At 37.9% G+C, this 144,179-nt stretch overlaps 6 protein-coding genes and 2 long non-coding RNA genes across 20 annotated transcripts in view; 7 read left to right on the forward strand and 1 right to left on the reverse strand.

Annotated features, from left to right (window-relative positions):
* The first annotated feature begins 558 nt into the window (after positions 1–558).
* On the forward strand, positions 559–12,227 carry LOC127988400 (ribosome-binding protein 1). Of its 2 annotated transcripts, none has more exons than XR_008161632.1 (27): positions 559–675; positions 2,646–3,351; positions 3,463–3,611; positions 3,697–3,819; positions 4,553–4,705; positions 4,801–4,919; positions 5,228–5,381; positions 5,889–6,027; positions 6,199–6,350; positions 6,492–6,517; positions 6,600–6,707; positions 6,844–6,906; positions 6,989–7,049; positions 7,130–7,158; positions 7,255–7,342; positions 8,224–8,316; positions 8,502–8,594; positions 8,674–8,778; positions 8,858–8,947; positions 9,147–9,239; positions 9,327–9,398; positions 9,518–9,610; positions 10,133–10,216; positions 10,289–10,355; positions 10,649–10,732; positions 11,406–11,486; positions 11,571–11,639. XR_008161632.1 is itself a non-coding variant. In XM_052591149.1 (27 exons), the coding sequence occupies exons 2-27, from the start codon at positions 2,679–2,681 to the stop codon at positions 11,862–11,864; spliced, it is 3,105 nt and encodes a 1,034-aa protein (XP_052447109.1). In that variant the 5' UTR covers positions 560–675; positions 2,646–2,678; the 3' UTR covers positions 11,865–12,227. The 2 variants fall into 2 exon arrangements, 1 of the variants encoding a protein (XP_052447109.1); XM_052591149.1 differs by lacking the exon at positions 10,289–10,355 and adding an exon at positions 11,829–12,227 and having other exon boundaries at positions 560–675; positions 11,571–11,714.
* A 799-nt stretch (positions 12,228–13,026) lies between these two features.
* aars2 (alanyl-tRNA synthetase 2, mitochondrial (putative)) lies at positions 13,027–24,327 on the forward strand. Its single transcript, XM_052591150.1, has 22 exons — positions 13,027–13,312; positions 13,954–14,142; positions 14,534–14,679; positions 14,758–14,949; positions 15,769–15,913; positions 16,003–16,148; positions 16,224–16,332; positions 16,415–16,453; positions 17,057–17,171; positions 17,324–17,451; positions 17,573–17,717; positions 19,528–19,697; positions 19,777–19,890; positions 19,977–20,117; positions 20,196–20,333; positions 20,666–20,769; positions 21,082–21,190; positions 21,260–21,385; positions 21,481–21,591; positions 23,513–23,596; positions 23,690–23,803; positions 23,881–24,327. Exons 1-22 carry the CDS (start codon positions 13,055–13,057, stop codon positions 24,061–24,063), a joined length of 3,006 nt encoding a protein of 1,001 aa, XP_052447110.1. The 5' UTR covers positions 13,027–13,054; the 3' UTR covers positions 24,064–24,327.
* Positions 17,708–19,353, reverse strand: LOC127988407 (uncharacterized). 8 transcript variants are annotated; one of them, XR_008161636.1, is made up of 5 exons: positions 18,872–18,988; positions 18,613–18,742; positions 18,311–18,482; positions 18,010–18,267; positions 17,708–17,837 (listed from the first exon to the last, which is right to left on the reverse strand). It is a non-coding gene; the product is annotated as an uncharacterized LOC127988407 (long non-coding RNA). The 8 variants fall into 8 exon arrangements; XR_008161635.1 differs by having other exon boundaries at positions 17,781–17,923; positions 18,053–18,267; positions 18,613–18,698; positions 18,872–18,905; XR_008161634.1 differs by having other exon boundaries at positions 17,817–17,923.
* Positions 24,328–31,053: 6,726 nt separating the features above from the next.
* LOC127988405 (beta-1,3-galactosyltransferase 2) lies at positions 31,054–57,399 on the forward strand. 4 transcript variants are annotated; one of them, XM_052591155.1, is made up of 3 exons: positions 32,415–32,595; positions 34,192–34,597; positions 56,677–57,399. In XM_052591155.1, the coding sequence occupies exons 1-3, from the start codon at positions 32,519–32,521 to the stop codon at positions 57,382–57,384; spliced, it is 1,191 nt and encodes a 396-aa protein (XP_052447115.1). In that variant the 5' UTR covers positions 32,415–32,518; the 3' UTR covers positions 57,385–57,399. The 4 variants fall into 4 exon arrangements, with proteins under 4 accessions (XP_052447116.1, XP_052447115.1, XP_052447114.1 ...); XM_052591156.1 differs by lacking the exons at positions 32,415–32,595; positions 56,677–57,399 and adding an exon at positions 31,054–31,460 and having other exon boundaries at positions 34,192–35,609; XM_052591154.1 differs by lacking the exon at positions 56,677–57,399 and having other exon boundaries at positions 32,439–32,595; positions 34,192–35,609.
* A 3,101-nt stretch (positions 57,400–60,500) lies between these two features.
* On the forward strand, positions 60,501–67,660 carry LOC127988403 (beta-1,3-galactosyltransferase 2-like). Of its 2 annotated transcripts, none has more exons than XM_052591153.1 (3): positions 60,501–60,650; positions 60,941–61,030; positions 66,143–67,660. In XM_052591153.1, exons 2-3 carry the CDS (start codon positions 61,005–61,007, stop codon positions 67,218–67,220), a joined length of 1,104 nt encoding a protein of 367 aa, XP_052447113.1. In that variant the 5' UTR covers positions 60,501–60,650; positions 60,941–61,004; the 3' UTR covers positions 67,221–67,660. The 2 variants fall into 2 exon arrangements, with proteins under 2 accessions (XP_052447113.1, XP_052447112.1); XM_052591152.1 differs by lacking the exon at positions 60,501–60,650 and adding an exon at positions 61,816–62,079 and having other exon boundaries at positions 60,961–61,030.
* Positions 67,661–72,948: 5,288 nt separating this feature from the next.
* On the forward strand, positions 72,949–75,474 carry LOC127988406 (uncharacterized). Its single transcript, XR_008161633.1, has 3 exons — positions 72,949–73,126; positions 73,694–73,751; positions 73,873–75,474. It is a non-coding gene; the product is annotated as an uncharacterized LOC127988406 (long non-coding RNA).
* Positions 75,475–83,370: 7,896 nt separating this feature from the next.
* Positions 83,371–102,256, forward strand: LOC127988402 (vasorin). The gene is made up of 2 exons (XM_052591151.1): positions 83,371–83,596; positions 98,060–102,256. Exon 2 carries the CDS (start codon positions 98,093–98,095, stop codon positions 100,151–100,153), a length of 2,061 nt encoding a protein of 686 aa, XP_052447111.1. The 5' UTR covers positions 83,371–83,596; positions 98,060–98,092; the 3' UTR covers positions 100,154–102,256.
* Positions 102,257–142,366: 40,110 nt separating this feature from the next.
* dnaja3b (DnaJ heat shock protein family (Hsp40) member A3b) overlaps positions 142,367–144,179 on the forward strand; it is a 4,576-nt gene continuing 2,763 nt past the window's right edge. The window contains exons 1-4 of the mRNA XM_052591159.1: positions 142,367–142,611; positions 142,842–142,975; positions 143,069–143,152; positions 143,960–144,163. Coding sequence (XP_052447119.1) covers positions 142,410–142,611; positions 142,842–142,975; positions 143,069–143,152; positions 143,960–144,163 — 624 coding nt within the window. The 5' untranslated portion in view covers positions 142,367–142,409. The remainder of the gene's footprint in view (positions 142,612–142,841; positions 142,976–143,068; positions 143,153–143,959; positions 144,164–144,179) is intronic.

The raw sequence follows: 144,179 nt of genomic DNA on the forward strand, positions 1-144,179 counted from the left end.
GCAACGGCAAGGATTTAATCAACAAACAACCCCTATAACCTTTAGTAACCCTAAGTAATATTTTCGCACCATTCGTGCTACATACATGAATGAAGATGACCATGTGGTTTTGATAGTTGTGCCTATAGTGGAGTATTAAATGGAAGTAAAATCTCAATCTATACCGTATCTGACTATCATTTTGGCAAATACATGACAAAGACATGAATTCTAAAGTGTGGGAAAACACTAGGCAAAATGTCCCAGAAAAAGTTCTCCCATCCCTCAAAAAAGTGTGATAACTAGCTAAGTCTTCTTGAAACATCAAACTACCTTAGCATTACTGATGTGTTTCTGTATGATACCATTCTTTTTAAATGGTAATCTTAGAGAATTTGTGTCTTTAATGTTTAAATAATGCTTTTTTAAGTATTACATGCGATATTTTATCTATATATTTCAAATACTTTCATCATACATCTCAACGAAAACTCACACAGGCTTCAGCGCTTCCCACCGAATGCTTTTGGATACTACGCGTGACGCGATTGGTATAAAGAGCGTTGATTGACAGGCGTTTATCCAATCAGAGGTTAGCATCTCGGCTTCACAGGCGGGCGCTGCGCCAACTCGCCAAAAGTGCCACGACTCCAAAAGTCAGCGGCGATTCTTTTATCACTGTGAGTTTGACCGCAGGTAAGCGCACGCTTTTATCACTCCTGTCTGTTTTTCACCACTTAAAGCACTTGTTATGTTCTCTGGCTAAAATTTGTCAGTCTGACTGGTGATGTTGTTGATATAATCCTTGTTTTAGGTTAGTTGTGTTTGATAATAATTTGCATTCTCAAGTAGTTTGAACTTGATCTGATTCAAAGAGTTTTTCTTCTGCGCGAGAAGCATGCTTTCATTTACTTTATAGAGTCAGACTTTCTTTTTATATGTTTTGCTTTGCTTACTGGCTTTGTACCCTTTTGAGTAGCGGGATTGTTTGCTTTGTGTCTTTTGCATTTGATATTTAAAATATTAAAATGCTTTATATCCTTTTAAGTATGTTTAGACTTTAATCATTTCACACGTAATAATCCAAAATGCATGTTTACTTTCACATTTTACAAAGTGTCCCATTGCCTCTCATTCTATTCTTCATGAAAATCTTCTCCTTTGATTGGTGAGGCTTAAGTGGCAGAGAGGGTTAAAAAATAAAATAAAAAATATAAAACCAAAATAAAATAATTAAAATTAGGGGATATTAGCCCTATTTTGTTTATTGAAAATAGAGCAGAAGAGGTGGAATTCCTTTGGCAGTTATTATGTAACGTCAGCAGTGTTCCCGACAGGGTTAATGTCCGGCATAGGAAAGCAGCCCCCTTCATTCAGATGTGGAGTATGTGTCCTGGATATAGGAACTCTGCATTTCCTGTCTGCCAAGTCCTTTCTCTGCTGGTTGTCACACGTGGATCCAAAATTGTGATATTTTATGGAAACTTTTGTTTTGTAATTGGGGGGTTTATTACACTTTTTCTATAAATATATTTTTTATATCACTGCTAAATCTGAGATGTTCATAATCACATTTCACAAGTTTTCACTAACCATTTTTTTTGAAGTTCCTTATAAATACCATGGCAATTGCCAACACCATCTGATATCAACACTGTGCTACCACAACAGACAACAGGGTCTTTTGTAGGCATTGCTTAAGGCTATTAAAACTAAGAAGTTTATACATTTATAATGCCTATGTTAAGTTATATGCTGTAAGCCCAGTCAGCTTTCCCCCTTACCTGAGTGCCAAAGGCAGACATTTAGAGACCCCCTCTATAGAAATTCCAGGCAAGAGTTGCACTGGCTTATACAAACTTGAGGTTGGGGGAAGGTTATTGTGGTCTGCTGCACACAGACCTGTGTCCTGGAAACTGAATGTATGTCCCTCTGTGTAAGAGAGAGAGTGTTGAGGAGTTTTGTCTCGGTTGCATGTTGCATAATCTGAACTAGTGGGAAAGATTTAATGGAGTTGCTGGCATGGTTGAAAATAACTTTTCTCAAAATTTGCAAGAGGAAGAGATTTTTCGCACCATCTCAAGGGTAAGGCATAATTTTTTACTGCCCTTCACTCAACACTGCGCAACCATGTGGTTTTGGTATAGTTCCTTAATTATTAGTCGTCTTTTTTGCTCTTTCATGTAAGCTCAATACAAGTCCAGCCAAATGAATAATACACAACCAAGCAGAAATTTTGTCTTGTCTTTTTTCTTGTCTTGTTGGGGACAAATATGCTTGTAGGATATGTTTGTCAGTTACTGGAAGTTTTTGCTTATTCTTGATGCTGCATCCACATATAGGTGGCAGTATCAAGTCCAAAAGGCCAATGTAACAAAACTTTAGTGTAACTTTCATGTGAAAATATTCTAAATAATTATTGAATAATATTATGTATTTGTTACAGACATCTACAACTGGACATAAATTCACGATTGGGGCATTTATCTGAGTGCAAATGCTATGATGTAGAAATGCAGGATACATTTTAGCGTTGCTTTTTATGTCTTCCAAAAAACAAGAAGATTGTTTAAAATGGTTCTTGGCACTTGTATAAAATGCTAGGGAGTTGTTGTTAACATTAAACCATCCTTAACATTAAATAGTCCTTATTTACATATTTGTAGGATCAGGATTAGAACGGACAGGACTGAGCAAAGATGGATGTCTACGACCCTCAAACTCTGGGAATTGTGGTATTCGGTGGCTTCATGGTGCTCTCTGCCATTGGCATTACTCTTGTGTCAACTTTTTCAATGAAGGAGACCTCTTATGAGGAAGCCCTGGCCAAACAGCGGCAAGACTCGGGCAAGATCCAACCCCAGCGCTCAGACAAGAAGAAAAAGGTATCTGAAAAGAAAAACAAGGCCAAGAAGAAGGAGGAGAAGCCAAATGGGAACCTTCCAGAATCTGAGCCTGAGCCTTTCCTTGAACCTGTGGTTGAGAACAGTGAGACCAAAGCAGTACCCCAAGTTGAACCACAACCTGAACCTGTGCCGGTTCCTGAGCCTGAACCTGAAGTTAAACCCAAGCCAGTTGTACCTGAACCAGCTCCTAAGATTGTTGAGTGTCCTGTCCCCCCCACTGTAAGTGCTGTGGTGGCTCCACTGGCTCCTTCCCCCAAGGAGAAGAAAAAGAAGAAGGTGGCCAAGGTAGAACCGGCCCCCATCAAACCTGTGGAGGTCCCAGAAGTTGTAGTTAAGGTGGAGCCAGTGGTTGCAGAGGTGGCAGTGAAAGCTGCAGTGGCCCCTGATGTTGCTGCTCCCCCTAAAGCTGAAGAACCCAAAACAGAAGCTCCGACCAAGAAGAAGTCTAAGAAGAAACCTGAGCCAGGTGAGTATCCTTTGGAAATATCCATCTAGGACAGCTGTAATAGTAGATGGTCAAGCTTGCACTCTTTGCAATACCTTCATAACTCCATCCTAATTTTGAATTTCTTTTAAGTGGCTTCTGTGGAAACGGTCAATGTCACCCAGCCATCAGCATATAAAAATCTGGTCTCCAGTCTCAATAGTGCATCGTTCAGTGAGTCAGAGACCCAGAAACTCTTTGAGATCATCAGCAAGAAGGCAGGAAAGGACTCCTGGCAACTGGTAAAAAAATCTACATCTGATCAACCCCTCTTCAAACCCCAATACTTCTAGTTAGCACACATATCTCTTTCTTTCTTATTTGCAGGCATCTCAGAAGGGTGACCCATTGGCGGCATTGAAGAAGCAGCTAGAGGAGAAGGAAAAACAGCTGACCACTGAGCAGGGCAATGTAGCTGTAGCCAAGACCCGTGTCAAAGAGCTTACCAAGGTGACACCTGCAAGTGTGCATAGCCAAAAAAATTATGTTCAAACTAGTTTCTATTCAAGATCAAGCTTTAGAGCAAGGTCTTGAGTGACTGTTGAAGAAATATATATATATTTTGTTGGTCCTGGTGGTGCAAAGTTCTGTGATGGACTGGCTATCCATCCAAGGTGTTAACCTGCCTAGGATGCTTGAGATCGTGAGACAGGCTCTAGCATCCCACAACCCTACAAAGGAATAGCGTTATGGAAATGGATGGATGGAACAATGTTCCTGTCAAACTCTAGTCTTTACAGCAGGGGTCACCTGCTGGAGGGCCGCTGTCCTGAAGAGTTTAGCTCCAACCCCAACTAAACACACCTGAACCAGCTAATCAAGATCTCACTAGCCATACTGACTTTCAAACAGGTGTGTTGGAGCTGGTTGGAGCTAAACTCTGCAGGACAGCGGCCCTCCAGGACCGAGATTGGTGACCACTGCTTTACAGTATCCCTGTACAATAACTATTAACTACTTTAAAACATAGAAGATTGGTTGTGATTACCCTGTCCTCAACTGTAAGGCCTTAATTTTGACCCTATCCCCTCCCTATCTTGAAATTCTGATTGGTTGATAGGGATGTTGTCCTAGGACCAAAAATAACATTGTTCAAAAACATGTCCTATTTGCTAATTTGACATTGACCTTGAGGGTCTGGGTGGTTAACTGTATCTCCAACTCATATTGCTCTGGCTCTTAGGAGCTGAGTTCCGCAAAGAGCAAGATGACATCCGTAGAGACCCGTATGAGCTCTGAGCTGAGCTCCCGTGGCCAGGAGATTGCAGCTCTTCAGGCTCGTATGCAGGCTTCCTACCAGGAGCATGTCAAGGAGACACAACAGCTCAACAGCAAGGTCAGAAGAGGTCACCAGCCTTTTACACTTTCTTTCTCACAATGGTGGGTATGTTGGCAAGCTATTGAATGTTTTGGTTGTGTGGGTGGCCACAGATCCAAAGCCTGCAAGAACAGTTAGAGAATGGACCCAATGCTCAGCTGGCCCGTCTGCAACAGGAGAACTCTATTCTCCGAGATGCCCTCAACCAAGCCACTAGCCAAGCAGAAAGCAGGTACTTCACATGAAGTCCCCTTTATAACATTGCATTGTAACCAATGATGTGTTGAACTTTGGAGGAACTATTTCTACTCCCCTGTGACAGTGACATGAATTATGTATACTAAAAATTGCAACTGGTGGATGTCAAACTGGGTGGGGAACATCCAATAACCTGAACAGAAGGAGCCATATCTAGGGACCAGATACCTTTGAGTTGGACCATCTGTACACCCCAAACTAACATTTAACCTGCCTCTAAGTGTAAAATGTCTTATCTAACCATTTATTTTATGCAAATCGGTGGGTTTTTCACACAAACAGGCAAAATGCAGAGTTGGCAAAGTTGCGTCGGGACTGTGTGCGTCTCATCCGAGAGCTGAAAGAACGCACTGCCGCTCAGCATGCTGAAGAAGAGCGCAGGAAGACTCTAGAAACCAAGATGGTGGCTGCCGAAGAACAGTTAGCACAAACAAAAGTAAGCCCTGCCCCCTGACACTTTACTGTTATCTCATCTTTTTGAGTTGGTGGTGGTCTTTGTACCATGATAATTCTGTGTAGGAATTTCACCATCTACGCATCATTTAAAAGCAATGCCTGTCTGTCTTTCTGATGCCTTGCAATTCTCTCAGGACTTTTGTCTGTATTTGTTTATCTGTGTGTGGGTGGGTATTTTTTTAAGCTTAGCTATGCATGAAATGAAAACCCCTTTGGTTAAAACCTCATGATGAATGTTTAGTAATGATACATTCTTGATATTAAACCGATAGTTTACTAAAATGTAGATTGTATTATCATTTACAGTTTATTGGTCCGAATAAACATGACTTGCTTTATCATACACAATGAAAGTAGATTATGAACAGTGACTGTCAGGTTCCACAAAGGGTGAAAAAACAATACATTCCAAATGAGGTTGTACAATAGCTTTAGATTTAAGTATTGTATGACATCTTTGAGCTGAACTATCTATGCCTGTGTTTAGGCATCCCATATGGAAGCACAGCAGGCTCTGCAGAAGAAGTTGGATCGCATCAGTGAGGAACTCCGTGAAGCTCAGCAAGGCAGCACCATTTTTCAGGCTCAAGTAGATGAAGCAAAAGAGCAAGCCAAGACTCTCACCGGTCAGTACACACAAACACACACATCTTCTTACATTTAATATGAATAAGAGTGTTCCTTTGGCTCAGTCCCCAGTTAGAAACAGTGAGCAGTAGAAGACCTTTAAAGTAGCAATATTCTATTTGTAGCATTTTATGTTTTTGTAATAAGGCGGAAATTACTTCTGTTTACAGAACTCCAGGAGCGAATGCTTGCCACAGAGACAGAGCTTAAAGACAGATGTGAAGAGCTGGAGGTATTGAGAGCACAGCTGTCTCAGACAACAACAGTTACTGAGGTAAAGCCCTCCGTGGAGACACAAGCAACAGCACAGGCTGAGATCCAGGTACAAACAGGCTATTTGACACTCTGATATGGTTACCTTTTGCAATGCACCAACACTAGGTTAATATCAAATACTGTACTGCATGTAATTTTTTGGAATGAAAAATAATACCATTCTCATCTCTGTTTTGATTCTGTACAGAAAGAGAGCGAACAGTTGAGGAACAGGTAATGTAAACTCAGTTTGGATTCATATGATTGAATCACTAAGTTAATGGTAACATGAGTATTTTGATGTATTTGTTTGCAGTCTGAAAGAGAAGGAGGACCAGCTGACATCACTAGAGGTGGAGTTTAAACAGTTGAAGGAGGAGCTTGACACAGTAAAGAGAACGCAGGCTGAGGAAACTCAGAATAGGTATGGTCTTTCATGTTGAATTCAATTTATCTTCAAATTAAGATGGAATCAGTCACATCTGTTGTTACTAGAACTACAAGTATATGTGCATGTGCAGTTTTCTAGTCTGTGATTCAAGCATGGACCTGCTTTTCAGGGTAAATGTGGCCGACACTGAAAGGAGGGAATACACTGCAGAGATTGACCAACTCAAAACTAGGTACACAATACAGTTGATGCTCTCTTTAAATATATTTTGTAGACAATTTTTTATTTATTTATTTTTCCTTTCTATCCCCCAGTCTAAAAGAAAAAGAGGATTTGGTGGCATCCCTACAGGCCCAGTTGGAAAAGATGGAAAGTGTGAGTGGAGCATTTGATAAATGAGTAATATTTGCATGTGTGTAATACATGTTAATTGATTTATAATTTTATATCAACAGACAGTTGAAACAGAGCCACCATTTGAGAAGTAAGCAAAACAATGTTGTCAGTTTCATCCTTTAGATGTTTGCCACTTTTTTTCCATTTATGCTTCTGATAATGACATTTGGTTTTGTGCTGTCAGTCTGGAGAAGGATGCATGCATGATCTCACTGGAGGAGGAACTTCAACAGCTTAAAGAAGAGATGGAGAGAATGAAGGCCAAGAGCAATGTGAGTCCATCTCTACTCTATCCTTCCATACATACTTAACTACCTCGGTCCATATCTAACCAGTCTGTCTGACCAAATCTACCCTACCTGTACATCCATATCTACTTATTCATTTCTCATATACATATTTGATATCCATTTCTACCTACCTACTTGTCCATTTATATGTACCTGCCCATACAATTACTTTGCTGTTTATATCTACCAAAGCTGTCAGTCCTTATCTATCCATCCTGTCTGACCATATCTACCGAATACATCTATATGAACCTACTCATCCATCCACACCTACTTATGTGTCCATACATATCTACCCAAACTGTTTATATAATATATGTATGTGTGTATATATATATATATATATATATATATATATATATATATATATATATATATATATATATATATATATAATCCATCTATAACTACCTCTCCATTCATATCTAACTACCTTATCATTCATATCTACTCAACTTATTGGTCTATCCATATCTACCCATCCTGTTTGACCATATCTACCCAACTAGCTTATATGTACCTAGTTGTTCATCCATATCTACCTACCTATGTGTCCGCCCATTTCTACCCAGCCTGTCCATCTAAATCTACTAAAATATTTTTATTTCCATTTCAACCCATCCTTGTCTCATCTCATTCATCTAAATCTTATGTCAGCCCTATCTAACCACCTGTCTGTCTACATCAACTCAACCCATCTGTATATCCATATCTACTCACTCAATTGTCAAAATCTATCTATGCCCCTCATATCAGCTCTACATATCTAACCGAAATTTAACTTTCTATCCCTTAATCCATCCATCCATCTCTAAATTACACCTCTATCCACATCTAATTGTTGTGTGTCGGTGTGTGTTCAGGAACTGCGTGAGAAGAACTATACCGCGGTGGAGGCTCTGGCTGCCGCTGAGAGGCTGAGCGAAGAAAGACTGAGGCAAGCCAAGGCCGCACAGGTAACCCTGATATACACACACAGTATAAACGCACACTCAATTGTACATCAACCAAATACACAAAAAAACAAGAAGAATGGGGTGTTCATTATCAACAAAATGCTGTAGCTGGCAAAAAACTACCACTTTCTTGTGGCATGATTAAATTTAATTTAGTGATCAAACGTGTGTGTGTGTGTGTGTAGAGTGAAACTGAGCAGCAGCTGAGCTCTTTCCAGACAGACACCAGAAACGCCTTCCAGAAGCTCTTTCCTCACATCAGCATAGAGACACACCAGGTTAGAATTTAAAAAGTAGCATTTTAAATAGTTTTCTAGCAGGTATAGGTTATTTAACTTTAAAATATGTGTTTTGCAGTCGAATTGGCTGGAAGCATTCACGCATGAAGCACAGATGACGCTGACACACAGTCAGCAGAGTCCGGCAGAACAGCAGCACACAGCATCAAGCTCCGAATCGACGGTGAGATATCCTCTCTACGGACACAAACCTGCAACCAATGGTTTTTCCTCTTCTCATGTCTCATGTTCATATGTGTCAGGATCTGCAGCAGAAGCTCGCTCTATCAGAGGAGAGCCAGAAGTCACTACAGGCCGAGTGTGAACAGCACAGATCAACTCTCAGCGAAACGGTACAGTGACACACACCTCATTTGATTTCACAATGAAAGTGATCTAGAATTGTTTTTACTTTTTGTCTATAAAAGCCATGACTGTAGAATAAAACATTCATTATTTATCTGTAGGAAGCAGAATGTAATTGATTGTTAAATTCTATACATGTTACCTTTTATTATAACTTAAAGTCATTAAATGCTGTGTTTTATACAGGAGAGCATGCTTAAAGTTCTGCAGAAGAGTGTGGAGGACGGTGAGCTTGAGTGGAAGTCAAAGATTGCAGATGCTGAGCATCGAAAACAGGCGGTAAGAACATCCTACACTGATTCTGGATTTGTGTGACCTTTTACTACATCCATGCAGTTGTGCTGAAGTTATATGGATCTCCCACAGGCCCTGGATCAGGTGAAGGTCCTAGAGGAAACCATAGAGAAGATGAATGTGGAAAGACAGGACACGGATCAGGTGCATGCCTACATTTAGCACTGTTCTTCAGTTTTGGGGACTTGTTTTCGGGTTTCTGACTTTAAAACCAAATGAGGTCTTCTTTCTAATAACACTTGTGGTTTCTCTGTTCTCTGCAGCTGAAGGGGCAGGTGATGCTTTTGGAAGCACAGCTGGAGAAACAACTGGAGTCCATTACCATCAGTCAAACGTACGCAGAAGAGATGTCTCAGGTAAAACCACTGACTTAATAAAGTTAATTTTTTTTAGGAATATCATTTTATTTACACAATTAAATTTTCATTTCTTGATGTATTTTGAAGAGATTTTATATTAAATAAGCAATTTTATTTCTTTTTCATTTGATTTGTTGATTTCATTTGAAATGAAACAGGTAAAATTAAATTATAATTTTTAAAATACTGTAGTATTTTGATATTTTTGCATTTAATTCCATTTTGGTTGATCTTGGTTCATTTTGAAGGGAATTTAGAAGATTTATATTAAAAATCAGATTTATTTTGGGAGTAATTTGAACTTTTTGTTAAATTTCAAGTTTGTACTTTTTTTTTTTTTTTTTTTTTTAGCTGAATGTAATTTTAGATTTTTTATTTGTATTTTTTTTTTTTCCCTTTTTTTGTTGTTTATTATATTAATGTTACATTTAAAGAAGTATTATTTAAGAAAAGAAGTCTCAGTCTTACTTAAGGTGCTGTTTTTCATGGTTTGGTTATCGTTCTTTATATTCTTCTCAGCTGAAGGCATTGCTATCAGAAACTCAGGTCCAGCTGGTATCAGCCAAAGCGGAGGCTCAGCAACAGAGAGCAGAACTTTCGATGGTAAGTTTAACATCAGTTTGACTCTGGTTGCACACGTGGCTTTCTACTTCGAATGACCACTGTGCATTACAGGTCAGGCAGGAGCTACAGGAAGTGAATCGACAAGTACAGAAACAGGAGAGCGCACAGTCAACTGCTTGTGCGTGTATTAACTGCATCTCTTTTCATTTCTCAGTGTGTGTTTTGTGCATCTCGTGTTCTTTGTCTTTCATAAAAGCCTGTTGGTGAAGGAGGGTGTAGCATGTCTATGTATTATGTGCTGTCTGGCCTGAAGACAGCTCTCTGGCATACTTTTGTTTTTTGTGTGTGTGTGTTTAAGAGTATGCACATGCACACGTGTATATGTGTGTGCTGTTGTGTCCTGCTGTGTGTTTGGGGATTGTAACTGTGATCAAACTTACATCTGATACTCACCGATGTCTAACTTTAAAGGTGAAAACACAGCTGGAGGAGGCAACAAATACACTGCAGACAGAAGAGGATATTCGACAGCAGGTTGCAAGCAACTATGAACAGGTGACACATTTTAGAGGGCGGTTTGGATCTCTTCACACTGGAAGACAATATCAAAGCTAGTCCTTTTAATATTATAAAGGACTCTATTAAACTTAAACAAAAAGCAAATCAATAAAAATGCTAAAAAGACCAAAATAAAATTTTAAATCAAATGATCTGTTTTTGTTTAAGTATTTAGTTTGATCAACTTCATTTTTGGTTTATTTTGATTTGGATTTACTTTATTTTATTTACACCTAATTCTATTTTGGCTGAAACTTGATTTATTTGTCAAAATTTATTTTTTTTATTTTATTTTTATATTTATACAATTTTGGTTAGTATTATGGCCTCTAATACATTTAGATATTGATATTTTTTTTATGAGTTTGAATTAATTTTATTTTAAGTATATATTCCATTTATTAAAGTACTTAATTTAAAATAAAATTAATTCAAACTCATAAAAAAATCAACATCTAAATAAATTAAGCTGACACCGAACTGCATATGTGGTTTATGTTCAGTGGAGTTTTGAGTGTACTACCCCTTTAATTAGATTGACTACTATTTTTTTTTTTTTATATATATATTATTATTTTTCAATGAACTTATTTAGAATACTACCGGTAAGTAGATTTTTTTTTAAATGTATTTATATATCCTTTATTTACAATTGTGTTTCTCCTCTCAGGCTCAGAAGTGCGTCAGGGATCTCGAGGCTCAGTTAGAAGAGTTGAAAGCTGCTGGAGAAGCACCAACTGAAGAGCTAAAGGTTCCCACAACACATCTTCAAGTTCAAACCAGCATATACAGGAGCATGCTCTCTAACAGTGTGCGCTTTGTATGTGTCTACCAGGAGAGACTGGAGAAAGAGAAGAAGCTGACGCGAGACCTCGGCCAGGCAGCCACTAAACTTCAACAGCTGCTGAAGAGCACTCAAGAAGAGCTGGACAGAGAGAAGGAGGCCGTGAAGAACCTAAAGGAATCAGTAGACGGCAAGGTACATTAGAAACACTTTCCAAACAATCACAAATGTTGGGCTGTCAATCTTTGCTAAACATATATTTCGTATGGAATGTATCCGTAATATTTACATTTTTATTTCTGTCAACAGGAAGCCGAAGAGTCGAAAGAAGGGACATCTGTTTGACCGAATAAACCCCACAGCCCAAGTGCCTTAATTGTTTTTATGCATTATTTACTTATGTATTCTCTGCTACTGTAGTGAATATGCTGACTGTTTTTAGCAAGTGAGGATTGTTAAGGGAGGAAGCATAACAATATGTGAGGTGACTGGACACATCTCCTAAAGTTATCACAAAACCGCTCTTAGTGTTAACAGAAAGCAGTGCTTGAGTGAAAGACACTTGGCTCTTTTTAACTTTGTTTGCATGTTCTCATGAGGGTCAAAGGAAGGAACATTTCATAATGCAGAAATGCAACACAAGCTACTACAATTTTGTAGTTGGCTGGTAACAAATGTGATTATATAATAATAAACTACATACTTTGACTTGTGTGTTGGTGTTTTCTTATAAAGTAGTTTATATTTAAACTTGGGTTACTGTTGAAAAGTTTGGGGTCAGTCATTTTTTTTTTATAATTTTTATTTATTTATTTTTAACAAGGATGCATTAAACTGATTACAAGTGACAGAAAATCTATTTAAATTATTATTCTATTATACTGTTCTATTACAAAAAAAAAGTTACAAAAATAGGAATGTGCACAACTGTTGTCAACATAATCATATTAAATGCTTTTTGAGAATCAAATCAGGCTGTTAGAATAAACCACTGAATATGGAAATAATGGCTGCTGAAAGGTCATAAAATGTGAAAATATATTCATATATATATATATATATATATATATATATATATATATAAAACACAGCATTTGATGAAGTAAAATATTTCAAGTAATTTACTGATCTTATTTATTTTTGGTTGATGTGGTTCATTACATATGTTCCTGTTGAGGGACGCAGTGAATATTTTTCAAGATTTCAAATTGGTATGACACCAAGATTTTTAATAACTTGGGTGCTTGAACACTGATACTGTATAAACTTGAGGTCGATTAATTATTTGCTTTAAAAGCTTAAAAAAACTAAAATCTTACTCTATCGCATTTTTATATGCATAACATTTATATAAATTTGAAGTGTTTATATATACATATATATATATATATATATATATATATATATATATATATTAGAAGTCATATATTTGCGTTTTATATTTTTTATTTAGAACATATTCGTCGTCATGTTTAGTTTCAGTTTCGTTCTCGTCGCTGATTGGATGTTGCTGTTTGACGCTGTGACGCAGCAAGATGGCTGCGCGCATAGGGCTGGTGAAACAGCTCTACTGTGCGCTTTTAAATACAAAATTAAGCGTTTTATCTGCGGGTGTGAGACGGTGCTCGGCTCTGTCCTATCCACAATCTCATAAAGAATTCACCTCCAAAAGAGTACGGCGGAAGTTTATCGACTTTTTCAAGGAAGGTTATGAACACCGGGTTGTGTCGTCCTCGCCCGTGCGTCCGAGAGGAGACCCGAGCCTTCTGTTCGTCAATGCAGGGATGAACCAGGTACACACCAACATCACATCACCTGCAGGATAGGGCCAACATAATAACGAACAACCACGTCTAAGTACAACGGTTTTACCGTGTTTCTGGGCTTGTTTCGTGTAGTACTATTATATATGTAGGGAGAAATACCACTAAACCAGTCTTAAGTCGCTGAAGTATATTTTCAGCAGTAGCCAAAAAACAAACAATCAATCAAAAATAATTTTTCTTTAATGCCAAGCAATCATTAAGATATTAACTAAAGTTCATGTAAAGATATTATGTAAATGTCCTACTGTAAATATATCAAACCTTATTTTTTTATTAGTAATATGCATTGCTAAGAATTCATCTGGACAACTTCAAAGGTGATTGTCTCAATGGTTTTGAACTTTTTTTTTTTTTTTTTTTTTGCACCCTCTAATTCTAGATTTTAAAATAGTTGTATCTCGGCCAAATATTGTCCAATCCTAAAACCATACATCAATGGAAAGCTTATTTATTCATTTTTCAGATGATCTATAAATCTCAATTTTGAAAAAACTGACACTTAAGACAAATACATTATAAATTATAAATTATCTTTACCAAAACATCCCATGTCTTCTGTAATAATATTTTCAAGGGTAGGTTCTCACGGTCTGTGTGTTGTCTGTTAGTTCAAACCCATTCTCCTGGGCTGTCCGGACCCCCGCAGTGAGATGGCATCGTACCGGCGGGTGGTGAACAGTCAGAAGTGTGTCCGTGCCGGAGGCAAACACAACGACCTGGAGGATGTGGGGAAAGATGTGTACCATCACACCTTCTTCGAGATGCTGGGGAACTGGTCATTTGGTGATTACTTCAAGGTTTGGCCAGTTATTGAGTTCATTTAATGAGGCACTTGTTTTCTTAATTATTATATCTGGATGCCTCATGCCTAAAACTATTGCGTTCGCCCAGTAAACTTTGCATTCTCTTGCGAAAGAGAAGCCCCCATGAAGCTTCGTCATTCTTTCACAAATCTATTGCATTCCCAAGAGAGACTTTGCATTTCTCGTAAAACTATTTCGTTCCCTCGAGAAACATTTCTCTCGCAAAAAGTATTTTGTTCCCATGAGAAACTTTGAATTCTCACACAAAACATCTGCTCTTTTACAGAACTATTTTGTTCCTCCCAAGAATGCAAGCAAATGTAGTTTTCTGATGGAACTCAATACTTGTGCATTTTTTTTAATTAATTCATAATTCATAATACAGGTGGAAGCCTGTGGAATGGCTTGGCGACTTTTAACGGAAGAGTACGGCATTCCCGCAGATCGCTTGTACGTCTCGTACTTCTCTGGAGATGTGGGGAATGGACTCCCTGCCGATGAGGAGACACGCCAAATCTGGCTCAGCATGGGGTAAGTGCAAAACAAAGTTGACAAACACATTTGTTTTCTTTTGGAGACTCATTGGATTGTTGTGACGTTCACGTGCAGAGTGCGGCCGGATCACGTGTTGCCGTTCGGAATGAAGGATAACTTCTGGGAAATGGGCGAGACGGGTCCGTGTGGCCCCTGCACAGAGATTCACTACGATCACGTTGGGAATCGGAACGCCGCCTCACTGGTCAACGCAGACAGTCCAGATGTAGTGGAAATTTGGAATCTAGTATTCATGCAGTATAACAGGTTAGGGCATTATTTTAGTATTTATTTTAGTTTTTATTCATATTTTGAATTAGGTTTTATTTGTATATTTTAAAATTTATTTAAAATATTCTTTCAGGCTTTACAAACATTAGCTATGGTCTTTTATCGTTCATATATATATATTCTGTGGCGAAGCAATGGTGTTCTGGTTCAGTTCAAAGCAATATTTCTTACCGTCATATAATTAAGGTTTTTCATTTATTATTTATATTAAACTTCATTTTTAGTAATTTTGTCATGTGCTTTTGCCATTTTAGTTTTTTTTTTATAACTTCTTAGGTTTGATATATTTTAATTTCAGGTTTTTATATATATATAAATATATATATATATATATATATATATATATTATTTACATTTTATTTAAAAATTGAGTTCAGTTGTAGTTTCTATTTTGCTTCAAGGCGATATTTCCTGTTCCATTTATTCGCTTTTATTTTTATATTTTCAGTTTTTAGTAATCTTGTTGTGTGCTTATTTCATTCTTATTAGTTTATTTATTATTCATCAGTTCATTCTTTAATCATAAGTTTATGATTAAATTTTATTTTGCTTTAAAAAAAAAAATCAAGACAACATTTACTATTTACTATACTAAGCTTTTATTTTTTACAGGTTTTATTGACATCTTTTGTCATTTTATGTCATTTTTGTTAGTTTTTATTTTATTTATTTTTAATCTTTCATCTAATATTTATATTTTATTTCAACTTTATTTAAATCTACAAAATGTTTTCAAATAGTTGTAGTTTTAGTTAATGATGCACACTAGTGAATATGTCTCTCTCTGTGTTGCAGGGAGGTGGGTGGTAGCCTGCGACCTCTGCCCCAGTGCAGTGTGGATACTGGGATGGGTTTAGAGCGGCTGGTGACCGTCCTGCAGGGGAAACGCTCCAACTATGACACAGATCTTTTCACACCTTTAATGTCCGCCATCCACCAGGTCTCTAACCTTCATTAACCTTTTACAGGAATAATATTGCAGGTTAAATTCAAACTAAACCACATTGCATCTATTGTTGGTGCATGCAGTGCTCTAAGGCTCCTGCATATCAAGGCAGGACTGGAGAGGCTGATGTGGGTCAGGTTGACATGGCCTATCGAGTCGTAGCTGACCACATTCGGACACTCAGCGTGTGCATCGCTGATGGAGTTTACCCAGGCATGACAGGCGCTGAGTAAGTCCGACTTCATCAAAGTACGCAGAGTCATTTAAAGTATAAAATTCAAGCTATATGTGCTCTTTGTCATAGGCTGGTGCTGAGACGTATTTTGAGACGTGCCGTACGGTTTTCTACAGAAGTGCTTCAGGCACCTGAAGGTGCACTGGCAAGCCTGGTGCCTACTGTAGCTCATATACTGGTGAGATGATTACGACCAAGTTATCACTTGTATCACTGCATTGTGTGTATTAACATTGAGTTTCATATTTCCTCTTTCTCAGGGAGATTCTTATCCTGAGCTGCACACAGAGTCTGAGAGGGTATGCATGTTCAAAAAGTACCACAGTTTTACATGTTTTATGATATATTTATTAGTAAATTCTTTAAAAAAGTGAGAGTAAAGAAATGTATGATGTTACAAAAGGTTTCTATTTCAAATAAGTGCTGTTTTTGCCTTTTGAGAAACTTCAAGTGTTTATTAATTTTAAAAGAATAAATGCCAATTTATTAAGCAGCATTGATTTTAACATTGATAATAACAGGAAATGTGTCTTCAGCAGCAAATCGGCATATTTGAATAATTTCTGAAGGATCATGTGGTTCATGTGGTATTGAAGACTTCAGTAATGATGCTGAAAATTCAGCTTTGCGTCACAGGAATAAATTACATTTTAACACAGATTTGTGTTTTTTCAATTCAATTTGTAGAATTATCTTTGATCAAATAAATGTAGCCTTGGTGAGACTTAAAAAAAATATATATATATATATATATATTCAAATCTCAAAATTAAGCTTAAAATTATGACTTATGATATATCAATGTATCATTGCACTTTTTCAGTCTAGGAAAGCTGCTAGTGCAGATACTTCTTTGTGTTTTCTAAACTTTTTTTCTACAAAATGTTGTGCTTCCTCTCTAGATCATGGATCTCATTAATCAGAATGAAGCCCAGTTCCTGTCCTCACTGAAGCAGGGCAGGAGGGTGATTGACAGGACCATCAGCAATATGGACAAAGACTTCGTCATTTTTCCAGGTAAAGCCTGCAAAGCTGTGTAATTCAATTTTCTTATACCTCTTTATTATCTGTGCAGGTTCATATATGCAGATATGCTGATATTTCTCTCTGTGTGTTTTTTTCTATATTTGTTTTACACTCTGTGTCCATTGTGTTGTTGTTTCTATCAGCTGCAGTTGCCTGGTCGCTACATCGTAACCTGGGCTTCCCTCTAGATCTCATTGACCTGATGCTGGAGGAGAAAGGCAAGATGGTTGATAAAAAAGAGATGGCAGTGTTTGAAGAGGAATATGAGAAGGTACTTGGGCTTTTGCTTTCCTTTATGTAATATCTGGTTTGTGGATGAATATGGGCTCATTTATTAATAAACTCTGTTTTTTGGGACATATCTAATTTTGTCGGGGTTTTTTTTTTCTCAGTTGAAATCTCAGTCAGAGGAGGATGATGAAGATAGGGTTGACCAGCTGGATCTTCATAGTCTGGCGGAGCTACAAAATCAAGGAGTTCCTCACACGGACGACTCCCCAAAATACTGTTACAGTATGGGGACTGATGGAAAATATGGTACTGGAGGGTGAAAAGATAATGTCTGGCAGTTAAATATTATAAACTGTGTCTTGTCCAGACGTGAGACTAAATCTTTTTATCTTTAAGCAAATAACAGACTAAAAACACTCGGAAGACCTCAGTAACCACACAACAACACACTAAAAAACACTCTGAGAACCTCAGTAACTGCGCAGCAGCACACAAAAAAACACTCGGGACACCTCAGTAAACGCACAGCAGCACACTAAAAAACACTCTGAGAACCTCAGTAACTGCGCAGCAGCATTTAAAAAAACACTCGGGACACCTCAGTAAACGCACAGCAGCACACTAAAAAACACTCGGGACACCTCCGTTACCGCGCAGCAGCACACTAAAAAACACTCGGAACACCTCAGTAACCGCGCAGCAGCACACTAAAAAACACTCGGAACACCTCAGTAACCGCGCAGCAGCACACTAAAAAACACTCGGAACACCTCAGTAACCGCGCAGCAGCACACTAAAAAACACTCGGAACACCTCAGTTACCGCGCAGCAGCACACTAAAAAACACTCGGAACACCTCAGTAACCGTGCAGCAGCACACTAAAAAACACTCGGAACACCTCAGTAACCGCGCAGCAGCACACTAAAAAACACTCGGAACACCTCAGTAACCGCGCAGCAGCACACTAAAAAACACTCGGAACACCTCAGTAACCGCGCAGCAGCACACTAAAAAACACTCGGAACACGTCAGTAACCGCGCAGCAGCACACTAAAAAACACTCGGAACACCTCTGTAACCGCGCAGCAGCACACTAAAAAAACACTCGGAACACCTCAGTAACCGCGCAGCAGCACACTAAAAAACACTCGGAACGCCTCAGTATCCGCGCAGCAGCACACTAAAAAACACTCGGAACACCTCAGTAACCGCGCAGCAGCACACTAAAAAACACTCGGAACACGTCAGTAACCGCGCAGCAGCACACTAAAAAACACTCGGAACACCTCTGTAACCGCGCAGCAGCACACTAAAAAAACACTCGGAACACCTCAGTAACCGCGCAGCAGCACACTAAAAAACACTCGGAACGCCTCAGTATCCGCGCAGCAGCACACTAAAAAACACTCGGAACGCCTCAGTTACCGTGCAGCAGCACACTAAAAAACACTCGGAACACCTCAGTAACCGCGCAGCAGCACACTAAAAAACACTCGGAACACCTCAGTAACCGCACAGCAGCACACTAAAAAAACACTAAGAACACCTCATTTACCACACAGCAGCACACTAAAATACACTCGGAAAACCTCAGTTACCGCACGCTAGCAAATTAGAATTCACTTGTAAGACCTCAGAAATTACATAGAAGTAAGCTAAGAAACACCATGCACACTTTCACTCAGAACACCATAGCAACTGCAACCTCTTCACTAAATTAAAGAATCAGTCAAAACACCTGAGCAATCAAATAGCAATGTTACAAAACAATAACTGTATAACAACATGCTAAATCACTTAGCATAGCAACACCCTGGCAGCATCTATTGGCACTTTTCCACTGTGTGGTATGGCACGGTACAGTTAACTTTTGGGTGGTTTTACCCTGGGTACAGTACCAAATTGAGCTGAGCTGTGCCAAGCCATACCACGCAGTGATAAAGCGCAATATGTAGCTAGGTGGAGCAGGATTTGGACCAGTGAACTAGCATTTCAGGTGATTAGAACAAAAACTATCATTGATATTAATTTATTGCTTGTCACTTAATGGCATTTCACCTGGTTTGGGCACCGTGTAAGACTGAATGAGGATCCTGACCCATTTTTCTCTGTCAGTGTTTCAGCCTTGCAGAGCGTCAGTCCTGGCACTCTACTGTGATGGGTCTCTGGTTTCAGAGGTGAATGTGGGTCAGCACTGTGGTGTGATTCTGGACCAGACCAGCTTTTATGCAGAGCAGGGTGGACAGGCACACGATCAGGGCTACTTCACCAAGGATGGACTGCAGGTTACTGATCACATTCCATCTGAGAGGTCTTATTTTTATGTATGAGCACAAGATTCACCATTGTGGTTATTCTTTGAAGGATGTGCTGTTCCCTGTAAAGTCTGTCCGTCTGGCTGGGGGTTATGTGGTACATCAGGTAACAGCAGCAGAGACTTTGAGAACTGGAGACCAAGTGCAACTTCATTTGGATGAGGTGGGAGTAGTAGGGGCAAAAGTACCTACACCATGGTAATACATTATGCAGATAGCTTCCACTAAGTTTTGCATTTCCAACTCTAGGCTAACCGAATGGGCTGCATGGTCAAGCACACAGCCACACACTTGCTAAACTTTGCTCTGCGAGAGTTGCTAGGTCCTTCTGTTAGCCAGCAAGGGTCTCACTGCACCGCCAACCGGCTCCGCTTCGACTTCAGCGTGAAGGTACAATGGCTAAGTGGCTACCTTGGTGATTTAATGATTTCCTAAATATTTAATACATGTGTATTTACTTGTTTAAAGGGCTCCCTGAGCGTGTCTGAGCTACAGCAAGTTGAGGAGTTGGTCCAGAACATCATTCGTCAAAATGCAGAGGTGTATGTAGAGGAGATCCCCCTGTCCAAAGCTAAACAGATTACGGGTCTGAGAACAATAGATGAGGTAAATGGGGATGACTCAATACCACTTTCTTATTTCCAATACTGCAAATACAAAACCAATTCAACCAAAAATCCTATCCATATCAGACCAATATTGAATATTGGATTGTTGTATCCCTAGAGGTATATATTTTCAGGGTATAAAATGGGGAGTCCAGTCCTGTTCCTGGAGACCTAACATCTAGGGATGTCCCGATCAAGTTCATTGTGTCCCTGATCTGATCCAAGTCATTTAATAATGACTCTCTGCCAATACTGGATCCTGATTTAATTATTAGTACCTTCCTAGTGCTAGGTGCACACTTTAAAGTTTTGATCTGTTGTTTGTTTTAGGTGTATCCAGACCCAGTGCGAGTAGTGTCCGTAGCCATGCCTGTTTCAGATCTGCTTAACTCAAACAGCACTGAACAAGCTTCAGTGGAGCTTTGCTGTGGCACGTAAGGTTCTTCCAAAACTGCTGGAACCCTTTGGAAACAAGGGTAGCCAGCCCTATTCCTGGAGAGCTTCTTCCTGCATTTCCAACTTTGCTCCAACAAACCTGCCTGTAGTTTTAAAAATAAAGCAATAAAGTCCAGATCATTTTTGTTTAGCTGGTTCAGGTGTGCTTGCCTTAGGTTAGTAATTAAACTCTGCAGGATGGTAGCCCTCCAGTAACAGGGTTGGTAACCTGTCCTTTGGGCAAACCACAAAAACATTTGGCTATTTCCAAGCTGAAGCCAAATTCACCAATATATTGTTGTTTTTATCAGGCATTTATTGAGGACGGGAGCAATTAAGGACTTTGTTATTGTGTCTGAGCGACAGATGGTGAAAGGCATTAGCCGTATCCTTGCTGTTACTGGAGATGAAGCAAAAAAGGTTTGAAAATCAAAATCTGCTTTCCGTACCAGTTTGATTTCTGGGATACTAACAGTTTCTGTGATCCAGGCTCGGGAGACGGCCCAAGACATGCAAGAAGAGTTGGAGTCTCTGGCGGTCCAGGTAGGAGCTGCAAGCTCCCTGTCTATACCAGCAGCACAGAGGCTCTCTAAAGAAGTTGGCCTCCTGATGAATGTATGTAGCTCTCCATAACTTATCGTCTTCATTGCAGGTTCAGTTTGTGATGTATGAATTTCTTTGGTCTGTATCCTATGTGTGATACATTATAGGTAGTTGATATCACAGCTATCCCACAATGGCAAAGGCGAGAGCTGCAGACTCGACTGAAAGCAATGCAGAAGACTAGCAACAACACCATCAGAAAATTGGAGATCAAAGAGGTGGATATATCTATAGGGTAAAAATTCAGTCTATATCCCTGTTCGGATGGGACTAGTTTTCTAAACTATGTTTGAGTTTTGATTCTTATCACCTGACGTCTGTCATTTTCATGTACTAATTTGGACAGGGCTAACATCTCCATGCTCCATGATTATTATGGAGGTGTAAGGGTCTGTTTTGTAAATCTGGGCATTGTAGAGATCACACAGGCGTGTTCCCATTACCCTAGCCCATTTGTAAATATGTCTTATGTAAATTTTGCAAAAATGCCCATATAGAGGCAAAAGGTTACGTTATAGTCACATAACATTGGTTAATGGAAACTGCGTCATTTCATAATACTTTTTTATAAACCACAGGTTTACTATAACTAGCCAGCTATGGTGAAGCTTAGGCTAGTATAGAAAACCATAGTTAATCTGTGGTTACTGTAGTTTAACTATTTTATATTTTTATGTATTTGTAGGAAAGCTATGTTTAAATTTTTGTACATATGTAATTAAAACTATGTAAATGAGTGCAGGAATAAGGGGGTGTAATCTTACCTGACGCTGATATTACAGTAGCCATTACAGTAGCCAGTCTTAACGGTTAAAGTTACGTGATTTGTCTCTTTGATTTGATTATTATTATTTTTTATTTCTTTGCTTGGCAAACATATAAAAAATGTGCATTGTAAGAGCATCTACGGTATTTCATGTTTGCCAAAATACACAAGGAAACACATTGTGAAAAAAAAATATTATCTGTAATCACCTGGATTAAAGTTTTTGATCACTGAGTTTGCTGAAGAACAGTGGGTAATTTGCTCTCTAATTATTCCAGAGGTTGTATGAGGAAAAAACACAGACATGGCAGATTCAGACAGGATTAAAATAGCTAAATATGACAAATTTCTTCAACGATCCACTGTAAAACTAGTCCTGTCTGAATAGGGTTTATGATACCCAGAGTTGTGTATAACATGTTACATGTATACGTTACTATATTTAAATTACTTTTTGATAATGCTTTAATGTAATTCATTACATTTTAGGTTTTTGTAATTTGATTAAATTTACTAATGTAAATAAAATTGTTATACAAAAGCATTGTTAAAGGGATACTCCGCCCCAAAATGAAAATTTTGTCATCAATCACTTACCCCCGTGCAAAACCCGTAAAAGCTTAGTTCATCTTCGGATGAAAACTGGGAGGCTTTTGACTGTCCCATAGACTGCCAAGTAAATAAAGTGAAAGTGAAAGTGACGTGAAAGTGAAGTGACATTCAGCCAAGTATGGTGACCCATACTCAGAATTTGTGCTCTGCATTTAACCCATCCGAAATGCACACACACAGAGCAGTGAACACACACACACACACTGTGAGCACACACCCGGAGCAGTGGGCAGCCATTTATGCTGCGGCGCCCGGGGAGCAGTTGGGGGTTCGATGCCTTGCTCAAGGGCACCTAAGTCGTGGTATTGAAGGTGGAGAGAGAGCTGTTCATGCACTACCCCCACCCACAATTCCGTCCGGCCCGAGACTAGAACCCACAACCCTTCGATTGGGAGTCCAACCCTCTAACCATTAGGCCATGACTTCCCCCTAGATTGAATAATATTGAACCACTGATGGCAGATGGACTATTCTAACGATGCTTTTCATACTTTTCTGGACTTTGACAGTGTAACTTACTTGGCAGTCTATGGGACAGTTACAAGCCTCCCGGTTTTAATCCAAAATATCTTAAATTGTGTTCTGAAGACAAACAACGCTTTTACAGTTTTGGAACGACATGGGGGGAAAGTGATTAATGACAAAATTTTCATTTTGGGGTGGAGTATCCCTTCAAGAAAAAGAGATGCTGGGTAGTCATTCCCGTCACGCCTGCTTTGTGAGGTTTTGTTGACGTTATTTGTTTTTATTTTCTGCTCCAGGCTGCCATGAAAGCCAAAGAGCTGCTGGTCAAACACTCTAATAAACCTGTGGTGGTGGACTTGATCCATACGGACTCAATATCGGTAATTACCGATATGTAAATAGTTTTGTGGTGATGTTTGATGAATGAATTTGTGTCAAATGTAAACAGTTTGTATACATGCAATCTCGTTTAGGTGCTGATGAAGACTGTGCTCCAGATGAGCAAAAGTACTCCAGACTCCATGGTTATGTTGTTGTCCCACCTGCAGTTGTCAGGGAAGGTGCTTTGTGCCTGCCAAGTACCCAAGGTACAGCACACACAAAATCTCACAACTATGATATAATCATCCACAGGTATGTGATTGTCTTCATACTCTCTTTCTAGGGCTCTGCCAGTGGCTCGGCCCTTAAATGGGCTCATTCTGTGTGTGCACGCTTGGGAGGAAATGCAGACGGCTCAACCGATGTGGCTAAAGGTGTAGGAAAAGCAGCCAAACTCACAGATGTTACAGACATTTTGCACTGGGCTGAAGAGTTTGCTCAAAACAAAATCCGAAAGGCATCCTGAACAAACTAATCTTGGATACCACAATGGATGCGTTTCATCAAAATGGTTAAATCAATCAAAAATTATACTTCCTGTTCCTTTGCTTTAAAAGGTTGGGGTTGTGAAATGTTGATATTAAACATTGCTATTATGTAATTTATTGCTCTGTTTTGGGTACACTGTATAATAGTTGGTTTGGTTCAAGAAAATGTACTTAAATTCGAGGAATGGCATTGCTCTGTTAAGAATTTATAATTGTTAATACACGATTGATATAATTTCTAATCTGTCTGATTGTGTCAGTTAAATGTTACAGTCATGGTCTTTGAAATACTGTAGAAGCATAGTTCAGTGTGTCAGAGCGCCACCCTGCTCACTAGAGAGTCACCTTCATTGGTGTCCAGCCACCAGAGGGTGACAAAAGAGCTCTTGTTTAGTTTAGTTTATTTTGCACAATAAAATAAATACAATAAAAAATAAGACAATCCATATACTATGCAGGGACAGGCAGAAAAGCCAAATGCTTATTTAGAGAGACTTACAAATGAGGACAATGGAAGCAATCAAATTCAATAAAAGAGCAATGATATGCAAGTGCTATAACAAGTCTCCATTCGCTTAACGTAGTTCACATAGCAAGGTTTATTATTATTACATAATAAATAAAAAGAAAAAAGAATAGAGCAAGCAAGTGTTAGAGGCCTTTTTTGCTTTTGTTAATTGTATAATAAATACAATTATTTAATATAATTGTATATAAATTATATATAATGTATATAATATATCAATTATATATTATCATATATCTCATATATTCATAGAGTTGATTATCACAACCAGAGAATGAGTGATAGAAATAGAAAGATGGAAAGAGAAATTAGAATTGTGACAAATGCTCTCTAAAAGTGCATGCATATATTCTGTTTATACATAGTAGTAATGCTGACTCAACCCACTGTCAGTATGTAGATGTGAATCACTTCTCTGGAGAGCAGCAGCAGCTGAGAAAAGGGAAACGCACTGCGAGGACTCATGGTGACACAGTTCATTAATAATTGAATTGTGAGAACCTTTTATCTTATTTCTAATCTTGTCTAAAAATGTCTTCGATCCCAGACAGAATCACACGTGAATCACTTGCTCATTTTAAAAGAAGGTTTAGATGGAAAACTAGAATTATTTTTTTGTGCACTTCTATCAAACTATATCTACACATCAGATTTTATTTTCTTTCACTGTGCAATACCCACTAGAGGCAGAGTTTAGCTCCAACCTGCTCCAACTCACACCTGCTAGGAAGTTTCTAGTAATCCTGAAGTCATCAAGCAGGTGATCAGGTCAGTGAGACTGAGACTAGTTACTTTTAAGTTTTTTTATTTATTTTTTTACCACTAGAAATAATTACAAAAAATCATAATGGTCCAGGTATGGACCCCTGAGGAACCCCACAGAGTAGACTTGCTTTGCTAGAGTAGCAACCCTTAAAACATACAAACTTGTCTTCTTTTTCCAATCATTTAAATGTAAAATCATGAAAATCGAATTTATATGACTTTTCCAATAAAATATAATGATTAACTATAAAGTCTCACACCAACAAACAGATGCTGAACTTACTTCAAATGATCAAACACGAAGAGTCTGGAATGCACCTATAAAGAGGGAAAGCTTGATCATCTGTCCATTTCTCAAAGTCCCACCCACAGTGTTATCTTTACGACATCAGGACATACAGTAAATACTTATTCCCTGGTTATCCCCGTGTTGAAACAGCAATGAAGACTCAGCAATGAAAATTGTGTTAGCTCAAGCAGCCTACTTATGTTAACAAACTTAACTTTTGAAAGTTGATATACATAGTTTCATTTAATTCAGAGAAAGTGGTTTCAGAGAAACTTGTGAAAAACTGTTTATGATTATAGTAAATTTGCCATTTTATATTAGGTAACAGTTTATCTCAAAATGTAAATAATATTAATAATAATAAATACATGAATTTTATTTACAAAAGTATTTAAATGTATAAATAAAAGTAATTTGTGGATAGTTATTCTTATAATTGTATTGGAAAATGTTTAAGCCCCACCCGCAGTTCATAGAAGGAATGCACAACTCTGCTTCTTGAGGAAAAAATAGCATGCATCTTTCAGTGGTTCTTTTATATGAGCATATATCATTCTGGCGTGCACGCGTCTGCCGGATTGATTGATTCTGATTGGCTGTCAGTATTTTTGTACCAATAGAGACAATAAATAAATACAATTAGGCCACTCTATTTTTATCGCTACTGTAGATAACGTTTATATTCAAACTAAACATTTACCCTAGTACTTCGGTGATTATTTGCAAGTTTGTAACAGAAATAACGACATAAAAGACTTTGTAAAGACGTTTCATATATAGCGGATGCAGTGCGAATGCAGGTTTGAATTATTTTTTTTGGATGGTACTCAAGCAGTCATTTAGGAATAAGACCATTTGGGTGATTGAATCATGTTCGTTAAATATCCATATCTTAAAACGAGGGCTTCAAAGCTGCGTTTAGTTAAGGTATGCGGTAATCTGCCACAGCAAGATTAAATAAGCAATGATAAGACATATTTTATTTGTGAGGTGAATGGTCCCCGTCCCCAAGCCCCCTCTCGCAACGTCACTGTAGCAATATGTATCGTCTCGTATCATATTTTAAAAGGGTCATTTGATTTTCTTTTTTTAAAGATCATTATTTGGTGTAAGAAAATATGTTGACATGCTTTAATGTTTAAAAAACACTTTTTAAATACTGTACATTATTGTAGGTCCTCTATGTGTCGTTTTCTACAAAGTCCCTCCTTCTGACAAGTGCAGTCTGTTCTGATTGGCCAACTGACCCAGTGCATTGTGATTGGACAAACACAACAGCAAGAACACCTTTTCCATAATCGTGAGCTTCTTATTTCAAAATAAATGTAAAGACAGTTAATAATGTCCTCAGTTTTACTATCAGTTCAAGACCGAAAGGGGAACAGAGCCGTGTGACAGACAGTGTTAAACCTCATTTGTTTGCAAAAGATAAGGCAAGGGCAGTTAAGTGCAAGGACTCTCTCTCTCTCTCTCTCACACACACACACACAGACATATATAACGCAAAACTCCGCATTTGAATAGTCAATAGCAAATACTTAAACTAATAAAAAACATACTTCCAGTAGCTGATTTAGAAGTGCCAGATTGTCATAGCAAAGTCAGAATGACCTCCTCTCCTAGGTTCACGAAACAGTCATCCATAAAATGTGTTGCTGTTTTATGGGAAATAATCTTAAAGATTCCAAAATGCATCTACTTTCAAAAGGACAAATAAAGTGATTTTGCTTTCTCCTAGATACAGCATCTCCCTGACATGACTGCTTCAACTCGAACTGTGTTACTGAAACCAGTCCTTTCTTTGCATGAATATTTGGGCGGCTTTACTGTGTGGGGTGATGAATGAATTTAGAAAAGTGAAAGATTATGAATGTTGCATGTAATTTGTAAATTACATTTCGATGAGCAACTACAGCTTTAAATTTCATGGCATGTACACAAAATTGTACACACACAAAAAAAGGTGTTCGGTTGCAGAGCAGGCCTTTGAGAATAAATGAGTGACTGTGACTTTGGTTTCTGTTATCTTTATCTAACAGTGTAGATATTACAGTACAGAGGTGGGAATCCAACTAGAAATATTAGTTTGTCAACATTTGAATGCATTAATGCATCAACTGAATAATTATAATTAAAAAAAAGTATTTTAAACAATTATTACAAATTACAACAGTTGTTGTCCATGAATCCATATATAAAAGTAGCTAAATATTAAATTATAGCTGTAAATGCTATAAAACATCATGACACAACAACACACTCCATATTCAATGTATTATTTAGTATATGGCTTATTCCTAGCCCTATTTCAGACATGAGTGCTCCATTTTTAATTTATGGATCCATAAATTTTATTTATGTGACAATGTAGTTGAATGAGGATAACAAAGTCCACCAAAGGAGGTAGAGCGTTTTTACATTTAGCTCTGGAATAGCATTCCTGACCCAGTTCAGGGCTCACACACACTCCAGTTATATCAGATCAGTGATGTGTTTGAAATGTTATGAACAGGGATGGACTGGGACAAAAAATTGGCCCTGGCATTTTGGCCCAGACCGATCCACCACCACATAAGATCACAAATACCACCCGTCCTTATGCTCCCCTGCCCTGAATATGTCTACCAACTCCTACTCTTTAAAACTACAAAGAATCAGTGAGAGTGGACACATTAAATACTGTACTTCAAAAAAGTGGTGTTGAATAAATTCTAGGTGAACTCCTTGTACTTTACAAGATTATATATATATATATATATATATATATATATATATATATATATATATATATATATATATATATATATATATATATATAATTTCATGACTTTATAGTTCTATATTAATAGTTACTCTCACAGTGAGAAGTATATATATAGTATATATATATATATATATATATATAGAAGATGTAAAAAAACTAGCTTAAAGGTCAACTGATGTCACTGACGTTATGGTTTTCTACAGCCACACACTTAGCCAGACTGCAAGCATTCAGTATACTGCCTGATTGTTTTATTGTTGTAGTGTTATCATCAAGAGTTTGTCCACCACTTGTTTTTGACTCATTTTTTATCATGGCTTACCGCAGGTTCTACCCTCACTCCCTCATCTCTGTCGCCTCTCCTCTTGAGTCTCCTCCTCACTAACACTGTTAATGCCACTGTTGCCCGACACCACCACCACCACCACTTTCATCAGCCACAGGAGCTGCTTCTGCCTAAAACATTTGTGTCAATTTGACACATTTGGCACCGCCTGGCTGAAGAGCCTGTTTTTTTTTTTTGTTTTTTTTCACACAGCTTCTCTGCACCTCCTTTGTATTTCTTCTCTATGATCACACTGAAACTGTGTGCAGGCAGAAATCCCATAGATGGTGCTGTTCAAAGATATTGGGCCAGTCCAGTGTCAATCAAGAAAACAACCAATGGGCCGCTGAGCTACGTGTTTCATGGGCCTCGTCTGTCAGAAGGAAAAAAAACACTAGCCTATGTGATATTTTTGACTAAAGTGTTTTGGGCGTGGTAGAGTCTTATCTTTAATAAACAATATCTCTTTGGGTTTGAGACTTTAGTCTTTGCAACTTTAAAGTGAAAGACATGACATTTGACTAGTATTGTAGCCCATACTCAGAATTGGTTTTCTGCATTTAACCATCCAAGTACACACACACACACAGCAGCAAGAAGTGAACACACCCCTGGAGCAGTATATCCAGCTCCCGGGGAGCATCTGGGTCTCAGTGCCTTGCTCAAGGACACTTCAGCCATGGGTATTGACGGTGGAAGAGAGCACTGTTCATTCACTCCCTCCACCTACAACTCCTGCCAGCACCGAGACTCAAACCGACGACCTTCAGATAACTAGTCCAATACTCTAACCATTAGGCCACGGCTGCCCCAATCTTACAGATCTTCTTCATGCACCAAGACCTTGTATAACTCCAAAGAGAAAGAAAAAAATTTCAATCACATCATATGACCCCTGTAAGCGAACAGGCTGAAGAGTGAAACTGACAAAGGGGAGGGAAACTAGTACTGTGTAGGGTGACGGATGAATTTAGAAAAGTGCAAGATTATGAATGTAGCGTGTAATTTGTAAATTACATTTAGATGAGCCACTACAGCTTTAAATTTCATGGCATTAATTCAAAATCAGCCTTTAATTATTAAAAGTGTTTTAGATAGTTCTTTTTTTTTTTTTTAACTATATCTATTATTTAATTTATCAGCGACCCCACTGGTGTTCTGTTGCAGAGCAGGCCTTTGAGAATAAATGTGTGACTTATCTTTATCTAACAGTGTAGATCACAAGATATCACAGTACAGAGGTGTCAATCCAACTAAAATATTATTTTGTCAACATCTGAATGCATTAATGCATCAACTGAATAATAATAATAATAATAAAATATTTTAAACAATATACACTCCAGTTATATTTTATTATAATAATACAATATTTTAAACAATATACACTCCAGTTATAACAGATTAGTGATGTGTTTTTGAAATGTTATGAACAGCAGTTAATGATTCTCTTTGTTCTGTGCTTCATCTCTGGTCTGAAGAGCCTCAATTGTGTGCTTAATAGTTCTTTAATACATGAATGCCAGCTGTAATTAAAACTTCTCTGTGTGTTTAATTACATTTTATTTATTTATTTATTTGTATTTTTTGAGCATATGGATTTAGGATATTTTTAGTATTTCGTGTAAAAAAAAAAATCTAATGCAAATGCGATGTCCTGCAATTCCCAAAAGCATCGGAAGCCAGGTTAATTGTAGCTCCATTGGTTTCAGTGGGTCTTCGATGTATACTTAGGTTAGGGTTAGGTTAGGGTTATGATACAAAAGCTTATGATGCTTTTGGGAAACGCAGCCCTAAACTTTCAGTCCAGCCTTCCCTAAGATTTGTTTCATTATTCAGTTTCCCAAAGAGTAAATAAACCTGAAAGTACATGAATGTTTGCATTCATATTTGCCTAAACACAGCTATTAAATGTAATATTTCGGCTACAAATGAAACAGAATCTTGGAAAATCAACAGTTTTCTAGGTTTTAGCCTAAAATGTGACAATATGTCTTTGTTCGGTTATCTAGTTTTTTATGCCGACTTGGTGGCTGCTTCTGGGTTTTGTTCACCTCAGCTGACTTTAAGGAAGTGAAACCATAGAAATTTGGAGATAAGTCAAATGAATACATTCGGATTTCCATATCTATTAAAAAGCTACTCTTTCAAACATATCACTTCTTTCGACATCTGAAAGATCCTGAACACATATTTTAAGGTCGTCAGAAAATGTATTGGAAAGGAAATGCGGTCAGAAACAACTGTGAACAGGAAGTGTGCTTACTTTGCTCAACACATCTCAGACATTTTGACATTTACGATGGTTGTCAGCTCACCTATAGGCAGCTCATAGAAAGGAACTTATCTTGGCATTGTGCAATATCCTACACAAAGTACTAGGTTTCTCAGAAAACCTCAGCCGTGGCTACTGCCATGATCAGACATATTCTTATATTTAATATCATCTTTTAATTTTCTATCAGCTGCCAATAGATATTTAAGATTTATTTATACAAAGGCCAAGTAGAGCTACCTCCTCTTGCGGATCTTTCTTTTCCTTTTCTGAGTTTTTTGTCACCCTTTGGCCCCACCCGGTTAAATGATTAAGAGAAGTAACAAAGAAACTCAGGTAATGTAGGGGAAAACAGCCGACTCATTTGCCATTGGTTCCTTCAGATAAGAAGTCAAACACACAGTAATGGCGATCGAGTGCATACGGAAGAGGTACGTTCACTCCTGATCTTTTTAAAATATGCGGTTTAAAACTGTGATTTTTATACAAAGACTCGTTCAGTAGAGGAAGTGTTCTCATATGCTATTTTAAGGCAATTTTATAGTGTTAGACTGTGTTGATATCTTACTGTCCGAAGACGTTAGATCAAGTGATCATGTCGTAAATGGTAAATCCAATACCTTTCAGATCACATTTTGCCTGGTACAAAAAAACTGGGTAACACCAAGTACTTTTTAAAACCCAATTTATATAAAAAATCTTTTAATCAGCCTTCTGTGATTGTTCTGTGATGTTAGAAACCTTTAAATAAGGATAGTCACCTTCTCTGGTAATGGTGAAGACAAATATCCCCTGGAACCACACAATCATAAGTGCAAGAAAGCAAGAGCAAAGAAAGAAAATACATAAAATAATTAGCAGCATGATAAAAATGAAAATATTTATTATGTGGTTAAATGCTAAATGGTATAAATTAATAAAACAAAAATGTATATGATAAAAGTTTTGATGTTAGGTGTTATGCAGTTCCTTTTTCTTTCTTTAGAAGACAGTTTAGCAATATCAGTTAAGCAATATTACCAAATAAAAATCAGTCACTCAGAGTCTACACAAAATCAGTATGCATCTGGCCAAATTGAGTGAAAGTAAAAAAAAAAAAAGATGCTGCTTCATAAACTTAACAAATAGAAGATGATAGTAACCCATTTAACCCCTTTAAATGTCTTCTTATATATATAAAAATGCAAAAATACAATAGTCTTAGTGGAATGTCCACTTCTGAAGCCAGACAACTTGCTTTCAAGGAGGTGGTTCTGTGTGAGAAAGGCAGAAACTTTGTTGAACACAACACCGGTCTGTAGTTCTCTAAAAGACTTGGGTTGAGGGTGTGCTTCTTAAGTAGTGGGATCATACGAGGCTTTTTAAATGCTGAGGGGAAAACTCCAGTGTGAAGGGATGTGTTAATGATGTGAGTGACTGCAGGTACAGTTGCAATAGAAATGGCTTGAAGGAGATGAGATGAAATAGGATCAAGCCGACAAGTAGTAGGATGATCGGAAAGGATGAGTTTGGAGACTTCTGCCTTAAGAATTGGAGAGAAGGACGTGAACATGTGTATGTTTGCTGGTAAGATGTTCTTAAAAATTTGTGGTGTGGAGAATTGTACACTAAGGGTTGTAATTTCATTAAAGAAGGACGTGGCACAGTCGTCAGCGGTTAGAGTTGATGAAAGAGTGGGAGGAGAAGATAAAAAGGAGGGAGAGCATGCAAGAGTTGTGACATGTGATAGTATGTACGTTTAGCAGTGGAGACATTATCAGTTAAGGGAGAGAGAAGTGACTGATACATCTTAAGGTCTGTATGATTTTTTGATTTGTGCCATACCATTTTAGAAACCCTGAGCTTAGAACGATGTTCACGGAGAACATCAGGATATCAGGCTGGCCTGGAAGACAAGGGGCAAACAGTGTCTAAACAAGGTGTACTGTAAGAGTGGAGTAGAAAGTATTAGTAGCACTGTTAACATCAAGAGATGATAACCATTGAAGGGGGAGGAAGCGAAGATGAAAGATGATGTGTAGGGGTATGTGATGTGTCAGGAGGTTTATGAGGTTAAGCGTGAGGAGGAAGTGATCTAAAGTGTGCAGCTGGAGTAACTAGCACATGATCAGTGGAGCAGTTTTATGTGTCAACAAGGCCCAGCTTGTTACATTTTTCCTTCAGAAATGTAATATATCAGTTTTATTTTTCAGTTTATCATATTTAAATTTAAATATTTCTGAATTCATGTTTAGATTTTTCAGTTTTAATATTAATTTGATATCCATTTTAACATTAAGTCATTGAACTCAAGAAACTTCTACAATGTAACAGCAATTTATTAAATGTTTAACAAAAATAAAATATGATTTTTCTAATGTAGTTTTGTTTTGAACAATTTGTAAAGTAAATGTTTTTGCCATTAATTTTTTGGATTCCATTTGAATGGTTTCATAAAATTTTACTAATCAAAAGCATTGATTCAAAAACAAAATGTACTTTATTTCTTGTAAATTATTTATGTAAAAATAATTTATGCTAAATAATATTTAAAGAATAATGTTTTAATAATTTTATTAGTAGTAGTAGTATTAGCACTACATTGAACACCTCATTAAATCAGAATTTACTCTACTTTGTTGCACTATCTACACAGTGACCTACTGTACTTTTGATTTATTCATCCAAAGTTTTGCAAATTCTGTGACATTCCGCATTATAGAGTAAATTCCATTTACGTGACTGGATTCCATGATTCTGTACATATTTACCGCATAAAGTAGTAATATAAAGCACTAATATATAAAGGTATAAAATGCACCCTTTAGGAGTAAATAATATACAAAGGTGTACCTCTTGAAAAATGGTACCCCAGTGACAGATTTTGTAAAAAATAAAAAAAAATAAAAAAATCTGAGTGCATTTGTATTTATTAATTCAATGTATTTTTCCAATTAATTTAAATGTATTTACTTACAAACTACACTTCATTTGTTTATTGTCTCTTTAACCTGCACCAGTTTTCATTTCATTTGTTTCATTTTATGTGCTTTTGTCATTATTATTATTATTATTTCTTTTTAAATTGTAATATTTTTTTTTTTCAGTTAATTCAGGCTAAATCTAGTCCAGGTCAGATTATTTTGTGTTTTAACCTTTCTGTTTGTCTTTCTTTTCCCTCAGGTGCTGCTTGACTCAAGGGAAGGTTTTTATGTGTCATATCAAACCAGGCTTTGTTGCGCTGGTCACAGTGACATTACTTTTGTCTATTATTGCTTATACTTACAATTTCTCTCTCAGACCAGTCACTTTCCCTCTCTCCTGGTTTAACTATGCAAACCAAACTAAATTCTATAATGTGGTGTCTGAGGGCTTGTCTGGCAAAAGAAATGTCTGGAATTTTTTTACTAAAAAAAGGAATGAAACGTCTAACACAGAGACAAAACCCACTGCGTCCATTAAAACAGAAGACAATTCAATCGACAAATATGTAGCACATCCACGCAACTATCATTTCATCCTGGATGAACCTGATAAATGTAAGCAGGATCCGTTCCTGGTCTTGATGGTCCCTGTGGCCCCCCATGAGGTCAATGCTCGTAACGCCATCCGCAGCACATGGGGGACTGAGAGCTCAGTGCAGGGAAAAGCAGTGCTGACTCTGTTCTTGGTGGGTTTGACTGGAGGATCTGAAGCTCAACAGCAGCTGGAGGAAGAGAGTCGACAACACAGAGATTTAGTGCAGAGCAACTTTGTGGACTCCTACTTCAATCTGACCATAAAGACCATGGTGATCATGGACTGGCTGGCCACTCGTTGCTCTCAAGCAACTTATGCTATGAAGGTTGATTCTGATATGTACATAAACATGGAGAACCTGATGACCCTGCTGTTGTCACCCAACACGCCCAGACAGAACTACATCACAGGGTATTTGATGTGGAACCAGCCTGTTATCAGAGACAAAAACTCGAAATGGTATGTTCCACAGGAGCTGTACCCCGAATCGAGATACCCCACGTATGTGCTTGGAATGGGATATGTTTTCTCCAATGATCTTCCTCCTAAAATAGTGGAGGCTTCAGAAGCCATAAAGGCCTTTAACATAGAAGACGCGTATGTGGGCGCTTGTCTGAAACGGTTGGTCATAAATCCCTCTGGTGCTCCAGATCCTTCTCAGTTTCGGACCTATGTGAATGATCCTAAAAGTACGGACCTTTCCAAACTCATTACAGCAATCGCAGGTTCACCGGAGAAGGTAATAGAGTTCTGGCAAAATGTGAAGGGACACAAATGAACAGATAAACCAGCACACTAGGAAAAGGATTGAGCAAAATGAAGACACGATACGTCTTTAATAAATGAATGGCTACGATCCATTTGAAAGGTTGTGGTATCACGAAAAGATTCAATATCAAATCGATTGCTGTGGAATACAAGAGAGGGATAGTATTTTGTTTGTATGAAATATAATGAACATTATAATACATTATAATGGGACAAGGACATATGAAAGTGTCTGCAAAGACACATGCACTTTTAACTGTGAACACATGTATTGTATGTTTTAAATATATTTAAATAAAATAAAAATAAACAGATTTATTGTAAATTATTACTATTATTTGTACATGACACAGTCATGTAAGTTTTTTCTGCATCACTTAAAATGAAAATACATGGCAATTGTAATGTATGTATTATTTTATTGGTATGTATTGGTAGCCTAATGTAACATACAGTATTGTTCAAAATAATAGCAGTACAATGTGACTAACCAGAATAATCAAGGTTTTTAGTATATTTTTTATTGCTACGTGGCAAACAAGTTACCAGTAGGTTCAGTAGATTGTCAGAAAACAAACAAGACCCAGCATTCATGATATGCACGCTCTTAAGGCTGTGCAATTGGGCAATTAGTTGAAAGGGGTGTGTTCAAAAAAATAGCAGTGTCTACCTTTGACTGTACAAACTCAAAACTATTTTGTACAAACATTTTTTTTTTCTGGGATTTAGCAATCCTGTGAATCACTAAACTAATATTTAGTTGTATGACCACAGTTTTTTAAAACTGCTTGACATCTGTGTGGCATGGAGTCAACCAACTTGTGGCACCTCTCAGCTGTTATTCCACTCCATGATTCTTTAACAACATTCCACAATTCATTCACATTTCTTGGTTTTGCTTCAGAAACAGCATTTTTGATATCACCCCACAAGTTCTCAATTGGATTAAGGTCTGGAGATTGGGCTGGCCACTCCATAACATTAATTTTGTTGGTTTGGAACCAAGACTTTGCCCGTTTACTAGTGTGTTTTGGGTCATTGTCTTGTTGAAACAACCATTTCAAGGGCATGTCCTCTTCAGCATAGGGCAACATGACCTCTTCAAGTATTTTAACATATGCAAACTGATCCATGATCCCTGGTATGTGATAAATAGGCCCAACACCATAGTAGGAGAAACATGCCCATATCATGATGCTTGCACCTCCATGCTTCACTGTCTTCACTGTGTACTGTGGCTTGAATTCAGAGTTTGGGGGTCGTCTCACAAACTGCCTGTGGCCCTTTGACCCAAAAAGAACAATTTTACTCTCATCAGTCCACAAAATGTTCCTCCATTTCTCTTTAGGCCAGTTGATGTGTTCTTTGGCAAATTGTAACCTCTTCTGCACATGCCTTTTTTTTAACAGAGGGACTTTGCGGGGGATTCTTGAAAATAGATTAGCTTCACACAGACGTCTTCTAACTGTCACAGTACTTACAGGTAACTCCAGACTGTCTTTGATCATCCTGGAGGTGATCATTGGCTGAGCCTTTGCCATTCTGGTTATTCTTCTATCCATTTTGATGGTTGTCTTCCGTTTTCTTCCACGTCTCTCTGGTTTTGCTCTCCATTTTAAGGCATTGGAGATCATTTTAGCTGAACAGCTAATCATTTTTTGCACCTCTTTATAGCTTTTCCCCTCTCTAATCAACTTTTTAATCAAAGTACGCTGTTCTTCTGAACAATGTCCTCAGCTTTCAAATGCATGTTCAACAAGTGTTGGCTTCATCCTTAAATAGGGGCCACCTGATTCACACCTGTTTCTTCACAAAATTGATGACCTCAGTGATTGAATGCCACACTGCTATTTTTTTGAACACACCCCTTTCAACTAATTCAACTAATTGCCCAATTGCACAGCCTTAAGAGCGTGCATATCATGAATGCTGGGTCTCATTTGTTTTCTGAGAATCTACTGAACCTACTGGTAACTTGTTTGCCACGTAGCAATAAAAAAATACACGAAAAACCTTGATTATTCTGGTTAGTCACATTGTACTGCTATTATTTTGAACAATACTGTACATCAAGCATTTTAAGTTACCTTTATTTGGGGGCGTTTCGCAGTAACTACATCCATCACTACTGCCATTACGCTAAAGCAGACGGATTGAGAATGGTAGTCGTTATTACTGTAATCAGTGTTGGGGAAAGTTACTTTTAAAAGTAGTGCATTACAATATTGCATTACTCCCTAAAAAAGTAACTAATAAACTTAAGTGCGTTAATTAATTACTTTTATGGATTTTTATTTTACTTTTGAGTTACTTTTTAAATCTGGGCATGACTTGCTTGTTCATTTTTAATACAAATAAATTTATTTTACAAATGTAAAAGCCCCATCATACGTGAACACAGCTCAGGGTGAAATATACAGTAGAGGGCGCTGCTCAAACTAATTGCATAAATAATATGACACAGGAGAATGAAGTTCAACACCATTGTAACAAAAATGAAACACAAATGTGTCCTTTTTGCTTAGTATGGTTGAAGTGGATCATTGAATGTCAGTGGCAAAAACTTAATGGTTAATAAAATGGGATTAAATACTTAAATTATATTTGTCTTTAAGTAACCTTACACTTATTTGAAAAAGTAACTCAGATATTTCCTACTAAATTTAAGAGTAATGCGTTACTTTACAAGACAGATTATGTAACTCGCGTTACTTGTAATGTGTTACCACAAACCCTAACTGTAATGTTTTGTCCTTCTACTATATTGTTTCTCCACTGGTGAATGAGTCATCAGGTAATCTGACAGCTTTGCATTCAATCCTCCACCAACACGGTCTCTCATTGTGTTGCTGGTTAGCCTCTGGTCTACCTGTTCACATGTTCATGTGTTTTGGAGGAGGCAGGCTTTGAGAAGTGATTTACTGGGAGGATGGGATATGCTTTCAAAGTTAGCTTGCTTCTCTGAAATCACCAACCTTTACTCTTAAAAAGGCTATTAAAATTCTACATGAACATGCAACATACACATTTAAATATAAATGTTGTATATGATGTTTAAAATGATGTGTATTTGGATATTGTTACGTTTTGTTGCATTGCATATTATTAACTTGATATTTTATTAACATTAAATTGTAAGCATTTTTTTTTTCATTTTACAATTTTAAATATAGGCTGTGCCTCCGTTGCCTCCCCTGATGAGCAGTTAGGGAGTTTGTTATAATTTGTTCAGTAACAAGAGCTGAGGAGATTTGAGGGTTAATATTTTTCATTCTTTCTTATTATTTTCATGTCTTGAATGTGCATTTCTTTATTGTAATTTAAACACTGCAAACCATAAAATATTACAATAAAATAAAAATAAATAAATAAACTTCAGGCCACTACAATTTATTGAGTGCCGCCACTACTACCAGTTGCTTCAATAATAGTACAATTCATGCTATAGATTGTGTCTCTCTCTCTCTCTCTCTCTCTATATATATATATACATATACTGGACAACAAGATCTTCCACAGGTAATGCTTTTTGGAGTTAGAATGAAAAACCAACTGGTGGGCTGTACGTATATAGCATGGTATGCAGAAGAATGAAAATGTGCTGTGATTTATTTTATTTAGGTTCTGTATTTTTGTACACTTGTGGATTTGAAATATGACCAACACATCAGTCACTGTCACTGTATATCGACATGACAAGAAATACATCCTCCTAGGTGTCACAGATTGGTCAGGCTCACCAATCAGCCAATACCAATGCACTCCCTCACCTGAGTTCTAATCACCGGCACCTGTACACCATTCCCTCCTCAGCTCACCTCCACATAAAAGCACACACCTCTGTCACACTCACCATCCGATCTTGTAGCTGCATAACGAAACCCAGTTGTAAAGCTACTTGCACCGACTCTATACAAACCTTGCTACTTACCTGTCAATGATTCCTCTCCTAGGTCCCAGTGTCTCTCCAGTGTTTCTCCAGCATCTCTCCCGTGCGTCTCCAGCACTCCATCCTCCAAGTTTCCCCTCCTGTCTGAACCCTGAGGTGTGTGCAACGTGTCTGTTCCCCCTGGTCACCACACCAACGGCTCTGGATTCCCCCATCACGTTTGTCCAACGGAACCTGCTTTACCAGTTCACCTCAGTCTCTGCATTTCTCCCGTACTCTCCATTTCTACATCAAATAAACTAACCTGCTCTTACCTTCTTGTCCCAGTGTCCGTTTGTTACACTAGGCAGTTATATCCCAAAAATACCATCTGAACAGGTGAGTAACATATGTGCAGCTTTTGTTCTGATTAAATAAATACATAAATGTTAAAGGTGCAATGTGTAATATTTACAATGATCTATTTACAGAAATGCAATATATATATATATATATATATATATATATATATATATATATATATATGTTTTCAGAGGTGTATAAAGAACTTACATAATGAGCCGCTATGTTTTTATTACCTTAGATTGAGCTATTTACATTTATATTTTACATTTATTCATTTAGCTGACGCTTTTATCCAAAGCAACTTACAACTGCTACATATGTCAGAGGTCGCACACCTCTTGAGCAACTAGGGGATAAGTGTCTTGCTCAGGGACACATTGGTGTCTCACAGTGGATTCAAACCCAGGTCTCTCACACCAAAGGCATGTGTCTTGTCCACTGCGCCAACATCACCCCCATTTATATCTACATACACCGCAGGTCCTCTACATGGAAGTCGCCACCGTTTCTACAGTAGCCCTAAATGAACAAACTGCTCTATAGACTTTGTTGTTCTTGTGAATAAAACAATGATATAATGATGAACAAGTACATTAACATTCACAATAATATAGATTTATTGAATAAAGTAAATATAATTCCTTAATATAACTTTGTAAACAATCTCATTGCTCTCAGCTGTCTTTACAGATGACATCTTTACCTGTGTTGGCCACATATCTTCTTCAGTCTTCATAGGCTACTTAATCACGTAAGATCTTGGAGTTGTCACCCAATTTTGACTGATGTTGTGTGCAGTTCGACGCTGCAATGCTTACCCAGTCGATGCCGTGTGCTCCCATCGAATGTCAGGGAGAGCCCTCCCAGTTAATCAACCTCAACTTTCCCCTTTTATGGCCAACGTGACTTACCCATCTGATGTCGCGAGTATTGAGCTCCCACCAGATCCCGGCAAAAGCCTCCCGTCTAGAGAACTTTACCCATTTTATTCTACGGCCAGCGAGGCTTACCCGTTCGATGCCATGAACTGTGAATAGGGAGCTCCCATCGGATGTCGGCGATAGCCTCCCAGCTAGACAACCTTACCTTTTCCATCCTTTGGCCAGTAAGGCTTACCCGTTAGATGCTTGTGATCCAATTAGGACATCGGTGAGAACCTCCTGGTCAGACAACCTTTACCTTTCCTTTTTACAGTTGCCAAGCTGACCTATCCAATATTCGAGTATCAAGCTCCCATGGGAGGCCGGCGAGAGCTGTGAGATGCTGTGAGAGCCCTCCCAGTTGGGTTTTCCTATTCTCCCTCCCTGTCCGGTGAGGCTTACCTGTCTGATGCGTGTGCTCCCATCAGACGTCGGCGAGAGTTCTCCCAGTCAGGTTCCTATACTTGCTGCTCGCAAGCGAGTCTCATCCATCCAATGCCGTGAGTATCAATCTCCTTGTCGGTCTGCCCAAAGCCTTTTTATCTGCCAAACTGAGAGGACCCACATGTCCGTTGTCCTGAGAAAAAAATGAGAAGTAGTTATATCCTTTGTGAACAAAGTCACTAAGTTTCATTCCAATTCGAAAAACAAGGGTTAAAAATATCTTAATTTGTGTTCCAAGAGATGAACGTAGGCCTTACAGGTTCAGAACAACATGAGGGTAAGTGATTAATGACAGAATTTACATTTTTAGGTGAACTATCCTTTAAGAATCAGGCCGGAAGTAGTAGTAGTTTTTGCCTAAACTTTTATAAGTACTGTGAATTTGGACATACTTTTGTCACACACTCTTTTTAGTATAGTTTGTGATTTCAAATGCAGCAAAAGTCTGTTTACCTCAGAGGTCCTAAGTGATGTGCTTCCCATGGCCACACAGAGTGGTAAAAATAATAGTTAATTAATGATAATACTAATTTGAATTGGCATATTATAACGGAAAATAATTTACAGAGTGAAAAAATGCAGGTGTTTGCGATGAGATCATTTTACAGTCCAAATTCATGGTTTGGAAGTGTTTTATAATGGATGCTGACTGAAGAAGTGTGGATGAAGGGAGTCTGAAAGTCTGAAACTCCGCAAAATCCACTTTCCTGCAGTGTTTAGCTGTAACCCTAATCAAACACACCTGAGTTTGCTAATCAGTGTCTTTGCTCCCTTTCCCACTCCCATCTTTCTTCCGTAGTTTCCTTTCCTCACCTAAATATTTCTCATCTCTGGATGTAAATGCAGCAATGGATACTTTATGCTCTACTCTAACCTCTTGTCTAGGCTATATTTGTCCTCTCTCCTCCAGGCCAGCACGGGCTTCCCCTTCTAACCCCTGGTTATGCGATGTACTTCGTGAGCATCGGACAAAGCTCATGGCAGCCGAGAGAAAATGGTGCAATTCAAAAGATCCATCAGACCTGAGGATGTATCAGTCTTTGCTTACATCTTTCTCCAATGAAGTCCATACCGCCAAATTGTCATACTTCCACAACAAGATCAACAGTGCTCCAGACACACGTAATCTCTTCAAAACATGAAATTCTCTTATCTGTCCTCCTCCACCACCTCTCACCACTTCTATAACAGCTGATGATTTCTACATTCTTCACAGACAAAACCAGAATGATCAGTAGTCAGTTCACAGCCCCCCACACACAGGACTTCAAACCAACCACACCCACAGCTAAAACTCCCATCTTCTCCTTCTGTCCCCTCACTGAGGCAGACGTATCAAAACTTCTCTCCAGCCATCCTACAACATGCCCTCTAGACCCAATCCCCTCACACCTCCTCAAAGCAATCTCTCCAACCCTTTTTCCAGCACTCACATACATCATCAACACATCTCTCCACACTGGCACATTCCCCACTTACAAAAACTGATTTCAAATCATCAGTTCTAATTCTTTATTATTCTTCTGGATCTATCTGCCGCTTTTGATATTGTCAATCATCAGATACTTATGTCTGCCCTCTCATCAATGGGCATCACAGGAATTCCACTTCACTTGTTTGTATCCTATCTCACTGATAGGTCTTTCATGGTGGCTTGGGGAAGGGAGGTATGCAAAACCCAAAAAACTTATCACTGGGGTTCCTCAAGGATCAGTTTTTGGACCCCTCCTCTTCTTCATATGAATGACATCACTGGGTACCATCATACAGGCACATGGATTCTACTACCCTTTCTATGCTGATGACACACAACTCTATCTTTCATCTCAACCAGATGAGCCAACGTCTTGTCTTCCCTGTCACTCCAACTCTACAGTATGATTTCTCAGCTAGACTCTTCTACAATTTCCCCATCAACTTCTGTCAGAAATCTTGGTGGAACCTCTGATGACCAGCTGACCTTCAAAGACCACATTGCAAAGACTGCTCGATCTTGCAGGTTTGTATTGCACAACATCAGAAAGAACAGGCCCTTTCTAACTACTGTATAATCAAACCTCTACATATGATTCAGAATGCAGTGTCATGACTGGTCTTCAATGATCCCAAAAGCGCCCATGTTTCACATCTCTTTATATTCCTTGCATATTGAACAGCCACAGACTCAGCACCCCTGTACTTTCACTCACTATTACAAATCTACATCCCCTCCAGAAATCTGAGATCCACTAGTGAGCGATGCTTCATGGCACCATCACAGAGAGGCTCAAATTCATTTTCCAGAACATTCTCGATCACAATTCCTGGCTGATGGAATGATTTTCCCACCCCTATCTGGAATGCTGAATCTCTGGCATGTTCAAGTCACAGCTGAAAACTCATCTCTTTCTAAACTAGGCTTCAATGTAAAAACAAGAACAACAAGAACAACAAAAAACTATTTTATTTGTTCCTTCTCTTTTGTACTTATTTGAACAATGTCTAAAACTTGGTATTACAAGCACTTCCTGTGTCTGTTTGCCTCTTTAAGAAGAATCACTTTATGTATCCCGACAATTGTAAGTTGGTTTGGATAAAAGCATCTGCAATATTACTAAATGTAAATGTTATAGTTAGAGATAACTACAGTAACTACTTCTGTAACTACAGAATTCAAATAGAAATGCTTGTCATTTTTTAACGAGATGCTAACGGTCTAATCAGATTCAATGATCTATACTTAGCTACAGCTAAAGTGCTACCACCAGACCAAGAGATCAGCTGAATGATTTCGAAAATGATAAAACTGAACTGTTTAACTCTAGGGGAGTTGGAAAATGAGCAAATTAAAAAAAAAAATAGTGGAGTGTTCTTTTAAGCCTCACAAATGCAGTCAACGTGCAGTCTTTGTAAAAACAGAAAATGGAATGGAATGAGATTATTTATTATTATTACTTATTTATTCTGCCTTCAAACTCATTCTGCTAAATAGATTTCTTTACAGATTAAAACTGCTGCTGTAACTAGCCGGAAAAAGAAACCATCTCATTTTAAAGTCAAATGACATTTGCAACCCACCTTACTTTGTAATGTGAAACACTTCTGATATAACAAGGCTTGTGACTAGTCAGCAGCAAAATTAACTACCAATGCTACTACCAAAACTATTTTATGAAAGGTTGACAGGTATCTAGAATAAAATAACCATGGTGAGTACACGAGTAAGGAGTAGGTGAGCACATTTCTGTTGCCATTTTTAATGCTTCTTACTGTTTTTCATGCATAAAAATGAACTTATTCTTGATAATTGAATGCAGAATATTTATTCTCACATGAAACATTAGAAATGCCGCAAGAAATGTATTTAGCATTGGTGCAACTCAACTAAATGTTGAACTTTTTAATACATTTATGACTTAAGATTTAAAAAAAATGAAGCTGTATTTTTAAAAACTAGATATTTGCAGTCTAAAAAATTGCTGATTGAAAAATCATGTCTATAAACCTTTTTTTTTTTTTCTGTTGAATTTCAAATGTGTCATATTCAGGTAAAAAACAATCTAATTCAGAAGTATGTTAAATGCTACATAATACTCAGTTTTGTTAAATGACAATAATTCAAATTTACACAATACAAATTCAATTTGTTTTGTCACATTATAAGCTCCATATTATTGTCATATTATAAGCTCCAACCAGCAGAAACTAAAACAGTTGCCGTTTTCAATTGAATAAAGAATTAAAAACCAATACTTGAGGAATATGTTAACATCCTGCAATCTATGCTGCAGCAAATAGACAAGGCAAGACTCAAACTGAACACAGCAAAGTGTCACTTAGATAACCAGAACTGTAATTCCTGGATCACAAACTGAAGAAGAGATCACAGCCTGATACATCTCTAGTCACTGCAGCGGCCAGTGCACCACCTCCTGCTTAGGTTAGACTCTTTTCATTCCTGTGTCTTGGATCATGGGGCCAAATTTACTAACAGCTTGCACCTGCGCTAAATAGTTTTGAATTAAATGTTTTGCACTAATTTTTTTCATTAAAAATACTGTCAAGATTTACTAAAGATGTACAATGAAGAATTAGCATTGAAAAGGTGTGGACAGTTATTTTTTGCCTGACCTTATTGAATATGCATTTGTAGAAGCTTCTTTTTCAGATGCAAAATTTATTGGAGGAGAGTATTTATAAATCAAACTAACGTTTGCACTCATCAAATTACAAATGTATTTGTGCCATTATTTAACACACAAAAAAGCTTATCTAAAAGCATATGCTTTAATTTGTGCTGCTCTTAGTAGATTGCACTGGTCGTTACAAAGATTATCTGGCTAAGTCTTTGTTCTTTAATGTGCACATTATCAGTAAATCACACGCATAATTTTCCCTTCCCAGCGGCGTTGCACATTTGAATCTGCGACATACAGTATGGTGTGTTTGGTTTAGATGTGCCCCTGCATTAATTTGAAATGTGATTCTATCCATTATCAAGTAGATCTTATGTGTGTTTGCTGTATGAGGGTGAAAACATTTGCTGCTGTTCTGTGAAAATTTTATTTGAGTATTGTTATATGACGTGTATAACTATAAGAGCTTTTGTTCAACAATGTTTTGCTTGTAAATTATAATGTTGGAAGTACTATTACTGGAAGACTAAAAGATATGTTTAAAAAAGTAAAAAGGTGGAAAAAATGGAAAGTGAGCAAGATTAAGTTAAGTTATGGATTTTTAAGTTGGCTTGAAAAAGCCAACTTACTGATCTACTATTTAATTAGTGGTGCTTGCCGGAGGCAAGGCATCACTATTATTATCTCACATACTTATTAGTGGTGCTTGCCGGAGGCAAGGCACTACTATTATTATCTCACATACTTATTATTAGTGGTGCTTGCCGGAGGCAAGGCACTACTATTATTATCTCACATACTTATTAGTGGTGCTTGCCGGAGGCAAGGCATCACTATTATTATCTCACATACTTATTATTCTTCTTCTTCTTCCGTACAAAATTTCGGCGCGTAACTAGTCCCGCAGTTTTTGTCACAGACCAACGAAACAGGCGTCAAATCGTGCGGCCTAATCGGGAATGGTGTGCTATGACTTTTATAAGCGATCGGGTGTACGATGTTCGTACAGCGGGCGAAAAAACGGCCGAAAAACGTCCCATAGGAATGCATTACAAAAAAATTTGACGGAGCATAGCTCTGAGAGAGAATTTCGCAGAAACATGTGAATCACCACATTTGGAGAGGCTATAAGGCTGTGCAAGAACATACCTCGCAGAGGGGTACAAGTTGTACCCCTGGGGCGCTAGAGACCCCGAAAGTTTCCCCATAGACTTACAATGGTGCGGGATAGCCCATGAAACACTGTGTTTTTCCTGAAATGGGAAATTACATAGGAATATTGTATTGAACATAACTCAGGATGACAGTGTCATAGAGACAAGGGGGTGGGCTCATTTGAATCAGGCAACCAATCAGAATCTCAGGATCACTGTGAATCTATCAAGCCACGCCCTAGCAACCATAGAGAGCGCCATAGCAACAAGCTCCATAGACTTCCATTGAGAAAGATAAAATGAATAACTTTGGATAGAAGTGTCATAGAAACATGAGGGTGGGCTCGTTTGACTCGGGGCAGCAAATGGCCAATCACGAATCACCTTCAACACTTCATAGCCACGCCCTAGCAACCATTAAGAGCTACCTAGCAACCTAAATCAAAAGATAGATATCTTAACATCTGAAAGACATAGAAGCATGGGGGTTGGTTTATATTGACAAGCAGCCTTTGGAGTATCATTATTGGAAGCTGCCAAGCCACTCCATAGCAACCAAATGGAGTACCCTAGCAACCGTTTTGCACGACCTATATCTCTGCATCAGAACATCGTACAGACATGGCGGTTGGATTTTTTGACTCATGCTTGCACACTGGACTTCCAACATGCTAGTCATGCTAGCAGTGATTAGCTACATGCTAATAGTGATTAGCTAAGTGCTCAAATGGGCTAAGAACTCTATAATAACTACATAGTGACCATCTGTGACAACTACCAACCACCTAGTAACATCATAGCAACCACCCAGGAGACCATAGCAACTGCCTAGCAACCAGCCAAAACACCCTAGCAACCGCCTAGCAACACCTTAGCAACCACCCCAAGTACCATAGCAACTGCCTAGCAACCACCCAGGTTACCATAGCAACCGCCCTAGCAACCACCCCGATTACCCTAGCAACCACCCTGGGTACCCTAGCAACGGCCCTAGCAACCATCATGGGGACCCTAGCAACCGCCCTAGCAACCACCCCGGGTACCCTAGCAACCACATAGCAACACCCTAGCAACCGCCCCGATTACCCTAGCAACCACCCCGGGTACCCTAGCAACGGCCCTAGCAACCATCATGGGGACCCTAGCAACCGCCCTAGCAACCACCCCGGGTACCCTAGCAACCACATAGCAACACCCTAGCAACCGCCCCGATTACCCTAGCAACCACCCTGAGTACCCTAGCAACGGCCCTAGCAACCATCATGGGGACCCTAGCAACCGCCCTAGCAACCACCCCGGGTACCCTAGCAACCACATAGCAACACCCTAGCAACCACCCCAATTACCCTAGCAACCAACCTGGGTACCCTAGCAACGGCCCTAGCAACCACCCTAGCAACCACCCCGGGTACCCTAGCAACCACACCTTAGCAACAGAGGGGCGAGTTTTGCCACTGCAAGCACCACTCACATTTTCTTCAGGAAATGTACCTTCTAGTTATTATTATTCTTCCGTACAAATTTCGGCGCGTAACTAGTCCCGCAGTTTTAGTCACAGACCAACGAAACAGGCGTCAAATCGTGCGGCCTAATCGGGAATGGTGTGCTATGACTTTTATAAGCGATCGGGCGTACGATGTTCGTACACCGGGCGAAATAACGGCCGAAAAATCGCATAGACAATGCATTACGGCCAACTTTGACGGATCGTAGCTCCGAGCAAGAATTTCGCAGAAACATGTGAATCACCACATTTGGAGAGGCTATCAGGCTGTGCGAGAACATACCTCGCAGAGGGGTACAAGTTGTACCCCTGGGGCGCTAGAGACCCCCAAATTTGCCCCATAGACATACAATGGTGAGGGATCGCCCATTAAACAGTGTTTTTCCTACTGTTTGAAATTACATAGGGATTTTGTATTGTGCATAACTCAGGATCACAGTGTCATAGAGACAAGGGGGTGGGCTCATTTGAATCAGGCAACCAATCAGTCTCTCAGGATCACTGTGAATCTATCAAGCCACGCCCTAGCAACCATATAGAGCACCATAGCAACAAGCCCCATAGACTTCCATTGAAAAAGATAAAATGAATAACTTTGGATAGAAGTGTCATAGAAACATGAGGGTGGGCTCGTTTGACTTGGGCAGCAAACGGCCAATCATGTATCTCCTTCAAGACAACCTAGCCACGCCCTAGCAACCATTAAGAGCTACCTAGCAACCCAAAGTATAGAGAGATATCTTAACATCTGAAAGACATAGAAGCATGGGGGTTGGTTTATATTAGCAAGCAACCATTGGAGTAACATCATTGGCAGCTGCCAGGCCACTCCCTAGCAACCAAACACAGTACCCTAGCAACCGTTTTGCAAGATCTATATCTCTGCATCAGATCATCGTAGCGGCATGGGGGTTGGTTTATATTGGCGAGCAGCCTTTGGAGTATCACCATTGGCAGCTGCAAAGCCACTCCATAGCAACCAAATGGAGTACCCTAGCAACCGTTTTGCACGACCTATATCTCTGCATCAGAACATCGCACAGACATGGTGGTTGGATTTTTTGACTCATGCTAGCACACTGGACTTCCAACATGCTAGTCATGCTAGCAGTGATTAGCTACATGCTAATAGTGATTAGCTAAGTGCTCAAATGGGCTAAGAACTCTATAATAACTACATAGTGACCATCTGTGACAACTACCAACCACCTAGTAACACCATAGCAACCACCCAGGAGACCATAGCAACAGCCTAGCAACCAGCCAAAACACCCTAGCAACCGCCTAGCAACACCTTAGCAACCACCCCAAGTACCGTAGCAACTGCCTAGCAACCACCCAGGAGACCATAGCAACCGCCCTAGCAACCACCCCGGGTACCCTAGCAACCACATAGCAACACCCTAGCAACCACCCCGATTACCCTAGCAACCACCCTGGGTACCCTAGCAACGGCCCTAGCAACCATCATGGGGACCCTAGCAACCGCCCTAGCAACCACCCCGGGTACCCTAGCAACCACATAGCAACACCCTAGCAACTGCCCCGATTACCCTAGCAACCACCCTTGGTACCTTAGCAACGGCCCTAGCAACCATCACGGAGACCCTAGCAACCGCCCTAGCAACCACCCAGGGTACCCTAGCAACCACATAGCAACACCCTAGCAACCACCCCGATTACCCTAGCAACCACCATGGGTACCTTAGCAACGGCCCTAGCAACCATCATGGGGACCCTAGCAACCACCCAGGGTACCCTAGCAACCACATAGCAACACCCTAGCAACCGCCCCAATTACCCTAGCAACCACCATGGGTACCTTAGCAACGGCCCTAGCAACCATCGTGGGGACCCTAGCAACCGCCCTAGCAACCACCCCGGGTACCCTAGCAACCACATAGCAACACCCTAGCAACCGCCCCGATTACCCTAGCAACCACCATGGGTACCTTAGCAACGGCCCTAGCAACCATCATGGGGACCCTAGCAACCGCCCTAGCAACCATCCCATGTACTGTAGCAACCAACCCGGGTACCCTAGCAACCACCCTAGCAACCTCATTACAACACCCTATGGCAACAGAGGGCGAGTTTTGCCACTGCAAGCACCACTCACATTTTCTTCAGGAAATGTACCTTCTAGTTAGTGGTGCTTGCCGGAGGCAAGGCATCACTATTATTATCTCACATACTTATTATTAGTGGTGCTTGCCGGAGGCAAGGCACTACTATTATTATCTCACATACTTATTATTCTTCTTCTTCTAGATCCGTACAAATTTCGGCGCGTAACTAGTCCCGCAGTTTTCATCACAGACCAACGAAACAGGCGTCAAATCGTGCGGCCTAATCGGGAATGGTGTGCTATGACTTTTATAAGCGATCGGGCGTACGATGTTCGTACACCGGGCGAAAAAACGGGCGAAAAATCCCATAGAGAATGCATTGCGGCCAACTTTGACGGATCATAGCTCCGAGAGGGAATTTCGCAGAAACACGTGAATCTCCACATTTGGAGAGGCTATCAGGCTGTGCGAGAACATACCCCGCAGTGGGGTATAAGTTGTACCCCTGGGGCGCGAGAGCCCCCCAAAAATGGCCCTAATACAAAGTATAGGGAGGACTTTTCCTGCTATGGGACATTACATAGGGATTTTGTATTGAACATAACTCTGGATCACAGTGTCATAGAGACAAGGGGGTGGGCTCATTTGAATCAGGCAACCAATCAGACTCTCAGGATCACTGTGAATCTATCAAGCCACGCCCTAGCAACCATATAGAGCGCCATAGCAACAAGCCCCATAGACTTCCATTGAAAAAGATCAAATGAATAACTTTGGATAGAAGTGTCATAGAAACGTGAGGGTGGGCTCGTTTGACTCGGGACATTAAACGGCCAATCATGTATCTCCTTCAAGACAACCTAGCCACGCCCTAGCAACCATTAAGAGCTACCTAGCAACCCAAAGTATAGAGAGATATCTTAACATCTGAAAGACATAGAAGCATGGGGGTTGGTTTATATTAGCAAGCAACCATTGGAGTATCATCATTGGCAGCTGCCAGGCCACTCCCTAGCAACCAAACACAGTACCCTAGCAACCGTTTTGCAAGATCTATATCTCTGCATCAGTACATCGTAGAGGCATGGGGGTTGGTTTATATTGGCGAGCAGCCTTTGGAGTATCACCAATGGCAGCTGCCAAGCCACTCCCTAGCAACCAAACGGAGTACCCTAGCAACCGTTCTGCACGACCTATATCTCTGCATCAGAACATCGTACAGACATGGCGGTTGGATTTTTTGACTCATGCTAGCACACTGGACTTCCAACATGCTAGTCATGCTAGCAGTGATTAGCTACATGCTAATAGTGATTAGCTAGGTGCTCAAATGGGCTAAGAACTCTATAATAACTACATAGTGACCATCTGTGACAACTACCAACCAGCTAGTAACATCATAGCAACCACCCAGGAGACCATAGCAACTGCCTAGCAACCACCCCGGGTACCCTAGCAACCACATAGCAACACCCTAGCAACCGCCCCGATTACCCTAGCAACCACCCTGGGTACCTTAGCAACGGACCTAGCAACCATCATGGGGACCCTAGCAACCACCCTAGCAACCACCCCGGGTACCCTAGCAACCACATAGCAACACCCTAGCAACCGCCCCAATTACCCTAGCAACCACCCTGGGTACCTTAGCAACGGCCCTAGCAACCATCATGGGGACCCTAGCAACCACCCTAGCAACCACCCCGGGTACCCTAGCAACCACACAGCAACACCCTAGCAACCGCCCCGATTACCCTAGCAACCACCCTGGGTACCCTAGCAACGGCCCTAGCAACCATCATGGGGACCCTAGCAACCGCCCTAGAAACCACCCCGGGTACCCTAGCAACCAAATAGCAACACCCTAGCAACCACCCCGATTACCCTAGCAACCACCCTGGGTACCCTAGCAACGGCCCTAGCAACCATCATAGGGACCCTAGCAACCACCCTAGCAACCACACCTTAGCAACAGAGGGGCGAGTTTTGCCACTGCAAGCACCACTCACATTTTCTTCAGGAAATGTACCTTCTAGTCTTATTATTATTATTCTTCTGAGCCAAATTTTAAACACTATCTCCTCCTAGAGCTTTCAAGCTAGAACCACCAAACTCGGGTCAGACCTTCAGACTGGTCTGACTCGGGTTGCTATATCTTTTCTAACTGATTCTGCTTATGGTTTTCGTAAACCAGACTACCAAAACCACCTTAAATCCCATAGACTTTCATTGCGGGGGTACAAACTTTTGAAAAATAAGGCTTATAATATATTTAAGCTGTCTACTACCAGGGCAAACCTTAAAAACTCTCTACTGAGAATACAGCTAAAACCAGCCTAAGCTGATCAGTTGTTTTGGCTAGTCTCCCAAACTGGTTTTTAAGTGGTTTTGACCACTCTCACGCTGGTCTTAGCTGGGTTTTAGCTGGTTTTTACTGAATCCACTGTTTTTAGCTGGTTTTTGCCAGATTCTTATAGAAACATGCTAACAACATGCTAGTTACTCACTAATCAGACTAGAAACATACTTCTAACAAGTTTTAAAGTGGTTTTGGCCACTGTCACGCTGGCCTTAGCTGGTCTTAGCTGGTTTTAGGTGGTTTTCTTTACTGAATCAACTGGTTTTAGCTAGATTATCATAGAAACATGTTAATACCATGTTAGTAACTTGCTAATCAGACTAGAAACATACTTCTAACATGGTTTAAAGTGGTTTTGGCCACTGTCAAGCTGGCTTTAGCTGGTCTTAGCTGGTTTAAGGTGGTTTTCTTTAATGAATCAACTGGTTTTAGCTAGATTATCATAAAAACATATTAACAACATGTTAGTAATTTGCTAATCAGTCTAGTAACATACTTCTAACAAGGTTTAAAGTGGTTTTGGCCACTGTCAAGCTGGCTTTAGCTGGTCTTAGCTGGTTTTAGGTGGTTTTCTTTACTGAATCAACTGGTTTTAGCTAGATTATCATAGAAACATGTTAACAACATGTTAGTAACTTGATAATCAGACTAGAAACATACTTCTAACATGGTTTAAAGTGGTTTTGGCCACTGTCAAGCTGGCTTTAGCTGGTCTTAGCTGGTTTTAGGTGGTTTTCTTTACTGAATCAACTGGTTTTAACTAGATTATCATAGAAACATGTTAATAACATGCTAGTAACTTGCTAATCAGACTAGAAACATACTTCTAACATGGTTTAAAGTGGTTTTGGCCACTGTCAAGCTGGTCTTAGCTGGTTTCTAACTGAATCAACTGGTTTTAGCTCGATTATCATAGAAACATGTTAACAACATGTTAGTAACTTGATAATCATGTCAAAAACATGCTTTTAACATGGTTTTAAAGTAGTTTTGGCCACTGTCACGCTGGTCTTAGCTGGTTTCTAACTTGATCAACTGGTTTTACCTGGATTAGCATAGAAACATGTTAGTCACTTGCTAGCCATGCTAGCCACATGCTAGTCACATTTTAATCATGCTAGCAACATGCTAGTTGTATACTAATCATTCTAAAAACATGCTAGAGACATACTAGCAACATGCTAATCATGCTACAAACATGCTAACGACATGCTAGTCACTTGCTAATCATGTTAATAAAATGCTAGCAACATGAAAATCATGCTAGAGACATGCTAGCCACATGCTAATCATGCTACTAAAATGTTAACAACATGCTAATCATGCTACAAACATGCTAGCAACATGCTAATCATGCTAGCAAAATGTTAGCGACATGCTAGCAACATGCTAATCATGCTAGAAACATACTAACAACATGCTAGAGACATGCTAGCCACATGCTAATCATGCTAGAAACATGTTAGCAACATGGTAATCATGCTACAAACATGCTAGCAAAATGCTAATCATGCTAGCAAAATGTTAGCGACATGCTAGCAACATGCTAATCATGCTAGAAACATGCTAACAACATGCTAGAGACATGCTAGCCACATGCTAATCATGCTAGAAACATGTTAGCAACATGCTAATCATGCTACAAACATGCTAGCAACATGCTAATCATGCTAGCAAAATGTTAGCGACGTGCTAGCAACATGCTAATCATGCTAGAAACATGCTAACAACATGCTAGCCACATGCTAATCATGCTAGAAACATGCTAGCAACATGCTAATCATGTTAGAAACATGCTAGCAAAATGCTAATCATGCTAGCAAAATGTTAGTTACATGCTAGCAACATGCTAATCATAATAGAAACATGTTAGCAAAATGCTAATAATGCTACAAACATGCTAGCGACATGCTAGCAACATGCTAATCATGCTACAAACATATTAGCAACATGCTAATCATGCTAACAAAATGCTAGCGAAATGTTAACAACATGCTAATCATTCTACAAACATGCTAGTGGAATGCTAGCAACATGCTAATCATGCTAGCAAAATGCTAGCAAAATGCTAATCATGCTACAAACATGCTAACGACATGCTAGTCACTTGCTAATCATGTTAATAAAATGCTAGCAACATGAAAATCATGCTAGAGACATGCTAGCCACATGCTAATCATGCTACCAAAATGTTAACAACATGCTAATCATGCTACAAACATGCTAGCAACATGCTAATCATGCTAGCAAAATTTTAGCGACATACTAGCAACATGCTAATCATGCTCGAAACATGCTAACAACATGCTAGCCACATGCTAATCATGCTAGAAACATGTTAGCAACATGCTAATCATGCTACAAACATGCTAGCAACATGCTAATCATGCTAGCAAAATGTTAGCGACATGCTAGCAACATGCTAATCATGCTAGAAACATGCTAGTCACATGCTAGAAACATGCTAGCAAAATGCTAATCATGCTAAAATCATGCTCTCAACATGCTAGAAACATGTTAACAACTTTGCTAATCATGCTAACGACATGGTAGTCACTTGCTTATAATGCTAGTAATATGTTAATCACTTTCTTTTTTAAACTTCTTAACTTTTCAAACTTTTACATTTTTAAAACTTTTTAAGCTTTTCAAACTTTCTACATTTTTCTAACTTTCTGGCCAGGCTTTTTCAAGCCAACTTAAAGTTTGAAAACAAACTTTACTATCTAGTTAAAGTATACTGTTTAAATGGCAAGTCTTATCTGATTCGCATTTTGCAAACACTTTGAAACACTGTGCCATTGTAAAAACTGTCATCTGCAGTACAGTAATAAACGTGAAGGGTATTGCTAATGTGAACTTTTCTGTTTAAGAATTTGCAGGAAGAATCAAGACCAGGAATATATGTTGGTAAATCTATAAGCAAATCTTGATGTTAAATTTGCAGCACAGATGCAAATTTTTGGTTCAGTAGAAAACCGAGGAACAGTAAAAGGTATCAAGTGAAGGGTTGTCAGGTATGTGGTATAAAATAACCATGCTGACCACAATGAAAAGGTGAGTGCCTGGATTTTGTGCATTAAAGTAACATATCCAGTTCAATTTAATGCAGAATATTTTTCTGACACGAAATGGCTTCAGAATGCCTCTAGAAATGGATTTTGCATTGGTGCAACTAAAAAGTTAGAATGTTGAACAATCACATTCATGAAACATTCTTGAGAATAAACCAATGATCTATATATATATAACTGGATCGCTCATCGCGTTCTAAACTGCCAACAGACGGTGAAGCCACCGGAAGTGTTCGATCCGCCATCTTACTAATCCCTACCAGCAGAGAACATCATTGAGTTACATTCAAACCGCTGTCCTAAACTAACTGATTTTGAAGCAAATCAGTCAAATGGGATTTGTTTTTATGTTATGTGTATGTAAATTCATTTTTGGGGCAGTATAAGCGATATATTCAAATCGTTTAGGTGGGTGTGTCTGCTGCGCACTGACGACACAGGTAAATGATCCCACACAAAATATAGCCTGTTTCTTTATGAACATAATTTTCCAGGAAGTGTTGAACATGAACGTATTAGTATCGGAAATGGATTTGAATATATTACAATGGATATTATGCAATTATGCTGTCAATATTGCTCTATAAATGAAAAGCTTAACTTAATATCTGGGAAATAAAGCTTTATGTCTTTAAATCCATGCTGTATATAGTCAGTTATTTCTTTGAATAAATTCAGATTTCAGAATGAGCAGTTTCTAGTTTGATATATATGTTGAGGTAGTGTCCGTCTGATGTTCATCGTGTTCATGATGCTCACTACTGTAACGAACGTAGCTTTTTAATAAGTAGGGGAAATTCGCGACCTTTAAAAAAATAACCGTTTACATGCCTATGGTGTTTGCATTGTAATAATGTACAGAAATACTTTAGATTTATAAACGCTGACTTGTTAGGTGATGTTTTCTCATTAAAATCATACAATTTCCTATCAATTCAATAGAACGTTTACGGACACTAGGGATTACCAATATGGCGGCGCGGTGGCTTCACTTTAATGACGTCATGAGCAATCCAGTTCTATATTATAGATCAGTGGAATAAACTCAATTTTCTAAAGTTTTGAAAGTTAAAGTTAAAAAAGTTTTGAATTCCAAAAAAGAATGTTCTCCTCTATTTTCCTAAGAGTGTTATGCTTGCTACTAGGTTAACAAGTAAACAACTATAATTATGATTTCTTATGTAGAACATCTTTTGTTTTCTTTCTTTATCTTTTTTTACAGACACATAAAGGGTCTCATCTTGCTTACATTGACTTTCTCCTTGTGTGTCATCTTTTACAATTTTGAACTCTGTGTCAGGTCTGCTAAGCCCCCTGAAACCTTAAATAATGCTGTAACTCAAAAAAGGTCCTATTATAAGACTGCACCCCCCACTGTGACCAAACACATTGGACTGCATTATCATGTGGCTCATCCACTCAATTACCATTTCATCCTGAATGAACCTGATAAATGTAGTCAGTGGAATCCTTTCCTGGTCTTAATGGTCCCTGTGGCCCCCCATGAGGTCAATGCTCGTAACGCCATCCGCAGCACATGGGGGACTGAGAGCTCAGTGCAGGGAAAAGCAGTGCTGACTCTGTTCTTGGTGGGTTTGACTGGAGGATCTGAAGCTCAACAGAAGCTGGAGGAAGAGAGTCGACAACACAGAGATTTAGTGCAGAGCAACTTTGTGGACTCCTACTTCAATCTGACCATAAAGACCATGGTGATCATGGACTGGCTGGCCACTCGTTGTCCTCAAGCTACTTATGCTATGAAGGCTGATTCTGATATATACATTAACCTGGAGAACCTGATGAGTCTCTTATTGTCACCCAACACACCCAGACAGAACTACATCACAGGGTATTTGATGTTGGACCGGCCTGTCGTCAGAGACAAAAAATCTAAATGGTACGTCTCAGAGAAGCTATACCCTGAACCAATGTACCCCACATATGCGCAGGGATCAGGATATGTTTTCTCCAATGACCTGCCAGAAAAAATAGTGGAAATTTCCAAGGAAGTAATGGGATTTAATATAGAAGACGCATATGTGGGTGTTTGTCTGAAACGATTGGGCTTTGCACTCTCATCTCCCCCAGACCCTTCTCAATTTAGGCTCCATATGGGACAATATAAGCGAGAGGATTTTCTCAAGATCATTTCAGTGAGAGTGGGATCTCCACAGCAGATACTGAATATTTGGAAGGATGTAAAGAGACCCAAATAAAAGAATGTGACCAGAAACAAACAAGAATTAAAAATACAAAATTTCAGTTAAAAAAACAAATAATGTTTTGCTGCATCAAAACAATGCCGCGGGACCAGTGAAGCCTGATACCTTAAATGGATTAAGTTTATGAGCCAATTCTGTTCAAAAACACACAGCATTGTTCTTCTAATTAAATGGACGGTTACAGTTCAAAAGACTATTTTCTGGTCCTCAAATCTGATTGGCTGAGATGAGTGTGGTATTCAATTGATACCGGGGCCCTGACCATTTCACTGTTTGCATCACTTTGTCTGCAGTATTTTCCACAGCGAGCATCACGATGGAAGCCCAAACCCGCTATCATTTTAAAAGTAATACTGTAATCATATTACAGAATGTAGCTTTAGGAGTTTTTCAGTGAGAATGTACTTGTTTAGACTTCAAATATGTGGTTTGTTAATAATTCTGAAGTCAAGTCAAGTCACCTTTATTTATAAAGCGCTTTATACAAAATGCATTGCATCAAAGCAACTGAACAACATTTATTCCTAGAATTAAATACAAACATACCAAAAAGCAGGAACTTCTGCCGATAGTTCTAGGAAACCTTCCTCCGGTGTGAATGCACCTAATTTCAGGTATATTTTTATGGATCCAAAAACACTAATGGCTAATATTATATTACCCATCCATTGCACAAAAACTAAGACTTAATACATTCATTACAAAACGAGGGCCTTATTTTGTTTAGATTTGTGAAGTATGGATCCACATACTCTAATGGCTATATTACCCATCCACTGCGCTTTGGCAAAGGATTTGGTTCAAAACTACAAACACGTTAAAAAACTACAAACACAGAAACATAATAACATCATATTACAGAGTGTAAATTATAATTTTAATCGAAATTATTAAATGAATGCCACCATATTGGGACAATAAAGCCCTCCCTTCACGTACCCTAACCCTACTCAATACTTTATTTTCAAATTTTTTATTATTTCCTACATTTTTATTGAAAATAGACTCCTTTCCGATGCGATATGAAGATTTGAAAAGGGAAAAAAAAAAAGTTCTGCACAAGGTGGGTTTGAACTCGGGTCGATCGCGTCAAAAAGCAATCACCTTACCACCTAAGCCACCGAAACTGATTAGCTTGATAAGTGTCTGTTTTCAGTTTTCAGACTGTCCCAATCACACATTGGTGGGTTGAGTTATTCAAATACGGAGTGTCTATTTACACTAAATGCAAATAGCCTGCCTTGTTGGCTGAGTCTACACTATTTACACTCCATATTTGTATCCACTGCAGAAAGAAGTTCTACACAAAAGAGGGTTTTAAAAGACACTGCTGTTGTTTCTCATGCATTTACACACACCTGCAATCTAGCTGTTATATAAATGCAATATAACACTTGAAGCTATACTCATGTTGTGATTACCTACTGCCTTCTACCACCTGTGTGATATTGCTCTTTTATAAAAAGGACATTACACGTGAAATAGGCAACATGTTAAGGGTTACTTGCATGTATTGTAATTACCAAAGTCCTTTTAGGCAAGTCGTGCTACTCGGCCGCCATCTTGGCAACGCCTCCAGGCAGCTATTTCAGAATAACAAGACCAGGCTCCTATCTAAATGGATGGGCATAGAGTCAGAACTGTATTTTCACTTGTCACCGGGACAAAAAAACTGCATGTATAGAAACAGCAGTAAAATATGATAAAAATCGCTGCAATTTTTTGATGACTTTGCCCCAAAAATAAGGTTTAAAATGCATTTTTGCCCACAGGTTATACTTTTACTACGCATGCGCAAGGGTTCCTCAACTGAGCGCATACGTCAGTGGAACCAGACCATAGGCTTAAATGTTTCCCGGCTTGGCTGTTTAAAGCAGATGACTGGTTTTCCAGCGGGAGGGGCGGGACATGTGCACACAACCGCCATTCTTTGCCATTACGGGTTTTCCTCATATAGTTGTACTGAGGATTGAGGAAGTGGCATGTCTCTTATAAATTGCCTCTGGCATAACTTACATGTAATATGTGTAACAAGGACACATTAAAATGAAGTGTTACTTAAAAATATATATATTAAAACAAGGAGCAAGCATAATTTGTCAAGAATAAGAACAGTTTGAAATTGTGGTTCTTTATTTTTTTAGACTGAAAGAAGGGTTCATTCCTTTTTATGAATGCAAATAGTCATATGTTGGTCATATCATATCTTAAAGCAACATAGACTTTGAGCACCATGTTTGGTAGTGCATAATTAGAACTCTTTACATGCTCTTCATGCGTCATTAATGTGCAGTCTATTTGTGAACTTAAAACCCATTAGTAGGACTATATTTGTTTTTCCAGAAATTAAACCGTCACGTCTGGTTATTCCTATTTGTTTTATTTTGCTTGCATTTCACATATCCATTATATGAAGAACTTTCATCGCCTGTTTGGAGTTGGTCGGTAAAATCACAATACTATGACTAGCAGTTATTAGGCCTGTTTTTCCTGTTTTTTTATGTTTGCATTATCTGCTGCAGTATGGTATTAAATTACAGATATATTTAGTATGTTTACATATTAAACAAATAACTGACTCCTAAAACAAGCAACTTATAATTTAAAAAATTGTTCATCCGAAAATGTTTGTTGTTTTCAACCTGTGTGACCTTCTGTGGAATGAATATCAGGTTAACTGAATTATGGAATGGAAAAATGATTTTTTTAATACAGCACCAAAGAGTGTAAGCAAAAGTGACCAAGTGACTAAACAAGGAGCAAAACTTGGTGAGCAAAAAAACTAAACAAGAACTTACTGTCACAACTTCAATGTTTTCAGTCCACTTAAGTATGTAAAATAATTTGATATTAACTTGGGTTGGGACTACATGAATCCTTTTGTAACATTAACTGAAACTGCATGGGTGGATTCTGCACAGCTATGGCAACAACACTATAAAAAGGATATTGTGTATTGCGAACAAAACATTTAATGTATCAACTGTTTGGGCTATTGGCTCATACAAAGCTGAAAACAACCAGAAATACTGGTTTCACAACCATGCTTCTGCTTTTGCACATCAGCTTGTGCTAACCCTACGTGAACAAAAGCTAAAGTATCCAGTGAAACTCCAGACATCAGTCTAAACAAACTAAAAAGAAATATGGCAGGTTTCCTGGAGATGAGCGAGCATCACTGTTCAAGTACATTTGGCAAGGAAACATTATTCCATTGAATATATGGACCTTCAAGGATTACGTGTTTCACCTCATTGCCTGTAAGACTCAAATTCATTCTGACAATTAAAGGGCTCTTGCAAAATGTGTAGCTATTATGTTACTCACAGCAACAAAACAAATCCCACATAATGAGGACAATACCCTAGAGAGGATGTTCCCATAGGTTCCTGATGTGTGTGTGTAGTTTTATGCTGTCTATCTATCTATCTACATACAAAATGAGTATCAATAAAGAATGGTATGTCTTGGTTTTGGGTTTGTTCACCTGTACATCACAGGTGCAAAAACAATTGCTTTTTAACTCCACCCCTACCTAAACTATTGCTAGGTACGAAACCAGTATTTCAGCAGGGGATATGTAAAGCAGTAAGATCATAGCCGAACTCCCCAGAATGGCTACTAAAAGCATTTGGCAAAGGTAAGTGATTATGCTTCATGTTATTTGTGTTATTTACGTACAAAGTCTTTTTGCGATCTAAGAAACTCGATGTGCTTTGAAATGAATCGGACTGAAGTCAGATTAGAATGATTAGCTGTGGTAAAACTGAACATATCTGCATTAATTAGAAGGTGACCAGATCTAAACATATATTTTTATGTATACTTCACTTTGTTTTTGTTCAGTGTCTTTAAGTTTGTAATGGAAAAGGGAAACTGAAAGACAAATGTAAGATGATACAGAGGAAGAAGAAATGTTTTATTGAAGCAGGGAACAAAGTAAAATGTTAGGACTTGAGATTTCATAACAAAACTGCCATTACTGGCAAACTATAACTACTTTTACTTTTACATGATGTACATTTACGTGATTACATTCATGTGATTTATATATATATATATATATATATATATATATATATATATATATATATATATATATATATATATTCAGAAACGTACATAGAATAGTGTATGCTGTAAAGTACACGTTTTATCAGTGTAAGAATTACTTTTTAATTGTATCTTAAATATATGTCAAGTTGGCTGGTTTACCAGGAAATTAAACACCAGTGCAAATAACCTGCAGGCATAGGCTAGATAACATATTGATTCAAGTATCCCTGTTAAATATTGATCCTCTGGAACACATTTACACAAAAATAGCATTTGCAAGTGTTTGAAATGCCTTACTGTCAAAATAAGTACTGCATTTGATGAAGAACTTGTTTCCTTACCGTAATTCATGTATGTAATGTATTTCAGAAATGTCATTTTGATCCACCTACAGCAAAACGCTTTCTCCCACTATTCATGAATATGATGACTAGCCTAGCATCAACTACCCACATAGCAAACGGACTTGGCTCAAATGTGGCCTCAAGCTGGCATTGCTGGCCTAATGTCGGCAATGGGATGTACCCTTTCAGCCAGAGCTGGGCAATGTGTGGCAATGACGGCACAGCGGGGATCCGGCAAACAATATCCGGGCCGATTGTTGATGGGAGGAGTGTGGCCAAGATCAGTCAGGTGATATGTGGCCCATGAAAAACAAGATAAATACAATATTGCATGCTAATGGTTAAATGATCACAGACATTTTAATGTACATTGTAGTATTGTTAAAATGAAGTCTTTGAAATGGCAAGTCAAAACAGAATGAAAAATTATCATTTCAAAATTAAGCAAATCAGTCAAGTGCATTAAACTGCACTTAATTATAATTTTATTAAATTTTATATTTTTATTCTTGGTACAAATAATCTTAGAATCCTTACATGAAGAGAGAGAGAGAGAGAGAGAGAGAGAGAGAGAGAGAGAGAGAGAGAGAGAGATCATTTCACCATTATCATGTAATATTTATTTGATTTACTATGAGGCACACACTGATCTATAATAGAGAGTGGGTGCACATCATTTTTATTAGTATGCTGTCATGCACAAGCATTAGATAAAATGATCACAAAAGTATTTTATTTGTATTTAAATCCTGTATCCATTTGATACTAGGTGTGAGGGACAAATCCAAATTGGATCTCCTTCCTCTGTAGCTATAGTAACTATTTAAAAATGTGCCATTAAGAAGTTTTACAACATGTTTTACGGCAGAGATATCAAACGCTCATTGGCTCTCACCGGTTTCGTCATAGATTGCGACATGCCGTTTTTCCGGTGATGCCTGTTTTGAACGCAAAACCAGGGGGGCAGGGTTTCATATTTTTTTGAAGCACCCCTGGGCACCGCCATTGTCTAGCAGACCCCCGCCTGCTGTTAGCGTTCCATTGACTCCCATTCATTTTGGCGTCACTTTGACAGCGAATAACTGTACATCTGAAGCGTTTAAAGACTCCATTTGTCCATTCATTATTTCTAAAGAAACACGAAAATGTATAAAAGGCTCCATTACCTTGTATCTTCTCTACTGTGCGACTCTCTGTCGCACAGTAGAGAAATTACCGTATGGACAGGAGGAGAAGCTCGCAGGCAATCTTTTACTGTCTATGAGGTAATCGGGGGGACGTGGAGGCATAAAGTCAAGGGAGATAATTAATTAGAATACTTACCAAAATTTGCTCCTGTTCACGCTCGCCTTCTCTGGAAGATTTGGTGGGTGATTTAGATTTCTCTTGGCACAACGGTTAGAAGACTTACAGGTTGCTCACGTAACATCTACGTCATCAAGCTCAGTTTGAGTCTGCGCAGTACGCTTGACCCCCAGGAAATAAGTGCTTCTAATTGACTTCACTTGTCTCCGTTGAATCCAATGGGGTCGCTGTGTCCATTTCTTATACTGTCTATGTGAGAAACGCGTGCCTTGACAAAGAGGATCGGATAGTATTTTCAGCGTTTAACAGTTAAAATTATTCCCTGCTCCTCACAAGTCTATTATATTCTGCCGGAGAGGACTGCAACTGCAATGCATCGTCATTTGAATTACTGTGGTTCTGCTCTTTGAAGCATCTGCAATAAATTATTATGATTAAGTTACATGTGTCTATCTGTTACGTTTCTCTTAGACGGTATACTTTATACACTCACTCTTTATTGGTTGATTTGTTCTTTATAAAAATAAATAGAAAAACCAATGCAATACGGTTTTTTTTATTGCACAGTTACATGATGTGTGGGTTATAGTGTTGGCCCAGATCCGGCCCACATCTGGCCCAAGTGAAATCCATGGGGGCCAGATGTGGGCCGGATCTGGGCTGAAACTGCTTGCTGTCTGGGTTGGGCCTGTGCTATATAATTCTCAGGTGTGGCTCAGATTGGGAGATTCTGGTTTAATTAAGAGTTAGAATTGGTACCGATAATAAAACCTCTTTTGGCCCAGTTAAGGGCCAGTTAAAACCCCTTTACGTGCAAACATCGCCGACGGCCCCAGTTTATTATTGTTTCACTTTCACAGCACATTAAACATCACTGTCTTACTTCATCTGGACAAACTGTGCATCAATTGAAAGTTTAAAGACTCTAGCTTCGATATTTGACCAATATTTTGATAAAACATTGTTGCAGTGACAGATATTTAGTGATTTTTGTCAGAAGTGCAAAATAATAAATCCGTTTTATGCCATATGTTTTATTTGTGGTTTATTTGTGTTCACATAGACTCACTGAACAGCGTCAATAAGGATTTATAGACAAAAGATGCATATCTGCGGAGATATATGGATATATTTACTGATGTTTACTTCATATTTCTTCAGACAGAATCGTCATTTCTATTCATTTTCCACGGATTTACGCGATCTGATGATAAACAGCCTCTCCCAGCGATCTGTGTGTGTGCGCAGTGGTCACAGCTCGTGCTGTGTGTGGCTCAGACTCTGATTGGGCCTTGCCAGTGTCAATCTTAGAGTGTCATATATGGACACCGCCACATCGTGTCACATTCTTCCTGCACACTTCCTGGTAGTTATCTGGCCAAAACAACACTGAAACACCTCTGTACACACGAAATATCCGAATAATAAACCCGCGATTACGATAGTAAAGCTTGGTATGAGATTTTCTTGAGATCTGGGGCGTTTTTATAAAAAAAATCTAAAATGTACATCGGAAATGCTAACTTGTGCAGCGATGAAAAAGGCTACAAATAACATATTTTTACAACAGTAAACGACCAAATTCCACTCCTGATCGCTAAAGGAAGTTATTATAAACACTCGATCAGCGTTTAAAGTGAGTTTTGAGTAAAAGTGTACTAATAATTTTATAAATTGTCTGATGTAGCTTGATGCTAACGTTAGCTCCGATGCTACTAATAGCAGGTGCTTTTCTTCTTCATAATGCATTTTTGTCACAATAATTCACGTAAGGTCATAGGAAAATGTTTTGTTGTATTTTTATAGTAAGACTTTTGATAAATAAGGGCTAAATGCAAAGAGAGACTGAAGTGAGATCGCTGCTTTGTTGCTTTGTAAAGCCTGAAAAACCACAATCAAGGCTAATAAAGGTGGAATAAAAACAAAAGAATAATGATAAAAGAATAATGTAGATAATGTGTCATACCTGGCGGAGGTGTGAAAGACTCGTTTGGTGAGAACAATGGAATAATGAATCGGGCAGTTTTCACAGCCAAACACACACAAAATACACAGGAGAGTTTACATGTGAGATCTTACAGAGATGACAAGAGCCATAAATCAATCTGATTTGCCTTCTCTAAAAAACACACATGACATGGCCTTAGAAAATATTTCATAAAATTCGCAGTTTTACAGATTAGATTATGAAATTTCTAATGAAGTTTTGAAAGACTTGTGGCTTTAGCTGCACTCTATTTCTAAACTCATATCTTACATCAACAAATTTTTAAATACATTTAAAAAATATGTTTTTAATATTTTTATTTTTGTTTTTATGTTTGAGCTTATATATCTCTATTATCATAACAGTCTGAGTGATTCTGATTCCTGAACAGTAAACTTTAAAGTGTCAGCTTTGTGAACATATGTTGAATATGTATCTAGTCAGAAAGAATCATGAGCAGAAACCTTTTTATTTTGGGTATGTCATTTCTGTCTCTATGCCAAAAAAGGAGGTGCCTAGAAAGGGGTTAAAGGTGATTAACTGGCTGAGATTCGGGCCAGTTACGGCCCATGTGCGGCCCTAGTCTTTAATCCAGTTCTGGGCCACTTCAGGGCCATCATTCTTTGTGGTACTTGGGTCGAGGGAAAAGTGATTGTGTGGCCCGGATCTGGGCCAGGAGAAATTTGCTATGTGGGTAATAGGCTAGCATGTTTATCAGATGCCTGCTTCAGAAACGTTGGCAAAACAGAAGGTCGTATGGGAATCTGTAGAATAAAACTACTTTTAAAATAGACCTTTCTGTCCTCCAGCCTGCGATTAAGAAATCTATACTTTGATGATTCAGCTCACTGAATCGGTCAAATCACATACATCTGATGAACTGAGCTACAAGCCATCTTTAACTGAAAAAAAATATGAAGCACATGTAGGCCTACCTAAATTTCATAAAACCTAAATAGATTAGGGTAAAGATTTGAGTTGGTAATAAATTACAGGCGTATTCGAAAAGCACATTTCAACTATGGTCTCACTATTTCTGTTTCTCTTTTTTCCTCTGCAGCTTGGCTCAGGATAGTGGCTCGTTTATGCGTCACATTAAAAAGACATTTATTCTGCTGCTCACATTAGCATTTTTACTGTCTGCTGTTGCTTATGTCTCAGATTTCTCTTTTGAGACAATTGCATACTCTCAAACCTGGTTGACTAAAATCAGGAATTGGACTCATGCTGAGGTAATTAATAGCAATTGGGCTGATCGTTCTCAAAATGATTTATTAGCACCTTTGCCAAATCAACAAATCCAACCAAGAGGTACAACTATCTATCATCATGTGGCTCATCCAAGCAACTATAATTTCATGCTGGATGAACCTGATAAATGTAAGCAGGATCCGTTCTTGGTCTTGATGGTCCCTGTGGCCCCCCATCAGCTGGAGGCTCGTAACGCCATCCGCAGCACATGGGGGAATGAGAGCTCAGTGCAGGGAAAAGCAGTGCTGACTCTGTTCTTGGTGGGTTTGACTGGAGGAGCTGAAGCTCAACAGAAGCTGGAGGAAGAGAGTCGACAACACAGAGATTTACTGCAGAGCAACTTTGTGGACTCCTACTTCAATCTGACCATAAAGACCATGGTGATCATGGACTGGCTGGCCACTCGTTGCCCTCAAGCAGCGTATGCTATGAAGGTTGATTCTGATATGTACATAGGCCTGGAGAACCTGATGACCCTGCTGTTGTCACCCAACACACCCAGACAGAACTACATCACAGGGTATTTGATGTGGAACCGGCCTGTTGTCAGAAACAAAAACTCTAAATGGTACGTCTCAGAGGAATTGTACCCTGAACCGACATACCCCACGTACCTGCTGGGAATGGCATATCTTTTCTCCAATGACCTGCCAGAAAAAATAGTTGAGGCTTCCAAGGAAATAAAGCCCTTTAACATAGAAGATGCATATGTGGGTGCTTGTCTGAAACAGTTGGGCATTGTACCCTCATCTCCCCCAGACCCTTCACAGTTTAGAGCCTATCTGGGACAATATAATCGAGAAGATTTTTTTAGAGTTATTACGACAATCCTGGGATCCCCACAGCAGCTAATAGACATCTGGAAGGACGTAAAGAGGCCCTCATAAAACATTTCAATAAAGTTTCATGGGCTCTATTACAACTTTAAAGTTGAAATTTATAGTTTTATGAAATTAACTCAAAACTACATAAACAAACATAAATAACAATTTTAACTGAAAGGTTGAACTGGGTTTGCAAAGCAAATGTGTTTTTCCATAAATCTCTGTTGGGGCAGGTTGTCATCTGGTGTCATAATTATCTTGTATACTGAAACTGTAAGTTAATTTAGCATTTCTGTTGGCCAGAACAAAGGTTTGATTTATGTGCATTATGTTTTTCATTTTTATTTTTTTCATGAGTTATTATTACAACTGATTTACTCTTTGAAGTATTAATGAAATGTTTTTCTCGGTCAATGTTCAGTGAAAATTTTTAACTCAAATGTACTTCCGTGGTCTAAAAAGAGTATTCAGTGAAACTACAAATTTGTAAATAAATGTATATAAATCTATTTTTGTTTGTGAATTGTTTTATTTTACAGTCATTACTATAACCTCTAAGGTTTTCATTTTACATTTAAGGTTCATATTCTTAAACAATCTCGGCCTTGCATTTCTTTTTGTTTTGGATAGAACTGTGCTAGATTTTTATAAGGACATTTTGTGATGCACTATTCTGAATTGTAGCCTCTCACACAGGATATTATGCAAATCAGGATAGAGCCGGTTTTGACTATGCTAAAATTAATATGAATTAGATTACTTTTACCAGGTTCACTGCCGGTAATATGAACAAGTAGTTCTACATCCTTCCAACTTCCTGTTTGAGTGGGCGGCAGGCCAACTCATCACCCTTGTTCTCTTCACAAAAAGTAAAAGTATTTCTCCATTGGGTTTGGAATTACTCCAGGAAATAAACTCTGTGACCAACAAAAGTTTATGATTCTTAGACATTTTATCAATGTAATCAACAAGCTTTATGAATTTTGAAGCCTAAAATGCAATCACTAGCCACTAGCACCTGAAGACTAGACAGCAAGCTTTCTCAGTAATGATCTGAAGATTTCTTAAGATACTGTATATGGCTCCATGAAGTGGTCACACAGTAACACAACATCATGTTTGCCTCTTTTATGACACACCAGCATAAATTATTTCCGTGATTTACATAGGAATGTGACCTGCATACTCATGAAATGTATGAAAAAATGTTGATATCCTACAAGGAAACGACCAATGATGGTTAGTTTTACTTTTTCGTTTGGTCAGGATAAGCAATGTCTTTAGACATTCCTGTTAAATGCTGCACCCTGCTGGTGACTCTTATTAATTACTGTTCAGTCAGTGAATTAGGGCAAGCTGTTTACATAAGTTAAATTATGAGCCACAATAAAGCACTGATTACTTGAAAATTTGAATGGGTTTAACTGAACCCAGATTGCTCACGTACATCTGCAAGATGTTGGTTAAAGATAACTTGATCTGGAAAGCTTCTGCTGTGTACAAGCATCTGGCAGATGTCTGTAAGATGTCAGTTTTGCATACATTCTAAAACATAAACAACTTAAAGACATCTAAACGTCTATTTACATATAGGTGTATTGCAGATGAGCACACCTTAATCCTTTTGCCATGATCAATCGAGGTAATTTTGATCAAAATCTAAGAAACTATTATTATTATTACTTATAATAGATTGCAATTACGAGCTCCGTTTTTTAAGATTTAAATGAATTTAAGATTTAAATTACCAATAAAATCTGATAACATGGTATCACACATTTGGATTATACTGTATGCAAAATTGAGAGACGTCAGTCAGAAGAAAGAACGATGTCAAATGTGACCCTGGACCAGTCAGGTAGTCATCAAAAAATCTAAATTATGTAATTAAAAACTCACCAATTACCTAATGTAAATATATCAACAATTATTTTTTTTAATTAGTAATATGCATGGCTAAGAACTTCATTAGTCTTGTGAAAAGGGTCCATTGCTTTTGTAAATGAGTGGTCCATTTACTCCCTTCAGCTGTCTCAGGACGGAATGAACCCTTGCTGCATAAGATCAACTTTAAAATAGAAATCAGTCTTGGAAAATACTGTTCTCAATTCAACTAGTGAGGAAAATCTAGTCCTCTAGTAGAATTGAAAACTATAATTTAAATTTCTTCACACTAGGACAGTGTGTAAATAGTGTCTGTGTTTTATGTTTGGACCTTTGAAATTTCTGGTGTCACTTTACATTTGACATCTGGCAAAAGCTTCACAATATATGTTTTCATAAACAACCAGCGCCTCTGTTGTGACTCTTGGTAAACTTTTTTCCCCATCACAAACAAGCATCAGAAGCAAAAACTCAGTGTTGTTTTTGAATCACACCCAAGACTTCAAAGCTTTAAGCTTTAAAAAAATAACCCAAAGGTCTTCATTCATTTCTTTAATTAAGCCAGTATGTCAACACACAGACTTCAAAGAAGGTGTGAAAAGTTCAAGTGCTAAAACATCTACAAGCTGTTTCATATAAATCATGCTTGTTTAGCCTACTGAGACCTGAGTTGTGTTTTAGCTATTAAGCATTTTTTTGCCAGATCTAGGAGTAAGGTACATTATGCATATCTGTGTGTACTCCCTGTTGAAAACACAGCATATTCTGGTTAGGTATGTTTGAAGCGTTGCTGCTGGTTTAAACTGGTTTAAGCTGGTCCTTAATTGGACATGAGCTGGTTGGTTCTTAGCTGGTCCTAAACAACTAGCTCCTGCTCAGGACCATCTTAAACCAGCTCATGACCAGTGCTTCAAATCACACCTAAACAGCATATGCTGGATTTTTCAACAGGGCTTGTGCATTTATTAATTGAATTTTTGCAGTCCAATCCAAACCACAAACATTAAGAGAACATTCCACTCACGCACACACAGGCAAACAGATATGTGCTTATATATATCAGAAATCAAAGTAGACCCATTAGAGAACCAAACTGATCTCAGACCTGAAGATAAAATATTTACTCAAGGTCTTTTCACTCTTCGCTACTGGCAGAGGGGTTAGAGATTTCTATAAAGCCTGTGGGTTCCCATGCATGACAAGCGACGAGGACATGTACATTGGATCTGTGGGAACGAAGGTAACCCTGAGGTCACAGGCTGGGGTGGGGGGTGGGGTTGTGGCTATGTCATCATCACCATCAGCTGTGTGCTCATGGACAGTGCGTACAGTCAGGGGCAAACTGGGGCTAAAATGTGGCCATGGACTTTTTTGGCACAGAGTGGCCCACCAAACCATAATCCCACCACAGCTCATTAGAGACATTTTTAACACCACTTACTAACATACAAATATAAACACAATATGGACATTTATTATTATTAATAAATGATATATTTAATTAAACAGTAAACTGTAATATGTGAAATATATAGAGTTATAATTTAGAATAGCTGTAAACAATAATTATTTCTGTGATCAAAGTGGAATTTTCTGCATAATTACTCTGATTCTAACATGCTTATTTGCTCGAATAAATTTTTTTCTGATTAGTATCACTGTTGAAAACAGTTGTGCTGCTTGATATTTTTGTGGAAAATGTGAAACATCAACATCCGGTCAATACTTTTATTCAACAAGGTTGTTTCAAGGATCATGTGACACTGAAGACTGGAGTAAAGATTCTGAAAATTCAGCTTTGATCAGAAAAAAAAAAAAACATTTAAACATTAAACCATTTACATGAAAATATCTTTAATATAAAAATATAACTTTTCTAATTACGGTACTCGAAAGCAAAAGTCTTCAGATTTCCATATGTTCTAGAGCAGTGGTTCCCAACCTTTTTCAGCTCGCGGCCCACACAACCACACACATATGTTTGCGTGGCCCACTTCAAAAACTGACCCCGCTATTGTTGGGTTAATAACTTAGTACTCAGAAGCTAGATTGTTAACTGTATTTATTGAATGAACTAGGGCTGTGCGATATGGACAAATTTTATTTTTGTGATTTCTTTTTGCAATTGTGACACACACCGATATGCTTTTACAGTCTTTTGAAACATTTTCCAAAAGAAAACCAATTAGAGTTTATCAAAAAATTGTAACGTCTCTAGAACAGACATAAGTCAAAATTATCACTATTTTAAAGATGTATAGACTTATGGCAAAAAATTAAAAATAAAAAAATCCCGTGTACAGGGACTTCTTTTTTTCTTTTTTGCCATGCATTGTTCATAGAGTAGTGCCTCAGGTGTTTGCAGTGTGTATACAGTATGTGTATGCGGTCAGCAGCAAGAGCGCATAAATATAACGCGAAAGCACATTAAAATAATGCACGAATGCGAATCTCTCTGTTCGCACGCAGATTTCCTTTGCTCTATACACGCTGCTCTGCGCGGAGAGAGTGCAAGCACTTAAAACGTGTCTTCTCTCACTTAAACTGCGTCCTGTGCACTCACAATTCTCTCTATGCTCATGTGTTAGATATTAATTATTTTCGCATGTTTTTATTTCTAGCCTTTTACCGCGTGCAGTGTGAACGCTCTGATCCATTAACATGGGCTCAGAAAAAAGGCGCATCACAGAAAGTGTGTGAACCTGGAGTCTGTTCTGTTCTCGTGCTAGGCGCGCTGCATTCTGATTGGATCGGATAGCATACGGGAGGTCAGGGCTGTGGAAAATCATGCTATAAAGCGATTTAGAAATCGCGCGCGCTCAAATTGTGATTTTATGACTATTTATTTTAATCGCACAGCCCTAGAATGGACTGGAAATGAACAGAAAATAATTGGCAGCCCACCTGCAATACAGTGGGTCGCGGACCATAGGTTGAAAACCACTGTTCTAGAGTAAGTTTGAGAAATATAGTTTTACTGTTTTTTCCTTTTTTTTTTTTTTTTTTTTACATTTTCTTAAACCCGTGAAACTTTTTAAGAAATATAATGATACAAATGTCTGCTGTGGCAAACAATGTAAATGGCATTAAAATCTGAGAAATTCAAAAAGGCCAGTCGGCCTATAGTTTGCATGCCTGAAAACTATTGCTGAATTGTCTTATTATGTTTAGCTGTTGACATCTTACCTCAGTTCGCATTCAGCTCAGCTTCTGTGAACAGTAAATCCCGCCTTTTTCAATTTGATTGGTTAAAAAAAATGACATTGACGAGTGCTTTTGAGCCGCTGTGGCTGCACTGACTGAGTTAGAAAACTCCCGGTGCTCCAGATGGCCAGTCCGCCACTGCATACAATCATTTAGCAGAATCACACACACACATACAGAATGCTGTATTGATAATCAGACGTACCGCTCTCGCGTGCTCTGAAAGAGTGTGAACACAACTGTGCTCTGACGCCTCAGTAAAGTGCTGCTGCCACACACACAACACACACACCTGCTGCAAACTCTTTACTGGGAAACTCAAATCAGTGTTAATTTCGTTGACTAAATATTTTCGTCATTATTTTCGTCACGAATATATTTTTGCCGACGAAAACGAAACGAAAACTAAAATAGAAGGCACTGATGGAGACTAAAACTATGACTAAATTGACTGACATTATCGTCAACGAATAAAGGACGAGACGAAAATAGATTGTGACGAAAATCAAATCAGCAGACGGGAGAGATGCGAGGAATGAGCAAAAGAACCGGCAAAACAGAACAGACTGCATGAGAGAAGAGAACCAATCAGAGCCTGACTTATTGAGACGTGAAGCGAAGGTTTTCAGTTTTTATGAGCTCCCGGGAAGTCGGCATTCGAAGAGGTGATAGGGACTTTAAGCAACAGCCTCTGGTGGAACGGCAACGCCAGAGCCATATAGAGTGAGAGTTGCGACAACTCCATTGACTCCAATGGAACGCTTTTTTTACAGCAATGGCGGCTCGTGGAGCCTCTCAATAGTTCCCGGAAGTAGCGGCAAACCGATGCCGCGCCGTAGAAGATGCAGCAGAACAAACCGTTTGCGACGCACTTTTAACAGGTAAGACGTTTAAATAATAAGATTGAATATTATCAGTACATCTTAATAACAATAAATTGCAAATTAAAACCTTCTAGTAGATAATCACTCATTAAATGAGTAGATTTAAGGTTTGTTATCAGATAACTAACAGATTAGGCTAGGATTGGAGATGCATAAAGTTAGTAACGAACACCCTAATAATTGTAAAATCTGTTCTCATAATTCAGTTTCATCCATCGTGTTTGCAATTAGAAAAAAAGGAGTATAAACATATTTTTTTGCAGGGTGGGGAAAGTTAGCTAACGTTACATAGCCTATTACGTTAGTTCAATATAACGTGTGACAGCGGTGAGTGGAAGTGGTAAAAATGAGGTTATAAAGTTTGTTCCTTATTACACGTATTCAATTACTTAATAATAAAATGCACCCTATTGATATACATTTAGAGTGAATTGAGTTTGCAAAAACATGGGTGGAGTGTTTTTAGTCATTACCTGTCTTTATTATATAATAATACTGTATTATATACTTAGACTTGTTAGTGTATAAAAGTAACATACTGTAATATTCTGTGGGTTCTGGTAGGTGGAGGATTAGTGGTGCCACTGAAGTGTTCTGTGATGGAGCATCAGTGAGGATGCAGGTCAGGAGAGCTGAGGGGACCTTTTTTTTTTGATAGCTGAATTTTCATTATTTTTCTTAGTGCTGCCTTTGCATTGCTTGATCTTTATTTTTTTTTCTTGTCTCTTAAATTTTTTTAATAGACCCTGGTAACTGGCTGATGGTTCACAGGAATGATGACTGGCTGCTGACTGACTTGCTGCTGGTTGACTGGGCAGTGTCACCTGTCCCTGTCTCTCCTCTCTAGCCATGTCCTTTTTCTTCACTCTCACTTTCCTTTCTCTGAGTGTCCTCGTTCTTTTTTCCTCAACCTTTGAAACTGATAGAGATAGAATACATGGTTTTGCTAATTTTAAATATTGAAAATATCACATCACTTTACTTCAACTAGTACGAGTTTGTACTTATTATATATGAATCACCTGAAATAACATAGCTGTAATCAGCAGCCATTTCTTGTATGTTCACAGGTCTAGGGGTGCATCGTGGAGCAGGGCCCTCCTCTTTTTGACCACAGGACGGTGTACAAAGATTGTGGGAATAGCATCTGGTCTCAGCCTACTCTTGAATTTTTTGGTCATGACAAATTGCATTGCTGCAATTTGTCTGCATACTGACTTCAGTTTAGTTTCCACACACACCTTTTTTTTTGTCTACCCACTTACAGTACATATCACATGGTGGTTAAATGCACAGTTATAGGTAACACTGATGACTCCCTGCAATGTCTCACCATGAGTCTCAGCTCCCTGGGTTTTGCAAGGCTTTGCTTGTTCCTTATTTCTAGTAAAACATTGTCAATGTAAAAAGTGCAAATAAATGTAAGTATAATTACCTAACAATTTTTTGTTGTTGTAATTTTTATTTGTATTTAGATTGCTCCTGCTGACTTGAGCCAACCATTATTTTCTCCTCTCTATGTCAGCGGGGAAGCCATACATTCGCACACCTTTCTCTGACTGAGTGGAGCATCCCCATGCAGCCCAGTAAACCATGGTGGAGACTATGCAAGGACAACATGAAAGAAAGGACACATACAAAATGCTTGTCATGCTATTAAATTTATTAGAAATGTATTCATGAATTGCTGTAAATAGTTAATTGTATAATTACAATTTAAAATAACTGTTTTCTATTTTAAAATGGAATATACTCCTGTGATGCCAACCTGAATTTTCAGCATCATTTTGAATGGCAGTGTACATGTTTATATACGAGCATGCTTAAGTTGTTTTAAACCTGAATATATTGTGTACATGAATAAGTATTGTAAGAATTATACTAGATATAGTAGGTATATTATTTATAATACATAATTATATTACTATATGTAATTGTAAGAATTATAAACAGTAAGCTTCATTTTACATTTATTTAACATGCTAATTACTGCTGGTAACAGTTAATTGACCCATAGTGCGGTGCGAGCTGAAAATCACCTGTTACCAGCCTGTCTCTGTACTACCTGAAAGTCATCGATATGACATGAGTTAACATTAGATCAGTGAAAAAATGGACAATATGTAACGTAAAAAGGCAACAGCAACCCGTGTTTATAAAACTTAACGTTAGCCTGAAATATGTTTTTAAAATAACGGTAATTGAACACTAATCCTCAAATATTACCCGATTTGATATTTTAAAAACAACATCGCTGTAACTACATACTCATGCTACATACATATGTCAGTGTGTTGTATAAACATATAAAATAAATGCATTTATTGACTCCTTATTACCAGAAATCGCAGTTCTGTCACTCTACTCTATCAGTTTGAATGGACGCCAATGCACTTCCTGGAACTATTTGAAGTCTACACGAATCACGTGACAACCAAACATTTCGAACTTCCGTTGTCGCAACTCTCTCTCTATATGGCTCTGGGCAACGCCATTCTGGCGTTGTATTGCGCCTGCGCGAATTTAACTGCTACTTTCTGACGTTCTAATTTAACGGTCTACTACGGGAGAACAGCTGATTTGCCGGAGTCGCTACAACGTGAGAGGTTAGGTAAATAAATGTTATGTTTTTAGACTTATTTACATCATACAATATTAAAAACTCCTCTTCTGACAAAAGATTGTCATTTAACGCCAAAAGCAATCCTTCTCTTGCTTTTTTAAATTATATATTTTTTTGGATCTCAATAAATGAATTAATGCTGCGTTGCGCTGTTCTGTTTTACCGTTGCTTAGTGACTTTTACGTTCTTGGCTACAGCGGTGTGACGGCGAACTTTGCGGCTGCTGTGGAACTTCAGTTGATTTAATGAATATAGAGGGGGCGGAGTTATCAGCTTACTGACAGCTTGAGGATCGAATAAGATTTACAAAAGTCACGTTCCATTCGCAGCTGTTGCTTAAAGTCCCTACTGTCTAAAAGAGCGACAAAATGTCCACAGCTCACTTCACGTTTGACGACGAACAAAACAAAACAAAGTGTAAAGCACGCAGAGCGCTCATTCGTGGCAAGAACACAACCAATTTGAAAAGACATTTACAGACGAGCCACCCGGACATTTTCTCAAATGTAATTTTACAACGACAGGCACGTGCACAGGTAGGGCTCAACCTGTGCAGAGCACATGCCCTTTTTGCCCTTACACTCCGAAGTGCCCTTTTTTTTTGGTGGTGTTTTTTATTAAATTATTTTTATTTTATTTTATCAATGCTACTGGTCACCCTTTACGTCTGTCTGTCTGTTTTACAAATATTTAGCAAATTAAAGTTCTTAAAACGAGCTTGTGTAAATCTTATTCGATCCTCAAGCTGTCAGTAAGCTGATAACTCCGCCCCCTCTATATTCATTAAATCAACTGAAGTTCCACAGCAGCCGCACAGTAGACAACAGCTGAGCTGAACAGTTTTGCGAAGGGTAAATACATATCTTGTTGTTTTAATAAGTACTACTAAACACTATGTCTATAAAGGCTCATATTTTATTTATTTGATGTCTGACTGACTCACTGACTGAGACATGCGGGACGTCGCCTGAGAGAGAGAGAGATAGAGAGAGAGAGAGAGAGAGAGAGATAGAGGGCTAGCATTTGCCATCTAGTCATAGCCAACACTTAAATAGCCTGTGCATACAGTTGCATTTCATCTTTTATAAAATGCTATTTTGGCCAAATGCATTTTACCACAGGAAAAACTGAGCGCTCAGTCTATATAGCTACAAAAACTAGTTTGTAACCTGTAACAGTAGATGAAAATGTAATGTGATGCCGGCAGGGGCAGGCGCCGTCGCCGTTTTATTGACGAAAAAAAAGAAAAAAAAAGAATCACATTTGCTGGCCAAAAACAATATATTGATTAGCAATACAACAACATATAATTTGTTTTTACCATCGGAAAATCATAACAGGTGCGCCCCCGCGCTGTTTCGTACTGGAACTTACACAAAGCGACGAGTGATCCTCGTCACCTACATAACTATATTTCTAATAAATTTCTTCTATGATTTATGATTGCTGATACACTTAATTTATTAACATTTAGGCTAATCACGTGATGGTATACTCTCCGCTCGTCCTCACATGTATAAAACGTTGTAAAACATGGTTTTACTACAGTAATGTAGTAAGTTAGTAACAAAAAAAAAATTACAGAAGATCACTGTGAAATCGTTATATTTTATCATGCAGAATGTAATTCATGATTCATTCCAAGCGTTCATTTATTTGATCCAAAATACAGCAAAATCAGTAATATTGTGTAATATTTGTACAATTTTAAATAACTGTTTTCTATTTGAATATATTTTAAAATGTGATTTTTTATTTTTGTGATCAAAGCTGAATTTTCAGCATCTTTACTCCAGTTCAGTTCTCTTCAGTGCCACGTGATCCTTCAGAAATGCTTTTCACTGCAACTGTAGTTTTCACACTTTTTATTTATTTTTTTATTGCTGGCTTATTTTAGGGAAAGTGTAGTGAATTAGAGACCTTCAAGAGACCAACATCCCTGGTCCACCACAGTGTCAAATTTTGCCAGGTACATGGCTCACAGAAGGTTGATGTTGTAATTAGGGTTAAAGAAGCCCTTAAAACCCTGTTTATCTATATTATCTAATTATCTAATATTATTATTATGGTTGTTATTAATCGTGAATAAATCTAAAGCTTTTGAGACTATTATTTTGTGTTACTGAATTTGTCATGAAGATGTGACCACTTCTTCCTTTTATGCAGGCTTACTAAATAATCTTGATATAAAAAAGGGAGGGGGGTGCCCTTTTTCAGTTTCAGCACATGCCCCTCAAAAGGTCTGTGCACGGCCCTGTACAACGATGTTCTTTTGTTTATTGAGCTAAGCAAAATTGGAACAGTGCAGTGCGTAGATGTTGTAGCATTAAATATTACGAAGTGAAAAGTACTGTAAAATAGCCCCTTCTTCAAATTAGATGCGAGCACAATACTAATACGTAATATCATGATAAATACATTTGATTAATACTAATGTTTAGTATATTTTATAATGTTCTACTTGTTGACAATATCACAAATATTTCTATATTAGTCATGTGAAACATGAATGTTCACATCCTATCATTATACATACAAATCTAGCAATATTGTAGTATTTAAAACATACAATATTGCTAGACAAATGAATACTACACTTTACTTTTTTTATCCACCTAGCTGCCAACTTATTAAATATTTACTTTAAATGTATGCACTTATTGTTCAGCTCAGCTGTAAGCTTTAAGGTCCTGGACCTAACGTTATTTTTCTTTTATTGATGGTCAATTGGCAGCTAGTTATTGTTTACATTATCATGACAGTGTTTGTTGCTGCATAAAAGCTTTTGAATCGAAATAAAGACACAGTTGTGTTGAAATAAAGTTGAATTTGTGTTTTATATATTTTGGTTAAGTTTGTTTCCTATACCAGCTGTAAAAAATTGTCTAGTAAATCTGTTATTGATTTTAGTCTTATTTTAGTCGACTAAAATACCAAGCAATTTTAGTCGACTAAAATACCAAGCAATTTTAGTCGACTAAAATAAGACTAAAATTAAAACAAATCAGATGACTAAAACTTGACTAAAACTAAAAAGAATTATAGTCAAAAGACTAAGACTAAAACTAAATTAAAATTTCGTGTCAAAATTAACACTGGTTTGCGCAGATAAGGCAATGAGAAGTATGTGAAAAGCATGTGTGTGTGTGTGTGAGAGAGAGAGAGAGAGTATGTGAATGTGTTAGATCCGTTTGCTGTGTTTTAGCCAGGTGGTTCTATCATTACACATGCTCTTCTATTAATACAGCAGAGGGGAGACGTTTACAGTAAAGATAGTTACACCCAGACAGATGGGCAAAAAGAGAGAGGGAGAGACGGATTCACAAACAGAAAAAAAAACGAATTGATGTCTTAACATCAAGCATGGGTTGAATTAAAGCTGCGGTAGGGAACTTTTGACGCTCTAGCGGTTAATAAACAGAACTGCTTGCGTCTTTCGAAAGAACATCGTAGCCGGAACTACTTCTCTCTGTTTATGTCTATGAAGAATCACTAAAGTACTGGGTTACTCCGCCGCGGTATCCCCGAAGCAATCTAAAATAGTCTGAATATAAACACTTATTATAGGTGTACCCTAGTGATTCAGGACAAGCTAAAAACACGGTTTGGAAAATGGATTCATGGTGTACTCGCTTATTATATAATTTTTTCTACATTTTGAACACAAACAAAGTTACGGACCGCAGCTCTGATTGGTTGTTTTTTACCGGGAGCGGTCAGTAACTGTAAATGGCAATAGGACCACTGGGAGGAGCCAGAGGAGCTTGATTTTTTTTCACAGATTATCTGCCTCATATTCTACTGTCAGGACATAATGACAGGTTTAACAAATATGTAAAAAATATATATTTACAAAAGTTACCTACTGCAGCTTTAATGCTTTTTTTGTTGGTGTTCAAATAGGTGTATTCTATTTATTTATTAAATTGTTTGGGCGGTTGGTTGGTTTAGCCTCGTTTGCCCTCTTCCCAGCATGCACCGGTGTATAAAAAATTAATCCAGCGGTTTTTTTTTTGACTGTTTTGTTCACTCATTATTTCATCACGTTGAGTCTGTTCCTCTATTTTGGTCAGATTTAAGAAAATGAAATGGACTTATTAAGATTATTATTAAAATGTTTTTGAAAGACGAGCAATGCTGCATTTATTTGATTGAACACAGTAAAACCAGTAGTAGTGTGAAATATTATGACAATTTAAATAAACCGTTTTCTATTGTAATATTACAAAATGCAATATATTCTTATGATTGCAAAGCTGAATTACTCCAGTCTTCGGTGTATTCACAGAATCCATCAGAAATCATTCTAATATGCTGAAATGCTAATATACAGATATCTAACATTGCTACTTTATTTTATCCTTTATTAAAAACACATTTATTATAGAATAGCATGTATTCAAATATCTTCTAATGTATGTTATCAAAAACTTTTTACAGTGTAACTAGTGCAACATGGAAGTGCGTGATAAATAAAGCATCATCACTCTTAGAGAAAGTGTGTCTGTGTGTGTCTGAGAGAGAGTGTGTTACCTCAGCGTTCTGGCTGCCTGACCTTCTCTATCTGATAAGTGAGTAAAGTAAACACATAAAGGAGAAGAATCGTAGGGGAGGAATGAAAGCTAATAATGAGAAGGCAGAAAAGAGAAGGCAAAGAAAATCTGGTTGAATGAGATAGGTATAAACCAGAGAGAGAGAGAGAGAGAGAGAGGAAGTGTGTGAGGCTGTGGTTTCTAACAGGCGGTATTTGGCGAAGGACCAAAGCTGTTTAACAGGCTCCCCTGAGGAACATGAACCAATACACACAAACAGAGCTGCATGCTGCAGGCCAGATTCCATTCAGCAATTTCACCTTTTTCCATGAGAGAGAGAGAAAACAAAATATATATATATTTTTAATACATAAATTTAACACTAAACTAAAGCTTTTGATGTGAAATGAGTTTAAGAGAAACTTCCACTGTAGAAATACAGTGAGACCAGAAAACTCAAACATTTCAAACTAGCATTAGCAAACAGCTATTTATTAAAGTGGCTAGAATATGAATAAGAACCAAACAGGCCCAAACTCATGTAGCTTATTACGAAGTAAACTATTAAAACATGCTACGTTTCAAATTACAGAGTGCTAATCTGTCATTTTTGAAATATGTTTGCATCAGTTCAGCTACAGCCGAGAGGTAAAATAGGTTGACTGAGGATCTGAGGTAAGGAGAGAAGGAGGACAGAGCGAGGGATTACACAGAGTCAAGTCATTTCCGCTACGCTGAGGGGTCTGGCAGAGGTCAAAGACATCAACAGTGTTCCTGGAACGTTTAATATAAAGAGTTACACTACAGAGAGTCAGACAGAGACATATTGTGTGTCCAAACAAGTGGCCACACTTTGAGTTTGAACCCGTGTTTCAGATATTTTGCACAGTTTATATCATATCTGATCAGGTGATGGCGCTAAATACCATTTTTGAATGACTGCATCTTCTGTGTCGATATACAGATATTAGCCTCTATTTTTCTGTATATTATATTCAAAATTTGTACATTGGAAATGATAAATCACAAAGGACATTGAATTGGTCAAAATGGTCACCATAGACATTTATAAGGTTAGTAAAGATTTTAAATAGCTAAACATTTTATGAACGTTCTAATAATCAAAGAATACTGGAAAAAGAAATACTAAGCAGTACAATTGTTTTAAACATTGATAATAATAAGACATTGGCTCAGTCATAATGCAGCCTTGGTGAGGCTAAGAAATTTCAATTGAAGAAAAATAAAAAAAATGACCCAAACTTTTTAACCATAGTGTATATTTATAGATATATTTATTAACAATATACACATAATTCTTACTCTTCACTTAAATTTTACTTAATATTAGAATGTTTAGATATTTTTACTAGAAAATAAGAAATATACTGGTTAAGAAACCTTAAAATTCATATGACAAGTGTTTAATTTAGTACCAGAAATTATTGTTAAAATGTGTTGTTTTATTAAAAAATACTTGATTATTATTAAGTATTGTTTAGTAGTGCCTGTTTTGAATGTTACAAATCAATGAAATATAAGACTTTAATCATTGTGTAATTTAGTATTTTTTATATCATATTAAGGTTTTGATGGCCTTTCTTTGTTCTTTGGCTCAGTCATAAATAACAGCTGCTTGCAGTACTGTACCTCTTGGAAAAGCAATCCATTCCTCCTCTGTCACAACTAACTAAAATCAAAATAACTGGCTAGGCCTATAGGATTTGGATAAGTTGGATGGAGTACGTGAGTGCTGCATACTTGCATGTGAGTGGGTTCATCATGACATGCATGCATAAACTGAGGAAAATGTATAATCACTGTACGCTTTTGCCAAAGGCTAGTTGAAAAGTTCAGCACACTTATTCATTAAGTTACACGAAGCAGAGCTGCTTTAATACATAACAATACACTCATGCTTAGGCTTAAGAGCTGAGTTTCATGTTTGGCCGACATTGTCAAAGTCATCTCATAAATATCCCAGTGGTACAAACAGAGAGCAAAACTGTTGACTCACAGGGCTAAAGCCAAAATCCCCTTTAAGAATTTAATGGACTAAGTCTATAACTCAAAAACCCAAAGTGTACACATCAATTTAGTGCTTAAAAAACTTTCAAGGGGATGAGTGAACTTCATCTCTTGTAAACAACTCGAAACTGCTATGCATTCCAATAGTTACATCTCACATATAATATTACATTCAGCACCATTCGAACTTGAAGTGTTTCTTACATCACTGTTTGTTAAATACAGCATGTTGCATTAAAAAAGGAAAAAAAATTGACAAGTTCGAGTCCTGGTTTGGCACTGGTGTCTCAGTGCGGGTGCATATCGGAAGTGGTGACACCATTGATGATTTCCCAAGAATCAAGCTATAAATAACGTTCACACTAATACAACTAAGTGACAGATCCTCCAGCTTAACACGACAAGTAAACCTCCAAGTAAACAAAATGCTACTCAAAAATAATAAAAAAAAAAAAAAAAAAAAAAAAACGGACCAGCAAAAGTTCCATGAAGTCTAAACAATTTCCTATGATACTGCTATTATTGTAACTGTTGTAAAACACTAAAGCGCAAATTACCAAATTTTTACTGTAAAAAAAAAATCTGCACTAAAGGATCTGTTAATTTAATCGTTGTTCGGTTAATTTCGCGGGTGAAATTTCAACGTGAATTCTGCGCGAGGGCGAAAGATTTCCTCACAGATTTTGCCGCGTTCAACAGAAGCTGCTCCTTCCAGAAAAAAAACGGTAGATAGCCCAATTGATATACCACATTCATATGTGTTTTGTGAGATAGGCTATTGTGTGAGCTGTGCTTCATACGTTTAGGCTACTTACTGAAAGTAAACAATGACAAGTTGTGCCCGCGAAATAATGTAACAGCAACTTAAACAAACTCCCTACGTAACCTACTGCTTAAGCACATGCAGGCTACACTACATATTTCTAACATTTTATTATTGGGCACATACCCCTTGTCACCACAGCCCGGCGACGGAGAGTTGTGTCAAGCCTGAAGAGTGTTGCTCCTCCTTCCTGAAACTCTGGAGGTGTTGCGCTCCGTTCTCAGTAAAAACACCACTGTGTTCATAAAGTTCAGACGTCTGGTTGGACGCAACCTGTACGGAACGGGGAGGCTCCGTTTGTGCGCTGTATGGTGATGTGTGTCAGAGCTTCCCTTCAGGAGAAATTATTCCTGCCTAATGAATGACCGTGCAAGAGTCTTCAGAGTCATTTGTTTTATTACGCTACGTGGTCTCTTGTGGATAAAACAACGCACGCTTGCTTCCCCTTTCGCAATTTAGAGGTAAGCACTGCAACGAATTATTTATAGATGCTCGCCGAGTATGACAGAATGTAAACATAAGAAAATATTACATCTAATAAACCCATATCTTCATGGGTTCTTTAATAGATCTATATGGGTTGCACAAAACATTTCAGTGTGTTACATATCCATATTAATAATATGGAATTAATTTTTAATTTTGAAACTTTTGTTTAGGAAAACAAATGTTGACAATGAATGGCTGTGTTAAAAGTTTCTACCTGGTCTCGTGAGCTTTTAGAGTGGCTTCACTAAAGCACGTCAGTTTTAAAATTATGCGCTTCGTACCAGGTAACCCAATTCAATATATCATGTTGTGCAAGAACTTCTTGGTCGGTAATAAATCATGGTTGAGAATTAAAGTACGTTCCTCTATCTCATTATCCCTCATTATAAAAACAAGCACAATTAAACATAACAAATGCATGCTAGTTAGAAGCGACAAATCATAATAGTGAGCCAGGAAGTTATAACAATGTGAATAAAGGAGCTACAACAACACGTTTATGTTAGGTTATATTATATTACATACACTACATTACATATTGATTACATTATGTTATACGTGCAAATATGGTGGTGTGTTTTGGGGCTGACATCCCTATTATGGTTTGCTTGGTTTTACCTATGTGCATGTGTGAACAGATTGCAAAAACACCAATTTGTGCTTGTAACCACAAAGTTAGATTAGACGTTAGTCGCGTTCTCCTGAGGAGATAACCACAACAGTTCTGGTTATTATCGGTTGGTACATCTACGAAACAAAGTGCTTTGAATCTACATCACTTTTAGACAGCACAAATAGACTATACACATAAACAGTGTTGGGACGCTACAAGACTGCATTGCGCAAGACCATCAGCAGCATCATAGCAAAGTATCATAACATCTTTTTTTTTGTTATTAATTTCAGTTATGTAAAAGGGTTAAACAGTGCATGGGGCGTAAAGTAGATTATGCTCAGTCATTCTGGCTTTTAAACCCATTATCTGTGTCGCTTCAAAGACACCCCAGCAGTTGAGAAGAAAAGTTTTGTGGAGGACTCTATTAAGAAGTACTTTACAGCAAGGGTTGAGTGACATGCTGAGATTTTGGCCATTCATTTTACTGATTCTGAATAGTTCTGGTAATCCTCCTCAGCTGTATGCCACTTTTCATTGCTCTGTGGTTGGTTAAAAGTCTTAAGGAGATGCTCAAATGGTCATAACCTTTAAATACCCAGTAGATCATCACAACACATGAAGATTTTTTTTGTTTTTTTTTTGGTTTCCCAAAGAAACTCCCAGTGAACAGTTCTTAAAATTACCACTTTTCTTAGAGTGAAGAAGATCTTTTGTGCAGTGGAGAGATTGCACGCCCTATCAAGAGGACTTTAGCTTTTTAATCTTTAGCATGTCCCTTATAAAACCATATTTTGCTGCCAGGAACTCAGAAACCAATATGCTGGTCTAAAGATCTCATATAATGTAACAAACTATTTTAGTCATCAACCATCAGAACCACATAAGCATCTCAAAAACTTAATATACTCTTCTGGAAGATGTAAGAACGCTTTTAAGAACCTTTAATTTTTGGCTGCATGCAGATTGCATAAGCACACATTTATACTGCACTCTACTGACTCTTTGAGCAGAAAATCCGAGATATTATTTGCTTGTTTAGTGAGATATTGTTTATGAATGACGTCAAAGCAGACCAGGAACCCAGCTGCGAGTTAAATCTGATCCCTCATTAGTAATCTGGGCTGCATTCCTCATGTAATGTGCGATAATGACTGTAGTAAGCATGTTCACACGTTCTTCTCATTTTTGTTTGGTCAGACTTCGAGATCAGCTGGCGGGCTGCCAGTCATCGTTTGGGAGAGGCAAACACGAAGGGGGCACTTAGACTACGAAGGAGGGATGAGCGTATGAGAAAAGCAAAGACAGATATATAGAAGGAGAGCAAGCAAAAAGCACAGGCAAACATTCCTGACGCGGTGTCTCAGCAATTTAATTAAAGGGACTAGTGGGATGTTATATCGGGCATTTGGAGGTGAAGGCTTAACCCCCCCCCTGGCCAGGCTTGGACTAATCCCAAGGGTCAGCTAATAAGTGCTTGGGTCATGCCACCATGACAACTAAATAGGGGAGTATCTCAAAAGGAGCTTCCCAGTCATAGTTAATAACTGCATGATGGACGTTAAGACACAGTGAGCAGGAATAAGTGTGTGCAGATGCTAAGTTAGGAATGGCCTTAATTAGTCCACGGTAGAATCAAGTGTCTGACATCTGAAGGTTAATTAGCTAGAAACACTTTGATTGTAAAAATTGGGCTTTGAGTGCGACTCTGTCTGTTGTTAAAGGTCAGATGGAAACTCTAGAGACACGCCGCTTCTTGTTTGGATTATACTGATCACTCAAAATCACAAAAATCTGTTGCAGTAGAGAGTGCCAAAGCACGAGCCCTCCTACTAAGACTGGGATTTGATTTTCCTTTGGTTTCTTCCTCCTTGAAGTGTCGGGTAAACAAAGAGTTGCAATACAGGAGCATTAAGCACGAAACAATGGGACAACATTCAACCTTAATTGTGTCAGAGAGCTCAGAACAAGTTCAGTGTATTTCCTGGCCCTTGGATGTTCTTTTTCATTATTATTAGTTCTTCCATTATACATTTAGTTACCGTTTAACACATTTTACTTCAAATTGTAGCGCAAAAATCAGCTTAAAAAGTTCAAAACACAAACTAAGCATCAAAAATAATATATAATGAATATAAAATAAACATTCAGGTCAAGATTGTCCATACTGGAGTGAATATCCATGTCCTCGATGAGTTTGAAGCTTTCTTCAGTAACTAAACTTGGTCTTAACTTAGTTTTTGTAATAACGTTTGGACCAGGAGTGTTGGAAATAAATAACTAAAAGGAACAACTAAGTGTAGCGATTGTACTAAATTTTCAGGATTTTCACAGGCTGATCATTATAATGTTTTTGTGTTTTTTCATTGTATTTAATATATCTTAAATGTAAGGAAATGTAGTTGAGTTTAATATAAATCCATCTTAAACGTAAGCTTCCCCACCACTGCTGACAAGAGATAAGCAAGAGTGGTGAAGAAAAGCCCAAGTACTTTATTATCTCATGATGTGGCTTTTAGGATTTATTTTATGTATGTTCTGCCATGGTGTCCACTTGTAAAAACAGACTTTCGATTGTAGCCCTGCTGTGTGTGTGATCATGAGCAGAGTGAAGGCAAGAGCCGATGCCAAGAGAAACAAAGAAAAATAAACACACACATACAGCATAACAGAGGTCAGAACAATGTTAGAAATAAGCATGGACAAGACTGAATGCTATGCTAAAATACTTTCTTAATTTGCAAAGACAGATTTACAAAAGCCATATGTTGATTGAATCCCCTGAGAACTCCCGACCAACAGCACATAGCAACACCAGCTCAACCAATAGTGTGAGTTTGGGGCGGAGCTATCTGTTTATTCAACCAATAGAAGAGAAAAGCAGAAACCTGTTTGAAAACAATCATTGTTTTGCCGTATTTTCTGAGGAGGAAATTACGCAATTTACCTTTAAGGATACTCTGCAAGCAAAACATCTCCCAGGTGCACTGAGAACATCTTCCACTCTTTTTAAAATCTTTTTTTCTCTTTCTGAATGTGAACTGTAACATCTTGTTATTCGCTCGAGGACAGAGTTATGGCCTTTGGCTGCGTCTGTTGGGCGGTGTTCAGGTTTTCACAAGTTAAGAACAGCAAACATCCGTCTGCCGTCCTTCAAACGCAGTTACTCAGGAGAATGCTGTTTGATCAAAGGGATCTGCTTCTGTGATTACATTGGCTGCTGCATGATTTATAGTAACGATGCAACAGTGTATTATATTAAAAACATAATAAACATGCACATGACTGCTATAAAAAAAGATGCTCAAAAATATGTACTGCTTTTCTTGCGTTAAATTGATCAAAGGTGACTAACTAAATGTTTTTAAAACATTTCTACTTCAAATAAATGCTTTTCTCTTTTTCTACTTATCAAAGATTCCCGAATAAATGTATCACAGTGACGATGAATTCTAAAGTAATGGGTGCAGGAAATTTAGCTTTGGATCACGGGAATAAATTGCATGTTAAATATAGATTAAAATAGAAAAGAGTCATTTTTAATTGTAAATATATTTTTCACAATATGACTCAAATAAATGCAGCATAACAGACTTTTCCAAAAAAAACGTATAACCTCAATAACTTTCATGGATAATTCAATGTCAATTCTATCACAAAATAAGATCTTTAAATCTTCTTTTGTGTCCAATGTTGACCAAACAACATTGGACCACACCGACTTTCATGGTATGAATGAAAAAGCTCATTTCGTGTTTCACAGAAGAACGACAGTGACATTACGAGTACATGATGACAGAATTATCCTTTTGAGATGTAAGGGACATCTATTATGAACGGCTAATCCCTCAGCATGTTCAAACGACAAAGTCACTAAACTAACTTGAGAATACTGATGGAGTCACACTGAGGTCACTTGTACACTTTAATCGATCAGTGCCACAACTGAATGGTCCCAAAACTAATTCATCAGCAGACTGCCAGGACAGGATCAGATAAGTCTTCAAACACACACACACACGCATTGTATTGGACTGTCTTTCATTGCTTTTCAGTGAGCTGCAACAGCACACAAACAGATCAGTGTGCTGGAGAGTGACGGAGAACTTCCCTGTAGTATTAAGTTACTTTAGCCACACTTACTCCATGTCTACACATCACAAGCAACAGCTACATCATTCAGAGGAGGTAAATGTTCTCCCAGGGAGCCCTAATGTCACCATGCATGGTACAAACAGGTCGAGACAGGCAGAGAAATTGATTTGGTCTTGTTCCAACATACCTCATCATCACTGGAGTTGAACTGAGTCTGGTATCACATTCGTTTATTTGTTTTAATGGGCTGTCGGGTGTAAATAGATCTGCTATGTAATTCAGCACTGAGGTGTTGAGCTCTAAACAGTGCCTCTGTGTTGACTTTGTAGTATTTCGGTATTTGGTTTGGTTTGCGGCTTTGTTTTAAAGGCATTTGAGTTCTGTGTAAAGAGCATCTTTTTAATTAATTCAGGGCAAGCGAGAACATCTGACCTTTTCAACAAAGGAGATCATATGCACAGTATCACAAATGCGATTATTTGATTACATATCAGATTTGAGATCTGTCTTTAGAGTATTTAGAGCCCCTGACACAGAAAACGCTCAAGCTGACACAGCTGGTCAGAAGACAGGACACCCCCTGTGGAGCGAGAAGGGGGCGGTGGGGCGATTTGTTCCAGCACGTCCCAGCCGTGAGTTCTTTCCCTTTTGCACTCTGTTCAATTAAATTTCTTTCAACTACAGGCACACTAAATTCATATTCAAATTCACATTATAGATTACAGCTCACCTAAAAATGCTGAAAATGTATCCAAGATGAAGAAGAGTTTGTTTCTTCATTAGAACGGTTGTGGAGAAATTTAGCATTACATTACTTGTAATTAACCCCTATTGTCCTCTCATATTAAAATGCATCAACTGTTTTCTTTGTAAACAGTGCTTGATCTGTGCATACTTCTCTCCTGATTCAGACAGACTGATGGTTTCAGTAGATACTGTACATCAATGTTATGGATAGAGGACTGTCTGTTTTTGCTGGGAGCAACAGTTTAAAGTTAAAAACATCTTAATGATGAATTAATTTTTTTACAAACATGGAGCTTTTTATGCTCAAAAAGATATTAATTTATGGATTACTTGTGGATTATTGTGCTGTTTTTATCAGCTGTTTGGACTCCCATTCTGACGGCACCTATTCAATGCCTTGGATCCCAGCTTCAGGTTCACATTTAACTCATATTCAAATTAATTCCTTGTACATAACTAGCTTGACATTCCATGCAATATATATATATATATATATATATATATATATATATATATATATATATATGAGATATGCTTTTGTTCAAGGAAAATATTTAATTTCCTTTTTAACAATATTTTTTCAGTTAATTCGGGCTAATTCACTTCTCGTTCACATTCATCAGTTTCGCATTCAAATTCAAATGAATGTTTTCCATGCAATCATTTTCATGGTTAACTCTGATTTCATTGTTTTTCTCGTTATCTAGCTCAGTTCAATCAATGTTCAACTTTAGGTTCACATTCAATTCATCTTCAAATTTAAACTTATTTGGTATAGCCTAAAAACAGATCCTTTCCATGGAATAGTTGGTTTGCTTTTGGTTTAGTTTATAGTTTCTTTCTCTGGCATGGATGCTTTCCACACCTGTGCAGTGCGAGTAAACATCTGCTGGACTCTTGGACTGCAGATCAATTTTAAACATAATTTAACTCTAAAGGCTTTGACTGGTGACTGACACTAGCGCCTGAAATCTGTGCACTTGCATATGAGTCATGGCATTAAGATCTATGGCGTCATGCCAGCAGTGTTTTGACACCTATTATGTGTTATGTACGTAGTACACGGAATAACAATAAAGGATGTGTTAACTTGAATAACTTGCTGCTGAATGTGTTTAGCAGGTGTACAAGTGTCACCTCAGTCAAATAAATATTCTTGTATGGTGTGTGTTTGTTTTGAGAGACGTCGAGGTGAAGCTGTTATGTTTAATTCTATTACACATAGATTTAGTCTGACAGTAAGCCAGAAGAACAGCTTAAAAACTACACGGAACCTGTCCTGAACCCACACACACACACACACACACACAGAAAGAGAGCAAGAGAGAAAGAGACATGTATAGACAAGTACAAACAGCTCTCGCTCACTCTTCATTTGTCACAACACAATTCAAGTGCAGTTTGCCCTTTGTAAACAAATCAATGATTGATTGCACATTTTATTGGTACAGTTTTATATATATACATCATTTTGATGAAAAAAAAATTATTATGTTAATGAAGAATTTAAATGTGTATTAGGAAGAGTGTTTAAAGGGGGGGTGAAATGCTATTTCATGCATACTGAGTTTTTTTACACTGTTAAAGAGTTGGATTCCCATGCTAAACATGGACAAAGTTTCAAAAATTAAGTTTGAAGGAGTATTTTTGTTCCAAAAAGATGACATAAAGTGGAACTTAGTCATTTTCCAAAACCGCTAAGTGTATCGGAGGCCAGCGAGTAGTGCTGTGCAGGTAAACCTCCCCGATCTCAAGAGACACACTAGCAACAGACGCTAGTGGCTGTAGCCATTTAGCCTCCTTGTTAGAGGAGACCCGGGTTCAAGCCCTGCTCGGAGCGAGTGCGAGGAGCGTCAGACGCTGTTGTAGTCGTTGCTGCTGCTGCTCTCGTTCAGTTTCAGCCTCAGGATCTGATTCTGGATCATAAATATACAGCTGAACCTGACTGTTAGCCATGGTTTGTTTTGGATGATGTTTTTTTTTTTCCTCAGGGTAATGTCACAGTTTCCAAACGCTCTCAACGCAAAAGCCTACTCGCGCTCGTGATTCTTTAGCTCCGCCCACACGTCACGCCTCCAGCTGCTCGTGTTTTTCCGAAAAAAATCGGCACAGACTATTTTTCTCTTATAAATTTAATAAAACTAAAGACTTTTTGGAGTTATGAAGGATGCAGTACTACTCTATAGGTACTCAAGATTAACAGGAGATTGAGTGAAAATTAGCATTTCACCCCCACTTTAATATTTGAAGCCTATTTTCCATGCTATTTTGCATGTAGTTATAATAAATAGGCTTTCAAGCTTTAAAAGAGATATATAGCATCATAAAAAGGTGCTTTGTTCTATTAATAAAAAAAAAAAAAACATAATTTAACTACTCCATAGCAAACTACTTCTTTGCCCAATGGAGTATAGAAATAAACTCTTAACAAGTATTAACATCTGTACGCAAATGTGTTTCTGACCTACATTAACCTTGTTTTTAGGGTTGAGTATGAAAACAAACTGTTCATTTTTGTAGTGCGTATTCATAAAGAGAGAGGCACACAGCAAATCTGAATCATGCACACACAATGCCAAGCGTCAGATTATGCCACCTAACAGCATGCTAGTCATAGCAGCGACATATTACAGGCAACCAAGTAGCAAACGCGCTGACCTTTCGAATGCAGCCCTTCAGAAAGAAATGTGCAACACAAAAGGATGCTTAGAACACCAAATGACATCTTTCATAAACACACCCATCTGAAAATGCTTCGCGTGCCAGACATGCTACAGTTTCCAAGCACAGTTTTTACCACAGTAGGTAGGTAGGTGGATATCGAAACTGTAGATAGATAGATAGATAGATAGATAGATAGATAGATAGATAGATAGATAGATAGATAGATAGATAGATAGATAGATAGATAGATAGATAGATAGATAGATCTACCAGTGCCTTTGTAACAGTATATGACAGGCTGGCGTGTGTCAGCGGCATGTGGAAGTTGGTCTTCTTTGGTCTTTTGTCTTGTTAAGTTTCTCACGTTTCTCACAGAAATGCGGTGTCTCCGCCGATATGCATGGCTAGCAGGTGTGCACATGCACATGGAGTAGATTGTAACTTGAACTGCCTACAGGCCCTGGGCAAAGTTGGGGGAGGACGGTCTACCTTTATTGCATTTAGTCTGGTTTAAGCAACTCTCCGCCTTTTTAGCGTCTTTTGTGTGTATTTGAGAGAGTGTTTGTCCGGAGGGCTTGGAGTGTGTGTGTGTGTGTGTGTGTGTGTGTGTTAATGTTTTGGGTGAAACTACTTGTTTAAGTGGACCTAATTATGGTTGTTTCATAAGATTCGAAGAAATCGGAAACTAAAATTTGAGGTCTTGACATTGTAACATTAATAAATTACATTTGCACCTTTAAATTGATGCTATGCAAATAGAGGGGAAAAAAGGTAGGAAAATGTAAACGCTCATAATGCACTGGGCTCAATACTGTAGTAAATGTGTAGTAAACATGTTTTTTGGCATATTGATTACCATTTTTTGCCATATTATTAGGTGATTATTAGTGAGACAGAGAGAGGGGGCACAGGATCAGGAAAGGACGACGAGCAGCATTTAAGTGTCCTGAGCATAAAGTAAGCTTTGTCAGAACCATAGGCTTGTAGGCAGCAGATCAAACATGAAGGCACAACTGCACTTGCACAGACAGCATGAGATTGAGTCCCAGCTAAAGGTACTTTCCTACCTCTGATCTCTTCTCACCTCTCCCACTGTTTCCTGTCTTTCTTCCTGCTGTCCTGTCTATTAAAGGTGAAAAAGATTTTATAATAGTGTCTTATATATATATTGTATTGATTTTTTATTAATTATATATTTGTAATATAAAATAAAGTAAATATTACAATAGTCATATTACTATGACTTCACATCTTAAACGACTTTCCTGCTTTGCTGAGGTCATCAAGACCGTGCATGTTATGCGGTAATATAAAAGAGCCAAAATGCTTATGGTACTACTATATATTGCCACTTTTCATGATCCAATCAATTCCCAATGGTTTAAATCCATCAAAAAAAGATTTACAAAGGGTTGTAAATGCATAAAAATGTTGACATACAGTAAGCTAGCGCTATAACATTAATGTAGATAGCAGAGCTCAGATTATTTGGTTTCGGATTTGTAGTCTCTGTTTGCTTTGCATTTAGTCTCATTGATGTCTACGGGAGAAAGAGTTAAGATACTAAAACAATCTTATTTGTGATTTTAATGCTAGTCGAGGATAGCAAAGACTTGGCTCTGGCTCCGCTTTAGAAGCTTCTGTTGTGGTTGAAGTGAAGCATGAGGAAAATCACAGTTGCCCTGATGAATCTGTTTTATATTTTAAATCAGCCACATGTTCTTGAGCTTGATTCAAGCATGCGTAAACACAAACAGCTGCTTACAAGCATGCGCACACTCACACAGAATCAACATTTAACTGCACAAGTCTGTTTCTCCTTTGGCTTCCCTCCCTTAAATCCTCCCCCTACCCTAATCACAAAACAGTTACTTAATGGGAGTGCGCTGTCACCCGGAGAGACTGTCCCAATGCATTCTGGGTAACACAATGCAGCTGTGCTAAGGAGCTGCTGACGGAAATGTATATTTATCTGTGCGGCAATATGTGTGTGTGTGTGGCTGACTAATCTCAGGAAAGTAGCATTACAAGTATGTTATTTATAGAAATACAAATTCACACCTCTATCCACTAGTACACGAGTGAGTGAAACTTTTGTGTGTGTGTGTCCCACATTTTAACAACAGGTCAATTGCCAAGCTACTATTTAGAAAAAAATAATTACTCTACTACTTAGATTACTAAAAATAAGTTGTAGCATTACGCAGTTAGCTACACTACTACCAAAAATATTTAGCTATACTACAAGCTACTAATAAATTTGTAACTAAATATAGCAAGCAACACTGCAAGCTGCTAACTAGCAGTTAGCTAAACTACAAGCTACTGTTTAGCTAAAGGCTACAACAAGCTAATTGCAAAATATTTGTGTTAATTTGTTGTGATATAGATGTCTAGCAATCATAAATACTTAGCTATATCGCAATACCAGCATTAAGTAGCTAACTGCATTAAGCTAACTACTAAAGGGGATATTTTATTCAATATCTCTGAAATCAAATAACAGGTTATATCATATACAGATATACATAGAGTATTTAACTTTAACTGGACTAGGCTAACTAACAACTAACTACCCCTATGATTTTGGTTAAAAATATTCATTAACAGCAGTATTTAACTTGATACTTAAAATTTAGATAAAAAGCTGAACAGGGCCACCTGGACAAAGTTTAAACTGAATCAGACAATTATAAATTTCATATATTTCATTAAAATGAATCAGTTACCAGTGTTGAAGTAAGTCCATATCTTTTGTTTGAAAAAGTAAACAACTTAACTTATTATATAATGTTAAGTTAGTCATTTTTAGTTTAGTTCAATCCCCCAAAAACTGTTCTGCTGTTTGTGGACTCTTCAGGATGATCAAATTCACAAAATACACAAATACTTTCTTAGCCTCTTTGCAGGATTTAGGTTAAGCTTTCAGTTTCGGCTATATTTATTTAGAACTCCGCCATTCAAAATCAGTTTTTAAAAGGAAGGATAAAGGATGAAAAGGAAAGAGTGAAAAACAAAACCCGCACAAATACTCTGTAAACAGGGTCATTCGAGGTAACTCATTTTGTCTTTCCAGTTTCTAAATCTTGTTTTATCCCCTTTCCATGTCCTCTCTCTCATCACTCACTAATTAAAAAACATTCTTGTCAGAAGTAATGAGAAGTCTAATAAGAATAAGTATACAAACAGATGTTTTATTATTATTATTATTATTATTATTATTTCTCATTCAGCTAGGCATTCATTCATCATTCATGGCTTATAAATAAAACAATGCTGAGCCAAACCCAGAGGGAGTGTGTGTGTGTGTGTGTGTTGGAGTGATACCTGTGTGATGATTTTTGGGTGTGTGTAAGCATGCTGGTGTTCAAATGTTTGACGAGAGGCTAAAAGGGTGCCGTAAATCATCAGACTTACTTAAAAGGATAGTTCATGCAATAATTCAAATTAACCCCTAATTTACTCACCCTTAAGCCATCCTTGGTGTATATGACTTTTTTCTTTCAGACGAATACAATTGGAGTTATATTAAAAAAATGCCCTGGCTCTTCCATTATATAATGGCAGTGAATGGGGTTTAAGATTTTGAAGTCAAATATAAGTGCATAAAAAAGTGTGTTTTTTTTAAGAAGAATATTAAGATTTAAAACTTTATAAACCGTAATCTCTAGCTTCTGCTAACTGTGGTATTCTGGTGACTTAGAACATTAGAACATTTAAAATAAAAAAAATAGAATTTTGTCGGTACAATAAAAATTCAACGGGATCCAAAACAACTTTGTGTCTTTAATTGTATGAAAAAAAAAAAAAAAAAATATATATATATATATATATATATATATATATATATATATATATATATATATATATACTTTCTTTTGTGACTATAATAGTAGCATTCTAATTACATTTTCATTTTTTGGGGGTGAACTGTCTCCAACAATTCCTTTAGAAACAGCATTCTGTAGCATTCTGCATTTTTTATTAAATCAGTGACTAAGACTAAGATCACTCTGATGTGACCTACAAAGAAAACAGAAGTCTTGATGACATTCAGCTCTCCTTCACCTGTGACCTCCTTCTTCACCTCATGCCATCCCGTCAAACCTGTTTTCATGCAATCAGTTCTGACAGAAGATTGCCAAACCAGTACATGAACCCTGAAACAAATAAAGAATGAGTGAGAGAGAGAGATGTCAAACCCTTAGGAGGCCCCATGCCTTCCTGTGATGAAGATGGATTTTTAGGGTTATTGCAAAATTCCTGCCGTGCCGGTGGGATTGTGCATATGCCGGAGAAGAAAGGGAGAATGGAAGGAGGGCGAGAGAAGACAGGAGAGAAAAGATTGGGAGGTAGCGACTCCCTTTTATGAAAGCTCCAGATTCTGTTCAAAAGTCAAGCAACCTGCAGAGATTCCAAACACATTACATAGCAAGAAGGAAGATGGAATGGAAAGCCAAAACATACAAAAGACGTTTAAAACTGCAGCTGAAAGTACAGTGCCTAAAGTATCAAAGACAAAATATATATCAAATAAGCTGGAGAGGGAAACCAAATGATGAATTATATGACCAAGATGAAACAGTAGAATAATTACAGTTTCAATAATTGGACCAAACTGAATGTCAGTTCATCTAAACAAATGGCAAACTCATACATATTCATTCTCCTTACCATCCCTGCAGGAAAGTCAAGCGTAACATGTTTACATTTGGAACATGGTACCAGCTGGCAATTAGCTGGTAGAACTAAACTAGCTGGTCAAGCTGATTTTTGGAAAGTGATGCCTGGTCGACCAGCCAATGTCTAGCTTGGACCAGCTAATAAGTAGATATATTCCAAAACAAAGGAACATAACACAGTCAAACAGGCTTTTCCTATCAGATCAGATTAAAAATAAAACCGAGTTAGAAACTATAATCACAAGTTTTCCTAATAACCGAGCCATTGTCCTTCAACAGGAGGAGGTAACGAAGGGGCAGAGAAAAAAGATAAATGGTTGATGTGAGAAAAAGAGGTTCACAAAAGAAAACTCGGACAGAAAACAAGGATGAAAAGATTGAGTGTACCTGCCAAACGAATGGTTGTTCATCTCCCTCAATAGACTGGCCCTTTAGCAGCCAGGACTCTTGTTGGAACACTTAATTATTCTTTGTACTCACAAACATACACATTGTTATATCAGCGGTGCAGAAGATAGCAAAGGCTTGGCCTAGGCCTTTGTTCACTAGAAAATCAAAGAGACTGTTGAACAAAAACCATAAAGGAACACACACAAAATAACACAAGGACTTTCATTGAAAATTAAGGGGCACCACTTAAGCTAGCAATTCTTTATTTTTTGCATGTTTAGAAAGCTACTTATGTTTAGACAATGTAAGTTTAGTCATTGAAGTATCTCCAGGTTTGTGTGTGCTGGGCTTTGAAACGCTGGGTGGGCTGCACTAAGGACATATTTTGGGATGAGGTCTAAACTCTGAGATGAACTCATTAAGCAAACAGTGGAAAGAGTGAAACTGAGTGCAAGGCAGGTCAACAGAAATTCGGTCTGCTGAGCCACGGACCACATACATTGTTGGATGGTCTTAGAAAATGGTGAAGGAAAATAATGACAAAAAGTTTTTTAGCCACACAGTGAAACAACCTTCAATTATAGTGCAGAGATTCATTTAATCATCTTAACTAAAGAGGAATCAGTAAAATATCAAAGACTTCAAAAACACTTACAAACTTTCTGCCACGGTATAAATATGTTACATTTGGCATAAAAATGCTGGTCATCACAAATGGAGGACTGCCCTTCAAGATAGGATGGTTGTTGTTTTCTCTGTGTAAGGATGAAGTTTCAAAGCCTCGACAAAAGCTTCATGTGTGCCATTTTCTGTTTGTAAGGAATTGTTCAAAAATGGTTTTGGTTCAGGACCCAGATTTTACATTTTGCATGGTTCAAAAAGAATACCAAAATGGTTTAGCAAGGAGAACCATCTTAATATCAAACACTGAAATGTTTATTATTACTATTACCATGATCTGCATAGGACAGGGGTGTGCAGCCTTGCTCCTGGAGGGCCCCAATCTGCTCCATTATTGAAAGCTTATAGTAGATGCCCCGAAAGCAAAACTTTGAATTGCTATTTCATGTGTGTTTAATTAGGGCTGAAGTTAAACTCTGCAGGACTGGACATGACAGTAGTCTTCCAGGAGTAGGACTGGACAAAAATGTCAAAGGCCTAATAATGTGCAAAATCATATATACAATACAAGACAATCTATAAAGTTTTAACATTGGGCATCTGTTTTTTTTTCTCTGTTGCAGGATTAAGTCACAAAGGCTAGGCAGTGATCAATCATGCGGCCATTATCTCCACTGTCTCATCTCATTTTGTTTCACTTACTGTGTGGATCTCTGAGCAGCAGATGTCCTCAAGAGTGCATGTGCAACTCCAATGGTTTCAACTTCTGTGTCCAGCGGAACTTGAGCAACATGCCTCGTGGCCTGCCCTCGTCCACAAAGAACCTCTACATCTTTCAGAACAACATCAATACTTTGCAGCAGCAGGACTTTACAGAGCTTGGCGAGCTTAGAATGCTTGACTTGAGTCAGAATGCCCTCAGTGAAATCCCTGATGCGGTGTTCAGTCCACTCTCCTCTCTACACAACCTGGATCTCTCTTCAAACCAAATCACCCACATTTCCAAAGACAGCTTTGCTGGACTGGTCAACCTGGAAAGGCTCTATCTCTACAGTAACCACATTCAGAGCATTCACCCAGCTGCATTTGAGGGACTAGAGAACCTACTGGAACTGAAGCTACAGGGGAATCAGATTAGTGTATTGCCAGCTTTGCAACTGCCCAAGCTGCTCCACTTGGACCTTAGTTATAATAGTATCCCACCTATTGGACCTAAAGATTTACAGACACCACATCTTGAGTCTCTTAAAATAGCTGGACTGCGTCTGACCAGTCTGAATGAGGAGCTGCTAAGCAGCCTGATGAACCTACATGTTCTGGATGTTTCCCAGAACCTGCTTGTAGAGATTCAACCTACACTGAAGGCAATGGGGGGCCTACGGACCCTCAATTTAACTGGGAATCCCTTGAGATCCATAAAACCAGAAGACTTCCAAAATTTGGTTAATTTGCTAGAGCTTGACTTGAGCAACCTTAATTTGCAAGGCTTCCCCGAGGGCTTCTTCAACCTTTTCCCCAAACTTGAGAAGCTCACTGCAGCAGAAAACCCATTTAACTGCCTCTGCCCCCTGGCCTGGTTTCCAGCATGGGTAAAGGATGCTCAAATAGAACTGCTGAGAATGGAGGAGACTCGTTGCCACTTTCCACCAATAAACTCAGGAAAGTTTTTGGCAAGGTTGGAGCATAAAGATTTTGGCTGTCCCACTACGACCATTGAGTTGACAAGTGCAGGGACAAGCAGTACTACAAGCAAGCCCACAAACTCCACCACACCATCAGGCACCACGCACGTCATTCCCCCGGCGCCACCAAGTGAGATGCCCTCGGCAGACACAGACAGCTTCCCTCTTTCCCAGACCACTGCCTTCTCCAGAGAAATCATAGAAGGTTCTGAAGAAGAGGACATTATATGCCCCTCCAATATTTGTCTAAATGGGGGAACGTGTATATTTGACTCAAATGGGGTGGTTGTTTGCCTGTGTCCACCTCCAATGTCAGGACCCTACTGTGAGATTCAAAATCCAAGCTTCTTCCCTCCACCTTCACCTAGAGTTTCTATCGAGACCATTGCTACAGTCCAGCCCAGCACAATCAGCTCCCTTCATATAACCAGCACTTCCATTTCATTAGACCTTCACCGTTACATCCACACACGACCACACATCCGAGGAATCCGTCTGACATACCGAAACTTGTCAGGCCCCGACCGACGGCCACTACAGCTGAATGTACCTCCAACTTACCCTGAATACACACTTAGAGGGCTACAGCCAAATAGCACCTATTCTGTATGTGCTAGTCCTCTGGGAGAGCCTGTCCATGTCTCAGTTAGTGCCTGCATGGAGGCTCGCACAACAGGAATTCCACACTCCTCCCCCGTGCCAAGTTTTAACAGGACTGAACAGTCTTCCTCTCTCACACCCATCGTGGCAGCTGTGGCAGTGGTGATGGTAGTGGCCATCGTAGCTACTGTGGTGGTTATCCGGCGCAGAAGGAGATTGAAGGCTCCAGTAGATACGGACTTACATGAGACATCTCCTCTGGAGCTAGAGGGAGTAAAAACCAGTCCAGAGAATGGTCTGACACATCCGAAATCAAACGACATTACCCCTTGCCCATCTTTAGTGCAAAATACCTTGGAATACGAGACACCTTTAATACAAGGACAGTGTCCAGCCAACAATAATGTAGCTTGTACAAAACCTTTGTATGTGTAAAAACCATATTGCGCTATTCATACCTCCAGCCCACAGAGGGCAATGTGCTCCATGACTCCTGCAGGCGGGTGCGATGCAGACACTAGATAAACTCTGGTGGGTTGGTGAAAATTTTAACGCATCCTAGCCAAACACTTAAACTGACTGCCAGTATTTAAACCAGGTGCATTTGCCATCAACAATTTTCACAGATGCCTTAAAGTGCTTTTTATAACCATAAGTATCAGACTCTTATCAAGAATTTCTCTCTGAGAAGTGGTCAGACATTAATGAACACCGTGTTGATAGGCTGGAAAACAGGTTTCTTTAAAGGTAGCTCATTAATTGTGTAGCTGGATCTGGAAGTGGTAGACAGGAGTCAAACGGAGACTGGACGCCTGGACTTTTTTTTTGTCCAGAAACAAATTGCACTGATCAGAGACATTGGGACTGTGCCTAAGAGGTGCCTAGAGAAGCTGAAAGTGATCAGCCTCTTAAAAGATGCTTCAAACAGGTTTTAAACATCCCTCTGTTCCTCTACCCCATCTATCCTGCACAGGAGATTATTTGCTGTGAGATTAAGAAAAAACAAACAAAAAACATGAAGAGACTTTTCTTAAGCTGTCTAGTTTACGCCGTTATGTTAAATCTATGTCATTATGTTTTTTGTATTTTTAAAGGAACAGTTCACCAAAAATAAATTCTGGTATTGACACCATCATGTCTTTCCAAAACTAAATTATTGTCTTTCATGGATTAAAAAAACAACTAAATGTGGTAGAAAGAAAAACACATGAGTTTGGATAGAGTTTATGAGGGTAAAAGAAACCAAAAATTTAATTTTTGGGTGAACTTTTTCTTTAAGTGCCATTTCTGTGTCCATTCTTGTGTTTAGTTGTTGTGTTTGTTTTGACTTGTAAACATGAGATTGTAGCAAACATTCTTTCTTCTTTCACTTGAGTGCAACAAGTTAAAATGCCTTTACTTCTAAATGAAAACGAACTCACTTTACATGAGCGAAGTCTTCATCCTGCATCTGACAAAGACACACTTTGCAAGACTATAAACACCCGGAGTCATTTTTGACCTCAAACAAATTCCACTTATTAACAAACACACTACTATATAAGGAAATGGATAACAAATACTTTTAACAAAGCTGTTTTTTTTTTGTTTTTTTTTCGTGCCCGCTTTCTAAAAATGTCCTGTACTCATGCTTCACAGGCCCCGAACACAAACTAGGGAAAGTCTTAAAAGCCAGGTTTTTTTTAATTCGTTGCCAAGCTGAATGCAGATGGCTTTGCTCATTTGTTTCAACCAGACTATGAAAATTAACAAAAGCATACTATGGTACAGTGATGGTATCAGGTGCTAATACCATGGTACTTTCTTATATACCAGGGTACTGAATGATTAAAAAATACTATGCCAAAAAACACGTTTACTTCAGAAAAGAATATAACAAGACCCAATGAGACTGATAGTTTTTCTCTGTGAAAGTGCGAATGTGTTTAAGCCAAAAGTGTCAATGTGGAATTGCAAGTTTATGAGCATTATCAGTGCAGTAAAGTTGTGTTAAGAGAAATGGAGCCAGTAATCTAATCCAAAGTGAGGAAAGGTCAACTGTCAAATTCTCCCTACTCTCAGCAGCCCCTTTTTTAGCCCTGCACCACATATTTTTGACCGTATACAGTATGTGCGTTGAAGATGTCAGTGTCTAGCACATCGAAACGTTTGAACTGGAAAGAGCAACTGCTTTACACAGCATGAGGGGCTTTTAAATATTTGAAACATTTTCAAAACCGCTTTCAAGTCCCATGCTTGCTTTGGGATGCTTGTTGTTTCTCTCTTTTGTTGTGCACATAGCCAAGTCTCCTTTTCTCTTTTTTTGGATGTAAAATGTGTAGTCTTTGGAAGAAAAATGTGACATCTGTTGAGAAAATAAAATGGAAAACCACTCTTCTGTGACTGTTATTAGTCCCATGCTTGCTTTGGGATGCTTGTTGTTTCTCTCTTTTGTTGTGCACATAGCCAAGTCTCCTTTTCTCTTTTTTTGGATGTAAAATGTGTAGTCTTTGGAAGAAAAATGTGACATCTGTTGAGAAAATAAAATGGAAAACCACTCTTCTGTGACTGTTATTCCCTACCAAAATGTTATGCTTGTACTCTGTAATTAAAACAGCATGTCCACAGAGATTGAATTTAATCAAATTTTTCTGATCTGTTCTGGATTTTGAGGTTTAATCCTATATTTTGAGACTTTAGTTTAAATCAGCACCAACAATTTAAGTTCCTTTCAGGATTTATCTAAATATTTTTTTGCGTAATTCATCTTCAACATTCAATATTTTCTAATATAGTGTTGTATGTTTCTTCATTACATGGCACTTTAGAATAAATGATTTTGAGTCTACATTTACAAATATTACAAATATCAACAATCAAACAAACACAAATAGCAATCAATATATTGACATTAATTAATCATCAACAATATAATTAATTAATTGAATTTAATACAATTAAAATATTTTAAAATAAACATAATATTTACAAATACTGTAAAAATGTGAGGTTAATAAATTAGTTCATGATAGATTTATTAACTAATCTTAATAAATTGAACTTTATAGCAAACAAATTTCAGCTCAACATGATTTTTAATCGCGATTAATTGCATTCAAAATAAAAAATTTCCTAATATTTTCAAAATATGTAAAGTATGTGTGTGCATTTTTATATAAATAATAAATAAACACAGTACACATACACATTATGTAAACAAAAAAATATATATATTGCATGTGATTAATTGCGATTAATCGTTTGACAGCACTACTATTTTCTTTTTGTTTATTTGGTAAATGGACGTAAAAAGTGTGATTATATACAACCAAGAGGGTTTAAATGGCAAAAAAAAAACTTCCCCTCTTCGCTTCACTACACTCCTTTACATTGAGGTCCTAATCACCCTGTCAGGGTTTGTTTTGTCATAATGACCAGCAAAAAAAAAAAGCAACAAGAGGAAAAACACAGCTAATGGGCTCCATGTCGTTTTGCTCATGCCTAAAAATGAAGGAATGAAGTAATTAAACAGGCAGGCATTGAAATGCTCCTTCCAGAAACGCAGTGTATTGTGTGTTATGGCAGAATTACAATGTTTCAATAAGATTTTAGCAAGAGTTTAAACATCAGAGAAGAAGCTGAATCCAAGACCAAGAGTCTGAGATGAAATAAAGACAAAGACAATAATGTTTCTGGAGCAGAACATGCGGTTCATTCGTAGACACTTGTGTGGATGGATGTCACAGCACACTGCGAAACTGTCCCAACGGACGCTATTCAACATGAGCCTTAAATCACTTAAAAAAACTAAACGCAGCAGCGCGTATAATGTGGTTCCCATTATACAGCGCTCAGTTGGGGAAACGGGAAAAGATGGAGGAATTTTATTTATTTGAAAAAGCTGGCACTGATAATTCAGGGTCAGGGTTGCAGGGGGTCACGATGTGGAGGAAGGTAGAAAAGAGGAGGTGCGTGGAGTGTAAAGAGGTATGGGGAGCTGGGGGATGGATGAAATTTGAGTTGAGACTGATGGCTGGGTCTGATAATGGCTGAAACGGGCCCCTCGTTCAGCGGCCCCCTCCTGCACTCATATACAGGTCAGCGCTGACAGATATACAGCATCAAACTCTTCACTTCTCAGAGTCAATCTGAGGTTGGAGGGGGAAAGAGAGCGAGGAAGATGAAAACGGTGAATGAATCAGGCTGCGTGGACCATTAACTGTAAAGACAGATAAGATAAAACGGACTTAAATGCTAAATTGCCGGTGACTATCAAAGACACAACAACAGTATATGAAAAACAGCTTTAGCAAAGCTTGATGGAGCTAAAGACGGACGGAGCAATATTCCTGTGAGCTTCAGATGACCTGAGTTTGAGTCCCAATTTTAGGTCCTTTGCCTGTCATTTTCAAATTTCTTCTCCCTGGTGTTTCATTTCTCACCTACACTGTCCAATCTTAATAAATGTGTAATAAATATCCATCCCATAACACTAAATCGGACATTTCTGTGAATAGTGTGATTTTTAGTAAAATGCGCTCATGAATCAGGGTTATTATTGTTAACTAAAACCATAAACTGAAAGATATATATATATATATATATATATATATATATATATATATATAATTACTGAATACACCAAGAATAATAACTATTCTGATAACTTTATTAGTGTCCACACCAATGCATGTTAACTTTGTTTATTATCCTGTTTATTATAAGTGTATGCTGAAATTTTGTCTGCCACTTTAAATGGTCAAGATCTTTAAAATCATGTGTATTCTGATTATTATTTTTTTTTTTCAATATAATTTTAGCATTCATCAGCAGGGAAATTTGATCTGAAAGTGATTCTATAAATATATTTCCTCCGTGTTGTTTTTGTGGGTCAGACAGAAATGACGCCGCAGGCATGCTTTTTTTTTTTTTTTTTTTACAATGAGCTTGGGTTGGTTGGGAACAGTTGTTATGGTAGAGATGGTCAAGTAATGGTCAGTTTTCAAGGAATTGCTTACCAATATGTATGATAAAGTTTACATGGAAATGACCCCTGAGAACTCCACCCAGGGGTTTGATTCCTCCACCTAAAAAAGCAGTCAAACCTCTAAAGGTAGATGAAGATGAACTGTTTTAACTAGCAGGGCTATGTACATCTGTTATGATAATGTATTAAGATAAGAAAGGATAAGAGTGCTTAGTCCAGCAGCACTCCTATAACTGATGACAGCTCTGAACAGGCCAAGATTGCAACACACAAAGATGCTTACAGTAAAGACAGAACTACACAGTGCAAAAAATAAGAATAATAATAAGAGTTTGCAAAACAACTAAAAGCCCAACAAAAATAAATGAAAACGAAAAAACATTTGAACAAACTTTAAAGTAAATTTCTGAATATGGGATGGCATGGGATACATTAGCATTGAAGTTCTGTAATTGCTGCAAAAGGTGCACAACAAATATTAAAGTTAAAAGTGGATAAAAACAGTACGACTCTGATATTTGTTGTGCTCAGAATAACCATCCGCATGTTTTTAAATTGCAAAATCCAAAATGCAAAACTAATTAGGAACAAGCTATGTATGTATCAAATTAATAATATATAATAAAAACTATATATGCATACCCAGTGTTGGGGGAAACGCAATATACAGTACAGTACGTAATCAGTAACTAGTAAAGTAACTCCTTACTATTTAAATTGAGTTACTTTTTCAAATAAGTAACATGTTACGCATTCATCCACTGATAGCTCTTCTGCCTCCATATTGAGAGAAATTGGGAGAGGCCCTTCTTTCAGGTTGAGGCTTATTCATTTCACTTTTGGTGTGAATGGTCTTTACAGTTGGCAAAACTACAACTTTTGGGATTTTTGTTATTAAATACAAATAACCTAGCCCAGTTCAGGTTGTAAAAAGTATGCAAAAGTAACCTAATGCATTACTTTCCATAAAAAGCAACTGACACAATAAATTACTTTTTTTTCATGGAGTAACACAATAATGTAATGCAATACTTTTAAATGTAGCATTCCTCAAGAAGATATTTTAATAGGAATAAAAAAAACAAATATATATATATATATATATATATATATATATATATATATATATATATATATATATATATATATATATATATATATATATATATATATATATGTTTATTTATTTATTTATTTTTACAGTACAAATATTTACACATTATTAAATTAAGTTATATTGAGAAGAAAAATGACTTTAGATCTTTAGTCTTGTTTTCTAAAATGTAAATATGTATCAAAATTAAATGACTTTGTGCTTAAAACAAGAAATCTGTCAGTCAGCTAAAGGAAAATATCAAAAACTACATTTATAAAGAAAACAAGTTTTTTTCTTCCAACCCACTTACAAATATATTGCTTGTTTTAAGCACAAACTTGCTTAATTATGATATATGTTTTAGAAAACAAGAATTGGTATGGTTCAAAGTATGTTTCACCTAAAAATTACAAATCTCTTATTACTCACCCCAAATGTTGTTCCAAACCTGTATGAGTGTCTTTCTTCTGCTGAGCACAAATATTTGGAATAATGTTGGCAGCCACTTGATGGTAGCCATTGACTTCCATAGTACTTTCTTCCATACTATGTAAGTCAGTGGCTATGTAGTACATAGTTTGATAATTATAATCGATATAATTGATAATCGGTTTGAACCAACTTACGGGAAAGAAAATCATTCATTTTTGGGTGAAAATTACCTTTAAAATCTTTCAAAACTTTACTTATCAAGTAAATGTACCTTGATTGAAGAATGTTCAGATATTTGTACTGGAAAACAAGACAAAATACTGAGTAAGTAAATCCTATTTTGTGGTGCAGTGATATTCATTATAAATGATATTTATTAATATACACACCACTGCGCACACCTTCATTTCTCCCTGACCAGGATGGACAAAGACTCTGTAACACACATTACTGCCTCAGGGCGTATACCCCCGCCTTCGCTGCCCACATCTGACCTTTAACCTCCTGGAATAAGGTGCGCTGCTGAGGCACGTCCGGGATATTCTCATGCACACATGCCAGGGAATGCCGTGGTTTTTAGGCACAAGTTTACTTGTTCCTGCAACCGCAACACTTTCCATCTCTATCGTAGCTGCTCCAGGCCTCTGGGCTTCTTTATATGAGGTTCCATTTAGCTACAAAATGGCCACCCACAAAATAAACCCTCTTTTATGGGCGCTAGTCAAGAGCAATATAACGCAGGTTAAGACATGCTCGGGGGAGGGGGGGGGGCGTGCAGTGTCGTTACTGTCACGGTCGGTATGCCAATGACAAACACTCTCTGACAAGCAGATGGGTGCCACATGATGTAAACAGCTACCTAACACAAAACAGACCGGAGATTTTCTCAGATTTGCAAAAATTATAGTCTTGGAAGCTCTAAGCACGACAGACCATTCAGTCATGTTTTGCGTCCGTTTTTAATTTTTATTTTCTTCTCTTAAGAAAAAAGCAGTGTTCAGATGTTGACTTCTGTATATATCTCGAATATTGTTCAATATAAAATAATTATACGTGTTTTATTTATTTTCACGCAAGTTTAAAAATAGATCGCAGGTAAATGTAAATTGATCATTCATTAGGGTGAGGCCGGTAAAAATGTTAGCAGAGCAACATTCTGAAATATCTGAAATACCGGAGTCCTGTGTCAAGAGTCAAAATAATCAGGGTCAGTCAAATTCCCACATACTCCGTCCTCTTGATCAGTGCAGGTGCTGGGAAGCCCAACTTCAAGGTGCATAACATAAAAACAGTTCAAACACTCGTCCTTGGAAGTGCCCATATCTCTTTGTATCACAGGACGGGCCTGATAGCCTCACAATTACCCATCTGTCCACAGTGCTCTCTGCTGAACACACAGACCCTTTCCCTCAGAGACAGAGGAAAATGTGCTTGACTGTATGCTAGCTTCCTCTGGTACAAGATTGAATGTGCACCGGGGAAAGGATTGATGAAACAAGCCATAGTATATGGGGAAACAATGGTGTTTACATCTTAAAATGTATATTTATAATCTGTTTCAAACAGGCAGAGATTTTAGGCATTATATGCACTTTCATAATGTAAAGACAATGTCCAATCAGTATTTTTATGCTACATTACAATATCAGTTTGCAATAAATAAACAAATAAAAAAGAGATCATATAAAATTTCACCAAATATTCTTCTGTTTTGTCTTTTTGAGATTATCCGAATGGCTAGTGAGCCATTAGCTTAGTAACATGCTAACACAGTTGTAGCAGTTTGGAGATTAAGGATGCTTTTACACCGTTTACTACTAAAAATGGAAAACATTTTATTTATTTTGGCTGTTCATCTACACACAAAAGTGTTTGGGGGCCTGAAGACTCAAACTTTGAAAACGGGTTTCAAATGACAGATTTTTAGAAAATGATATATCATCATCTTTCGGTAAACTACAAAAGCCTAAAGTTGTTAAAACTGTAAATGAAGTGTATGCGCATAATATGTGCAAGTCCTTGTAAAGATAATACAGCATTTTAAACCATTTTGTTAACACTTTGCCAAAGTTTTTGTCCGTACAAAAAAATTTTCAGAAACTTTTCTGTTTTTAGTTTAATTGTCCTAAATGTCTGCTTAGCGGTGCTAAAAGTTTAATGCTCTATCGTGTTTGAAAAAAATAAATGTACCACCAGCACTAAACTTTATACCCTAGTTGATAGTAACAAAGGCAAAAACTAAATAAAAACTAAGGATGAACGTTATTATCGGAACGTTACCAGAATCAGCCGATAATGACAAAAAATGTATACATCTGCATCAGCCGAAAATTATGCTAATATGCCTTATCGGTAAGATGAATAACTTGCATGCTCTGTGTGTTAGCAAAAAGTTTATCTCAGCAGTGTGGTCTTGAAATGAACTTTTCCTTAATGATGATTACCCAACACCCCCCAAAAAAACATGCAGTGATTTATTTTTTTAATTAGTTAAAAACTAAACACAATTAAAAACAATTTGTTTATAAGCGACTTGGTGACGTTTCCAAACAGAAGTGGATTTATCGGTATCGACATCATCTATCAGCCAAAATGAATAGAAAAAAATATCAGCATACTGGATATTGGCACAAAATTATGTATCCCTAATAAAAATACATTTGCTGTAGCGACCATGCTATTTCAACAAGCCTTTATCATTTTTATTCTGTCACAGGTGTAATGCTATATCAGGTGAGCTATCAAGCAAGAAAAGAGCCATATGGTGATAATTATTAGACTCAAACATATTAGTTTACAAATTATGTGCTCTGGTGAAAGCATTTTGAGGTCATGGTATTATGGTGCAAGAAATCCTGCAAAAATAAGTAAATTTAATTCATTATAATCTGCCCGTGTTATCCTAATTAGTGTGAAAAGGAATACAAACTGTTAGTCTTTTACTGCTTTTAGTGTTCATTTCAGTTGGAAACTGTAATGATTTGTATTTTAAATTGTAGGTAGAGGCACGTATTTCCAGTAAGCCTAGGTTGGCTAATTGTATCCCAACGACAATGAATTAAATGCTCTTTTTTGAGCATTTAGAGCGAGTAGCCTTAGCACACTTTAAAGTTCTCACTTTGTGAAATACGAATTTAAAAGTTCTGGTCGAACAATCACTGAGATCTCTGTGAGAAGCAGGCAGAAAGATGCTTGGCATATCATGCAGTCCTCAACCTTTCCTGACCATTTCGTTTTCTCTCTGGGGAAAAGCTCAAGTACATGCGGAGGGAGCTGCCAAACTTACAAAATCTTCACGAGCGCCTCACACCACACGGCCCATAATGAAAACCATCCGTATGACTTTAGCAGCCGCTGCTGAAAACAAGAACAGAATGACTTTACACAAAAGCTCTTTATCTGTCAAAGTTCAATGAGTTTCTGCGGCGTGAACTCAGACTCCAGATATAATCAGTGCCTCACATCCTTGTATCAATCTTCATCACAACATCCACCCAAGAGACAGATGAGAATCAGTCACTGGGCGTAAAACAGATGTTTGCTGAACCTCACAGATTGGTAAAGTACTTCCGTTGGACGGGGTGATGATTGTGAAAAAGGTTTAAGCGAGTAGACTAAGATTAGCCCAGCTTCAGGATCACATATCTTGAGTAAACATAAATGTGATCGAGATCCTGGATTGGTGTCCATGTTCATGTATCCAGAGTCTCTGTCAGTGAACTGAATAAAGTAACCTGAGGCATTTTAGATGCAACAAATTCACATATTAAGTTTCCAGGCACCATGGAGTCACAGGATACAGTCCATTTTCTCTGGACTGTATTAAGATTAAACTTCACACTGTTGATTTTATGATAAAAACATGTAAAAGCCAAATGGTTACAGATCACTTTGAAACAAACTGCTGGTGAAATCATTGTTGTCCCTTCTAAGTGGGAAGTTCTTGGTCAGGATTAGCTGCAAAGCAAACTAGATTTTTGTGGTACTTAAAAAAGTGGTTGTCCACATGAAGTACGACCCAGTTACAACATCACAACTCGACTCATTTGATGCTTCCAGCATGCAAGATGTTTCATCGGACACTCTGGAATGAAGAGGATGAGGATAGCAGCCAGGGTTTTTCCAGAGTGGGTGGCTGTGAGCAACAGAGTGTTTTGCCTAGATGTAGCCATCCTTTTGCCCACTTTCTCTCTCTCACACACTCGTCCAGTGAGATCTATAAATCATGTCACGGTTGCGCCGCAGATGGACTGTTTTATTAGAGGCTAACTAAATCCAGGGATCAAATCAGTCACGGGGCATGGAAGCAAAAGATGTGCCAAAGTGGGTTGTTTTTAACCTAGCGTTTTTTGTGTTCACCCAAAAAATTATATTCTGCCTATGAAAATTCTGTCATCGATTACTCAGCCTCGTGTCGTTCCAAACCTGTAAAACCATTGTTCATCTTCAGAACACAAATGAAGATATTTTTGATAAAATCTGAGAGCTCTCTGACCCTCCGTAGACAGCAATGCAACTGCAATGTTTCCAGGTCCAGAAACGTAAGGACATCGTTAAAATAGATATCAATGGATCAACCGTAATTTTACGAAGCTACGAGAATAATCTTTGTGGATTTAATGTAGCAACCCTAAACCTACTCAGTTAATACATTCATACATTAATACAATATGCATCATATGCTACATCCATGTGCATTATTCTATGACCTACGCCACTACACTGTTCAATGAGATTAATTGAACCTGACTGAAGTGTGTTTATTTTCTGCATTTAAGTTCAACTTTTTTTCGCAAAATTATAATTAGTTTTTTTTTTTCTTTAAACTTCGTACTACTTTTTTCTCGTCTAGTTTTTTCTTTACATTTTTAAACTTTTTTCCTCATGAGTTTTTTTCCTCAACATTCTCTTTTGATTTTTTTTTCTCAAAATTTAACAACTTTAATCTCGAGATGGTTTTCTTTTTTAATTATTGCTTGGCCCTAAATCCTTTTTCGCACTGTACGTTCTGATCACACTGCAGTACGTGCTGTTCTTTATCAATGTTTTGGTCTACTTGAAAATGAAAATGACTAAAGAATGAGAAATCTTGATTCATGAGAAACTGATCAAAAAGATGTGACTAGAAAAAACAGCAAATATCTGCTAAAGGGTTCCGAAAAATCTACTTCAAAAGGAAAACAAGTTTTCATATCCAGTTGGCACAAAGTTGTTCTTGTTTTAAGCATAAAGCTATTACATTTCTCAGAAAACGAGAATTCACATGCAAAATTTGCATCTCAAGTCTTATTTTAAGGAAGTCAAGATATTTGTTATTAGAACAAAACTACGGAATTTTTTTTTGCAGTGCATGCAACATTTAATGCCATTACTTCATACATTTCAGATGTTCTGCTTTGATGTAAGACTATTTTAAGCCCTTAATTTGTTGAATGGAGAATTAAGACTTCAAGGCCTCCACAGAAACCCTTGAAACGCATTTAATTGTCACTGCAACAAATGACTTCATTTTCTTCAAGCAAAATTCAATTACTTTGATGTTTTAATAGTGTAATATGACTCGGGCATGTTTTCAACACGTTTCGTGAGTTTCGGCCATTGTCAAAAGTTCAGATTGTGTATCTCCAAACTACACGCAGTTGACCTAAAACTGCACTTTGATTCTCCCCCACATGCCAAACATAAACTTTTCTCCTGTAGAGCTTCCCATCTGTCTTTCATAGCAAAATCTCACTGGAGCCCTCAATGCGAGAGATGGACGGGTGATAAATAAGGGCTAGGGAGAGAAAAGAAAACAGAATGGGAGGGTTGGCACTATGTATGTGTCACTCACAGTGCCAGAGCTTATTAGTGAGGAACTCCAGACATCAGCGTTTGATTGCAGTCTGTAAGAAATGAGGATCAATTACACCTGAATGAGACATATATACACACACACTTGGAGGTCAGAGAACAGATGCCTCAAAACCTTTGACCCTAAACCAAACAAGCGTTGTGAATGACAGGCGTTGATGCCTGCAGCCCACCTACACTTCACACACGCTGGAACCGTGTTACACATCGCAGTGACTGCTCGCAATGGCGGAGGGAGCATAATTAGGATGACGAAATTCAAAACGGCTGCTGGGACTGGAGACATGCTTCGTCTACGGTGGAGAATGTTCTGGCGATGTGTGTAACAGTGTTGCTGCAAAACACAGTCTTATGCCTGTGTAAAAGTGGTACACTCTAAAAAAACTAAGGTTGCGAAAGGGACTTTTTGTAGTGATGAAATGAAAGAAACATTTTTGGTTCCTCAAGGAACCTTTCAGTGAGCAGTTCTGAAAAGTTTGACTGCTTACTTAAAGTAAAAAACTATTTAATAATCTAAAGGACCTTTATATATTGTAAAGAAGAGAAAGATTCCATGGGTGTTAAAGGTTCGTCATCAACTTTTAAGAACATAGTTCGCCCAGAATGAAAATCATGTTATTACTTATTCACCCTCATCTCATTCCAGACCTGATTGACTTTTTTATCTTCTGTTGAAGAGAAATTAATATATTTTTAAAGTGCTTTTTTGTCCATTGAATAAAAGTCAATAATTTCGGACCCCATTCACTTCCACTGTATGGACAAAATATTCTTATGATGTATGTTATTTTGTGTCCCACAAAAAAGAAGGTGAAGCAGGTTTGGAACAACATGAGGATGTATAAATAATGACAAAATTGTAATTTTTTTAATAATTGGGATATATGTAATTTTTTTTTTAAATATATGTGTAACCCCTTTCTCCACCGCTCCTCACACTCGCTCCGAGCGGGGCTCAAACCTGGGTCTCCAGCATGGGAGTTGGACGCACTAACAAGGAGGCAAAATGGCTATAGCCACTAGCGTCACTCACTAGTGCGTGGGAGTGCAGGGAGTGAGGTTTACCTGCACAGCACTACTCGCTGGCCTCCGTTACACTTACCCCCCTAAACCTCACTCCCATCCGGGTCACGGCACCACTGCAACCCCGCTCTCCCGGGTCCTCTCCGCCACTCCTCGCACTCCGGGCTTGGACCCGGGTCTCCGGCATGGGAGGCGGACGCACTAACAATGAGGCTAAATGAGGCGTCAGTCTCTAATGCGTCTCTTGGGATCGGGGAGTGAGGTTTACCTGCACAGCACTACTCGCTGGCCTCCGTTACATATGAATATCAATTATGCCATGTAATGAACATTTCAATGCATTGTATTATTGTAATCACAGTTATAAAACATTATAATACTTTATTCATTGTCACCTTTAGAAAACATTATGTATTAAGAGATATATTTCAATATCTGCAAATATTATAATGTGCTCTTACTTTGTTTGCAATTATTTATGAAAAGATGTAACTGACAGCAATGTTAATTATGAATACATTTGTAATGCATTATACACAAAGGCTTTAAAGGGATAGTTCACCCAAAAATGAAAATTAGGCTGTGCTTTACTCACCCTTGAGGCATCCTAGGTGTATATGACTTTCTTCAATTGTCTTTGATCTTTCAAGCTCTGTCATTGCACTCACTGGTCCTTGCATTGCTTCAGTACAAAAGACCTGAAATTAAAAGCTGTCTCACACGGCTCCAGGGAGTGAACAAAGGCATTCTGTAGTGAATCGATGCATTTTGTAAAAAAAAGCAAAGCTAGATCTGGGTCTGGCTCCTCCAGGGGCAGCACTTGCATGCACACCACTTGATCCCTGAAGGGAGTAGTGGGAACCTTGGGCACATAGACGGGATTAGGGTTACTTAGGAGTCGGCCGGCCCTAACTTTAGGCACGAATTGTCGACTGAAAATACATGTAGGTCCCCTGCCCTCTTGATGGAGGCTAATGCAAGCAGAAGCAGAGTTTTCATAGAAAAGGCTCAAATGGGCCCTGCTGTAGTGCTTTGATGTGCTTTCATCTTGAGTCGCCCGTATCAGGGCCTCTTGCTCTTGTGCTTACCGCAAGGTTTGGCAGTGGCCTGGAAGGGCAGACCGGCTACACAGCACTGCTTTACTGGAAGCTGCTGCATTTGCTGCACTGGAGTGGGGGTGGTGGCAGTGGAATGCCATTTCGGATGACGAGCAGGCAGAGGCAGTGCCGCAAGCAGCGCTTCAGTGCCTTGACCTGATGAACCTGCAACAATGCCATGGTGTGTACAGCTGAGGCAGCCTCTCCCTGGAGCACGTTCAACTTGTCACATGACTGGTTTGGAGCAGAACAATGTTGCTGCTCAGATGCAATAATCACATTAACAGCTGGATGCAATAATAACATGCCAATTTGCATTGGCACATTTAGTTTGCACTCGAAAGTAGATTGGTCTCTCTAAGCGACATCCCAATTCGTTGGTCATCCTACGTGACGTCGAGAATGACCGACTGCAACGTCTGATCTTATATGTAATGCTCCAGGAAGTGCTTCTGTGTACAACTGTTGGCGCAAGCTAGAGTGATTATTATATTATATAGGGGTGGTGATGGCGCAGTGAATAAGACTAATGCACTTGGTGTGAGAGACCCGGGTTCGTCCTGGGTTCGAATGTGTCCCTGAGCAAGACACTTAACCCCTAGTTGCTCCAGAGGCGTGTGACCTCTGACATATATAGCAAATGTGGATAAAAGCGTCAGCTGAATGTGAATATTATATTATTAAAGTGATTTTTGCATTTAGAATATGGATATTTTTCTAACAAAAATGCATTGATTCGCTACAGAAGGACACTTTAAAAAAAATAAAACATTTATGGAAGGTTAATTATATTTCACGTATTTTGGACTGAAGCAATGCAACACCCACTGACTGAAATGACAGAGCTTGGAAGATCAAAACCAATTTTTAATATAACTCCGATTAGATTCGTCTGAAAGAAGAAAGTCATATACACCTAAAATGCCTCAGGGGTGAGTAAAAAGCAGTGTTTTTTTTTTGTTTTTTTTTAAGTAAACTGGTAATGTGGAAGTCAGCATTCTTGTTTTGGAACCCATTGACTTTCATTTTAAGGGCAAATACATTCTTCAAAATATATTATTTTGTTTTCCACAGAACAAAGAAAGAAAGAAAGAAAGAATAAAAAAAGAAAAAGAAAGAAAGACACGTTTGGAACAGCATGAGGGTTAATTCATGATGAGAACATTTTCATTTTTGGACAGTTTTTCCTGATCTTCATTTACATTTTTTTTTCATTCTGCAGATGTTTTTATACAAATGAGAACTTTAGTTAACAAATGAGCAGATAGCACAATTCATCTTTCAAAGCATCTGTCAAAAAAAAAGACATTTGTTAGCAGGCTGATCTGCACTATGATATCACCTTTCCACATGCTGAAAAAAAAGAATCACATTTCCCCATTCTGATTAAATGATACTTCTGCAATCTGTTCTGAATTTGAGAGCCGTGGCTTATGGAAAATGTCACGCTTCATCATGCAATGTGATCATTACTTGGAGAGAACGTTATTTGTTTAAACTATGAATTGGTCTTTCTATTAGAGCAGATTTATCAGGAAATGTCTATTTGTTCACTGACAAGGACTGTTTTTGGCTGTTAATAGGATCCCATGGATTTTTGCAAGAACAGGTTTTAACTTATCGTCTCTGCTGAGAAATACAGTATGTTTTCTTCATGTTTCATTCATCTTATAACTCTTCACATAAACACCTTGATGTCTACACTGGGAAACTTTGTTGAAAGTAAGTGAACTCAAGTCAAGAAGTTATAAAAGAAATCGCTTAAACACTTGCACCTGCTGGGCAGCGTTAAGAGAATAAAAAAAAAAATACAATGGAAAGCAGAGCACAACGGGCTAAATATTTAGCCAAACCTGATTGCTGAAGAGCTTCATCAAGGCTAGACCACAATGAATGTGTCTATATACACAACAATAAAGGCCTCCTGTAGCGATATTTGTTACAGTAGGCCTTTACTCACCATAACTCCACATTTATATTTAACATGTTTTGGATTGTTGAACAGAAACACCTGTCCAGTACAACTGATAGAGCTTAGAAGTGCCAGGACAATTTTATTTAATATAACTCTGATTGGATTCATCTGAAAGAAGAAAGCTCCTTTGCACCTAGGATGTCTGGAGGGTAAGTAAAAGTATAAAAGTAAGTAAAGATAAGTAAAACACAGGCTAATTTTTATTATTAGGTCAACATTTTAGTTTTTAGATAACTCAATATAACAGAAGTTTGGGTCATGTAAACATATTTTTTAAAGAAATATCTGTAAATTAATACTTACATAACTTCCACAGATTTTTCCAACCCGATCTCACGGCAATTCGTACATTTTTCACAAGGTGGCTTATTCGTACGAATTCATACGACCACACTCGTACAAATTCATTCGATTGTTGCCAAATCGTACGTATTTTACGTTTTGCACAATTCAAATGAATCTGTACGAATGACCTACACCTAACCCCGCCCCTAAAGCTAACCGTCACTGGGGTCGTATAAAATCGTACGAGTGAGGTCGTACAAATTCGTACGAATAAACCACCTCGTAAAATACGTACGAATTGGTCGTGAGATAGCTTTGGATTTTTCCCATACTATATAATTCTAAGGCTACTAGCAACTGTGCGATGGCAGAATTTTAATATTTGGGTGAACTAGAGTACACTTTTATGTTTTACTATGTACACTTTTACTATGTTTTTAAAACTCTCACTTTGTAATAATTGCTTTAAATTATATTTTACATCATTGTTTTTATAATCTTTTGTCTTGTTTTTTAATAGTAATCTTTGATGTGTTGACTAACAGAATAAAGCACTGAACTTGATTCAAATTTTACATCATCTTATATAACATTACACTTAAAATGTATATATTTGAAATGTTCTAAACTGCAACTTTTAAAAATGTTTAATTACAAATGCATTTAAATACATGAATCGTAACATAAAGGAGTAATTATGAAATTATATATAACAATGTACTTAAATTCTATTACATGGGTTCAACTAATTTCATTCACCTACATTCAAACTATTACATTGCATTGCAATTAAAATGCAATATATCGTGTCTAAAAACATTGCATTAATTTTGCACTTAAGCTTATATTTAAGAAAAATATGTAATGTATATATGTTAAATATATTTATTTATAATATTAATTATATGAATATAAATATATACATGTAAATGTAAATATTTTCGAAATATATGCTGTATGTGTGTTACATTATGTAAACAAATCTTTTTTTTTGGGATGCGATTAATCACGATTTATCGTTTCACAGCACTACATTTGAAACTATATTATTTCCACACCTTTTAGTCTACTTCTTTTTTACAATGGTAGTTTATTTAAGATGCACTTTTTACAGAAATTCTCCATTAGCTCTATTAATATATTAATTTTCTGTAATAAAGGCTGAAATACACTACATAACTTTTAAAAACTGAACAGATTTTATAATGTTAGGCATCGTACACTAAGCCTGATGACTTTGTAAATAGCCACAGAGGAAAGACTGGCCATTGTACATTAAATGACTAGGATAACACACTACAGGACTTTAAGCTCATTCCGATCACAAACCTTGCTGCTGGGAGACGTGTGATGTATAAAAATGTGTTCTAGAATCAGCTCAAAATATCTAAAATGTCTGATATCTGGATGGAATCGGAGTTTGAAGCTAAAAAACCAGCGTCTGTGACCATCATACACTAAGCTATTTTCTATTAAAAGTGTCAATTCAAATCTGCAGACTGGCTTTGACTTTCGGCAACTAGCATTGGCTTTTCCAAACTGGTAATTGGGCAAAAATCTGGGCAAAAGTCTATAGTGCATTCCAGCCTTTAACTAGACGTAGACCTTATTCTGAAAACATTGGTTATGTAAACACACGTCTAGATCAATTTTAAGACTGGAATAGGGTACTTAAAAAGACATTTGTATTTTACTCCGGAAGAATTATCTGAATTATATTAAATGTGTTGTCTTATCCAAACAAGCAGACGATGATTGCGGTCTTTGACATCAGCGTCTTTGGTAGTTGAATGCATCTGCTGAATGAGCTTGGCTTTAGAGTAAAGACAATCTTTATGGCCTTGAGAGAAAAGGACAACTCGTCCCTCATCCCCCTCACACTCGCTCCACCGCAGGACTGAAGCGAGGGATGAAGTGAAAGAGTAACAGAATTTATGAGGACGTAACGCAACACCCTCAGATCTTTAAAGACTGGCTTGTAAGATTAACACTTCATTAGTAGAGAAAGCGTGAGCAGGACAGAGGGATAAAGAATGAAAACTCATTCATCATCAAGATGACATGCAGCACCAGTTTACCATTCAAACAGCCTGATGGGACTGAACTGAACATCTCACGTGGAGTTGTTTGGCTTTGTAAAGCGTCCTTGTAGACGGTAACTTAGTCTAAACACACCAGCTGAATGATCTCCACATGTCTTCAAATGTCTCCACAAAGATAGTAAAAAAATTAAAACTTTTAATGTGGCACCCAGCTCATGGTCACAGAGACTTGGTTGATTATAATGAGAGCTATCTAGTTTGGGTGCATCACGTCTACTTGTTTTTAAATTTTATATCATGACGACTAGGAATGTGCCTGAAGTTGAATACCTCAGTAAAATTAGCTTTACTCTAAATATATCAATCTTTTAAAAATCAAAAACTTAAAAAAAAATTCTCCAGCTATGATTCTGAGAGTCTTCAGCCATTTGAACTCTCCTCGTCACCGTGCATTAGGACAATATAGACATGTCCTCTTCCAGGCAGATTTATAACTTCTTTAGTTGATTGGAATTTCTTAATTATTGCCCTGACAGTGGAAATGTGGATTTTCAATACTTGACTATATTCTTACAGCCACTTTCTATTTTGTGAAGCTCAACAATCTCGTTCTGCACATCAGATCTATATTCTTGGTCTTGTGATGGATGATTAAGGGAATTTGGCCTTTGTGTTCCCAATATTTAAAATCCCGTGGAACAAGAAGTCATGGCTGGACAATTTTATGTTCATAATCACCCTGGTGTGCTAAAATATTTAAATATAAATAGGAATATACTTCAGAGATCGTTTTCTAGGGGTGCCAATAATTGTGGCCAACATGCATTGGACAAAAAACATTTATTTCATAATATAAGTTTCCTCCCACTTTCAATTGTTTTACTTCAATGAAAGTTTAGAGTTTTGAGAATTTTTGGAATGAAATATCAAAAAGATAAACAATGCAGATTTATTTTCAAGGGAAACTTTTCATTTATCAAGGGTGGCGATATCAGTGAGCGGCACCGTGCAGCAAGCAATTTAACATAAAATGGCAATAAACATGAGAAGTGCCTGTTATATAAGGTTTCAGTCATTGTTCAAAAGCAGTTAAAGTTAGGACAGGACAGGAAGGGATAAGCATAGTAGAAAAAAGAAATTAGCTTTAGTCTTAAATTAACAATTTAGCTAACAATAGCACAATAAAATGAACACTGGAAAAGTCCCCACTAGGAAAATGGCCTAATAAACAAACAAAGTCTTAATCAAATCAAACTATTTGCTCTTTATAATCAGTGGAAAGTCCCCACTATGGTAGTGTGTGTGTACCTGAAATACTGCTCATTGGAATGTACCTCTGAAGTCATACAGTCCACATATTTTATAACTTGAAGAAAGAAGATGACAAAAGAAGAGAGAGAGGCTTTTAGACATGCATTGCCATGCAGAAACAGAAAACACACTGCCATCTGTGAATTCATGGCTCCAAAAAAACCACATAAATCAAGCAAGAGAATCTTCTCAGTCAGTGCGATGATCCATCTGCATGCATCTGTAATGGTTGAAATCAATTGCGAGAGGCGCCACAGAACCACTGGCATCAGAGAGCCGACACATGTGCGCCAATCCAGGCAGACGCTCATGAGCTTGTTTCATGTGAGTGAAGTTAGAAGAATCTTGGGTTATATATAATTGGTCTACAATATTTTTAAGTATGAAAGACTTCAAGTGTGGTCACATATACTATTGTTTGTTAAATATTCTGCTGGCAAAATCCACTAATTTTGATAGAAATCTATGCAATGGAGTTCACTGAAATGTAACTACACCTGCATTTTTCAAAATATTTCCTTTTGCATTCCACAGAACTAAAAAAATAATAATTTGCACAGATTTAAATCAACATTAGGTTGAAAGACTGCATGTTCATTTTCAAGTGGACAATCACTAAGTCTTCCCTTCCTAAGTAAAAACTTCCAGAGTTTCAGAGAACAATAAGAATTTGGAGTCCATATTTGAACTAAATCATGGAACTGTAAACTAACTTTCTTCCTCTGTGATTTCCATATTCCAATATCTAAAATACATACTTGCTGTTGTGGTCTTGGAAAAGAGCAGCTTGGACATTCTACAAAACATCTCTACATTGAAAATATAGGCTATGTTTACATAACAACAATGTAGTCAAAAATGGAAAAGTTTTTCCCTTGCGTTTTATAAAAGTAAAAAATTCACGTATACATGACAACGTTTTCAAAACGATTCACATTTACACATATCTGCGAAAACAATGTATTACCTATGTCAGGCCAGTAGTTGGCGCTGTCACCTTGGTAGCCCTCTAGAAGCTTGTTCTGCAAGTGAACGTCGCTTGATTGTGCCATCCCAAAGAAGCACAAAGTCACTTTTACGGACTTTTAAATTAAATGTTCCCTCCTGGTGGAATGAACTCCCCAACTCAATCCGGGCAGCTGAGTCCTTAGCCATCTTCAAGAATCGGCTAAAATCACATCTCATCCATCTTTATTTGACCCTCTAGCACTCTCTAACACTTGTCTTTTTTAGACTTACTCTCTGTTCATTTGCTGCTTGTTTTCTTGAAAAAAAACAAGCTAGCTTTCTAATCTTTTTGTATTCTATCTGTTTTCTTTCATTTATTATACACTTTACAAATGCAAAAAAAGACCTCTAACACTAGCTTGCTCTATTCTTTTTCTGTTCTACATGTTTTCTTTTTAATTATTATTTTAAAAGCCCTTGCTATGTGTACTGCATTAAGCTAACTGAGACTTGTTATAGCACTTGTATATCAAGTAAATCCACACTTTGCTGAAGAAGCGTTAGCAAACTCTTGAGCAACAACAACACTACCATGTACTCTGCCATTGTTGTGTATGTTTATTTGCACTTGCTTTGCACTTACGGTCCCACATAACGCAGTTCAAACGTTGTGATTATATGACAAGTGCAGCGGCATCTCAGCGTCAGCCAAAGCGTGAAAATGCAGTTAGTATTTAGCAGTTACGTGACGTCACCAAACTTACCAAATCCCATATGTGGGACCATACGTTTTCACGCTTTGGCTGACGCTTTTAATTTAAATTCATTCAAGTACCAGTAAAAAAAAAATACATTTAGAGTTCGTAAAAATACAAACTGATGTTTATGAAAGCAGCAATAAGAATCCATTCAAATATAATTTGCTTTATTTATATCAGATTATTTATACTGGTCACTTATTTGCATGTTGTAATGATGAAACAGAGGCATTCGGATCCATATGCAGAACTTTATGAGAATGGTCAGACAGGCAATGATCAGTAACGGCGTCAGGGATGTTAGGGATAACCAGAATCGATAACAGAAACAAGCAGATGTTGGGGCAGGCAGCAGAGAAGCAGAGTCCGTATAAACAATCCAAAGGTCAGGTACAGAAGGCACAGACACAAGGAAAAATGCTCGGAAATGTCAGACTGCCTAAACAAGAATTTGCAATGTGGCTGTGTGTGAGTGCTGCTTGTATGTGTGTAAAAATGAGGTGCAGGTGTGGCAAGGTGATTGTGATGCAGAGACTCATGGGAAATGTAGTTCAGGTGTGGTGCAACAGTATGAGAGGTGCTAGTGTCCAAGTGATGATATGGTGACATCCGGTGGTGATCTTTAATCTCACGTTAAAGATAACGATCAAGATAATATAGAAAGGTTTTTAAACGACCAACCACACTCATTTACACGTATTTGTGAATAAGAATATCAGGTTGCTCATGACACGGTAAGCAAGTTTATGAATATTTTTAATAAAAAAGGTAAAACTAAATAACAGCGATCCATCTGTCATGCAGTGTAATTGTGATCAAGACAATAGCTATTTCAACAACTTGTACTTTGAAACCCGTTTTCAAAAAAATGCGTTTTCAGTTCCCGAAAATGCCATTATCGTGTAAACGAACAGGCAAAATGCATAAGTTTCAAGTTTTTGACAGAAAACATTGTCATGTAATTGGCCCCAAAGTCAGTTATGGGATGGCATGTGGGTGAACAACCATTAGCCGCGTTTCCACTGTCGGGCCAAAAGCGGGCATGCTAGTGCATGCCAGGGCCAGTCACGTTTCCACTGTCACTTCTGGTGCTTGATCGTGCCTCGTCGGTGCTTCTTTGGCGGCAATGGCCTGGGTTTTTTGGCCTGACGTAAACCTTGGGCCAAAGCGGGCCAGCTGGGGCTAGAGGAGTGGTTATGAACAAAGGTGGAGTTTCCCCGTGTCTGGACAGCATCAGCACCGCAGATCATTTCATAAAGCTAACAGCTATAACACCAGAATTAAAAACTTTTTAAAATAAGTTGAGCTTAAAACTCACTTTCAGTCAGCAGCGATTGACTGAATGAGCAGGCTATGTTCATAACGCTTTATTTCTGTGTGACTAATTTTAAATCCTGATAAATTCATTCATTATGATCAATGTATCACGTATTATATTAAAACACAGATGCTTTTGGATAAAAAAAAAGCATGGAAACAAATGGCCGCTTTTATCGTGTTCGTTTTGTGATCGCGCTAGTTCCCGAGACTTATTTCTTATTCGTTTTCTGATAACTTCTCCTTAAATGGTGAAATGATGGGGTTGTGTGACGTTGTTTCTGAGAGATGTGTAAAGGGCCAGTTTAAGTGAAGCAAAGCAGAGCTTCTGGCCCAACGGTGGAAATGCTATTTTGGCCTCAGTGCTACAGGTTTGAGGCTATTAGCCCCGCCCGGCCCTCTTAAAGCACTGGCTCGCACTGGCCCGTCAGTGGAAAAAGCAGCTAATGACAGAACTTGAATTTTTGGATGAACTTTCCCTTTGAAACCCAGCACCTCTGGTGTTAGAGTTCTGCATCCTTGCTGAGCCCCCAAGGACTTTCTAATTGTTTCACAATCACTTTTACTGGTGTTTTTGTTCAGATCCCATTTGCCAAGGTGCTTATGCTGAGGGAAGTACAAGGCGAGCCAAATCCCTGAAATGATTGTGAAACTCAGACGGCTGTATACGAAGTTTGTAAGCTGCTTTGTGTTGAAGATCTGGCTCGACGCACATTCTCCATTCTGTAGTCAAAGCTGCAATCCACTGTGCCTCATTAAGCCTGAGTAATCACTCCACCACAAATTAGAAAATCAGGCAAAAACGTTAAACAGAGAGGGAACAAAAACTGACTCTATCTTTTTTTCATTCATTCGCTGTTTTCGATTTTCCAGCAAGCCAAGAGAGATTGCTTCAAGCCCTGCTGTACCGCTGCTCCTTTGAGTATCTATGTGGGGTGGATGAGGTTTCAAAACTGCAAACGTTAAATCACAAGTAAAAAACTTGTGCCAGATTGCAAAAGGGAGATGAAAAATTCACTTCTTTTGATATATGTGCACACCTCAAAATGAGAAAAGCTGTGGTCTTTTCTCACAGTATATGAATTATTCTGACTTTACAGTTCCCCATGTACACAAACAGATCAGGGAAAGTCTGAGCTGCTGAGTGAAGATGTGATAGAAAAACCATGAGAACATTACACACATTTTTTATTTCTTTTTTTTACAACTGTATTCGTTTGTCATTATAGGATGACTCTAACTTCAAAGTAAAGAAGCTAAAGTTAAACTAAATGTTTTACTAGATAATACATTTCTTGAGCAAATCAGTATATTAGAATGATTTCTGAAGGATCATTTGAAACTAAAGATAAAAGAAATCTTGCTGAAAATTCAGCTTTGCATCACAAGAATTTGCATCACAATTTGTATTCAAATAGAAAACCATTATTTTGAATTGTAATAATATTTCACAATTTTTAATGTATATTTGATCAAATAAATGCAGGCTTGGTAAACATGAAAAAGAATTCATTCAAAAACACTGAAATAAATCTGAATAACCACATACTTTTGACATGGTACAATTCAAGTTTTTGACTTGAAAAGGCCCTTGTTAAGAGACATGAGTTAAGAATTGCAAGTTCCACCCTTCAATTTCCATTTGTGCGTGAGGAGAAATCCCCAGTTTTAATGTTGATGGATTTTTTGGGTGACATTGGCATTTTTGTGTTTTTGAGTCACTGCATTTATGTATGCAAGTGTGTAAAAAATATCCACATCCCAGAAAACACAAAACTCAGAACCAATATTATCACAGATGGGCAATAGATGCTTATGGCCTACCAGAGTGGATGAAGAATCATGGCTGATAAAGAAATGGGTCATTTTAAACAGCCATACAATGTGGCACAATGATGACATGAACTTTCATTTTCGGCTGAAATATTCCCAAAGTGATTTGGGATGGTTTGTAGACCCAGCAAATGTTTGTGTTGGTAATGAGTGGGTTGTATGGAAGGTTGCAGAGAAGCGTATGGTTTTCTGAGGAGTACATGCACTTTGGGCACTGTAAGCACTTCTGAATTTCCCTTTCTCCCATCCCACCACAACCACACACACACATATTTTCCCTCAATCTGGGCCCTTCCTCACCCACTCACTCCCGCTTCCTTCTGGCAGTCTACCAGATCGACACACTGCAAAACATAAACCTCGACAGTATGATTTAAATCCACATGGATCTGAGTTGACAACCTCCACATGGTCCTGCCAGGTACTTTCCTTTGTCCACTCCACCCGCTCCTTCTCTTCTCCCTCTGTCTTATTCCCCCTCCTTTCCTCCATAAGGGATTCATTCCTCTTCCATAAAGCATTAGGAACCTTTGAATATCTGCCTGCCTACATTCCACCCACCCACTTTGTCTTTTCCCCCCTTTTTCTCTTCGGCACACATTGTCCTTTCCTCCTCTGCATCCTTCCAACTTCTTCCACAAAGACCACAGAGGGATAAAATCGAAGTTATGGAGAACATACAGAAGAATCTGTAGTTGATTCATCCGTTAAATTCTTCCATTTCCTGTCTCGCTCTACTTCTCATAATTGGAAACAGATCTCAGTTTCACCTCTCATTCCTGGCCACCCTTTCTGTACCTCAATCATTTATTCTTGTCCTCGGTACACTGATTTTAAATTCCCCTTGTAATTATTATTATTATTATTTGGAATACGTGATTCTGATTGGTCAGTTATGTGGTCAAATATTTTTGCATAACCTCTAAACTGTATAATTGTGCCAAATATCTGAATGCCTACAGCTTTACTGGAGTTAATTACATGTAATTGTTTGCTGGTAATTATTTATGACTGTACATTATTCCCAGTGTTGGGAATAACGCCGTTTAAAAGAACGGCGTTAGGTAATCTAACTAATTACTTTTCCCGTCGTTACTACTCCGTTAACATTACTGGACATTAAATGTGGTGCGTTACTTACTATGCATTGATTTAATAAACTTTGTAATCTGAACGCACCCCTGGCTCACACAGCGAGTAATGAGGTTGGTTAATAACGAGACAAGTGATTATGATTGGCTAAGGCAGAGTCATTTGTTCCATGGTAGCCAATCAGAGCCAGTGTTTATACGCCAGCGGCGCCAAACGCACACATTCACGAACGCAACAGCTAAACAAAGATTCGCAGCAGCAGCAGAAATGGCGAGTCAGGCAAGCAATGAAAAGTTGTCATTTTCAAGGTGGAGATATAAGCACTTCTTCAAATTAATTGCGGTCAAAGGCAAGAATGTGCATGTAATGTGTACATTTAATGTGATTCACACACATCTACATAGCTAGTGGCCAAAAACACTTTTCTTACAAAGATAATACTTGAAGTGCAAGATAAAACTCTTGCTATCTGTTGACGTGCAATAAATATCGAAAGTTATGTACGAACACCTGTCTATTCTACTCATTTTAGCTGACTTGTGAAAACTGCGCAAAAAAAAAAAAAAAATCTTTGACATATACCAACTTTTTTTTTTTTTTTTTTTTTTACAGAAACGCAAATAGTTACTTTCCCTGGTAATGAGTTACTTTTATTATAGAGTAATTCAGTTACTAACTCAGTTACTTTTTGGAACAAGTAGTGAGTAATTATAACTAATTACTTTTTTAAAGTAACGTTCCCAACAGTGATTATTCCTTATGTTATTCAATCAAAAACTAGTTTTCTCTGCTGGTCCATTAACTATACAAGCAAGAAAGTAACTTGGCCACAAGGCGGCGCTGTCTTGAATTTTCTCAGACACCATCAGGATATGGTTTCGAAAACACATACCAAGTTTTATCACAAATTGCCAATGTAATACAGTTATTTTCGTCAACATCTAAAATGGTACATAAACAGTATGGCCAGACTGTGTATTATTCAGTTCATTATGCCCCATTATGTTCTCTTTATTTTTACCCCAAAGTACTCAAGAAAGTAATTTGTCAGATTTCATGACCAATAGGTGGCACTCTCTCAAATCACACAGGTACTCTCGGTTCATATAGTAGTAATGATAAATACCAGGATTAATTTCAATAGCTCAAAGTGTTGCAAAGACACAACCTCAGTCTCTGTTTGGAACCGACTTTTTCAGTCTTACACACTGCATTCCAATTTTCATACTGTACTATCCACCGTATTCTAGACTACTATTCACGAATACTATAGGCAGAAAGTTTGCAAATTGGGACACAGGTACAGTTATGCATACTGCCGAAGTACACACTTGACACCACAGAAAAACCGTCAGCAGAAAGACAAAAAAAAAAAAGTCATTTGTTTATATGCATTACAAATGAAAGCATGAAAGAGACTTTAAGGGCACTAGAACATACAATTGGGCTGGTCTGTTCCTCAAAAAAATATATCATGGCATTGCCCATGAACTTTATTTTAATGATACGTAGATTAACTTTCTGTAATATTCAGAGCTTAACCAAGTCGTGTTGGATTCTCTGGTAGGGGAAAAATGGAGAATGAGATATGGAGGGAGAAAAGCGACTTGAGAGATGAAGGGAGGGAAAGAGAGAGAGGACGTTGGGGTGATGTCTCCCTTGACCAAGTGCGGTTAAATATAGCTCTATCGAGAAACATTCATCCAAAGACTTTCTCTGTTTGTTTTGAGTCTGTTCTGTTTTGGGGTGGGGGTGGGATGGGGGTTGGGGGATCTTCCCACGGCCCAACCGTGTGGGACGAGTGAGTTTGTCAAAGGAAGAAGAGAATGAGGATGGAAGGAAATGATTTAGAATTGGAGAAGTCCCAAACGGCCCTACCTTTCCAAAAGTTTTGTTCTTGTTCATGAACACAGTCCAGACTATAGATATGGTGTTTGATAGTTCATATGTACAACATCCTTGTTGAAAAGACCAGCAAATGTAGTGCACATGTAATGGATTCTCATCTTTTAGTTGGAAGCGCTGGTGCCCCTAACTTATTTCACCAACAAGAATTTCTTCTGCAAGCATTTCTGTCCACCAGGCAGACCAAAACAAAACCAGCACTAACACGCCTAGAAATTCATGTCAACCAGCTTGTACTTTCTGAATACTGGTTGACCAAGGAAGTACTTGTGGTTAAGGAAGTAAAAAATTCCAGAGGGGACACCACTATCCCAAAACACAATGTTATGGTGGTCTTGTAAGCAAGGTAGAGATGGGAGCTGACTGGAATGTAATTAAAAGGGCCACCAAAAGGATCTACTTGCTTAAAATGGACATCTGAGTTATAGAACTTAGCACCTGCCCAATCTCAACTATGAAGAAACATATACTTAACTTAAAGGGATAGTTCACCCAATAATAAACTTGATTTACTCGCCCTCAAGACATCCTAGGTGTATATCAATTTCTTAATATTAATTTATTAATTAAATTCTTTCTAATGGCTGTGAATAGAAGTCCAATAAAATGCATAAATCCATCATAAAAAGTGTTCCACACAGCTCCAGGGGATTAATAAAGGTATTCTGATATGAATCGATGCATTTGTTTAAGAAAAATATCCATATTTAAAATTTTATAAGCAGTAATGTCTAGCTTCAACTAACTGTCATACACGCGTTCACGAGAGAGTGGTGTTCCAATGGATAATGTTGGACATAGTGAAAGTTCTGGTGAGAATATGCTAGTTTCGCGAGAACCAAGTATTGTTTACAGGAACACAGGAAGCAAAGTTTCCTTTGTTTTGCAAAGAAAACCAATCTCCTCTTGGCTTATATTGAAATCCTCTAACATTTTTCTTTACAAATCCTTGTTTTGTACTTCTAATTCATGACCGCTGTTTAGTTTTGCACTTCCACGTCCTTCTTCATCCACTGGATCACCACTCTCTCGTCAACGCGCAGACGACAGTTAACGGAAACTACAGTACAGATTAGGCTACAGTTTATAACGTTTTAAATATGGATCTTTATCTTACACAAATGCATCGATTTGCTTCAGGAAGCCTTTGTTAACAGACTGTTTTAATCACCATGTTTTTCATCTGTAACAATTCAGGTTAGCAGCTGTGTGATGCCTTTTGAAAACGGTTCAGGATTTAATAGTCATGTAGTATATTTCAGCCTTTTATAGCAACTTAAGGAGAAGGTCCATGAGATTTCTGGATTGGAATGAACTTCTGGACTCCTGCTTTCGCTTCAGGGTCCCACTTCCAAACCTCAATAAACAAAGGCTGGAAAATCATGCTGTCCGAATGAAAGATGGCTGACGCTACACCAAGAGGAGTTGAGGAGCAGGTCAGAGTTTGTTACTGTTGGAGTCTTCGATGGCATATTGGAGGAGATCTGTGGGAGACGGGAGTCTTGCGATACAGATGTAACTGGCAAGAAGAGGAGACAGGGGAGTGTTCCCGCTGCCCAGAGATCCATCAGCATTGCGTTCTCACCAGTGTAGATTTCCATCAGCTGGCACTGCACTCATACACACTCTCGCATACACCATCAACCTTTTATTTCCTGTCCCTATCACTTGCGCTAATCACATAAACACACTGCTGATGAAAGATATGATAAGGACAAGAAGAAACAGAGCGGATCATATTGGGAACACTGCTGTTTTTAGAAAGGTTAAGGTAGTGACGGCTGATATGCTACACTAACTGATATGATTGGGTCACGCTCTCTCTCCTAGAATAGCTGCGTGCGCTTTTTCTTCTGGTCACCTAACACTGTAAGCGAGTGGCACAACACACCGGGACAAAACTAGATCATAAGCTCGCTGTGTAGATTGAGTATAATGGCAGCAATCTTGTTTGGTCTGTTTACGCCACTATATTGCAGTGTTGACAAGGTGAGCAAACTGTCCTCATAAACACATACAAACTGTTAAAGTCTGATCATGCTGTACTGTAATGAAGCTACCTCACTTGCTGTCAGCTCTTCTGCCCAGCTTTGTCCATTTTTTGGATATGCTGTGAGTAAAAGTGTGTTGTGAGATCATTAATTTTGGTTTTCCTAAATTGCCAACAGCAAGTGGGAACTGTCTTTATGTTCTTAAATGGATAGTTCATCCAAAAATGAAAATTCTGCTGTTATTTATTACCAGCATGTCATTCCAAAACCTGTATGACTTTCTTTTTTCTGTAGAACACAAAAGCAGCAATTTTGACTCATTCATTGGTTGCCCTTTTCCATGGTACTACAATGAATGAGGACTGGAGCTTTCGAGCTTCAAAAATGATAGAAAAGTATCTTAAAAATCAACTCCATATGCCAAATTCTAAGTATTCTGAAGTTGTATGATACTGTTTTGTGAGAAATACACCACAACTTTACATAATTATTCCCTCCAGTGGAACACTTAATGCAAGACCTGGATTGTATAATGAAATGGGTAGAATGGAACAATATGATTCAAATTATTGACATTGAGTATACTATAGGTAACCTGAAACAGAAAACTGGCCATAGAATAATACAGTTTATGCTAATGAATGCAATAATGCCCCTAGTGGCAGCACTGAGAATGCAACAAATACATTTCACAATGTATCACTTAAACTAAAACTTATTTTTATTTGTTTGTTTGTTTTATAGAATATACAAAATACTCATACAGGAGACAAAAAATTTAATAAAATTACATCAGATTTAAGGGTGTTTAAGGGTATTCAGTTGTGAAGACTCTGACAACTAAATCTAAACTCTAATTTAATTTATTTCCAGTAAAAGATCCAAAAGCATTTGACTGAAATGTAAAAACTGACTATAGAAGAAGCAATATGAAATAGTCAAATATAGTACTAATAGCTATCAACTAGGAAAAGATTTTATGATACTCTTTTATTGATGTTTCACAACACATCTTTAAAAGGAAGTACCGATCTTAGCCTATGCAGTTTTTTCTTCTTTAAAACAAACATACAGTAAATCTGTTAACACACACACAGACACACCAACGAGATTACAATGTTTGACTCTCAACACATTACAGTCAGCAAACACATTCTCAATTACACTGGCAAAAACTCAGCCAATAAAACTCAGAATGCACAACGGTATAAAGTGACAGCAAATAAAGAAATGTTTGAACGAAAGCACCATAAAGCAATGATGACATATGTGAATATCTAAGGCTAGTTCAATACTGTCTTTTTACAGCTTTGGCAAGAGGAAGAACAGCTGTGTGTTCACAAACAAAGTCTTCTGTAAATTTGCTGACATGTCTGTGATGCTGTATTTAACTCAAGTCCTCATTTAGCTCTGGGAAAAGCTAACCTGGGTTTACCCAGGTTCAAAACTTGAACAACAATGACCGAACTGATGTTTTTTAGAAAAGTGTCATGCCCCATATTTAATGTCACAGGCCAAGTGACATACAGTATCTTTCTGCAAAGGTGCAATTACTTACAAATACAGTTATTGGCCAAATTGCAAACCTAACTCAACAAAATACACAAGTATGTGTAAGATAATACTTTAACGATAATGTTTAAAGGGTGTCTACTACATCTAGAATGGGAAAACGCTCACATAATATGTATATATCAGCTGTAGTATCTCTAAAGTGGAAAGTGATAGTAAAGTTTGTAACAGCTTGTTTGCAGCCAATACAGAAAACTGATTTGTAAAACCATTTGGAATAAAATGCCGCCTCAGCCTTCCTTATATCTAAAAACTTGTCAAGTGAGCTTTCGCAAATGTAATTTATCTACATTTATAGTAACATTAAAACGTGTTTTATTTCATGCAAGGTGTTGTGTACAACTGTATACTATGTTTCTGAATTATAGTGAGAGATTTGATTAAATGTAGATAAATCCGGGCTGGATCCAAATGCCAGATACTCCGTGGCGCCATTTATGTCTCGCGTTAAAACGTTCATCAGCTCAAAGAGGTTGCACTCCTTCACCTCTCTCCTCAAAAGCATGTCTTTCTGTGCGCTTGTTTCTCTTCTGCTTTTTCGAAACGAATTGCCATGTTGGCGGCACATCCCTGCACACTTCATTTCAAGGTCCAAAATAAACCTGGATTGTCTCCCAAAAACAACAGAAAACGTTCACCTCAGCGTTCCAGTTTAACTGCGTATTGCTGGATCTTGCATTAAGTGTGTAAATGCACGTGAATGGGATTATGTGAGTGTGTGTATATGCAGTCTGTATGTATAAACCTTTCTAATAAGATGGCTAAAAATCTTAGGTCGTCGTACAGTACAACTAAACTCTACAGCTGTTTAAACAGAACTGAACAATGAACCCCTGTGACTCCAGGCATTTACTCGCTCCCTTTGTCCTCCTTTCCTACAAAACTTTCCTCTATGATCTCACACCTTTCGCTGTCGTGAAAATGACCAGCTGTAAATTCAATGTAGAGTCCCAGCTCATTAACAATGCAAGGCAAAGACGTGAAACACAAAGTGAAATAACAGTAAGAAACTGTGAATTCAGGAAGTTGCGCACAAATGTGCATCTTATTCACTAACCACCTGAAGTTGCCTATAATGCCTATAAACGCGAATTATGCACATAATAGTTTGTGTTTTATTCACAAATTCAGCAGTATTCATCTGGCTCAATTAACGCTAGTTAACAAAAAGCAGGTGGTAAACTGAATTTTATTTAAAAGGCGTATTTGCAATGTTTAATGTTCAATTCACTAAATCAGGGTTCCCAAACTGCAGAAAGTGTGAGTTACTTAAAACAAAACAAAAAAAATTAAATAAAATAAATAAATAAAATAAAATAAATAATAACAATTTCCTTTTAACATTTTAGTTTTATAAAAAAAAAGGTTTATTTGAATTTTAAATTATTTTTTTTATTAACATTTTTAAATTATCTTCCACAAGACAAACGCAATTCTGTTTATTTACTGCTAGAGCACCAAAAGTTACGGACCGCAGCTTTAAATATTAATTTACAGCATTAAATTCAGGAGTTAAATATCTTAGGTCAAAGGGATACGTTTGATCAAAAGTTTCTGAATCCCTACAGTAAATGAGTTATGAAAATCGGCTAATGCTTAAGACAGCTACCATGAAATTAGTGCTAATAACAAATAAATTGCCCAAATTCCCATCTCTTACTATAAATAGAAATGCCCTTTTACCACCATTTAGTGACATGACAAACTGCACTGCCAGTGCTTAGCAAATAAGATGCAGGGTTTTGCACTGAAAAACATGTTCAGAGTCCCAGACTGCCTCACACGCCAACATGAAATTATACTTTTGAAAGGCTCACCAAGATCTGCATAGGATCAGTCTAGTCTCATTTTCCTCATAGCTAAATTGTGGTGCTCTGAGCTCACTATTTCCATCTGTGCGGACGAGGTCATTTACCCCAGTATAGCTGATCAGAGCCCAGGTGGAGTAATGGGCCAGAAGCAGAAGTGCAGATTCAAGATGTTTTATTGGGACAAAGGTCCAAATTTAAGTCCCATGACTCCAAAAAAGAAAAAAAGATTTATGAGAGATATTTGACCGAACTGTGCAGGACAGGTTTATACGGCTTGGCTGCAGAGCACCGATAATTAACAGTAACTCTGAAAAGGAATGCTGTTTAAATTATGTTGTCGTAAAAAACGAATCGTCATCAATCGTAGCAATTACCAGCAGACTCTTGGATTTCCGCTTTTTTCCTGTGATGGATTTCAAAAGAACAGCTCAGGGGAATAATGGTCAGCAAGTGTGAGAGGTTTGGACCGTGATGTTTGCATTGTGGGAGTTGTGAATTTTGACAGCTGTGTTAAAGGTCTGTTAGGCCTCTCAGCTGGTTGTTTACAGGGCTTCGATGCAGAACACACACACATGCATTAGTATGATTAAAATAGCAACAACGATCTTTAGAGAACATGTAATAACTTCCAAAACTCAGCGGGCTGCTTGCATTGACTGCATTCCTGCATTCATTCTCCTGACAAGAAGTTATGAAGCATAAATTAAGATCAAAGTCAAAGTCTGCTTTGGCAAGATACTTTCTTTTGACCAAAATATCTAAGACATTGTCACATGTATACTTCTACAATCCCAAAATGCACTGCAACCAGTGTTGGGGAGTAATTTGTTTAATGTAACGTTGTTACTTCATTTAATTACAAAATAAATGTAACTGTAATACATTACAATTACAGAGGAAAATGTGTTATTAAAATGTGTTACTTATAACAAAATGTCAAAAGTTACAAAGGGGGTTACATTTAGATATTTTCACACACACAATCAAATTGAATTTATTTCGAAGAGGTGCTAAAGTTTGATTTTGTGGCAGCAGTGCTTTAAAATAATAACTTAATCTTAATACAGGTGATTTAAAAAATCTGACCTTCCCAACACTGACTGCAACAAGCCTAACGAATCAAAACAAAGCAATCAAGATGGTGGAGTCAAGAAAAGTTGTGGTTTATGGTTAATTGGGGTTTCACATTGTTAGCTTAGCAACATGCTAACATCACACTCTGTAGAAATCAAGCTCACTTGGCTATATCATGTGTTCAAAACCTTTCAAATGTTCACTTATATTGTTTATTTTAATTAGAACCATGGCTTGAAAAAGCATCATGGATCTCAGATCTATGAATAGATAAATTAACTACACAATGCTCCTGAAATCAGGCGTAAAACTGGGTAAGTTTAAAGCAGAGAGTACTTAGGAAGCACTAAATTATAAATTAGTCTTGGTCTGAGAATCTAGTTTCATGCCAGGTCAAAGTGGCCTATCTCTCTCCTGTGGCCATGTTTTACAAGTCATCTCTGGCCTAAAGAGGAACCTGGCAGCCTTGTTCCCACAGGGAGCATGACCTCTGATATTACCCAGCCACAAAGAAGCTGCATTGGGAACGCAAAGCTGCACTGGTTCCCCTGCATCATGGGGTCGGAGGTCAAGGCCAGCTGGCTGAGAAGTACATCTCTGAAAATCTTTGCTTGCCTTCTGTTGCGGCTTCAAAACCAAATAATTACTTCAAAATCTTGCTTTGAATGTGCAATCATCAGTGATTTACTCATGAAGAAAACCATAGGATAACTTTATATATAAAGATATTCATTGAACTTCTCACTTGAGAAAATTTAAGAGGAGCTTCAGTTGGTACTCCAATTAAAATTGAATTACCAACTGAAGTTCCTCCTAAATTTCTGTAAGATGTTCCAGGGTGTACCAATCTCACCCGCTGTGGGTTTTCCCTCCTCTCCTCAAAGTATAGTGCTCATAAATCTGACAAACCCCACACACCGTCACCAAATATACTGTTTATGTTTCGGAGGCTCTAGACGAGAGGGCAGCCGTGAGAGATGAGAAAGAGACAGGGTTCACATGAGCTTTCCGTGATTTAGGGATCTGTCACCTCGAACCATAAACCAGTCAAGACGAGGCAAAACTAGTTTTACACTCGGACTAATTATGGCCCTGGCTTTGATTCTGTCTTGTGGCATTTTCGTCTAATTATAAGTTTAAAGAGAACGAAGGAACTCTTTGTCAAATGCCCATTGTAGTATAAAAGGCCCTTGCCGGACCTATAACAAGAACACACTGCGGGTAACTGAACCTAAATGGAGTCCCAAAGGAAAGAACTGGAAAAACACTATACAGTTTTATTGTGTTTTATTTATCGTCCTCTAGAACAAGTTTATAATCTTGTCATTCCGGAACTGTAGATGACAGTAACTGCAGACAAGCAAGACGCAAATTGAGTAATGGGACAAAATGTGTAATGAGAGACTTCGCGAAAGCTGCTCTATGATTTCGATCATTGGTTGCTGGTAGAATTATCCACATTTGCCTCCTACTGGTGACTTGTTTTTCCTCTGCAAAACAAGTCGAGTTTTTACTAGAAGCAAAGGTTTCGTTTTCCATCTGCTGTAGGTTTGCTTCCAAACTCATGGGGAGAAAATCTGGGCTGAATATTGATAATGAACTAGGTCCAAAACACTCCACCCCGCAGGATCTATCTTTCCTTCTAGTTCCTTCTCACAGGAATTACAATTCACTAAGTTACAGTACATCAAAACAAAACCAAAGATCCACCTTGAGACCTATTAAATTCTGGTTGTACATCAGGACTCGCTGCCTAAAAAAAAAACGTCAATAATAAATATAGTCAAACTGTTTTCCCTAAACATTAGTATGGCTGGTCTCCAGCATACAATGCCATTTGGATGATGGTTTATGTACGGTTCACACTGCGTGATTTTCAAAATCGTTGGATCGCTAGTCTTTTCACACTCCATGACTGTCTGGGGTACCGTCTAGTTGGGGTCCTGCAAAATACATGATGGATCGGCGACAGGGGGTCACACATTACATAACTTCTCAATAGGCAGAATCGCAGACAACACTGCATTGTATACAAACTACGTTTACAACCGAACACGCGACAACTGAAACAGGAAATAACGTTAGATCATGTGAGAGATAGGTGTTGTCGTACAACATCACTCAGTTCTCTCAGACAGCATCTTTGAAAAATCAATGATTTACCTCTGATTTCGGGCATTTGTCTACGATTTCTACAAAACTGTTTACAAGTGAAAATCAGGGTTAAAATTGTGCAGTGTAAGTGAACTACTGGTGGTGCCATCAATTCATAATCCTTTCACAAAGAAATCATAATACCATTTTGTCTAACAAACAAAGCAAAAAGGAGAGTAGATTAATTTTGGTAGACATAATCTTGAAAATGGTGTGTATTGATGTCTTAGTGTACTGATGAAAAAAATACCTTCTGATGTCCATTCATGTTTATTTCGTGCTTTAAGTAAATATGAAAAGACGATGAATTTACTTGCTGCTTGAACTGAGGCACTACAGCAATCTGTCACAAAACACATAAAAGAGCCACAAAGCAGTTTCTATTGTTTGTATTTTTAAAAAATCATGACAAAATTGGAAAGATGAGACTTTGGTTCATACCTTAAGTAACCTGCACTGTCTTGTCTCTCGGCGCGTTGTCAGTTTCCTCTTTGCTTTGCAAAGTATTTTTCACTCTTAAGAACATGATGTGTAGCGTGAGAGCGCCATGGCTTGTCGAACATAGCAACAGTAACTAAGGTGTGTGGGCGGGCCTTTGCAAAGGGTAAATGAAATAACTCAGTTAAATAACTTCATTGGTTAACCAGCTTCATTAACCAGTGCATGGCAAGGCTAATCTACAAGCTACAGTACACCAGCATCAGATTAGCATTATTCATTTCTACGTAGGAAGTACAGAACAATCCTAAATTTACATGCCACAGAAAGGACAGGCCTGGGCGATCTTGCCTACTTCCTGGATCAACATCTATTGGTCCAGACACAACATTCCTGTAACACAATCCTTAACCCAGTCATAGACTTAAAGTTCCCCTGGAGTCAGAGGAACTAAATTGCGCAGTTACATTTACCATTGTTTGGCAAACTTTTTTGGCCAAAATTTCCCCAGGCAGATTTTGCAATAAGTCCAAATTGGATTCATTACGTTTACCAAAAGAAAGCTGCTTGGTTTGAAAGAGACTTTTGTGTGAGCTGTGCTTCATATTTCTATACACTATTGACAACAGACCTTTCTTGCCCATGACCATATCCCTAGCTCTTCTAATTTCCCTAACATTTGATTGTTTCATTTCTGGGTCTTGCTCTTTTCGGGTGATCGAGACTTTGGGGTTCATTTCAAAACATAAACTCTATATAAGTTTATCCAAGAGCAGGAATAAACATACTTGGTTTTAGGAATATTCCAAGGATGTTGATCCAGGAGTATGTCCTTCTTGGCAATGTCAAGATGGTAAGGTAGATAGCTGAGACAAGGAATGCAAAGAAGCTCAACTATTGTTGCCTGAGCCATAATGTGACCCCTTCATCCTTTTGCTTAGAGATATATTCTCCAATCTGTCCAGAAGAAACCCTAACTCTGCACATTTTGTCTTACCTAACAAACCTGGCACCTGACTTTCCACCCAGTCTCATAATACATTCTTCATGTTATTTTACTCATTCTTTAGACTTATCCAGCCGTACTGAACCTACAGGCATCACCAACACAAATCAAGTCATTTTAAAGTGACCCTAAATCAGGTTGGTGCAAAGGTTTATGTGTTCCTGTAGGACATAAACACATGCTCAGTAACTCAATCCCTGGTTTTAAAGCAGAGGTGATGTGTGGGCCTGGTTGGGAAGGACATCATCTACGTAATAGCTCTGTAATCTAATTCTGAATTACAGTTAATTCTCAAAAACGAGCAACATCCCTCTGACCTCCGAACTTTGATCCCTACTCTTACTGCCCCTCAACCTGCATGTGGGAGTGATCAGAGCCAATAAGAGTACTGGAAGTGGGAATGAGGGGAAATGGGAGTAATGGGAAACAGATTCACACACACACACATGCCGCTACAAGACTGTAGCTATTTGGCCTTGTGAAAATCCCATTTTATGGATGTTGAGAGGTTGGTGTTGTACTCTATGATTAAGGTTTGCCTGCTGTGTTGTCTATCATTTGTGACTTCTCTGGGATCGCATCTCCCTACATTTCTCCATGACCGCACTGCCTCCCTCTTTTCTGTTTCTTTCTTTCTGACTCTTTCCTTTGCAGGATACTCAAGGCACCGTTCACTCACATTTGAATGCATATTGCAGACACACACAAAAAAAAAAAATGTCAAGAGCTGTCTAAAATCAGGAGCTTTGATCTGACGGCTTGGTTTTAGTGCACTTTTTAGTTCACAATTCTGTAGTCTATTGCACATAAGAACCAAATTAACTGTGGTTGGTCGCTTGAATGTCAGTTCAAAGGTCTCTTCCTGTCAAAGTGGGCAGTTCTTAGCTAGAATAATGGGACTATGGTAACACCAGATGCTACCTAACTACCATGCCAAGCGTAAACAACATTCCCACACCATATATACACGGTGGATATCAGAAATGCATTCATTCACACATACACACACACACACACAGCAAACAGTGATTCAGCTTTAAGCACATATAATAAAGCCCAATGTTTAAAGAACAAGCATATAATCTTGTGAAAGCACACCATGCCTTGGTCTTTAATGAGTTTGGGGGCTCATTTTAATGAAAGGTCATGAGCTCCTCTCAGTTCCCACATACCCGGGTCCTGCCTGGCACGCTAGTTAGAGAAACGCAATTACCGCAATAAAGTTCCTTTGTGACAGCTTTACCACTCCAGCTTCTGATCATAGCCAACTGTCAATCCTTCCTGCTCCACAAATAAATCACATATTTCAGCTGAAGGGCATTTTTAGATGAGGTTGGTCACACTGCAGATTTGAGCTCATGACATTCAATGTTATTCATGGTTGCGAACACAGTCATTCCCTAGTATGAGTCAGATATTTGAACAAAGAGTGTTTAACATATCGAACACTGTTTGTGTTACATACTTGAATTATATCTTAAACTATGCAGTTGTTGAGGGATTTACTGTAACATTCCTATTCTAAATGCTCAGGCAAAGTGGACAAAGAAATAGGCGACAAATATTTGCATTGCAGGAGGGGCCTGGACCAAATAGCCATGGATCAGTATCCTCTCTAGAAACCATTCAAAGACACAACTCACATTTTCATTAGAAAAGTGTAAAATCTTTTTTTTTTTTTTTTTTTGATTACTTATTAAGAAAACGATATACTCTATAACAATGTAAATGAAAACTTTTCGGACACTTAATGGCATATTAACCACAATAAATTTTAAATGTATTATAGGTCAAATGTATATTATAGTACTTTAGTGTGCTTTTTGACCCATTTATGTAGGACTTACATGTAATATCAAAATAACTCGTGTTTTTTACGTATGTTTAATGTGTATTGTCGAATAGCATTAAACTAAGATTTATGTTAATGTCATTTTATTTGAAAGCTTTTATGCAATATATTTACATTTGCATTTACGCATTTATATTCATGATGAAGTTGCAACTTAGTACATTTAAAGTCTTAACTTTAAATGTAATATTGAGTAACACCCAATAGTTAAAATTATAATGATATGCATGTGATACGCAACAATTTCAAAACAAGTGTACTTCGTTAAAGTATATTTTCTTAAAACAATGATTTGAAATATGCTGTAAGCTTTAAACTTTTAATTGTACTTCACTACAGTGAACTTTTTAAAAGTGTACTTAAAGGTACAGGTTGTAGGATCTGCCACTAGAGGGCGCACTATCAAAACAATAACAATCGCGTGGTTTGATGATGCTAAGAAGGAGCGTGGAATGATGGGATTTGTTGTCTTCTACCCAACCACTGACGGCCATCAATCAGATGGAAAGATAAATCATGGATCAGACTATGGATCAGACATGTCTTCGCGCAGGTCTAGATGCCCCGCTTTTGACGTGTATGCCCCATAATACTAATCTTGTTGATCGTTATAATAGCATACGTTTTCTGTAAAGATATGAATCAAAACAACTCACCTGTCGAGTAAAACACAAGCGAGATCGGCATTTCTTTCTAGTTGAAGTTTGTCGCGAAGCTAGTTCCGCATTTCTCCAGGACACTGTTGTCATGTGGTTTCTACATCAGTAAAGGTGGTAACAAAGGGTAACTATTGTCATTGACAGGCGACTGCACTGCCCCATGTCACTGTTTAGAATGGGAATTTTCTCATCTCTTTAAGCACACTTAAGTGTCCTTTCATTTAATTAATATGACATTCACTGCAAGTAACGTTTTAAAAATATGTTTTGAAGTAGGTCTACAACACAAATGCACATTTAAGCACACTTCCTTTTCGCAGAAGTGTGCTATTACTTTAGCAATGTTAGCAATTCTTTGCCATGTCTATCTCACACATGTGAGCAACAGTAAGTGAAGGAACGAGTGTCTATGTGTGTGAAAGAGCAAAGGGGAACAACTGAAAGCAGCCCAGAGCCGTACAGCACTGGGATTTTCTTAATTCAACACAGATGCTAGCCGTGTTTGTAATACCGAGGGTGAGTGGGGATTGTTAACTTTTACAGTATGTTAAAAGAGAAGGATGAGACGGACTATAGCTGGATCTGAACCTCTGCCCACTCAAAGAAACTGTGTGCATGCATTTAACATATACAGTTATCTCAGTGGAGTTTCCATACTTCACAATAAAAACATCTCTTTTTTCAGGGTTCCCAAAGGCAAACAGACATGCTTTATTCTCACACAGAAACAGGCGTATTCCTGCCTGCGGAGGTGGCATGAGAGACAGCGGTTAAACTCACCACACTCACAAGCCTCTGCGTCCAACCAGCAACCGGCCTCATCATGACATCAGCCACAGTCATTATGACATCATCACCAGGGGGTCTCAGTGCCGTCCAAACCCCAGTTGCCACAGGCCGGCATCACCGCACAGCTCCATATTAAAGAGAGCCAGGGTTAGACCACACTTATACGACTTGTAGAAATTGTGGAGTTTAATGAGTACAGTATATGTTGTTCAAAATATCATTTTTCCTCCTCAAGAAATCTCAGGACTGTTGAAATGCTAGTTTAACCCCTGACTGTACCCCTGTTGTATGGCAACCGTTTTCCAATCTGTCCAGTGGGAATGAAATGTGGAAACATTTAAAGACAAATAAAGTCATTACTGTTAAGATGATACCTATCTTGAGAGGCCTTGATGGTCTTGAGGTCTTGCCTCTGGTCTCGACTCTATCTCTGCTAAGGGAAAATTAGTAGTTTAGATTCCCAGGTTATATTACATGATGAGTTTAAATTGCACATGATGACAGATATTGTACATCTTTATATAGATCCTCCATGTGGCTGGCTACAAAAAAGGTTTGGCATGTGCTGTAGTATTTCTATTTATTTATTTTAACCCTGTAAAGCCTGATATATGAAACAAATTTTACCGAACCTTTACACATAAAAAAGTTTGCTTTTTCGAGTATAATATTTATACATCAAGCTTTCATGACTTTAGCATGATATATAGGAGAATATGATCCCTCCAGGAGACAAAAAAAAACACCTCGGTTTTATTCAGAGGCTCAAACTAAGCAAACATATGTGAATTTGAGCAGATTTATTGAGATTTAAATGGCCAAAGAGTAAAATTAAATTCTCGATAGCTTGTAATATAAAACAAGGAGATCTTTATAGCACACTACTTACATAAACTGCATGCATAAACATCAATGGCCACTCTATATAATAAGCCTTATAGTATACTGATATCGCAATGCTTGCATTTTTTTTTTAAAGTATGCATAATCAAGTAAACCTTAGTTGCTTGCAGTTCAGTCAGAGTTAATCTTGAAATATTAATTATGTAATATAAATATTAATGAGTTAAGTTTTATATATATAGCTAGCTACCAAAACGGCATTTTACTTCTTAAAAAAGTACACTACTGTGTGCAACAGGTTTTTCGGCCAAATTTTATTCATGTTAATATTTCAGAGACTAGAATTGTGTAGCCTATTAAAACATGACACATTCGGATTTATAGGGTCATTTTAGTGTTTGCATTTAATCTTGAAGTACATACAAAATGTCAAAGTTTTTGTCGCCTGCGATAACTCGCCAAACTGTTTTCATCTCGCGCCATCTAGAGGCGAAAAGCCGCAAAGCAGATGTAATTAAAAACTCCACGCGCATGCGCACTGCACAGCCGGCCCATAGAGCGACGTAAACATGGCAGCCTCCAGTGCTCGCTGTACCGCACGCTGGCTGTCAAGCGGTTTACCTGGACTCCGCAGCGCCTGTGCGCTCACAAACACCTCTAGACACGGAGACACTGCAGCTCTGAGGATTGTCTGGATTCGCAGTTATGTGAAGGAGGGTCATTTAAGCTGCTGGAGGCACGGAGGACGTGTGACATTGAACAGGGTACCAGGTGAGCTGGTTATGTGATCAAAGTAACGCTAGTTACTATGAACTCTGTTAATAGAACAAGCGTACTGTTTTATCAGGTCTAACATATCACATGGACGTATTTGACCTTATATGTCAGTGGTATTGGACAGGTTGAATGAGATGATGCAACTGACTTACATTATTGCAAATAGTAGTAAGTGTCTTTATAAAAATGTACCATGGTAAAAATTGTGTGTTTGTATTTTTAAGTGCTGAGAAGCCACAGTGTTTTCAGCTCTCATTTCTTCCACACCACTTCTGGGTGCCATCAGCAGGACTTCTATGATGTTTTGGGGGTTCCTCGGACTGCCTCTCAGAAAGACATTAAGAAAGCCTACTACCAGGTTTGACAACCCACCTTACATGAGTTTCATATATTTTTTTTTTTAAGGAAGGTGGTTCACTGGGAGTTTAACACTGTGGGTATTTTCACTCAGTTGGCCAAGAAATACCATCCAGACACCAACCCAGATGACCCTGACGCGAAAGAGAAGTTTGCCAAGCTGGCAGAAGCCTATGAGGCAAGGAACATTAATATTCAGTTTTCCTCTAGATGTCTCAAAAGACATTTCAATTTTTTATTTTATTTATTTTTTTTTTTTTGCATAAATAAAAATTAAGCTTTTTTTAGTGCCATTATTGAATTTTTTCTATTCTGAAAATTTTCATGACTGTAAAGCACATTCCTGTGGAATACCATTAATATAATGTGAAAGCATCGAAAACAAAATGTTAATATTAAATTGTAAATTTGTAAACCATTATTTTTTTTTCTAGAAATATTTTCATGAATAAACGGTTCAAAATAACAACATTCATTTAAAGATACTTTAAGATACAATTTAATGCATGCTAGCTAATAAAATGATTAATTTATTTAAAAATATATTTACTGAACCCAAACATTTTAAAGGTAGTAAGTCTATAAATATTTTTTATTTTTTTTGTTTATAAAATACTTTATTATTATTATTATTTTTATTTTTATTTATTTTAAAGAAATTATTCGGTAACACTTTAGTATAGGGTCCAATTCACACTAATAACTAGTTTGCCTATTAGCATGTCTATTATTAACATATTGGCTGTTTATTAAGGCTTATAAAGTACATATAATGCATGACATCCATAATCCTACCCAATACCCTAAACTACCTTATAAATTATAAGTAAGCATCAAATAAGGAGTTAATTGAGGCAAAAGTTATAGTTAATGGTTAGTTAATAGTGTGAATTGGACCCTAAAATAAAGTGTGACCAATTATTCTTTTGAATGTGTAGTAAGTATGAGTTGAATATTTTTGTCTTATGGCGTTCTGTGTGAATAGACCCTCAGTGATGAGCTGAAGAGGAAGCAGTATGACACGTACGGTTCGGCCGGTCCGGGTGCGAGTGGGGCGGGGCAGCAGCAGCAGTACTGGAGAGGCGGAGCCACCGTGGACCCAGAGGAGCTGTTCAGGAAGATTTTTGGAGAGTTCGCTGGGGGGCGTGGCTTCGGTGACCTCAACTCCATGTTCGAACAGGCACCTGAAGTGAGACACACATCGA

Source organism: Carassius gibelio, chromosome B22 (genome assembly GCF_023724105.1).
Source record: "Carassius gibelio isolate Cgi1373 ecotype wild population from Czech Republic chromosome B22, carGib1.2-hapl.c, whole genome shotgun sequence".
In the NCBI taxonomy this organism is placed as follows: domain Eukaryota; kingdom Metazoa; phylum Chordata; class Actinopteri; order Cypriniformes; family Cyprinidae; genus Carassius; species Carassius gibelio.

Excerpts from the sequence above, each read along its gene's own strand:
- LOC127988405 (XM_052591155.1), top strand. The coding sequence starts at position 32,519 with ATGATCGGAAAGGATGAGTTTGGAGACTTCTGCCTTAAGAATTGGAGA. Across the intron at positions 32,596-34,191 it reads GAACATGTGTATGTTTGCTG|GTGCTGCTTGACTCAAGGGA; the intron begins GTAAGATGTTCT and ends CTTTTCCCTCAG. Across the intron at positions 34,598-56,676 it reads TCCCTGTGGCCCCCCATGAG|GTCAATGCTCGTAACGCCAT; the intron begins GTCAATGCTCGT and ends GCCCCCCATGAG.
- LOC127988403 (XM_052591152.1), top strand. The coding sequence starts at position 61,922 with ATGTGGCCTCAAGCTGGCATTGCTGGCCTAATGTCGGCAATGGGATGT. Across the intron at positions 62,080-66,142 it reads GTGTGGCCAAGATCAGTCAG|CTTGGCTCAGGATAGTGGCT; the intron begins GTGATATGTGGC and ends TTTCCTCTGCAG.
- aars2 (XM_052591150.1), top strand. The coding sequence starts at position 13,055 with ATGGCTGCGCGCATAGGGCTGGTGAAACAGCTCTACTGTGCGCTTTTA. Across the intron at positions 21,191-21,259 it reads CTGGAGATGAAGCAAAAAAG|GCTCGGGAGACGGCCCAAGA; the intron begins GTTTGAAAATCA and ends TCTGTGATCCAG. Across the intron at positions 23,597-23,689 it reads TCCATACGGACTCAATATCG|GTGCTGATGAAGACTGTGCT; the intron begins GTAATTACCGAT and ends AATCTCGTTTAG.
- LOC127988400 (XM_052591149.1), top strand. The coding sequence starts at position 2,679 with ATGGATGTCTACGACCCTCAAACTCTGGGAATTGTGGTATTCGGTGGC. Across the intron at positions 3,820-4,552 it reads GTGTCAAAGAGCTTACCAAG|GAGCTGAGTTCCGCAAAGAG; the intron begins GTGACACCTGCA and ends TCTGGCTCTTAG. Across the intron at positions 6,518-6,599 it reads AGCGAACAGTTGAGGAACAG|TCTGAAAGAGAAGGAGGACC; the intron begins GTAATGTAAACT and ends ATTTGTTTGCAG.
- LOC127988402 (XM_052591151.1), top strand. The coding sequence starts at position 98,093 with ATGCGGCCATTATCTCCACTGTCTCATCTCATTTTGTTTCACTTACTG.